The following is a 144,179-nucleotide window of genomic DNA, read 5'->3' on the forward strand; positions in this document are numbered from 1 at the left end:
TGTATGCCCACAGAGCATCATCCAAGCTTCTTGCCCAATCCTTTTTACGGGTATTTACAGTCCATTCTAGGATTCTTTTTAGCTCTCTGTTAGAGACTTCAGTTTGCCCATTAGTTTGTGGATTGTATGGAGTTGCCACCTTGTGGCGAATCCCATACCGGACCATGGTAGAGTAAAGCTGTTTGTTGCAGAAGTGAGTGCCCCCATCACTGATTAGTACTCTAGGGACCCCAAACCTGCTGAAGATATATTTCTGGAGGAACTTTAGCACTGTTTTAGTATCATTGGTGGGCGTGGCAATGGCCTCTACCCATTTTGATACGTAGTCAACTGCCACCAGAATATAAGTGTTTGAGTATGATGGTGGGAAAGGTCCCATGAAGTCAATTCCCCATACGTCAAACAACTCAATCTCCAAGATTCCTTGTTGAGGCATGGCGTAAACATGGGGTAGATTACCAGCTCTTTGGCAACTGTCACAGTTACGTACAAACTCTCGGAAATCTCTATAGAGTGTGGGCCAATAGAAACAACATTGGAGGACCTTGGTGGCTGTCCGTTCACCTCCGAAATGGCCTCCATATTGTGATCCATGGGAATGCCATAGGATCCTCTGTGCTTCTTCTCTAGGCACACATCTCCGGATTATTCCGTCTGCACATCTCTTAAAGAGATAGGGTTCATCCCACAAGTAGTACTTTGCATCAGTAATTAATTTTTTCTTTTGTTGCCTGTTGTACTCTTTGGGTATGAACCTTGCAGCTTTATAGTTCGCAATGTCTGCAAACCATGGTGCTTCCTGAATGGCAAATAAATGCTCATCCAGAAAAGTCTCAGAGATCTCAAGAGAGGGGAGGGACGTCCCTTCTACTGGCTCTATCCGGGACAGATGATCAGCCACTTGGTTCTCTGTCCCTTTTCTGTCTCTTATTTCTATATCAAACTCTTGCAGAAGCAACACCCATCTTATGAGCCTGGGTTTTGAATCCTGCTTTGTGAGTAGATATTTAAGAGCAGCATGGTCAGTATACACAATCACCTTTGATCCTACTAAGTATGATCTAAACTTGTCAATGGCATAAACCACTGCAATCAATTCCTTTTCTGTGGTTGTGTAATTTTTCTGGGCATCATTTAAAATGCGGCTAGCATAATAAATGACATGCAGAAGCTTGTTATGCCTCTGTCCCAGTACTGCACCAATGGCGTGATCACTGGCATCACACATTAGCTCAAATGGTAATGTCCAGTCTGGTGCAGAAATAACTGGTGCTGTGACCAGCTTAGCTTTCAGCGTTTCAAACGCCTGCAGACACTCTGTGTCAAACACAAATGGCGTGTCAGCAGCTAGCAGATTGCTCAGAGGTTTTGCGATTTTTTAAAAATCCTTTATAAACCTCCTATAGAATCCTGCATGCCCCAGAAAGCTTCTGATTGCTTAACATTGGTAGGTGGTGGTAATTTTTCAATTACCTCTATTTTTGCTTGATCCACCTCTATTCCCTTGTTTGAAATTTTATGCCCAAGGACAATCCCTTCAGTCACCATAAAGTGACATTTTTCCCAGTTTAAAACCAGGTTGGTCTCTTGGCATCTTTTCAAAACTAGTTTCAGGTGATCAAGACAGGAGCTGAATGAGTCTCCATATACTGAGAAGTCATCCATGAAGACTTCCAGAAATTTTTCCACCATATCAGAGAAAATAGAGAGCATGTATCTCTGGAAGGTCGCAGGCACATTACACAGCCCAAATGGCATCCTTCTGTATGCAAACACTCCAGATGGGCATGTGAATGCTGTTTTCTCTTGATCCTGTGGATCTACTGCAATTTGGTTATAGCCTGAGTAGCCATCCAAAAAACAGTAATAATCATGACCTGCCAGTCTTTCTAGCATCTGGTCTATGAACGGTAAAGGAAAATGATCCTTTCTGGTGGCTGTATTGAGCCTTCTGTAGTCAATACACATACGCCACCCTGTAACTGTTCTTGTAGGAACCAGTTCATTCTTTTCATTATGAACCACTGTCATGCCTCCCTTTTTGGGGACAACTTGAACAGGGCTCACCCAGGGGCTATCAGAAATAGGATAAATAATCGCAGCCTCCAGTAATTTGGTGACCTCTTTCTGCACCACTTCCTTCATGGCTGGATTTAGCCGCCTCTGTGGTTGAACCACTGGTTTAGCATTATCCTCCAACAAGATTTTGTGCATGCATCTAGCTGGGCTTATGCCCTTAAGGTCACCTATGGACCACCCAAGAGCTGTCTTGTGTGTCCTTAGCACTTGAATAAGTGCTTCCTCTTCCTGTGGATTTAAAGCAGAGCTTATGATCACCAGAAAAGTGTCACCTTCTCCTAGAAATGCATATTTCAGGGATGGTGGTAATGGTTTGAGCTCGGGTTTAAGAGGTTTTTCCTCTTCCTAAGGAAATCTCAGAGGCTCTTTCATTTTCTCTGAATCTTCCAAATCAGGCTGAACATCTTTAAAGATGTCTTCCAACTCTGATTCGAGACTCTCAGCCATGTTGATCTCTTCTACCAAAGAGTCAATAAGATCAACTTTCATACAGTCTTTTGATGTGTCTGGATGCTGCATGGCTTTGACAGCATTCAACTTAAACTCATCCTCATTGAATCTCAGGGTTATTTCCCCCTGTTGGACATCAATGAGAGTTCGTCCAGTTGCTAGGAAGGGTCTTCCTAGAATGAGAGTAGCACTCTTGTGCTCCTCCATTTCCAGCACTACAAAGTCAATGGGAAAGGCGAATGGCCCAACTCTGACAATCATGTCTTCAATCACGCCTGATGGGTATTTAATGGAGCCATCAGCAAGTTGGAGACATATCCGGGTTGGTTTAACTTCTTCAGTTAAACCAAGCTTTCTGATAGTGGATGCAGGTATTAGGTTGATGCTTGCCCCAAGATCACATAAAGCTGTCTTGGTGCAATTACCTTCTAATGTGCATGGTATCAGAAAACTCCCAGGGTCTTTAAGCTTTTCAGGAAAGCTTTTCAAAATAACTGCACTGCATTCTTCAGTGAGGAAAACTCTTTCAATTTCTCTCCAATCCTTCTTATGACTCAAGATCTCTTTCATGAACTTGGCATAAGAGGGTATTTGCTCAAGTGCCTCTGCAAATGGAATCTTTATTTCAAGAGTCTTAAGATAATCTGCAAAGCGAGCAAATTGCTTATCCTGCTCCTCTTGGCGGAGTTTTTGAGGATAAGGTATCTTGGCTTTATATTCCTCAACCTTAGTTGTTGTAAGTTTATTTCCTACAGAAGTGGTTAAAGAAGCCTTTTTAGATAGGTTATTATCAGCACTTGCGTGTGTCTGATCCCTCACTGGCAATTGAGTGCCAGAGTTAGAAGCTGGAGTGGCGTTAGATGCCAGCTCCTCATCTGTTCCTGGCGTCTAAACGCCAGAACTGTGCTTCTTTTGGGCGTTCAACGCCAGATCCTTGCTTGTTTCTGGCGTTGAACGCCAGTTCTGAGCATGGTCTGGGCGTTCAGCACCAGCCTTCCACCCAATCTCTGGCGTTTTAGCGCCAGAATTATTTTTCCCTAGGCTCTTACTGTCCTCAGGTGGATTTTGGGTGGTTTGCTCATTTCTTGGCTTCTTGCTGCCTTGAGGTGGGATATTTAATGTCTTTCCACTTCTTAATTGAACTGCTTGGCATTCTTCTGTTATTTGTTTTGACAGCTGCTGCTTTGTTTGCTTCAATTGTTCTTCCATATTTATATTAGCCATCCTTGTCTCTTGTAGTCTATCTTTGAATTCGGCTAACTGCTTTGTTAGAAAGTCCAATTGTTGATTGAATTCAGCAGCTTGTTTTACAGGATTGAGTTCAGCAGTCACTGTTTTAACCTCTTCTTTCATGGAAGGGTCCCTGCTTAGGTACAGATGCTGATTTCTGGCAACTGTATCAATGAGCTCTTGAGCTTCTTCAATTGTCTTTCTCATGTGGATAGATCTACCAGCTGAGTAATCTAGAGACATCTGAGCTCTTTCTGCAAGCCCATAGTAGAAGATATCTAACTGAACCCACTCTGAAAACATTTCAGAGGGTCATTTTCGTAGCATCTCTCTGTATCTCTCCCAGGCATCATAAAGAGATTCGTTATCTCCTTGTTTAAAGCCTTGGATGTCCAGCCTTAGCTGTGTCATCCGTTTTGGAGAAAAGTATTAATTCAGGAATTTTTTCTGTTAGCTGTTTCCATGTCCTTATGCTAACCTTAGGTTGGTTATTTAACCACCTTTTGGCTTGGTCTTTTACAGCGAATGGAAATAGTAATAATCTGTAGATATCCTGATCTATTTTCTTATCATGTACTGTGTCAGCAATCTGTAAAAACTGTGCCAGAAACTCTGTAGGTTCTTCCTGTGGAAGACCGGAATACTGGCAACTTTGCTGCACCATGATAATGAGCTGAGGATTCAACTCAAAGCTACTGACTCCAATGGAGGGTATGCAAATACTACTCCCATATGAAGCAGTAGAGGGGTTAGCATATGACCCCAGAGTCCTCCTGGACTGTTTATTTCCGCTTAGGTCCATGATGGAGAAAGGGAGATGATGTAAAATAGAGGAAAATATTTTTATTTATTTAATTATTTATTTATTTCAAAAATAAATTAAAATAAAATAAATAAAAATAGGTGAAGATTTTCGAAAAAATAAGGAGAGAGAAAGTGGTTAGGAAGTTTTGAAAAGGATGTGATGATTTTTGAAAAAGGTTTTAAATTTTGAAATAAAAATCTGAATTTTAAAGGTAAATTTCGAAAATTTGCTTTAAAATAGAGAGAAAAGATATTTTTGAATTTAAAGAGGAGAGAGAAAAACAATAAGATAGCTCAAGATTTAAAATTTTTAGATCTAATGCTCCTTGTTTTCGAAAATTTTGGAGGAGAAACACCAAGGAACACCAAACTTAAAAATTTTAAGATCAAGACACAAGGAAAACTCAAGAACACTTTGAAGACTCACAAGAACACAAGAACATGAAGAAAGAACACCAAACTTAAAATTTTTAGAAAACCAAAATAAAATTTTTGAAAAACAAAGGAAAACCAACAAGAAAACACCAAACTTAAAGTTTGGCACGAGATTTAATAGAAAAATTATTTTTGAAAAATTTTTGAAAAGAAAATAAAAGACTCTGACCCAAAAGACAAAAATTTCCTAATCTAAGCAACAAGATTCACCGTCAGTTGTTCAAACTCAAACAATCCCCGGCAACGGCGCCAAAAACTTGGTGCACGAATTGTAAATCACACTTTTTACAACTCGTACCACTAACCAGCAAGTGCACTGGGTCGTCCAAGTAATACCTTACGTGAGTAAGGGTCGATCCCACGGAGATTGTTGGCTTGAAGCAATCTATGGTTATCTTGTAACTCTTAGTCAGGAAAACAATAAAATAATTCACTTATCAAATTTGATTGCAGAGAATAAAAGGGCAGAACACAAATTATACTTGTATGCAATGATGGAGAATATGTTGAAGTTTTGGAGATGCTTTGTCTTCTGAAATTCTGCTTTCCTCTGTTTTCTGATTCACGCACGCACGTCCTTCTATGGCAAGCTGTGTGTTGGTGGATCACGGTTGTCAATGGCTACCATCCATCCTTCCAGTGAAAAGGGTCCAGGTGCACTGTCACCGCACGGCTAATCATCTGCAGGTTCTCAATCGTACCGGAATAGGATTTACTATCCTTTTGTGTCTGTCACTACGCCCAGCACTCGCGAGTTTGAAGCTCATCACAGTCATTCAATCCCTAAATCCTACTCGGAATACCACAGACAAGGTTTAGACTTTCTGGATTCTCTTGAATGCTGCCATCAATCTAACTTATACCACGAAGATTTTGATTAAGAGATCCAAGAGATATTCATTCATTCTACGGTGAATGGAAGTGGTTGTCAGGCACGCGTTCGTGGGGGAATGATGATGATTGTCACGTTCATCACATTCATGTTGAAGTGCGAATGGATATCTTAGATAGGAACACGCATGTTTGAATGGAAAACAGAAATACTTGCATTAATTCATCAGGACACAGCAGAGCTCCTCACCCCCAACAATGGAGTTTAGAGACTCATGCCATCAAAGAGTACAATGTTCAAATCTAAAATGTCATCAGATCCAAAATAAATCTCTAAAAGTTGTTTAAATACTAAACTAGTAACCTAGGTTTACAGAAAATGAGTAAACTATGATAGATGGTGCAGAAATCCACTTCTGGGGCCCACTTGGTGTGTGCTGGGGCTGAGACTTAAGCTAATCACGTGCATAGGGCTGTTTTGGGCGTTCAACGCCAGCTTTGGATCCTTTTCTGGCATTGAACTCCAACTTGTAACTTGTTTCTGGTGCTGGACGCCAGACAGCAACATGAAACTGGTGTTGAACGTCAGTTTACGTTGTCTATCCTTGAGAAAAGTATGGACTATTATATATTACTGCAAAGCACAGGATGTCTACTTTCCAACGCAATTGGAAGCGTGCCATTTGAAGTCCTGTAGCTCTAGAAAATCCATTTCGAGTGTAGGGAGGTCAGAATCTAACAACATCAGCAGTCCTTTTTAAGCCTGAACCAGATTTTTGCTCAGCTCCCTCAATTTCAGCCAGAAAATACCTGAAATTACAGAAAAATACACAAACTCATAGTAAAGTCCAGAAATATAAATTTTGCCTAGAAACTAATGAAAATAAACTAAAAAAAAACTAAAACATACTAAAAACTATATGAAATTACCCCCAAAAAGCGTATAAAATATCCGCTCATCATTCACGCACACATTATTGACGCTTTCGCGTCAATGACGCTGGCGCGTCGTGTGCCCCTTTTTTTTTTTTAAATAGCTTGAGGTGTTCGGTTCCTGTGATAAAATCGTTGCATGATCAGAAAATTAGTAAGAACTTAATAAAAACCAACAAGTAAGAAAACTACTATTACGAAAAATAACTAAGGATACGAAATTATAGGGTTGCCTCCCGACAAGCGCTTCTTTAACGTCACTAGCTTGATGGTCAGTTCTGCTAGTTCAGCAGATGAATGGACCTCTGTCGATCGATCTCGCCTCCAAGGTAGTGCTTCAGCCTCTGGCCATTCACTGTAAACTTCCTGTCAGAATTCTCTTCCTGTATTTCTACATGGCCGTACGGTGAAGCTCTGGTAACCACAAATGGTCCTGACCATCGGGATTTCAGCTTTCCGGGAAACAATTTGAGCCGTGAATTATATAGAAGTACTCTCTGTCCTGGCTCAAAGACTCTGATGGCAATCTTCTTGTCATGCAGTAGCTTAGTTCTCTCTTTATAGAGCTTGGCATTCTCATAGGCTGAATATCTTAATTCATCAAGCTCATTCAACTGAAGCATCTGCTTAATTCCTGCAGCTTCTGAATCAAGATTCAGGTACCTGATTGCCCAATAAGCCTTGTGCTCCAGCTCAACTGGCAAGTGACAGGCTTTGCCATAGACCAACTGATATAGGGACATGCCAATTGGAGTCTTGTATGCTGTTCGGTAGGCCCATAGAGCATCATCAAGCTTCCTTGACCAGTCTTTTCTTGAAATACTGATGGTCTTCTCTAGAATCCTCTTAAGTTCCCTGTTGGAAACTTCAACCTGTCCACTTGTCTGAGGGTGATAGGGGGTTGCCACCTTATGACGGACTCCATATCTGTGCAGAAGAGAATCTAGCTGTCTGTTACAGAAGTGACTTCCTCTATCACTAATGAGTGTCCTTGGGACACCAAATTGGCTAAAGATATATCTCTGAAGAAAGCTCATTACCACCATGGCATCATTGGTGGGTAGAGCCACAGCTTCCACCCACTTGGACACATAATCAACTGCCACTAGAATATAGTTGTTTGAATGTGAGGGTGGGAAAGGTCCCATGAAATCAATACACCACACATCAAACAACTCAACCTCAAGACTCCCCTGCTGTGGCATTTCATGATTGGCAGGGAGATTTGTGGCTTTTGCACATCTGTCACAGTGCTTCACAAATTCTCTTGAATCTCTGAAGAGAGTAGGCCAGTAGAACTCGCTCTGAAGGACCTTTGTAGCTGTCCTTTCACCACCAAAGTGGCCTCCATATTCAGAACCATGACAGTGCCAAAGAATCTGCTGTGTTTCTTCATCTGGAACACATCTCCTGATTATACCGTCTGAACACCTTTTAAAAAGGTATGGTTCCTCCCAAATGTAGTACTTTGCATCAGTTAATAGCTTCTTTACTTGTTGCCTGCTGTACTCCCTTAGAATAAAATTCATGGCCTTATAATTTGCAATGTCTGCAAACTATGGAGCTTGGTGAATGAGGAACAATTGCTCATCTGGAAATGTCTCAGTCACAGCTGTGGGTGGTTGTACTCCTGCTTCAGGCTCAATTCTGGAGAGATGGTCAGCTACTTGATTTTCTGACCCTTTCCTGTCTTTTATCTCAATATCAAACTCCTGAAGGAGCAACACCCATCTTATTAATCTTGGTTTAGCATCCTGTTTAGTTAGAAGGTACTTCAAAGCAGCATGGTCAGTATAAACAATAACCTTAGAACCGAGTAAATAGGACCTAAACTTATCAACAGCATACACAACAGCTAATAATTCCTTTTCTGTAGTTGTGTAATTCTTTTGAGCATCATTTAACACACGACTGGCATAGTAAATGACATGTACAAGCTTACCATGCCTCTGTCCTAAAACAGCTCCTATAGCAAAATCTCTAGCATCACACATTAACTCAAATAGTAAATCCCAGTCAGGGAGAGCTATAATGGGAGCAGAGATAAGGTTTGCCTTCAGAGTTTCAAAATCATGCAGACAATCAGAATCAAAGACAAAAGGAAAATCAAGAACCAAAAGGTTGCTCAATGGTTTAGCAATTTTAGAAAAATCTTTTATAAATCTTCTATAAAATCCTGCATGACCCAAGAGACTCCTAATTGCCTTAACATTAGTTGGTGGTGGTAATTTTTCAATTACCTCCACCTTTGCTCTGTCAACCTCAATTCCCTTACTTGAAATCCGGTGTCCAAGAACAATGCCTTCTGTAACCATAAAATGGCATTTTTCCCAATTTAAAACAAGGTTTGATTCTTGACACTATTTCAAGACAAGAGATAAATGTTTAAGGCAGGATTCAAAAGAATTACCAAAAACAGAAAAGTCATCCATAAATATCTCAATAAACTTTTCAACCATATCAGAAAAAATTGAAAGCATACACCTCTGAAAAGTTGCTGGAGCATTGCATAGTCCAAATGGCATTCTCCTGTAGGCAAATACTCCAAAGGGGCATGTGAATGCTGGGTCCACTGCAATTTGATTATATCCAGAATATCCATCTAGAAAACAATAAAAAGCTTGACCAGCTAACCTCTCAAGCATCTGATCAATGAAAGGGGGGGGAGAAATGATCCTTCCTTGTAGCAGTGTTGAGCCTCCTGTAATCTATGCACATTCTCCATCCTGTGATTGTTCTTGTAGGAATAAGCTCATTCTTTTCATTCTTGATCACTGTCATCCCTCCTTTCTTGGGAACTACCTGCACAGGACTTACCCAAGGACTGTCAGAAATAGGGTAAATAATACCTGCTTCCCATAACTTCATTACCTCTTTTTGGACCACCTCTTTCATAGTTGGATTGAGTCTCCTTTGTGGTTGCACAACTGGTTTGGCATCATCTTCAAGGAGGATTTTATGCATACACTTGGTTGGACTAATCCCTTTCAAGTCACTAATGGTCCACCCAAGAGCTGTTTTATGGCTCTTGAGCACTGAAACAAGCGCTTCTTCCTCTTCAGGCTTCAGGGAAGAGCTAATAATTACTGGATATGAATTATTTCCACCCAAGAACACAAATTTCAGAGAATGGGGTAAGGGTTTGAGCTCAAGCTTGGGGGCTTCCTCCTCCTTGATTGGCGTGTTCATCAGCTTCTTTTGGGGTGGTGAATTGTCAGCTTCAACTAATTCACACTCAGAAATAGGATCCAGAACATCATCAAGTACCTCAGTTTCGAGTACTTCTTGAACAAGTGGTTCAATAACATCTATTTTCATACACCCCTCAGAATCATTGGGGTGCTTGAGGGCTTCAAAAACATTTAGGACCACCTGTTCTTCATTGACCCTCAGGGTCAATTCACCCTTTTGCACATCAATCAGAGCTCTACCTGTAGCTAAAAAGGGTCTACCAAGTATAATAGAGGGTTTTACCTCCTCTTCCATGTCTAATATAACAAAATCAACAGGGAAAATAAATGGTCCTACCTTAACAAGTAAATCTTCAACTACACCCACAGGTAATTTAATAGAAAGATCAGCAAGTTGAAGAGAAATACGAGTAGGCTTTACCTCCTCAATTTGAAGCTTTTCATCACTGAAAGTGGCATGAAGTTGATGCTAGCTCCAAGATCACATAAAGCTCTTTGAATGCCGACTTCTCTAATGGTGCAAGGAATGACAAAGCTCCCTGGGTCTGGCATCTTCTCAGGAAGGGTGTGTTGAATAATAACACTGCATTCCTTGGTTAGCACCACTGTTTCTTGCTCCTTCCAATTCCTCTTGTGGGTCAACATCTGTTTCATAAATTTAGCGTAGAGAGACATTTGCTCCAGAGCCTCTGCAAAAGGAATGTTGATCTGCAGCTTCTTGAAGACATCTAAAAATTTAGAGAATTGCTTTTCTTTGGACGCCTTCTGAAGCCTCTGAGGATATGGCATTTTTGGCTTGTATTCAGGGGCCTTTGGTAAGGTGGGATAAGTGTCAAGAGAGTCAGGAAATGGGTTGTCTGCACGTTTAGGAGGGGCGTGCTCTACTTCTTCCTTCTTCTCCTCTGGAGCTTCCTTTTCAACTAGATCTTCATTGACCTTAGTCTCAGAACCAGCTACCTTACCACTTCTCAATTGAATAGCCTTGCAATCTTCTCTTGGGTTCACCACTATATCACCAGGGAATGTATTTGAAGACCTTTCAGGTAATTGCTTGCTCATTTGACCCATTTGCACCTCCAAGTTTCTAATGGAGGCTCTGGTTTCTTGCACAAAACTCATCATCATCTCCCACTTAGAATCTTCTTGGGATTTAGAATTTGCCTGCTGAGGTGGTTGTTGTTGCTGAGACTGAAATTGGCAGTTATTATAGTTGTTCTGTTAAAAACCGCCCTGAGAACTATTGTTGAAGTTCTGAGGTCTCTGAGGTTGATCTCTCCACCCAAAATTTGGGTGATTCCTCCACCTCTGATTGTATGTCTTAGAATATGGATCATTGTTGGGATTTCTAGGACCACTCCCCATGTAATTCACCTGTTCAGAAGAGGGTTGAGCATAATCATAATTATCATTTTGCACAAAGTTACCTGCCATGTCATAGGAGGTATCTTGGGGTGGATTTTGAGTGTTGATAGCTGAGACTTGCATGCCACCCATCTGTTTAGTAAGTAGATTTATCTGTTGAGACATAAGCTTGTTCTGAGCAAGAAGAGCATTAACAGCTTCTACTTCCAGCACGCCTCTCTTCTGAGCGGTCTCAGAGTTCACAAGATTCCTGTTAGATGAATATAAATATTGGTTGCTTGCAACCAATTCAATTAGCTCAATAGTCTCCTATGGTGTCTTCTTCTTGTGCAATAAACCGCCTGCAGAGGTATCTAAGCTCATCTTGGACATCTCACCCAAGCCTTCATAAAAAATATCTAGTTGGATCCACTTGGAGAACATGTCCGGAGGGCATTGCCTAGTCAGTAGCTTGTATCTCTCCCAAGCTTCATAAAGAGTTTCACCCTCCTTTTCCTTGAAAGTCTGAACCTCCAACCTAAGCTTAGTCAGCTTCTTTGTTGGGAAGAATTTAGTGAGAAACTCCGTAACTTCCTTTTCCCACGTATTCAGACTCTCCTTTGGTTGGGAATCTAGCCATAGCTTTGCTTTATCCCTCAGAGCAAATGGGAAAAGCATGAGTTTGTACACCTCTGGGTTTACTCCATTTATCTTCACAGTGTCACATATTTGCAGAAAATCAGATATGAACTGATTTGGATCTTCATGAGGAAGTCCATGATACTGGCAGTTTTGCTGCACCAGGGTGACCAATTGTGGCTTCAACTCAAAGTTGTTTGCAGTTATTGGAGGCACCACGATACTTTTTCCATAAAGATCCGCAGTAGGGGTAGAATAAGAGCCAAGCACTCTCCTCTGTTGATCATCCCCATTCGGATTTACCACATTGGCATTAGCATTATTATTTGCCATAGTGGATTCTGCAGCCTTGCAAAGTCTTGCTTGTAGTAAACGTCGCCTGAAAGTTCTTTCAGGTTCAGGATCAAAGTCTAAGAGATGATCTTTGTCTCTGTTCCTGCGCATAAACAACCAGAAGACAAGAAAAGATGGGACTCTCTACGTCAGAGTGCAGAGAAGTCCTTGTGAGGTAACTTGTGTAAAATAATAAAACAAAAATACTAAATAAATAAAAATTTTAAAATTTTAAAAATAAAAATAAACAGGAAACATTAAAATAAAAATAAATAGAGGACACCAAACTTAATTTCAGAAATTAAGAAAAATTATTAGTATTAATTATTTATTTAATTAATTTTTTTATAATAAAAAGAAAGAACGAAAAATGAAACAGGGGAGGGGGGATATAAACAAAAAGGAAAAGAAAGTAAATAACGTAAAAGAAAAAAAATTAATGTAAAAGAAAAAAAAAATAACGTCAAAATGCAAAATAAAAATTAATAATAAAAAAATATAATAATAAAGAAAAATTATCTAATCTAAGCAATCAAAAACCAAATAGTTGTTAATCACAGTAAATCCCCGGCAACGGCGCCAAAAACTTGATGCGGAATTTATAACCCACTAACTTACCGGCAAGTGCACCGGGTCGTACCAAGTAATACCTTACGTGAGTAAGGGTCGATCCCACGAGGATTGATGGATTAAGCAATAATAGCGTTTGATAGGATTAGTTAGACAAATAGAAAATAGTTTTGGGAGTTCAAAGACATTAAACAATAGCAAAAATATTAAAGAAGGGCAAGTAATAAAGTTGGGAATAATATATGGAGAAGACAGTTAAGGTTTTAGAGTTATCTATTTTCTGGATTGACTTTTCTTATTAACTATTTTAATCATGCAAGATTTAATTCATGGCAAACTATTTGTGACTAGACCCTAATTCCTTAGACCTTCCTAGTCTCTTCTAAAATTCATCAACTGCCAATTCCTTGGTCAATTAATTCCAATTAGAGGGTGATGATCAAATTCTAGTTTATATGCCACAAGAATCCTAATTATCCAAAAATAAAGGGATTATATGTCACGTATCCTGTTAAATACAAACAATTAGAAATTTAGGATAATATGTTTTCAAGCTATTGTTCAAGTAAAGAGCTTTTCCAAGTTTTACAAGAACTCAAATAGAACATGGGTCATACTTCCGTTCCACCCAAAGTCATAAAATAAAGAACGAAAACAATTATTGAATATAAATCAAAACATGAATTAAAAAAGAAAAATAATATTATCAATCCATACAATAGACAGAGCTCCTAACCTTAATAGTGGAGGATTAGTTGCTCATGGAATACGGAATATAAATTTGTATGGAATAATGTTGTGGAATGTTCCCCTAGAACCACCCTATTGGGATCTCTTTTATAACTAATCCTAATAATTTAAAAATCAAATTTCTAAAATTAAAATTAAAATAATATATTTTCCTAAAATAAGATTTGAATTTAAATTCGAATTAATTAAGAAGTCTTCAGCTGATGAGTAGGACCACTTGATTTGTCCATTATGCAGCTTCTAATCTGTGATTTCTGGGCTAAGAACTGGGTCAAAACAGCCCAGAAATCGCCCCCAGCGTTTTTCAACATTTTCTGCACGTGGCGCATGTGACGCGTCCGGGTCGTCCATGCGTTCGCGTCATTTGTGCAGATTCTTGTCCACGCGTTCACGTCAGGCACGCAATCGCGTCATTGCGATCTCCTCCATTCTGCGCGATCGCGTGAACCATGCGTCCGCGTCAGTATTCGCTGGTCATCTCCTTGGTTTCATCTCTTTCTCTGCAGAAACTTCATCAAATCCATCCGAATGCTACCTAAAATAAATAAAATTGCACAAAACTCAAAATAGCATCCATAGTACCTAAAATATAATTAATTCTTAATTAAACTCAACAAATTAGATGCAAATTCACTAGGAAAAGATAGGAAAGATGCTCACGCATCATCTACCCAGGGAGCTCAAATTATCTCATTCAATGATCATCATCATTATTCAGTCACATCATCAATTCATCTCATCAAGAACAGCTCTCAGCGTCCACTGACACCAGCATGAGGGACCTCTCAGTTATACAAACACAAGCAATACAGGAAAGTAATACACAATTAAAGTACAAGTAGAACAAGTAGCATATAATCAGGTAACATAACGTATATGATATAACAATAAAAAAAAATAGGCAAATCCAAACAATTCAAACATATGCAAATGATGAATGCCTGCCCTATAGCTGATGATATCATCTGTCGGTTATATAGCCAACCCGACAAGTCCTGGTAGCTAACCATTGGACTGTACCTCTGTCGTGCATCTCCAACTAAAGTTATTCTCAATCATAATCATGATCATAATTATAATCATACAACACTCATACTGGTGTTTATCGACACAACACCCACACTGGTGTTTATCCACGGGGGCAACCTCATCTGGAACTTTCACAGTGTTCGGCCATACGACATAGGGTCAGCAGAGTATCGAGTCTCAACCTGGAGCACGTGGTGGCTAGTCACTGCTTTCATCCAGGGAAACTAGTATCTCAGATAATCATTACTCATTCATTCATAACATTCCATAATCATCCATTATGACCATATCGTCATTTATACATCGCATGATTGTACATTTATACATCACTCATAATAATCGGGGCAAGTGGGATAAAACCACAACCCTTGCGTCTACCCGGGGAGCCTCTATACTAACCAACCTGGAGCAAGTGGGGCGCAACCACAACCCTTGCATCTACCCAGGAGGTACGTTCTCATATGCCCAGGAGGAACCAAGGAGGGGATCCTAACTTCCCACCATCTCGCTGGGGGCGATTTTACAATACCAAGAAGAACAAAGAAAGGGATCCTCACCTTCCTCTATTTCTCTGGGGTCGCACTTTCTAGAAAAAGAGCTCAAGATAAAGCAATCATTCAAAGCTATATTTTCATTTCCAACTATAAATCAATATTTATCATAGCCATCCGGCTCATGGCATAACCCATAACTAGCCAAAAATCAATATTTATCATAGCCATCCAACTCATAGCATAACCCATAACCAGCCAATAATCGTTATCAAATACAGCCTTTTGGCTCACGGCATACACCGCACTTCTATCATCACCCTCAACAACTCATACAGTCATCATTAAACATAACTCATTATTAATATCACTTACTTCAACTACAAGTTATCACATGTCCTAGCTTCTTTTTATTACTATGTATACTATAAAGATCTAGGACATAAAGGGTGCGAATGGAGACTCAGAAGTCTGAAATTTGGCTTTGAAAACTCAAAAATCAACCTTGGGGTGAAAATAGGGTCACGCGTGTGCGCTGCCCACGCGCACGCGTGAAAACCAGAAAAACAAAGTGACGTGTGCGTGTCGCCCACACGTACGGGTGGGATCAGAAAAACAAAGCGACGCGTACGCATCAGCTGTGCATACGCGTGGGTGCGTTTTGTGCCCCACGCACAAAGCCAGCGCAATGCTCGCACAACTCTCGGAAATTTGGCTAGGCAATTGGATCAGCACATCGACGCGTACGCATCGGCCAAGCGCACGCATGGGTAGTGAACATTTGAAAATGACGCGTGCGCGTCGGGCACGCCTACGCGTGGGAGTGCATTCTGCCAAAAATTTTACTAAGTTAAAAAGCTGCAGAATTCACAGTTTCAAACCCCAAACTTCCAACACACATAACTTCTTCTACAAAATTCTTTTTTCAACCATTTCTAAACCGTTGGAAAGTTTGTTAAATAAACTCTCATAAAAATCCAAATTTGATGAATTCCAAACTTTGTGGACCGAGTTATGGACCGCCAAAGTTGGTCAAAAATCAGTTTTTACCCAAACATAGAAATCACCAATTTTTCCAATGTTCCCAAGCCAAATTCATTTCCACTTATCCAAATGACCACAACCCAATCACATTCACATAATTACACTCAAACAAAATCAAACCTACGTCATCTACACAATTTCACCCAAAACCATCAAATTTTACACTTCAATTCCTCAAACATATTATTCAATAACCAAACCAATTATTCACACATTCAATATATAAAATCCATCCAATTACTTATATCATCACACAATACACACGTCAACTTACCTTCTTTACCTCTTTTCGGCCTCTGGCCCAAAATTCACGGCCTCCGGCCCAAATTCACAATTTAATTGCATATTCCACAAACCAATACTCATTGTCCAATTCATCAAATTCTCAATACACCAAAATACAAATCCACACAATTTTCAAACCGACCATTAATTTACATTACATATCAACTATGCATATTAGCACCAACCATTCACACAATCCAAACTTAATCCTAGGGGCATCTAGCCTAGGAATTCTCATCACACCATACGGTACTTAAATGAAACTTAAACCGTACCTCTTGTAGCCAAACCAATTGAGCCTCTTCTTGGGAAGTGATGAGCGGATAATTTATACGTTTTTTGGCATTGTTTTTAGTATGTTTTTAGTATATTTTAGTTAGTTTTTATTATGTTTTTATTAGTTTTTAAATAAAAATCACATTTCTGGACTTTACTATGAGTTTGTGTGTTTTTCTATGATTTTAGGTATTTTCTGGCTGAAATTGAGGGACCTGAGCAAAAATCTGATTCAGAGGCTGAAAAAAGACTGCAGATGCTGTTGGATTCCGACCTCCCTGCACTCGAAGTGGATTTTCTGGAGCTACATAAGCCCAATTGGCACGCTCTTTTCCATCAATATATAATAGTCCATACTTTGCCGGAGATTTGATGGCCCAAAATGGCGTTCCAAGTCAGCACAAAAATTCTGGCGTCAAAACGCCAGAACTGGCATAAAAGCTGGAATTAAATGCCCAAACTGGCACAAAAGCTGGCGTTTAACTCCAAGAAAAGTCTCTACATATGAAAGCTTCAATGCTCAGCTCAAGCACACACCAAGTGGGCCCGAAAGAAGATTTCTGCATTAATTACTTATTTCTGTAACCCTAGGCTACTAGTCTTCTATAAATAGGACCTTTTGCTATTGTATTTTACACACTTGATCATACTTTCATAGACCTTTTCACATTTGGGGGCTGGCCTCACGGCCATGCCTGGACCTTTTGTTCTTATGTATTCTCAACGGTGGAGTTTCTACACACCATATATTAAGGTGTGGAGCTCTGCTGTTCTTCATGAATTAATACAATTACTATTGTTCTTCTATTCAATTCACGCCTGCTTCTTCTCTAAGATATTCATTCGTTCTTCAACTTGATGAATGTGATGATCCGTGACACTCATTATCATTCTCACCTATGAACATGTGCCTGACAACCACCTATGTTCTACTAGCAATGGCTTGAATGCGTATCTCTTGGGTTTCTAATCTACGATTGGAACCTTCGTGGTATAGGCTAGAATTATTGGCGGTTATTCTTGAGATCCGGAAAGTCTAAACCTTGTCTGTGGTATTCCGAGTAGGATCCGGGAAGGGATGACTGTGACGAGCTTCAAACTCGCGATTGTTGGGCGTGTGACAGACGCAAAAGGATCAATAGATCTTATTCCAACATGATCGAGAACTGACAGATGATTAGCCGTGTGGTGACAGCGCATTTGGAACATTTTCATTGAGAGGACGGGAAGTAGCCATTGACAACGGTGATGCCCAACATAAAGCTTGCCATGGAAAGGAGTATGAATGGTTGGAAGGAGGCAATAGGAAGGCAGAGGTTCAGAAGGAATAAAGCATCTTCATACACTTATCTAAAATTCCTACCAATGAATTACATAAGTATCTCTATCTTTATTCTATTTTATAATTATCAATTCTCCATAACCATTTGAATTCGCCTGACTGAGATTTAAAAGATGACCATAGCTTGCTTCAAGCCAACAATCTCCGTGGAATCGACCCTTACTCACGTAAGGTTTATTACTTGGACGACCCAGTGCACTTGCTGGTTAGTTGTGAGGAGTTGTGATAAAGAGTTGAGATTACAATTGTGCGCACCAAGTTGTTGGCGCCATTGATGATCACAATTTCGTGCACCAAGTTTTTGGCGCCGTTGCCAAGGATTGTTCGAGTTTGGACAACTGACGGCTCATCTTATTGCTTTTTACTTTTTATTTTCGAAAATTTTTTTTCAAAAATACAAAAAACTTTTTCTATTTTGTTCTTCAGAGTTTTAAGAATGAATTCTAGAGTTTCATGATGATTTGTTGAAGTCTGGCTGGCTGTGAAGCCATGTCTAATCTTTTGGACCGAGGTTTCAACTTATCATCACAAGAGCTTGTTGATTTCTATCAATTTTGCTGTTGTGAGCAATGATCTGCTAAAGCTTGGCTGGCCATTGGCCATGTCTAGTGTTTTGGACCGGAGCTTTCTTTGAAAGCTTGGCTGGCTAGTAAGCCATGTCTAATTCCTGGACCGGACTCTTAGACTAGCATTGCAATGATTCCTGGAATTCTTATTAAAAATTTTGAATCCCTTTCTTTTCTTCTCCACTCAATTTTTGAAAAATCACAAAAAAATTTTATAAAACCATAAAAATAAAAAATATTCTATGTTTCTTGTTTGAGTCTAGTGTCTAATTTTAAGTTTGGTGTCAATTGCATGTCTTTATTCTTCTAATTTTCAAAAATTACATGCATTATGTTCGTCATTGATCTTCAAGATGTTCTTGATGATTTCCTTGCTCTGATCTTTAAATTCTCTTGTTTTGTGTGTTTAGTTGTTTCTCACATGCATTTTTCAAATTGTTATAGTCCTTAGTATACAAACTTTTAAGTTTGGTGCCTTGCATGCATTATGAATTTGATCTTAGTTTTCCATGTTTAATTGCATTTTGATTGTTCCTCATCATTAAAAATCCAAAAATTTTTCAAAATTATGTCTTTCCAAGTCAATAATACAGAGAATTGAAGATTCAGAACATGCAGCAGAGGAATTATACAGAAAAAGCTGGGCATTCAAAACGCCCAGTGAAGAAGGAAAACTGGCATTTAAATGCCAGCCAGGGTACCTGGCTGGGCGTTAAACGCCCAAAAGGGTAGCATTTTGGGCGTTAAATGCCAGAATGGATACCATTCTGGGCGTTTAACGCCAGGATGACATAAGAGGGAAGATTTTGTTTTTAATTCAAATTTTTTTCAAGTTTTCATAAGTTTTCAAAATCAAATCTTTTTCAAATCATATATTTTCAATCATATCTTTTCAAAATAAATTTCTTTCCATTTTTTTACTATCTTCGAAAATACTTGCTAACAATTAATGATTTGATTCAAAAATTTCAAGTATGTTGCTTTCTTGTTAAGAAAGGTTTAATATCTGAATCATATCTTTTAAATTTCTTGTTAGCCAAGTCATTAATTTTAAAATCAAATCTTTTTAAATTGTTTTTCAATTATATCCTTTCAATCATATCTTTTTAAAACCATATCTTTTCAATCATATCTTCTTAATCACATCTTTTTCAAAATAATTTTCAATCATATCTTTTTTATTTCTAATTTCAAAAATCTTTTTCAAAAATCACTTAATTTCTTTCCCAACTTTAATTCTCGAAAATCACCAATCAAATTTTCAAAATTTCTTTTAATTATTTCAAAATCTTTTACTTTAATTTCGAAAATTCTTCCCCTCTTCTCACATCCTTCTATTTAAAGGACTAACACTCCTCCACTATCAACAATTCGAACTCTATCCCTCTTGATAAGTTCGAATTCTTCTCTTTCTACCTTCTCCTTCTATTCTTCTTTTCCTCTGACACTTCAAGGAATCTCTATACTGTGACATAGAGGATTCCATACTTTCTTCTTCTCTTTTCATATGAGCAGAAGCAAGGACAAAGGTATTCTTGTTGAAGCTGATCCTGAACCTGAAAGGACCTTGAAGAGAAAACTAATAGAAGCTAAAGTACAACTCTTTATAGAGGACCTAACAGAACTTTTCAAACAAGAAAAAGACATGGCAGCCGAAAACAACAACAATGCCAACAATGCAAGGAAGGTGCTTGGTGACTTTACTGCACCTACTCCTGACTTCTATGGGAGAAGCATCTCAATCCCTGCCATTGGATCAAACAACTTTGATCTTAAGCCTCAATTAGTTTCTCTGATGCAACAGAATTGCAAGTTTCATGGACTTCCATTGGAAGATCCTCATCAGTTCTTAGCTGAATTCTTGCAAATCTGTGACACTGTCAAGTCCAATGGGGTTGATCCTGAGGTCAATAGACTTATGCTTTTTCCCTTTGCTATAAGAGACAGAGCTAGAACATGGTTGGATTCACAACCTAAAAAAAGCATGAACTCTTAGGAAAAACTAGTCAATGCCTTCTTGGCAAAATTCTTTCCACCTCAAAAATTGAGTAAGCTTAGAGTGGAAGTCCAAACCTTCAGACAGAAGGAAGGTGAATCCCTCTATGAAGCTTGGGAAAGATAAAAGCAATTAATCAGAAGGTGCCCTTCTGACATGCTTTCAAAATGGAGCATCATAGGTATCTTCTATGATGGTCTGTCTGAACTGTCTAAGATGTCATTGGACAACTCTGCTGGAGGATCTCTTCATCTGAAGAAGACACCTGCAGAAGCTCAGGAACTCATTGAAATGGTTGTAAATAACCAATTCATGTACACCTCTAAAAGGAATCCTGTGAATAATGGGACAAGTCAAAAGAAAGGAGTTCTTGAGATTGATACTCTGAATGCCATATTGGCTTAGAACAAAATATTGACTCAACAAGTCAATATGATTTCTCAAAGTCTGTCTGGAATGCAAGCAGCAACAGTCAGTACCAAAGAAGCTTCATCTGAAGAAGAAGCTTATGATCCTGAGAACCCAGCAATGGAAGAGGTGAATTACATGGGAGAATTCTATGGAAACACCTATAATCCTTCATGGAGAAATCATTCAAACCTCTCATGGAAAGATCAAGAGAGGCCTCAACAAGGCTTCAACAACAATAATGATGGACGAAATAGGTTTAGCAATGGCAAACTTTTTCCATCATCTTCTCAGCAACAGACAGATAATTCTAAGCAAAGCCACTCTGACTTAGCAACCATAGTCTCTGATCTAATCAAAACCACTCAAAGTTTCATGACTGAAACAAGGTCCTCCATTAGAAATTTGGAGGCACAAGTAGGTTAGTTGAGTAAGAAAGTTACTGAACTCCCTCCTAGTACTCTTCCAAGCAATACAGAAGAGAATCCAAAAAAAGAGTGCAAGGCCATCACCATGACCCACACGGCCGAACCTGGAGAGGAGGAAAAGGCAGTGATCTCCACTGAGGAAGATCTCAATGGACGTCCACTGGCCTCCATGGAGTTTTCTAATGAGAAACCATGGGAATCTGAGGCTCACACTGAGACCATAGAGATTCCATTAAATTTACTTCTGCCATTCATGAACTCTGATGAGTATTCTTCCTCTGAAGAGGATGAAGATGTTACTGAAGAGCAAGTTGCTGAGTACCTTGGAGCAATCATGAAACTAAATGCCAAGTTATTTGGTAATGAGACTTGGGAGGATGAACCCCCCTTGCTCACCAAAGAACTGGATGACTTGACTAGGCAGAGATTATCCCCAAAGGGACAAGATCCTGGAAAGTTCTCAATACCTTGTACCATAGGCACCATGACCTTTGAAAAGGCTCTGTGTGACCTAAGGTCAAGCATAAACCTCATGCCTCTCTCTGTAATGGAGAAACTAGGAATTTTTGAGGTGCAAGCAGCAAGAACCTCATTAGAGATGGCAGACAATTCAAGGAAACAAGCTTATGGACTTGTAGAGGATGTCTTGGTAAAGGTTGAAGACCATTACATCCCTGCTTATTTCATAATCTTAGAGACTGGGAAGTGTATGGATGAATCCATCATCCTTGGCAGACCCTTCCTAGCCACAGCAAAAGCTGTGATTGATGTTGACAGAGGAGAATTGGTCCTTCAAGTGAATGAGGACTCCCTTGTGTTTAAAGCTCAATGATCTCCCTCTGTAATCATGGAGAAGAAGCATGAAAAGCTTCTCTTAATGCAGAGTCAAAAAAAACCCCCACATTCAAACTCTAAGTTTGGTTTTGGGAGGCCACAACCAAACTCTAAATTTGGTGTTGAGAGGCCACCATCATGCTCTGAGTATCTGTGAGACTCCATGAGAGGCCACTGTCAAGCTACCGACATTAAAGAAGCGCTTGTTGGGAGGCAACCCAATTTTACTTATCTATGTTAAATCCCTATTTTTTATTTTTATTTTATGTTTTTTATAGGTTGATGATCATGTGAAGTCACAAAAACAATTGAAAAAGCAAAAACAAACTGAAAAATAGAATAAAAAACAGCACACCCTAGAGGAGAAGCCTACTAGCGTTTAAACACCAGTAAGGGCAGCAGAATGGGCGTTAAACGCCCAACCTGGCACCATTCTGGGCGTTTAACGCCAGAATGGGCATGGAGCTGGTGTTTAACGCCAGAAAAGGGCAAGAAGCTGGCGTTAAATGCCAGAAATGGGCAGCAACCTGGCGTTTAACGCCAGGATTGGCAGAAAGGGGCGTTTTGCACGCCACTTGGTGCAGGGATAAAAAATCCTTGACACCTCAGGATCTGTGGACCTCACAGGATCCCCACCTACCTCATCTCTCTCTCTTCTTCCCCCCTTCACCAATCACCTCAATACATCTTCCCCAAAAACCCCTCACCTATCAAATCCTACCATTCTCTTCACCACTCACATCCATCCTTCAAAAAACCCCACCTACCTCACCATTCAAATTCAAACCACTTTCCCTCCCAAACCCACCCATCATGGCCGAACCATACCCCCCTCTCTACTCCTATATAAATCCATCTTCACTCTTTCATTTTCACTCAACATACACACTACTTCTCCCCCTTGGCCGAAACACTAAGCCCCTTCCATCTCCTCTATTTCTTCTTCTTCTACTCTCTTCTTTCTTCTTTTGCTCAAGAACGAGAAAACCTTCTAAGTTTGGTGTGGTAAAAGCTAAAGCTTTTTGTTTTTCCATAACCATTTATGGCACCAAAAGCCGGAGAAACCTCTAGAAAGAGGAAAGGGAAGGCAAAAGCTTCCACCTCCGAGTCATGGGAGATGGAGAGATTCATCTCAAGGGTGCATCAAGACCACTTCTATGAAGTCGTGACCAAGAAGAAGGTGATCCCCGAGGTCCCTTTCAAACTCAAAAAGGGTGAATATCCGGAGATCCGACATGAGATTCGAAGAAGAGGTTGGGAAGCTCTCACCAACCCCATTCAATAAGTCAAAATCTTAATGGTTCAAGAGTTCTATGCCAATGCATGGATCACCAAGAACCATGATCAAAGTGTGAACCCGGACCCAAAGAATTGGCTTACAATGGTTCGGGAGAAATGCTTAGATTTTAGTCCGGAGAATGTAAGGTTGGCATTCAACTTGCCAATGATGCAAGGAGATGCACACCCCTACACTAGAAGGGTCAACTTTGATCAAAGGTTGGACCAAATCCTCATAGACATTTGTGAAGAGGGCGCTCAATGGAAGAGAGATTCAAGAGGAAATCCGGTTCAACTAAGAAGGCATGACCTCAAGCCCGTGGCTAGGGGATGGTTGGAGTTCATCCAACACTCAATCATTCTCACTAGCAACCGGTCTGAAGTTACTATAGACCGGGCGATCATGATTCATAGCATCATGATTGGAGAGGAAGTAGAAGTTCATAAGGTTATATCCCTAGAACTCTACAAGGTGGCGGACAAGTCCTCTACTTTGTCAAGGTTAGCCTTCCCTCATCTTATTTGTCACCTTTGCAATTCAGCTGAAATTGACATAGAGGAAGACATCCTCATTGATGAGGACAAGCCCATTACTAAGAAAAGGATGGAGCAAACAAGAGATCCCACTCATGGACAAGGGCATGAGAAAATTCCTCATCATGAAATTCCTGAGATACCTCAAGGGATGCATTTTCCTCCACAAAACTATTGGGAGCAAATTAACACCTCCCTAGGAGAATTAAGTTCCAATATGGGACAACTAAGGGTAGAGCACCAAGAACATTCCATCCTCCTTCATGAAATTAGAGAAGATCAAAGAGTCATGAGAGAGGAGCAACAAAGGCAAGGAAGAGACATTGAGGAGCTCAAGCACTCCATAAGATCTTCAAGAGGAAGAACTAGTTGCCATCACTAAGGTGGACCCGTTCTTTAATTTCCTTGTTCCTTATGTTTCTATTTTTCGAAATTTTATGCTTTATGTTTATCTATGTTTGTGTCTTTATTACATGATCATTTATGCCTTAAAGTTATGAATATGAATCCATCACCTTTCTTTAATGAAAAATGTTTTTAATTGAAAAAGAAAAAGAAGTACATGAATTTCGAATTTTAAAATAGTTTAATTATTTTGATGTGGTGGCAATACTTTTGTTCTTCTGAATGAATGCTTGAACAGTGCATATTTTTGAATTTGTTGTTTAAGAATGTTAAAATTGTTGGCTCTTGAAAGAATGATAGAAAAAGGAGAAATATTATTTGATGATCTGAAAAATCATAAAATTGATTCTTGAAGCAAGAAAAAGCAGTGAAAAGCTTGCGAAAAAAAAAAAGAGAAAAAAAAGATAAAAAAATGGTGAAAAATAAAAGAAAAAGAAAGAAAAAGAAAAGCAAGCAGAAAAAGCCAATAGCCCTTAAAACCAAAAGGCAAGGGTAATAAAAAGGATCCAAGGCTTTGAGTATCAGTGGATAGGAGGGCCTACAGGAATAAAATCCTGGCCTAAGCGGCTAAACCAAGATGTCCCTAACCATGTGCTTGTGGCGTGAAGGTGTTAAGTGAAAACTTGAGACTGAGCAGTTAAAGTCATGGTCCAAAGCAAAAAGAGTGTGCTTAAGAGATCTGGACACCTCTAATTGGGGACTATAGCAAAGCTGAGTCACAATCTGAAAAGGTTCACCCAGTTATGTGTCTGTGGCATTTATGTATCCGGTGGTAATACTGGAAAACAAAATGCTTAGGGTCACGGCCAAGACTCATAAAGTAGCTTTGTTCAAGAATCAACATACTTAACTAGGAGAATCAATAACACTATATGGATTATGAGTTCCTATAGAAGCCAACCATTCTGAACTTCAAAGGATAAAGTGAGACGCCAAAACTATTCAGAAGCAAAAAGCTAATAGCCCCACTCATCTAATTAATACTGATCTTCATAGATGTTTTTGGAATTCATTGTATATTCTATTCTTTTTATCCTATTTGATTTTTAGTTGCTTGGGGACAAGCAACAATTTAAGTTTGGTGTTGTGATGAGCGGATAATTTATACGCTTTTTGGCATCGTTTTTAGTATGTTTTTAGTATATTTTAGTTAGTTTTTATTATGTTTTTATTAGTTTTTAAATAAAAATTAAATTTCTGGATTTTACTATGAGTTTGTGTATTTTTCTGTTATTTCAGGTATTTTCTGGCTGAAATTGAGGGACCTGAGCAAAAATCTGATTCAGAGGCTGAAAAAGGACTGCAGATGCTGTTGGATTCTGACCTCCCTGCACTCTAAGTGGATTTTCTAGAGCTACAAAAGCCCAATTGGCGCGCTCTTAATTGCATTAGAAAGTAGACATCCTGGGCTTTCCATCAATATATAATAGTCTATACTTTGCTCGAGATTTGATGGCCCAAACCGGCGTTCCAAGTCAGCACAAAAATTCTGGCGTCAAAACGCTAGAACTGGCATAAAAGCTGGAGTTAAACACCCAAACTGGTACAAAAGCTGGTGTTTAACTCCAAGAAAAGTCTCTACATATGAAAGCTTCAATGCTCAGCCCAAGCACACACCAAGTGGGCCCGGAAGAAGATTTCTGCATTAATTACTTATTTCTGTAACCCTAGGCTACTAGTCTTCTATAAATAGGACCTTTTGTTATTGTATTTTACACACTTGATCATACTTTCATAGACCTTTTCACATTTGGGGGCTGGCCTCACGGCCATGCCTGGACCTTTTGTTCTTATGTATTCTCAACGGTGGAGTTTCTACACACCATAGATTAAGGTGTGGAACTCTGCTGTTCTTCATGAATTAATACTATTACTATTGTTCTTCTATTCAATTCACGCCTGCTTCTTCTCTAAGATATTCATTCGTTCTTCAACTTGACAAATGTGATGATCCGTGACACTCATCATCATTCTCACCTATGAACATGTGTCTGACAACCACCTCTGTTCTACTAGCAATGGCTTGAATGCGTATCTCTTGGGTTTCTAATATAAGATTGGAACCTTCGTGGTATAGGCTAGAATTATTGGCAGTCATTCTTGAGATTCGGAAAGTCTAAACCTTGTCTGTGGTATTCCGAGTAGGATCCAGGAAGGGATGACTGTGATGAGCTTCAAACTCGCGATTGTTCGGCGTGTGACAGATGCAAAAGGATCAATGGATCTTATTCCAACATGATCGAGAACCGACAGATGATTAGCCGTGCGGTGACAGCGCATTTGGAACATTTTCACTGAGAGGACGGGAAGTAGCCATTGACAACGGTGATGCCCAACATAAAGCTTGCCATGGAAAGGAGTATGAATGGTTGGAAGGAGGCAATAGGAAAGCAGAGGTTCAGATGGAATAAAGCATCTTGATACGCTTATCTGAAATTCCTACCAATGAATTACATAAGTATCTCTATCTTTATTCTATTTTATAATTATCAATTCTCCATAACCATTTGAATCTGCCTGACTGAGATTTACAAGATGACCATAGCTTGCTTCAAGCCGACAATCTCCGTGGGATCGACCCTTACTCACGTAAGGTTTATTACTTGGACGACCCAGTGTACTTGCTGGTTAGTTGTGCGGAGTTGTGATAAAGAGTTGAGATTACAATTGTGCGCACCAAGTTGTTGGCGCCATTGATGATCACAATTTCGTGCACCAGGAAGTCTCCACCAACCTTAGCTCTAAGCCTCTCCAAAGCTCCTCAAGCAACACCAATCTCCCAATTGTGCACCAAACTTTACCAAATACACTAACATAACCAATTTCACATATATACATTAACCTAGGGTTCATGAAATTGATAAATCACAAGGGTTGGAGGATTTCTTACCTTAACCCACTGAAGTTTGTGATGAATATCACCCATGGCTCATACTAGAGCACTCCTAAACAACCAAAATCACAAGATTTCCTCAAAACCCATGCTAATTTCGAATTTAAAGATGAAAACGAAAACTGGGCAGAGTATAGTAGATTACTCACTACAAAAATTAGATAAAATTGTAGAGGATGAAAAGAGCAACGCGTGGCCACAAACGACTCTTCAATCGGAGTTCCGGAGAGAACGTTATGGTGATTTGAGGACAAAGAGAGTTAGGGTCTCCTCTCTTCTTCCTCCCTTCCCAATTCAGCGTCCCGCACCCCATTCTTTAGGAAAAATGAGCTGAAATGCTCATAACTAATGTTTATGTTGGGTCTTGGGCCCACTTAGACCCGGTTCACTTATTTTTGTCCGTTGGCCCAATTTTGGGCCAAAACCTTTAAGATTAGCACTCTAAATCGTACTTTAAATATTTCTACCTTCCCTAGTTATAATTCATAATTCCTTAAACTCATTTAATTATATTCAATTTTCTCAGCTGCAGTACCAGACAGATCTTAGCTGGTACTGCCGGTCAAAATTCCAGTGTTTATTTTTACACAGAAAACTATGTTTTCCAACTCAGAAAAATTTACTGAGTCCAAATATCATATTTAAATTACCAAATTCCAATTGTCAAATTTTCTAACCATATTCGCTCATATCTAATTTATTATTTAATCAATTACGGTTAGACTATGTTTTACATTCAACGCAGCCAAAATAGATAGTCCTTGGATGCTAAGCCAACCCTGCGTTGAACGCACCATCACCTGTGTTCAACGCACCACCATGTTGCATTCAACACAGCTCAGCGCAACAAAGCCTCCACCATGCGTTTGACGCGCCAAACCATGCAGCCAACGCAACCAATCCCTGTGATCAATGTTCAATGTCCATACGTTTAACGCAGATTCTCTTGCCTTCAATGCAACCTCTAGTCCTCCCTTGCGTTCAACGCACCATCAACAGAGGCTTAAGGAACCCAAATTTTTGGTCCTGCATTCAACGCACAAGCCATGCATCTAACGCAGCTCATGGGCTAACTCTCATGGCCTCCCAAATTCTTCACCAATCTCTCTAAACTTCAAGCACTTAATTTGATGATCCAAGATTATGCACAAGTCCACGATATCAAGCCTTGATTGCCAATTATGAAGAGAATCACCAATAGCTTAAATTGAGAAGGAAAACTATATGAGAAGACTTAATTGGATTAGATTGGATTCTGTTTTCCTTTGATTTAGTTTTGAATTCTAAATTTTAGGTTTAGGGTTAGTATTTAAAAGGAGTGAGAGACACACACGTGAGCTCTCTTCCAGTAGCCGTTTCAATTGATTATTTTTGTTTTCAAGCACTATGAGTCACTAATCTCCTCAGTTAAGGTTAGGAGCCCTGTTGACTTTAATGGACTAATGTTATTGCTTTTCTACTTTTGATTACTGCATTGATGTTTTTTTAATAAGCAAGTTTTCGTTCTTCATCACAAGAATTTGAATGTATTGAGAAATAATTCTAATATGATTTGAATTCTATTATCACCTTGGAAAAGTTGGTTATTAGAATTAAGTTTAAAAACTTATCATAATTCTTTAAGTTTTAAAACTGGTTTGATAAGTGACATGAAATCAACTAGGTTTAATTCTTAAGAATTGTGTGGTTTTGAATCAGTAAACATGCCTCACCTCTTATCATAATCAATTGATCAAGGAATTAACGGTTTGTTACGTTAAGAGAAATTGAATCATCAAGGGATTGGGGTTTGATTAATTAGGGTTTACAATGGATACATCCTTGCATGATCAAAGTAGACAGTGAAAAGTAATTTTCCTAAAGTTTAAACATCTCTGAAGCCTTAACGTTTTTATTCGTATTACTTTCTCAATCGTTTACAAAATGCTTTCATTTAATTCGCTGTTTTTAATACTGAATACCTCTAAAACCTAATTTTTAATTGTCTAATTAGAATAATCAATTAACTATTACTTGCTCTGTCCATTAATCCTGGTGGGAACGATAACCCACTCCCATGGTATTACTTGATACAATTCGATGCACTTGCTGAGTTTGGAAAAAGTCCATCAATATGCAAATTAGTATAATTACAAGATCAACATTTAAGAGAATAAAAGAAGATTTTATAAATATGGATAAATCGTTTGTTCAAGATATGCATCAAGAATTGATTAAGATAGTAGTTAATAATTATGGACAACCAGATGTTCTACTATTTTTGAGTTGCATTGAAGATTATCATTAGCCAAATTGAATTAAATATACATCACTTTATTAGTATTTATTTTAAGATTTATTTTTTTTTACTTTTCACTTTATTTCACTTTTATTTTTTATCTTAGAGAATGTATGAGTTAAGGTTTTGAAGTTAAGAGGTATAAAAATCTCTAAACCTTGTAGTTACTATTTTCAATTTTTTATGGATAAAATTTCATTGTTTTTTCTAAAACTTAAGTGTAAACAAAAGAAGTAGAGTGATTTTTTTAACTGTTGTATCAAAAAATAAATTGAGCTAGAGTGAATTCCTCTCCGTAAGGGTTGTGGTTTGGGTCCCACTTGCTCCGTATTTGGTGTTCTGTCCAGGGTTAGCTACCGAACATGTCAAGTTGGCTTTATAACCAACAGATGAGACTCATTGGCCATAGGGCAGGCATGCATCATATGCATTTGATTGTTTTTTTTGAGTTTGCATTACTTAAGTTTGCCTATTTGATTTACTATGTCCAATTGCTATATGTTCTACCTGCTGTATATGCATTCTACCTGTGTTTTCTTTGTCTGTTTTGTATGTGTTTGCAACTGAGAGATCTCTTGTCTAGTGAAAGAGGGACGAAGGTTGTTCTACTGATGTTTCGGAGGGTTGAAAGAGACAGAAAGTGAATTATAGAGTTTAATGAGACAAAAAATAAATTGTGAGTTCGGATTAGAGTCAAAACTTGAGAACCTTAGATGGTTACCTATTTTCTGGTTTAGTTTATTTTTTTATAATTCTGAATGTCAAAGTTTATTTAAGAATGCCTCCTACTTTTTGGAACTTTATATATATATTACCTATGTCCACCTTTATCATACTAAGAATTCCCGATTTTCATCGATTTTCATCTAATTCTAACTTCTGTTTTGTATATGCACTTTTGACGTGGAATGTAGTAGCTTTAAATATTTAAGGATTTAATTAACATATATTTTGAAGACACAAATAGTTAAGGTTATCAATTGAAAAAAAAATACATTGAGTAGTTTATACTTTTAAAGAGTCGGTGATTTAAGAGTTACATTGATTAGAAACAAATTAGCTAACAAGTGTGCTAATTAAATTGATAAAAATAGTAATTTTTAAACATTTTAATACATGCAATTTTCCCCATTCTTTATGTTTATGGTAATCCTTCTTTTATATGTTGTTTATTGCAAGAAAAGCTTGTGTGTATTCGGATTGCTTGCTGATTCAACAAAGCACAATTTGATAATAGACAAATCATTTTTATTTTATTTTTTCTCCTTTTCTTTATTGCTCAAAACAGGGGGAAAGAATTGTGGAGAATGAGGTTCGACAAAAATACTGAACAAGAAAGACTTTATAGTAATACACTACAAAATAGAGTTGTGTTAAACGAGCTTACTAACTCTAAACCAACAGTTGAATAAGAATTCTCAATTTCGTAGATAAACGGAAGTTGATATCTATTTAGAAGGACTAGATAAAATTCTTCCTGAGTTGCAATAATCATAAGTTGTACCTGCGTTTTTTTTTGTTTTTTTGTGTAGTTGCCACATATATATCTTCTCATACTCTTTTCCTTTTACGTGTCGTCATATAATATACATGATCAAATCTTGTAGATGAATATATTTTTGAGTTTGGTTGAATTAATTTTTATAATCTGAAAGAACAAGCTAAGTCTAATGTATAATTAGGTTTTTCTTCTACTAAACAACTACTTTGATTCCAATTTCCTATAGTAGCTACGATCCCATTATGTTAATTTATTTAATAACTAAGCCTCGAAATTTTTTGTGCAGTTTGTACTTTTTGTAATTAGATTTGAAAAACTTTTACGCTGCTGATTGCCTTTCCATTTGAGACATTGTTCTAAGTGTACACAAAGAATTGAAAAAAGAAAAAGAAAAATCGAGTGGAAGTGCTAATTTTCAAAAGGGAAGGACAAACAAATGGAAGGGAAGATAGTACTTATTAGTTGAAAGTTTCACTGGCCTAGAAAAAGGGGTTGAATTTAGAATTGTTTTTTATATTTTTAAACTTAAACTCCAAAATAGATTATGTGACTTTGTTTTTGCTTTATCTGTGATATCGATTATGCAGGGACAATTTCTTTTTATCTTACAATGAATGAAATAAAAAACATAACAGAAAAGAGAAAGAATATATCCATATATCCTAGTTCAATTATCTTGTGTAACATAGCCTATATCTAGTCTCTACTATAACTATGGTAGAATTTTTACTATATTTTTCAAAGATTACAAACATCAATTTTTTAGAATTCTTCTTAATCCTATCCCGAATAAATCAAGCTTGATTTAGCTAGGTTCACCCTTTAGACTCTCAATACTAAGTGCTCACCCAACTTAGCATGAAAAACCTCTTAGGCTCATCATGATTACAAAACAGAAATTACATCAAAAGAATTTTGACATAATAATGGCTTTTTTCTCCAAGTTAACCTGCTTTGTTTTTTCTCTCAAATAACTTTTTCAAATGCTCCACAAATTGCCTTTTACCATGAGAAATAAAAAAAAAAGATAAATTGATAAAGAAAGATATACAATGTAACCTCCTGACGGAGAAAAAATATGATAGCTTGAAAGCTATGTGAAAACTATATTTTAGCCTCTTTCTAAATGCCTTCTATCTTGGCGAAATGCTCCCTTTAGTGTAGGTGCATTACTTCCAAATTTTCAAGTTGTGAGTGTTAGAGATGCTATGAAAATTTAGATTTGTATTTTCTCTCCTTACCTTAATTTTTGGTTGATTACTCTCTTATGTGTGAGAATAATTGTAAAATTCGGTCAAACTGTAATTAATTAAGAAATAAAATAAATGTAAAAAAATAGTTGGAGAATTTAGTAATCGTAATTAGACAATTTAAATACGATTTTTGGACTCAGTGAATTTTTTTGAGTCGGAGAACATAGTTTTCTATGTAAAAACGTACACTGAAAATTTGACCGGCAGTACCGGCTGAGATTTGTCCAGCACTGCAGCTGAAAAAATTAATTATCAGTTAGAAAGGTTAAAAAGTTGAAATTGTAAGTGAGATGGTAAAAAATAATTAAAATGCACATTAAAACGTTAATCTTAAAGGTTTTGACCCAAAGTTGGGCCAAACGGGCCATATAACCGGGCCCAAATTGAGCCTAAACCCAACATATATATACCTTACACTTAAAGCAATTCAGAAACCACAACCCTCATTTGTTGTGTTTGATGCTAAAATGAAAGAAGAGAAGTGAAGGGAGAAATCTTAAGCTCCATAAACACTAAAATCACCATAACTTCCTTTCTGGAGCTCTAATCGACGAGCCGTTTGCGATCATGCATCATCCTCATCGAGCTTTTCAAATATATCTTGGTATTGTGGTAAGGAACATTGAAACTCATGCCCAAGTTTTGATTTCCTTTAAATTTCATATTTTGGGTTGTGTTTTTAGAAAGATCTTGTGATTTTGATGGTTTAGGGTTACTCTAGAATGTGTTCTAGCTGAGCTTCATGATACAACTTAGTGGGTAAAAGGTAAGAACCGCTTCTCTTATATTTATGATGATTTTTGAAAATCCTAGTGTATTGAGTGATGTATATATCGTATGAAAATAGTGTAAAGTGGTGTTTGAGGCATTAAATTGCTCATTGGTAAAGTTTAAAGCTAAGGTTTAGGGGAGATTCACAAGTGAGAGGCCTGACTTTGACTTCCAAAAGGTACAGTTTGAGTTTCATTTAAATACTGTATAATGTAGTATGAAATTCTAGGCTAGATGCCCAGAGAATTAGGTTTGGATTGTGTATTTGGTTGGTATTGATATGTGTAGATGATATGTTGTGGTACTTAATGATTGGAATGTGAATTGTATGATTTTGCATAGTTGGTGTGTTGTGGAAATTGATGATTTGGATGATGATTATATGTTTATGAATTATGTATTGAATTGGGGAATTTGGGATGGAGACCAAAAAAAGGTAAGGACAGTAAGTGATGACTGAATTGTGTGCTAATGCATGAGATTGAATGGATAATATGTATAGAATGTGTAAAAATTGTAAGGATTGATGGAATAGTGGAAAATGAGGTTTTGAAATGTTGAATTAATGTATTTGAGTTGGAATGTGTAGATGAAGTAGGTTTGAATTTGGTTGAGTGTGAATATGTGGATTGTGTTGGTTTAGGTTCATTTTGTTGATTGAAAATGGTTGGGACTTGTGATTATTTGGAAAATTGGTAAATCCTTCTTTTTGGTAAAAATAGATTTTTGACCGGTGGGCCGTAACTCGGTCCTTAGAATTGGAAATTTTACAAAACTAGATTTTTTAGAAAATTCATTTATCAATCTTTCCAACAGTTCAAGAATGGTTGAAAAATAAATTTTGTACCAAAAGATATGAAGGTTTGTGATGAGCGGATAATTTATACCCTTTTTGGCATTGTTTTTACATAGTTTTTAGTATGTTTTAGTTACTTTTCATTATATTTTTATTAGTTTTTATGTAAAAATCACATTTCTCGATTTTATTATGAGTTTGTGGATTTTTATGTAATTTCAAGTATTTTCTGGCTGAAATTGAGGTACCTGAGCAAAAGCCTGATTCAGAGGCTGAGAAAGGACTGCAGATGTTGTTGGATTCTGACCCTCCTGAACTCGAAGTAGATTTTCTGGAACTTTAGAAGCCCAATTGTCGCGCTTTCAATTGCTTTGGAAAACAGACATCTTGGGCTTTCCAGCAATATATAATAGTCCATACTTTTCCCGAGATTTGATGGCCCAAACTGGCGTTTAAACGCCAGCCATAGACCCTTTTCTGGCGTAAAACGCCGGAACTGGCACCAGAACTGGAGTTAAACGCCCAAACTGGCACCCAAGCTGGCGTTTAACTCCAAGAATGGCCTATGCATGTGAAAGCTTCAAAGCTCAGCCCAAACACTCACCAAGTGGGCCCTGGAAGTGGATTTCTATATTATATGCACTTAGTTACTCATTTTTTGTAAACCTAGGTTACTAGTTTAGTATAAATAGCACTTTTTACTATTGTATTCAGGAATTTTAGAGCTTATGCCATTTTTTCACATTGGGAGGCTGGCCACACGGCCATGCCTAGACCTTTTTCTCTTATGTATTTTCTACGGTGGAGTTTCTACACCTCATAGATTAAGGTGTGGAGCTCTGCTGTTCTTCATGAATTAATGCAAGTACTATTGTTTCTCTTTCAATTCATGCTTACTTCTTCTCCAAGATATACTCTCGTACTTAATTCAGTTAAGTCAGAATGAAGGGGTGACCCGTGACAATCACCCACTATCTTCGTTACTCGCTTAGCCAAGATCCGCATGCCTGACAACCAAAAACGGTCTACATGATGTTCAACGTAGTCATTGGACGACAGCCGGAGTATATTCTCTTGGGTCTCTAATCCACGGACCGAGTCTGTGAGGTTAGAACCTTCGTGGTATAGGCTAGAACCAATTGGAAGCATTCTTGAGATTCGGAAAGTCTAAACCTTGTCTGTGGTATTCTGAGTAGGATCTGGGAAAGGATGACTGTGACGAGCATCAAACTCGCGAATGTTGGGCGCAGTGACAATGTGCAAAAGGATAAAGAGATCCTATTCCGACACAAGTGAGAACCGACAGATGATTAGCCGTGCGGTAGCTGTACCTGGTATTTTTCATCCGAGACGAGAAATCCGACAGTTGATTAGCCGTGCAGAAACCGTACTTGGACCATTTTGACTGAGAGGATCATACAACTTGCCATGGAAGGGAGCACACATGATTGGATGAAGACAATAGGAAAGCAGAGGTTCATAAGCAACAAAGCATCTCCAAACGCTTATCTGAAATTCCCACCAATGAATTACATAAGCATCTTATTTTATTTTATGTTTTATCTATCTTTTAATTATCAAAACCTCATAACCATTTGAATCTGCCTAACTAAGATTTACAAGATGACCATAGCTTGCTTCAAGCTGACAATCTCCATGGGATCGACCCTTACTCGCGTAAGGTTTTATTACTTGGACAACCCAGTGCACTTGCTGGTTAGTTGTATCGGAGTTGTGAAAAGTGTGATCACAATTCCGTGCACCAAGTTTTTGGTGATGAGCAGATAATTTATACCATTTTTTTGTGAATATTTGGAAAATTGGTAAATCCTTCTTTTTGGTAAAAATAGATTTTTGACCGGTGGGCCGTAACTCGGTCCTTAGAATTGGAAATTTTACAAAACTAGATTTTTATGAAAATTCATTTATCGATCTTTCCAACAGTTCAAGAATGGTTGAAAAATAAATTTTGTACCAAAAGATATGAAGGTTTGAAAATTAGATTCAAAAACTAAAATTTTCACTTATTAGTTTTTTGCAATTCTGCAACATCATACGTACGCAGAGGTGATGCACGACGCAGACTTTGATCACTTCTCAGTGATCTCCAATACGCGGAGGGAGGCATGCGTATGCGGAAGTGTCATAATTGCAAACTCGCGTACACGGACATAGTACGAGATGCAGGGGAAGGTTGCTTTTTTCAACTCTCGCGTATGTGGACAAGGGCTTGCGTACGCAACACCCAAATTTTTAACCCCTGCGTACGCGAGCCATGCATGCGTACACACAACCTGTGAATTTGAAAAAGTGTATTTTTAAATCTTTTAACCATTCTTTTAGCCTTCCAAACCTTTATAAACCCCGATAAGAGTATAGAGACGATGTAATTAAGGTTAGAGGAGTTAGAAGTGAGAATTGATGAGATGAATTAGTGAACTGAATAAGAGGAACAAATTATGAGCTGATGTACGATGAAGATGAATGTGATGATTGATTGCGAGGATGAATGGATGATGATAAACGAGTTTAATTAATATTGAATGTGAATTGAGATGAGATTGATGATGAGAATGATAATGATTATGGGATTGATATTGAAAATGATTCTGATTGTGATACACCTTTATGGGTAGATGCAGTGGCATTGATCCACTTGCTCCGGGTTTGGCCTAAATCTCCTGGGGTAGATGCAGTGGTTCTCCCACACTTGTTCCTAGTCGAGAATGATTTGAGACTTGAGAAATTATTTGAGTTTTGGATTTTCCTGCGTAGATGTAGTGGGTCAGCTCCAGTTGCTCCAGGTTGAGATTCGAGATTCTGTTGACCCTTCGACGCAAGTTGTGACCGAGTACTTAAACTCCCCAGATTCCCCCAATGAGATGAAATTGATTGATGATATATATATATGCATAAACTCTTGGGGATGCGTGCTTAGGGACTGTCCAGGGTTCGCTACCGGACATGTCGGGTTCTCTTGATAACCAACATATGAGACTCATCAGCCATAGGCCAGGTGTTCTGAGGGTTACCTGAAACTAGAGGTCGATCTCGGACGAGATCTTCTGTACTGGTCGGAGATGATGTGTCCTGCTGGCTGGTGGCGGCCGGAGCTGTTGTGTCCGACTTGTTAAACTGGCTGCACTTCTGATCCTTGGTTGCCGGAGGGTGGGGGATACCTGCAAGAGACTCCGATGCTTAAGTTAGCACGGGTATTAAGCAGGTTTATTGTAGAATCAGAGTATGAGTTATACCTGGGTGCTCCAATGTATTTATAGTAGTGTGGGCTGACCTTTCTGATAAGATAAGTTAGTTATCTTATCTTATCTTATCTTATTTCGAGTGAAGTCAGCTTATCTTCAAGGGAACTGCCTTTATCTCTATAGGCTTGGATTGCCTTTGGATTTGGGTCGTGTTCCTCTATTTGGGCCCTTTATTGGGCTTTCCTGTCGATTTGGCCAACCTCTTTGAGAAGAGGTCGGGTAGCCTGACCTGAAGAGGTCGGTCGCTTTGTCACCAATCATCCCAGGTCGAATAACTCGACCCAGGGTATGAACAGTGCCCCTGCTTGAGCTCAGCCTTCTTTTTTGAGGTTGAGTCCTTGACTTCGGTCCTTCTCTAGTGAAGCCGAACTCAAGCATTTTGTCGATTCCTTTGTAGCAGCTTTTGAATGTAGAACGTTTTCCTCTAAAAGCGCACGCTTTTATATCAGCGCTTTTGGAACGTGCGAGGGTTTAATACCTTCATTAATTGGTATTAATCGTCCCATTTTTCCTTGTGGCCTTTTATTTTGAATTTGCAATCAGAAAATAGTTTCCCTTCTTCGCTCCTCTTCGTAACTTCTTTCGTTCTTTCGCTCTCTGTCCTTTGCCTACATTTTGCTTTTCTTGCGTTATGGCGTCGTTCGGCGATTTTCTGGGCAGTTTTCATTTTTACGTCTTCATTTTCCCTCGAAGCTTCTTTCTTCTCCAGGTTAGTTCCATTCATATTTTCTTTTTCTTTCGTTGCTTTGGCTTTGTGATGAAGTTTTGATTTTGCTTTAGAGAAAGTTTGGATCTTTCTGTTTTTGTCGCGCCTAATTGTTGTTGAAATGTGTATTCTGGGAGTTTCTTCATCTTCTGCATGACCTTTTTTGTCTTTCCTGTTGCTTGATATTTTTAGGGCTTTGCATGTTCTGTTGTTTCTGTCTGATACCGATACCCAAAAAATCTGCATCTTTCCTTGCTTTATTTGAAGATTGCTTTTTGTCTGATTCTGAAAAAAGGTTGCGCCTTTGATGGTTTCTACTTGGCGTGCTTGATGTTTGGGGATGCTTTTTGCTGGTAGACTGTAAGGCCGTGATTTTGATGACTTTTTGTGTTTTGTTTTACTTTGATGAAAAAAATGCTTGCTGTTCGAAGTCTTCTTTTCTTGTTTGAGAGATGCTGGGGTGCGAGCTGTAGATTTTTCCTGAAAACCCTGCTTTGTTACTGCCTGCAAAGGATTCCCCAGGACTTTGGTTTGAGTCTTGGGGTTTTTCTTTTCTGTTTGTTCACCTGTATCGTATTGATCGAGTTGTTTTATCCCTTGTCCGAGATGTTTTTAGTAATCCCCTCTTCTTTTCTTATTGTAGGATTAGTTGGCCTCATGTCTTCTCGCCATAACATTGTAGAGATGTCTTCCAGAGTTCCCGAGGGGATGTCCGATTGGCTGGACTCCCTTGTTTTGATGTGTGTTTCTGTTGTGGATGCTGAATTTTGCATAGAGCTGAGAAAGCATCATAGGATTTGTGGTAATAGTGCCTGTGAGAGGGATTATGAGCTTGTTGCTCCTGATTCTGATGAGAGGGTTTGTTTTCCGACCTCCATCGAGGGGGAGCATCCCTTCTTCTATGCCTATGAATATTTCTTTAGTCAACTGGACGTTACTTTTCCTTTTACTGCTTTTGAGACCGACCTGTTGTGGTCGTGTAATATTGCCGCATCCCAGCTTCACCCGAATTCCTGGGGTTTTATCAAATTTTTTCAGCTACTTTGCCAAGAGTTAGGTGTAACACCTTCTCAGGCTCTCTTCCTTTATCTGTTTGTTTCTGCCAAGCCCGGTGGCTCTTCGAAAAAGAAAGCTTCCTGGGTTTCGTTCAGGTCTGCCCAGGGCCATAAAGTGTTTGCTATGTATGATGAGTCCTTTAAGGATTTCAAGAATTACTTCTTTAAAGTTCGTGCTGTCAAGGGGGCCCGCCCCTTTTTTCTTGATGAAAATGATAGCCTTCTTTCCCTCTAGAGTGGCAGAAGGATGTGAGAGTGTCTCGCTATTCCTGGGATATGCTTGACGATGTTGAGCATGCCTTTGTTGTTGTTCTTCAGGATTTATGGGGAGCACCACCCCATCTTGATACAAAAAGGTTTTTGAATGACCCATCCCTGGTCCGGGCTGTTTTGGGTATTTGCCTGACTTGTTTCTATACTTGTTTCTTAGTTTTGGTTTCCTCATCTTGTGATTGTAACCCTTTACTGTGGCTGATTTTGTGTTTGCAGAAATGTCAAAAAATAATGAATCCATGAAGGCCTTCAAAAGGGCAAAGAAGGAGACTTCTGCTCAGAACATCTCGGCCAAGGTGGCCGGGGAGGGATCTTCCCAAGTGCAAGTGAAGCCACCTGTGCTGAGTTCTCCTGGATCGAGGAAGGTGATCCCTACTCCTCGGGTTCGTCTGGCTGACCCTCCACCAACTTCTACCTCTAGTTCTGGTGCTCCTCCCAACAAGAAACAAAAAACAACTAAGCCTTTCAACCTTGATGCTCCTGAATTTAATGCAATTGAATTTGTGGATCGACAAATCGGTCCCTACGGTGCCCTTCCTATGGACGATGTGTCGCTCCTTCGCCATCTGGACTTTATAACTCGAAGTAGTATTAGAATGGCGTATATGGGGGCTGCCCTATACCGGACTGCTCAAAATCTTCCTCTCCACGCCACCAAAGCCTTTATGGAGGAGGCTAAACAGGAGTTTGATCGGATGAAGGGCCTGAAGGAGGAGCTTAAAGTAAAGGTAGCCAAGTTGGAGAAGGATCTGGAGAACGAGAAGGCGAGTTTACTTTCTCTGGCAGCTTCTGTAAGGCTGGCCGAGGACATGGCACTGAGGCATAAAGACAGCTATGTTACATCCTATCGGGAGGGAATGCGTCTGAAGGCGGAGTTGGAGAACACCTGAGCTGATTACTCCGAGCTCCAGGGTCATCTTGTTGGCAGCGTAACTGCTGCTTATGAGAACCTGAAAGAGCAAGTTCGGATTATTGCTCCCGAGGCCGACCTTACTCTCTTCATCTTGAATAATGTTGTTAAGGATGGTAAGATTGTCCCTGATGACGAGGATGATGATGATGTCAATCCCCTCCCTGTGTCTTCTGCCAAGGTGTCTACTCCTGCTGTTTCTCCTGCCGGGGTCGGCCCTCCCGCTTCTGATCCTGACTGCCAGATCTTAAACCGGGATGATGGTACTGTGGATGCTGTGTCTATTTAGACTCGCCCTCCTTCACCCCGTACTGATGCTACTGAGAAGGCTTCTGATGTTTAACTGAACTTTTTATCTTGATTATGTAGATAGTCCGGCTTGTGGGCTTTTAAACTCTTTATTTTGTAAATTTCATTTTGCTAACTATTGACACTTGTTTAGTTGCTTATTTAGCAACTTTAGGCTAAAAAACAAAAAATAGCTTTCAAGTTCTTGGGGCTGATTTGGGTAGCCCCTTTGAATTTGTTTTCATCACAACTTCGCGCCTTTAGTATCGTGTCGATCTTTATCTCATCTAGGCACTTTTTCTAGGCTTTTGGTAGTCTTGTGGCTTTGATTCCTTTGAGGCAACAAACAAAAATCCTGTTTTGTTTGGACCTTTTGTGAGGTCTCGGCCAAGTATTACTTTTTGTAGCCTTTCGCACTTTACGTGGGTTGACTTCGTCATGTCGGGCCCTTCAAAGTTACTTTTGTAATTCTCTTTTTTGGACCTTGTTCAGGTCTCTTTCAGAGATTACGTTTATAACTTTTATGTTTTGGGCCGACTTCGTCATGTCGAATCAAGTTATTTTGTAATCCTCTTTCTTGGACTTTGTTCAAATCTCTTTTAGGGATTACATCTATAACTTTATGTTTTGGGCCGACTTTGTCATGTCGGGACCTTCTAAGTTACTTTTGTAATCCTCTTTCTTGGACCTTGTTCAGGTCTCTTTCAGGGATTACTTCTATAACTTTATGTTTTGGGCCGACTTCGTCATGTCAGGCCCTTCTAAGTTACTTTTGTAATCCTCTTTCTTGGACCTTGTTCAGGTCTCTTTCAGGGATTACTTCTATAACTTTATGTTTTGGGAGACTGATGAGCGGATATTTTATACGCTTTTTGGGGATAATTTCATATAGTTTTGAGTATGTTTTAGTTGGTTTTTAGTCTATTTCTATTAGTTTTTAGGAAAAATTCATATTTCTGGACTTTACTATGAGTTGTGTGTTTTTCTGTAATTTCAGGTATTTTTCTGGCTGAAATTGAAGGAGCTGAGCAAAAATCTGATTCAGGCTGAAAAAGGACTGCTGATGCTGTTGGATTCTGACCTCCCTGCACTCAAAGTGGATTTTCTGGAGCTACAGAACTCGAAATGGCGTGCTTCTAATTGCGTTGGAAAGTGGACATTCAGGGCTTTCCAACAATATATAATAGTCCATACTTTGCACAAGAATAGACGACGTAAACTGGCGTTCAACGCCAGTCCTCTGCCCAATTCTGGCGTCCAGCGCCAGAAAAGGATCAAAAGCTGGAGTTGAACGCCCAAACTGGCATAAAAACTGGCGTTCAACTCCACAAATGGCCTCTACACGTGAATTGCTTAAGTCTCAGCCCCAGCACACACCAAGTGGGCCCCAGCACACACCAAGTGGGCCCCAGAAGTGGATCTCTGCATCATCCATCATAGTTTATCCAATTTTTGTAAACCTAGGCTACTAGTTTAGTATTTAAACAACCTTTAGAGACTTATCTTGTATCTCATGATATTTCAGATCTAAACTTTGTATTCTCTGACGGCATGAGTCTCTAAACCCCATTGTTGGGGGAGAGGAGCTCTGCTGTGTCTCGATGAATTAATGCAAGTATTTCTGTTTTCCATTCAAACACGCTTGTTCCTATCTAAGATGTTCATTCGCGCTTAACTGTGATGAAGGTGATGATCTGTGACATTCATCACCTTCCTCAAACCATGAACGTGTGCCTGACAACCACCTCCGTTCTATATCCGATTGAATGAGTATCTCTTAGATTCTTTAATCAGAATCTCCGTGGTATAAGCTAGAACTGATGGCAGCATTCATGAGAATCCGGAAAGTCTAAACCTTGTCTGTGGTATTCCGAGTAGGATTCAAGGATTGAATGACTGTGACGAGCTTCAAACTCCTGAAGGCTGGGCGTTAGTGACAGATGCAAAAGGATAGTAAATCCTATTCCAACCGGATCGAGAACCAACCGGTGATTAGCCGTGCTGTGACAGAGCACGTGAGCGTAGTTTTCACTGGAAGGATGGAAGGTAGCCATTGACAACGGTGATCCACCAACACACAGCTTGCCATAGGAGGACGTGCGTGCGTGAATCAGAAGACAGAGGAAAGCAGAGATTCAGAAGACAAAGCATCTCCAAAACTCCAACATATTCTCCATTACTGCACAACAAGTAACCTTTAATTTATGCTCTCTTGGTTATTCATAATTCAACTGATAAACATAATTGACTTCCTGACTAAGATTTACAAGATAACCATAGATTGCTTCAAACCAACAATCTCCGTGGGATTCGACCCTTACTCACGTAAGGTATTACTTGGACGACCCAGTGCACTTGCTGGTTAGTGGTACGCGTTGTGAAAAGTGTGATTCACAATTCGTGCACCAAGTTTTTGGCGCCGTTGCCGGGGATTGTTCGTGTTTGGACAACTAACGGTTTATTTTGTTGCTTAGATTAGGAAAAATTTCTCTTTTTTTTGGTTTAGAGTCTTTTATTATTTATCCCTTGTTAAAACACTTTAAATTTATAGCTCAGTTAATTAGAACGTGGTGTTTATGTTCATGGTAATTGGCTATCATATTTTTTAAAACCTTTTTCAAAAATAATTTTTCTGTTAAATCCTGTGCCAAACTTTAAGTTTGGTGTTTTCAAAAATAATCTTTCTTAAAATTTTCGAAAATTTTCATAACTCATTTGGCTAGAGCGTTAATCTGTGTTCTTGGTAATTGGGTTAGAGTCTCTTATATTCTTTTCAAAACCTTCTTTTTTCATAAATAATATTTTTTCTATTAAATCTTGTGCCAAACTTTAAGTTTGGTGTTTTCTTGTTGATTTCCCTTTGGTTTTCGAAAATTTTGGTTTGGTTTTCTAAAAATTTTAAGTTTGGTGTTCTTTCTTCATGTTCTTGTGTTCTTGTGAGTCTTCAAAGTGTTCTTGAGTTTTTCTTGTGTCTTGATCTTAAAATTTTTAAGTTTGGTGTTCCTTGGTGTCTTCCCTCCAAAATTTTCAAAAACAAGGAGCATTAGATCTAAAAATTTTAAATCTTGTACTATCTTATTGTTTTTCTCTCTCCTCACTAAATTCAAAAATATCTTTTCAAAATATCTCTTCTAACTTCCTAACTTCTTATCTTTTCAAAATTTGTTTCAACTAACCAACTAACTTTTTGTTTGTTTCTTAACTTTTTCAAAACTACCTAACTAACTCTCTCTCTCTCTAATTTTCGAAAATATCTTCCCTCTTTTTCAAAAAAATTTTCTTTTTTTTAACTAATTAATTCTTATTTTTTTTACGAAAAAAAAAAAATTTAATCTCAAAATTCAAATTCTTTTTAGTTATTTTATTTTATTTAAGTATTTACTTCTTATAAAATAAAATAAATAAAAAGATAAATCACTCCAAGTTATATCCATATATCCATCATGGACATAAGTGGAAATGAATAGTCTAGGAGGACTCTGGGGTCATATTCTAACCCCTCTACTGCTTCATATGGGAGTAGCATATGCATACCCTCCATTGGAGTTAGTAGCTTTGAGTTGAATCCTCAGCTCATTATCATGGTGCAGCAAAGTTGCCAGTATTCCGGTCTTCCACAGGAAGAACCTACAGAGTTTCTGGCACAGTTTTTACAAATTGCTGACACAGTACATGATAAAGAAATAGATCAGGATGTCTACAGACTATTACTGTTTCCATTTGCTGTAAAAGATCAAGCTAAGAGGTGGTTGAATAACCAACCTAAGGCTAGCATAAGGACGTGGAAACAGCTGACAGAAAAATTCCTGAATCAATATTTCCCTCCAAAAAGGATGACACAGCTAAGGCTGGACATCCAAGGCTTCAAGCAAGGAGATAATGAATCTCTTTATGATGCTTGGGAGAGATACAGAGAGATGCTACGAAAATGCCCCTCTGAAATGTTCTCAGAGTGGGTTCAGTTAGACATCTTCTACTATGGGCTTGCGGAAGGAGCTCAGATGTCTCTAGATTACTCAGCTGGTGGATCTATCCATATGAGAAAGACAATTGAAGAGGCTCAAGAGCTCATTGATACAGTTGCCAGGAATCAGCATCTGTATCTAAGCAGCAACCCTTCCATGAATGAAGAGGTTAAAACAGTAACTGCTGAATTCAGTACTGTAAAACAAGCTGCTGAATTCAATCAGCAATTGGATTTTCTAACAAAGCAGCTAGCTGAATTCAAAGACAGGCTACAGGAGACAAGGATAGCTAATATACATATGGACGGACAGTTTAAGCAAACAAAGCAGCAGCTATCAAGGCAAATAGCAGAAGAATGCCAAGCAGTTCAATTAAGAAGTGGGAAAAAATTAAATACCCCACCTCAAGGCATCAAAAATTCAAGAAATGAGCGACCCACCAAAGATTCACCTGAGGACAGTAAGAGCCCAGGAAAAAATAATTCTGGCACTAAAACGCCAGAAAATGGGTGGAAGGCTGGTGCTGAACGCCCAGACCATGCCCAAAACTGGCGTTCAGCGCCAGAAACAAGGCAGGATTGGCGGTCAACGCCAGAAATGGGCAAGAATCTGGCGTTGAACGCCCAATTGGGGCAGAATCCAGCGTTGAACGCCCAAAAGGGGCACATTTCTGGCGTTCAGGCGCCAGGAACAGACAGTGAGCTGGCGTCTAACGTCACTCCAGCTTCTGACTCTGGCACTCAATTGCCAGTGAGGGATCAGACACACACAAGTGCTGACAACAACCCCTCTAAAAAGGCTTCTTTAACCACTAAGGTTGAGGAATATAAAGCCAAGATACCTTATCCTCAAAAACTCCGGAAAGAGGAGCAGGATAAGCAATTTGCTCGCTTTGCAGATTATCTAAGGACTCTTGAAATAAAGATTCCATTTGCAGAGGCACTTGAGCAAATACCTTCTTATGCCAAGTTCATGAAAGAGATCTTGAGTCATAAAAAGGAGTGGAGAGAAACAGAAAGAGTTCTCCTCACTGAAGAATGCAGTGCAGTCATTCTGAAAAGCTTTCCTGAAAAGCTTAAAGACCCTGGGAGTTTTCTGATACCATGCATATTAGAAGGTGATTGCACCAAGACAGCTTTATGCGATCTTGGGGCAAGCATCAACCTGATACCTACATCCATTATCAGGAAGCTTGGCTTAACTGAAGAAGTTAAACCAACCCGGATATGTCTCCAACTTGCTGATGGTTCCACTAAATACCCATCAAGCGTGATTGAGGACATGATTGTCAGAGTTGGGCCATTCGCCTTTCCCACTGACTTTGTTGTGCTGGAAATGGAGGAGCACAAGAGTGCTACTCTCATTCTAGGAAGACCCTTCCTAGCAACTGGACGATCCCTCATTGATGTCCAACAGGGGGAAATAACCCTGAGAGTCAATGATGATGAGTTTAAGTTGAACGCTGTCAAAGCCATGCAGCATCCAGAGACATCAACAGACTGCATGAAAGTTGATCTCATTGACTCTTTGGTAGAAGAGATCAACATGGCTGAGAGTCTCGAATCAGAGTTGGAAGACATCTTTAAAGATGTTCAGCCTGATTTGGAGGATTCAGAGGACATGAAAGAGCCTCTGAACTTTCTTCTGAAAGAGGAAAAACCTCCTAAACCCGAGCTCAAGCCACTACCACCATCCTTGAAATACGCATTTCTGGGAGAAGGTGACACTTTTCCAGTGATCATAAGCTCTGCTTTAAATTCACAGGAAGAGGAAGCACTTATTCAAGTGCTAAGGACACACAAGACAGCTCTTGGGTGGTCCATAGGTGACCTTAAGGGCATAAGCCCAGCTAGATGCATGCACAAAATCCTATTGGAGGATAATGCCAAACCAGTGGTTCAACCACAGAGGCGGCTAAATCCAGCCATGAAGGAAGTGGTGCAGAAAGAGGTCACCAAATTACTAGAGGTTGGGATTATTTATCCTATTTCTGATAGCCCCTGGGTGAGCCCTGTTCAAGTCGTCCCAAAAAAGGGAGGCATGACAGTGATTCATAATAAAAAAATGAACTGGTTCCTACAAGAACAGTTACAGGGTGGCGCATGTGTATTGACTACAGAAGGCTCAATACAGCCACCAGAAAGGATCATTTTCCTTTATCATTCATAGACCAGATGCTAGAGAGACTAGCAGGTCATGATTATTACTGCTTCTTGGATGGCTATTCAGGCTATAACCAGATTGCAGTGGATCCCCAGGATCAAGAGAAAACAGCATTCACATGTCCATCTGGAGTGTTTGCTTATAGAAGGATGCCATTTGGGCTATGTAATGCGCCTGCAACCTTCCAGAGATGCATGCTCTCTATTTTCTCTGACATGGTGGAAAAATTTCTGGAAGTCTTCATGGATGACTTCTCAGTATATGGAGACTCATTCAGCTCCTGTCTTGATCACCTGAAACTTGTTCTGAAAAGATGCCAAGAAACCAACCTAGTTTTAAACTGGGAAAAGTGTCACTTCATGGTGACTGAAGGAATTGTTCTTGGGCATAAAATCTCAAACAAGGGAATAGAGGTGGATCAAGCAAAAATAGAAGTAATTGAAAAATTACCACCACCTGCCAATGTTAAGGCAATCAGAAGCTTTCTAGGACATGCAGGATTCTATAGGAGGTTTATAAAGGATTTTTCAAAAATCACAAAACCTCTAAGCAATCTGCTAGCTGCTGACACGCCATTTGTGTTTGACACAGCATGCCTGCAGGCGTTTGAAACACTGAAAGCTAAGCTGGTCACAGCACCAGTTATTTCTGCACCAGACTGGACATTACCATTTGAGCTAATGTGTGATGCCAGTGATCATGCCATTGGTGCAGTATTGGGACAGAGGCATGACAAGCTTCTGCATGTCATTTATTATGCTAGTCGCGTTTTAAATGATGCCCAGAAAAATTACACAACCACAGAAAAGGAATTACTTGCAGTAGTTTACGCCATTGACAAGTTCAGATCCTACTTAGTAGGATCAAAAGTGATTGTGTACACTGACCATGCTGCTCTTAGGTATCTACTCACAAAGCAGGATTCAAAACCCAGGCTCATCAGATGGGTATTGCTTCTGCAAGAGTTTGATATAGAAATAAGAGACAGAAAAGGGACAGAGAACCAAGTGGTTGATCATCTGTCCCGGATAGAGCCAGTGGAAGGGACGCCCCTCCCTTCTCTTGAGATCTCTGAGACGTTTCCTGATGAGCATTTATTCGCCATTCAGGAAGCACCATGGTTTGCCGATATTGCAAACTATAAAGCTGCAAGGTTCATACCCAAGGAGTACAACAGGATACAAAAGAAGAAATTAATTACTGATGCAAAGTACTACTTGTGGGATGAACCTTATCTCTTTAAGAGATGTGCAGACGGAATTATCCGTAGGTGTGTGCCTAGAGAAGAAGCACAGAGGATCCTGTGGAATTGCCACGGATCTCAATATGGAGGCCATTTCGGAGGTGAGCGAACAGCCACCAAGGTCCTCCAATGTGGCTTCTATTGGCCCACACTCTATAAAGATTCCCGAGAGTTTGTACGTAATTGTGACAGTTGCCAAAGAGCTGGTAATCTGCCTCATGGCTACGCCATGCCTCAACAAGGAATCTTGGAAATTGAGTTGTTTGACGTATGGGGAATTGACTTCATGGGACCTTTCCCATCATCATACTCAAACACTTATATTCTGGTGGCAGTTGACTATGTATCAAAATGGGTTGAGGCTATTGCCACACCCACCAATGATACTAAAACAGTGCTGAAGTTCCTCCAGAAACATATTTTTAGCAGGTTTGGTGTCCCTAGAGTACTAATCAGTGATGGGGGCACTCACTTCTGCAATAAACAGCTTTACTCTGCCATGGTTCGGTATGGAATTCGCCACAAGGTGGCCACTCCATATCATCCACAAACCAATGGGCAGGCTGAAGTCTCTAACAGAGAATTAAAGAGAATCCTGGAACGGACAGTAAATACCCGTAGAAAGGATTGGGCAAGGAGCTTGGATGATGCTCTGTGGGCTTACAGAACAGCATTCAAGACCCCTATAGGGACCTCTCCATACCAACTGGTGTATGGTAAGGCATGTCACCTGCCCGTGGAACTGGAATATAAGGCCTACTGGGCAACCAGATTCCTAAACTTTGATGCCAAATCAGCAGGAGAAAAAAGATTGCTCCAGCTAAATGAGCTAGAGGAGTTCAGATTCACAGCTTTCGAAAATGCCAAGCTATATAAAGAAAAATAAAAAAAGTGGCATGACAGAAAGCTGTCATCTAGAATCTTTGAACCAGGACAGAAGGTTCTGTTGTTTAACTCTAGACTCAGGCTATTCCCCGGGAAACTGAAATCCCGGTGGAGGGGACCATACGTGATTACAAGTGTATCACCATATGGTTACGTGGAGCTTCAAGATATTGATTCTGATAAGAAGTTCATTGTCAATGGACAGAGAATCAAGCATTATCTAGAAGGCAACATTGAGCAAGAATGCTCAAGGCTGAAGCTAGATTAAAAGCTCAGCAAGGTCCAGCTAAGGACATTAAAGAAGCGCTTGTTGGGAGGCAACCCAATGTTTATCTAATTCTTTTTTTTTTTTTGTTTTTCATGTTTTCTTAGGTTCATGATCATGTGGAGTCACAAAATAAACAAAAAAAAAAAATCAAAAACGGAATAAAAAACAGCAGAAGAAAAAAATCACACCCTGGAGGAGCATCTGTCTGGCGTTCAAACACCAGAACAGAGCATAGTTCTGGCGCTGAACGCCCAGAATGGGAGCATCCTGGCGCTGAACACCCAGAATAAGCATGGTTCTGGCGTTCAACGCCAGAAATGGCAGCAAAGGGGCGTTGAACGCCCAAAATGGGCACCAACCTGGCGCTGAACGCCCAGAGTTGTGTGCAAGGGCATTTTGCATGCCCAAATTGGTGCAGGGATGTAAATGCCTTGACACCTCAAGATCTGTGGACCTCACAGGATCCCCACCTTCCCTCCTCATAATCCTAGTTTTTTTTATTTCCACATCTTCTTCTTCATCTATTCCCTCTTCTTTTGCTCGAGGGCGAGCAACATTCTAAGTTTGGTGTGGACATCACAATTATGTGAAGGATATATAGCTCAGTGGTAGAACATGTGGCTGCAAATCAAGAGATACCTCAGGGGATGCACTTCCCTCCACATAATTATTGGAAGCAACTGATGATAGAAATACCAAAAATCACTAGGAATCAAGCCACAAAGGCAAGGAAGAGACATAAAAGAGCTCAAGAACATCATTGGTGCCTCAAGAAGGAAATGCCATCATCACTAAGGTGGACTCGTTCCTTGTTCTTACTTTCTCTGTTTTTCGTTTTCTCTATGTTAAGTGCTTATCTATGTTTGTGTCTTCATTACATGATCATTAGTAGTAATTAGCGTCTAGTTTGATTTTATCCCCAACTAAGTTATAGTCTATTTTTCTCATCATCAGCAAACATGAATAAAATAGTAGATCTTTTGAATAAGAGGTAATAAAATTTCGAGTTTTTAATAAGAAAAATTCTAATTAGTAACATGTGGTGGCAATGCTTTCTGTCTTCTGAATGAATGCTTGAACAGTGTATATGTCTTTTGAATTTGTTGTTTAAGACTGTTAAATATGTTGGCTCTTGAAAGAATGATGAACATGAGACATGTTATTGATAATCCGAAAAATCATAAAAATGATTCTTGAAGCAAGAAAAAGCAGCAAAGAACAAAGCTTGCAGAAAAAAAAAATATAGAAAGAAAAAGCAAGCAGAAAAAGCCAAAAGCTCTTAAAACCAAGAGGCAAGAGCAAACAGCCAATAACCCTTAAAACCAAAAGGCAAGGGCAAATAAAAAGGATCCCAAGGCTTTGAGCATCAGTGGATAGGAGGGCCTAAAGGAATAAAATCCTGGTCTAAGCGGCTAAACCAAGCTGTCCCTAACCATGTGCTTGTGGCGTGCAGGTGTCAAGTGAAAACTTGAGACTGAGCGGTTAAAGTCAAGGTCCAAAGCAAAAAGAAGAGTGTGCTTAAGAACTCTGGACACCTCTAATTGGGGACTTTAGCAAAGCTGAGTCACAATCTGAAAAGGTTCACCCAATTATGTGTCTGTGGCATTTATGTATCCGGTGGTAATACTGGAAAACAAAGTGCTTAGGGCCACGGCCAAGACTCATAAAGAAGCTGTGTTCAAGAATCATCATACTGAACTAAGAGAATCAATAACACTATCTGAATTCTGAGTTCCTATAGATGCCAATCACTCTGAGCTTCAATGGATAAAGTGAGATGCCAAAACTGTTCAGAAGCAAAAAGCTACTAGTCCCGCTCATCTAATTAGGATCTGAGCTTCAATCAAAAACTCTGAGATATTATTGCTTCTCAACCTATTAGTCTTCTATTTTATTTGTCTAGTTGCTTGAGGACAAGCAACAGTTTAAGTTTGGTGTTGTGATGAGCGGATATTTTATACGCTTTTTGGGGATAATTTCATATAGTTTTGAGTATGTTTTAGTTGGTTTTTAGTCTATTTCTATTAGTTTTTAGGAAAAATTCATATTTCTGGACTTTACTATGAGTTGTGTGTTTTTCTGTAATTTCAGGTATTTTTCTGGCTGAAATTGAAGGAGCTGAGCAAAAATCTGATTCAGGCTGAAAAAGGACTGCTGATGCTGTTGGATTCTGACCTCCCTGCACTCAAAGTGGATTTTCTGGAGCTACAGAACTCGAAATGCCGTGCTTCCAATTGCGTTGGAAAGTAGACATCCAGGGATTTTCAGCAATATATAATAGTCCATACTTTGCACAAGAATAGACGACGTAAACTGGCGTTCAACGCCAGTCCTCTGCCCAATTCTGGCGTCCAGCGCCAGAAAAGGATCAAAAGCTGGAGTTGAACGCCCAAACTGGCATAAAAACTGGCGTTCAACTCCACAAATGGCCTCTGCACGTGAATTGCTTAAGTCTCAGCCCCAGCACACACCAAGTGGGCCCCAGAAGTGGATCTCTGCATCATCCATCATAGTTTATCCAATTTTTGTAAACCTAGGCTACTAGTTTAGTATTTAAACAACCTTTAGAGACTTATCTTGTATCTCATGATATTTCAGATCTAAACTTTGTATTCTCTGACGGCATGAGTCTCTAAACCCCATTGTTGGGGGTGAGGAGCTCTGCTGTGTCTCGATGAATTAATGCAAGTATTTCTGTTTTCCATTCAAACACGCTTGTTCCTATCTAAGATGTTCATTCGCGCTTAACTGTGACGAAGGTGATGATCTGTGACATTCATCACCTTCCTCAAACCATGAACGTGTGCCTGACAACCACCTCCGTTCTATATCCGATTGAATGAGTATCTCTTAGATTCTTTAATCAGAATCTCCGTGGTATAAGCTAGAACTGATGGCAGCATTCATGAGAATCCGGAAAGTCTAAACCTTGTCTGTGGTATTCCGAGTAGGATTCAAGGATTGAATGACTATGACGAGCTTCAAACTCCTGAAGGCTGGGCGTTAGTGACAGATGCAAAAGGATAGTAAATCCTATTCCAACCGGATCGAGAACCAACCGGTGATTAGTCGTGCTGTGACAGAGCACGTGAGCGTAGTTTTCACTGGAAGGATGGAAGGTAGCCATTGACAACGGTGATCCACCAACACACAGCTTGCCATAGGAGGACGTGCGTGCGTGAATCAGAAGACAGAGGAAAGCAGAGATTCAGAAGACAAAGCATCTCCAAAACTCCAACATATTCTCCATTACTGCACAACAAGTAACCTTTAATTTATGCTCTCTTGGTTATTCATAATTCAACTGATAAACATAATTGACTTCCTGACTAAGATTTACAAGATAACCATAGATTGCTTCAAACCAACAATCTCTGTGGGATTCGACCCTTACTCACGTAAGGTATTACTTGGACGACCCAGTGCACTTGCTGGTTAGTGGTACGCGTTGTGAAAAGTGTGAATCACAATTCGTGCACCAGAGACTGACTTCGATATGTCGATCTCTTCGAAGTTATTTTTGTAGTCCTCTTTCTTGGATCTTTGTCAGATCTCTTTTAGGGACTACGTTTATAACTTGTTTGTAGGAGGTCGACTTCTTTGCGTCGTCCTCTTTCTAAGTTATTTTTGTAGTCCTCCTTTTGGACCTTTGTCAGGTCTCTTTCAGGGACTACTTTTTATAACTTTTCATTTTGGGCTAACTTGTCATGTCGGGTCCTTCTAAGTTAAAGTAATCCTCTTTAATAGGGTTGGCCAGACCTCTTTCCAGGGTTTACTTATAACTTGGGTTGACTTGGTCCGACTTCTTAACGTCGGCCAGTCTTTAAGTTATTATTTAGCAATCCATAAGACCTCGTCAGGTTCTTTTTCCGGATCACTTTCGATAACTTCTTACATTATTTTGTGTTCATCTTTGCCAATTTGTAGAAGGTGGTTGCTATCTTTAGATCGTCTTTTAGGTGAATCGCGTTTTCACCTTTATCGGACGATTGTCTTTATCGTGATCGCGCAGTGAAATTATTTTTCACTTTATGCTGATCTGTTGCTTTTTAATCGGACGATGACTGCTTCAGATTAATGCGTCTTGAAGACTTGTAGAATATCTAAAATATATTTTATTCAAAGAAAAGTGCAAATATATACATGTGGAAATTCATCCCTTTAAGTCAGATAGTGTCTGAGTCTCAACTTGGTGCTTCATTAAAAAACCTTTTCAGGAAAAAGAGTGCATCCAATAGTGAGATCTTTACTTTTTCTAGCTGTAGTACCTTCTTAGGTTAGAGGCGTGCCAGGATCTGGGAAGCTCTCATCCATCGAGTTCGGACAGTGATGACAAGTCATCTTAGCCTATTTTAACTAGTCTTTTTCTTTTGTTTTCATTAGAATTATGCACTTTCTTGAGCTACAAGCAAGCCAATTAGGTAGATTTTCATGTTTCCTTTGATTTAATCAACCATGTATGAATTCATGCTACTTCATGAGGTTTTATACTATAATTGTTACATATTATGAAAGAATGAATATCTCATGATTTTAAGCATAGCTTTGATGTGTTTGGTTGATTAATGATAGGTGAAGAAAGCTTGGAGAAAGGTTGAAGCAAGAAGGAATAGCTAGGAGTAAAGAGAAGACAATGGAATAAGTGAAATTGAACCAGGAAGCAAAAAGCTGGACCTAAAGTTAGCCTCAAACTTTTATACAAACTTTTGGGTGAAAAGTTAGCCCCAAAGTTAGACCCCTAACTTTGAGGCTAACGTTGGCACATGAAAAGTCTCCCTGGGCACCAAAAGTTTGCGCCAACGTTAGCCCCCTAACTTTGAGGCTAACGTTGGCATGAAGAAAACCTCCCTGGGCACCAAAAGTTTGCGCCAACGTTAGCCCCCTAACTTTGAGGCTAACGTTGGCATGAAGAAAACCTCCCTTGGCACCAAAAGTTTGCGCCAATGTTAGCCCCCTAACTTGGTGGCTAACGTTGGCACATGAAAATCACAAGGGGAGGAGCAAAAGTTTGCGCCAACGTTAGCCCCCTAACTTGGTGGCTAACGTTGGCACATGAAAATCACAAGGGGAGGAGCAAAAGTTTGCGCCAACGTTAGCCCCCTAACTTGGTGGCTAACGTTGGCGCCACAAGTGCACAAGGTAAGGCCAACATTAGGGCCAAAGTTAGACCCCTAACTTTGGCACCAACGTTGGTATCAGATGGGTATAGCTGCTGATATGAAAAGTTTGGGCAAAAGTTAGCCCCCTAACTTTTGCTCAAACTTTTGGTCCAACTTTTGCAAAACTCAAACCCGGTTCAATTGGTTCACTTTGGTTCTTCTCCAAACTTCAAGAGCAATCAACCAAGGCCTCTTTCAACCCAATTCCACCAAGAGCAAAGGCCCAACTCAAGGCTTGAAGATCATTTGAAGAAAGTGTATAAATAAGATAGAATTCAAGTTCTTCGGAGAGCTTTCTTTTGGAATTTTCATAATAGTTTTCGGAGAGCTTTTGATATTGAGTGATCTTTAATTTCTTTGTCTTGGGGAAGGAGAATTCACTTCTCTTCCTCTCAGTTTTATTGCTTTCAATTTCAATTACAATTGTCTTGGATTTTGGATTGGAGAATTGAAGAAATTCTGTTTCAATCTCAACCTTGGATCTCACTGCTTTATTTACTGCTTGATTGAATTTCAATTTCTGTTAATTGCTCTCCATCCACTTTCTTTGAATTTCAATTACAATTTCTTGTTGGATCTAGGAAGGCATTGAGATCTAGACTTGGTTTTCTAGTCTCTGGGTCCTGAGATCTAATTTCCCAATTTTACATTCTCTGTTACTGTTTTCCATGTTCATTTACTTTTCTGCTCTGAGATCCAATTTGATCCCACACCTCTTCTACTTCTCTGCTTGATGCAATTTACTTTTCCTTGTTTAAATTCTGCAAATCCAATCCCCAATTCCCTTTACAATTCCAGCCGTTTACATTTCTTGCACTTTAAGATTCCGCAATTTACATTTCTTGCATTCTAAGTTTCTGCTATTTAATTTCTTGTTCTTTAAGATTCAGCATTTTAATTCCCTGTTCTCTTTACTTACATGCAATTTAATTTCTGCAAATCACAAAACATTCAACCAAATCTTGATTCGCTTGACTAAATTAACCACTAAGCTAAAATTGCTCAATCCTTCAATCCCTGTGGGATCGACCTCACTCTCGTGAGTTTTTATTACTTGATACGACCCGGTACACTTGCCGGTTAGATTTGTGTGTTTTGGGAGAAATTTATTTTTCACCAAAATACTCATCAAGTTTTTGGCGCCGTTGCCGGGGATTGATTAGATTGACAATGATTAAGTGAGGTGGTAATCTAGATCAAGAACTTTTTCTTTAATTTTGATTAACCCATTAACTGTTTGATTTTTTGCTTAAACTAACTAACACTTCAATCTAGAAGTGGATTGAAGTGTCACTGGTTTTGTGCATTTCTCATGCTCTGCTTGTATGTCAGGTACAAGAAGAACCATACCCAATTTTCATGAACAAGACGAAAGAACTCTCAGGAGGTTAAGAAGAGCTGAAAGAGGGAAAAATATTGTTGGAGAAGAGGAATCAGACGAAGAATTCCAAGAGATGGAGGAACATTCAACCAATCCACCAGGTGGAGCAGACAACAACAATGACAACCCACCCCAGAGGAGAGTTTTGGCTTCCTATACCTTTGCAAATCCTAGACATTGTGGGAGCAGCATCTTGGCTCCAAACGTCAATGCTAACAATTTTGAACTCAAGCCACAACTCATCACTTTGGTTCAGAACAATTGCTCTTTTGGTGGAGGACCACTTGAAGACCCACACCAACACTTATCCACTTTCTTGAGGATATGCAACACTATCAAAACTAATGGTGTGCCTCCTGACAGTTACAAACTGATGCTATTCCCATTTTCTCTCAGGGACAAGGCCACTCAATGGTTGGAATCTTTTCCAAGGGACAGCATCAATAACTGGGATGATTTGGTAACCAAGTTTCTTGCCAAGTTTTACCCACCTCAGAGGATTATAAGGTTGAAGGCTGAGGTACAAACATTTACACAAATGGAGGCTGAACCCATCTATGAGGCATGGGAGAGGTATAAGGCTCTAATCAGGAAATGTCCCCCTGCCATGTTTAATGAGTGGGAGAAGCTGCAGAACTTCTATGAAGGCTTAACACTGAAATCCCAGGAAGCTTTGGATCATTCAGCTGGAGGTTCTTTGCAACTCATGAAAACTGCAGAGGAGGCTCAAGAACTCATCGATATGGTGGCCAACAACCAATATTTCTTTGCTCATCAAAGAAGCCGCCAACCATCACAAAGGAGAGGAGTAATGGAGCTAGAAGGAGTGGATTCAATCCTGGCTCAAAACAAATTAATGCAGCAGCAAATTCAACAACAATTTGAGCAAATGACCAAGAGGATTGATGGCCTCCAAGTTGCAGCAGTTAACACCAGCCAACCATCAGCCACATGGGGGCAAAATGAAGAAATCCAAGAGGAGCAACAGCAGGAACAAGTCCAGTACATGCATTCAAATCCAAATGAATTCTATGGTGATACCTACAACCCCTCATGGAAAAATCACCCCAACCTCAGATGGGGAGACACTCACAACCAAAACCAACACCCATGGTAGAGGAATTCAAATCAAAACAACCCAAGAAACAACTAAAACTACAACTATCAGCAGACTAACCAAAACACATACAGAAAACCTCAAAACAACTACCCTAATCTCAACCAGTACCAATCCAATAACCAACCCACCAACCAAAATGCCTATCATCCAACACCCACATCTCCCAACCCACCACAAGCACCACCTGAACCTCAAAGACTCACCAACTTAGAGACCTTGATAGAGAAAATGATGAAACACCAGGAAATAACAAACAAAAACCATGAAGCATCATTAAAGATCCTAGAGAGGCAGATTGGGCAACTCTCCAAGCAAGTATCTGTTGAGAGACCTTCAAACTCACTGCCCAGTGACACAATCCCAAATCCCAAAGAGGAGTGCAAGGCAATACAATTAAGGAGTGGGAGAACATTGATAAGCAACAATGACACTACACAGAAGCAAGCAGAGAGCGTCAAAGAACCAACAGAGGATGAGAAGCAAACAAAGGCAGATGGAGTTAAGGAGCAAGTTGTGATGCCAAACAAAAGCACTGAGAAATTTAAAGAGAAGGACAACCAGCTACATAGCTCAAAGAAAGTGACTCAGGGACAGCAGCAAATAGGAAAGAGCATTACACCTCCACTACCTTATCCCCAGAGGTTCAACAAAGAGGTTAAAGACCAGCATTTTCACAAATTCCTTGAGATTTTTAAGAAGCTGGAAATCAATATCCCCTTGGCTGAAGCACTTGAGCAAATGCCTCTGTATGCCAAATTCTTGAAAGAGCTTGTCAACAAGAAAAGAAGCTGGGATGAGAAAGAAACCATAATGATTACTGAGGAATGCAGGGCCTTGATTCAAAAGGGGCTTCCTCCCAAGCTTGAGGACCCAGGGAGCTTCCTGTTGCCTTGCACCATTGGGGAATTGACCATCACTAAAGCAATGTGCGATCTCGGAGCAAGTATTAACTTAATACTATCTTCCTTGGTAAAAAAGCTGCATATAGAGGAGGTCAAACCGGTACAAATGTCTCTGGAGCTGGTAGACAAGTTAATGGTATACCCCAGGGGTGTAATTGAAAATCTTTTGGTCAAGGTGGACAGTTTTATATACCCTGCTGATTTTGTGGTTCTAGAATCAAACGATGATGATGGTGACTCTGTTATACTGGGAAGGCCATTCTTGGCCACTGCTAGAGCTATCATAGACGTAGAGGAAGGGGAATTAACTCTCAGGATGCATGACCAGAGTGTCACTTTGAAAGTATTACCAGAAGCACAATTTAGCAAGGAGAAGAAAGACTATATGAAAAATGACCAGGAAGGTCACAGCAACATCCCAATGCTAAGGATTGTGCAGACTGATGAAGAAACCCAAGAGGATATTAGAGTATTAGCCACTGAAAAGAGAGGCCCCCAAGGAAAACCTACGGCCAGAAAAGAAAGATCAACAAAAGGAAAGATGAAACGCAGAAACAAAGCAAAAAGGGGTTGGAAGAATAGAAAGATTCCAACAGAGGGGCTTTCCAAAGGTGACAAAGTGCAACTGATATATCAACAGCTGGGGGCAAATCAACAAACCGAGGATTACTACACTGTCAGCAACATACTCTCATTAGAGCATGCTGAAATTGAACACCAGAGAACAAAGAAGAGGATCACGGTCAGAGGAGACAAATTGAGGCCCTACAAGCACCAACCACCATAAAAGAAAGCCTCAATGTCAAGCTAATGACAATAAAAGAGCGCTCCATGGGAGGCAACCCATGCTTTAACATTCATGTCATTTTAAATTCAATAAGTTATGATCAATTGAGCATGAATTCTTTTCTCTTTTCATGAACATGTCCATTGACTGCATGCACTATTTTGAAACATATGCTAAGTTTGGTGTGCCTTCAAGCACACTAAACCAATGGTACAAACAATTCCATTTTGCATGTTTGGAGTATCTTGACAAAACATATGGCCAAACACTAAGTTTGGTGTCCACATAGCTTCATGAAAAGTAGAAACTCATGCATCAATAATCATACAATTATTGTTTTCCAAAATCTTATAAATAGAAAAATTCTTTTCCGGTAATGAAGGCATTAATTGTGATGTACCCTTTGACAAGAAACAAGTATGGTGTTCATCAAACCTTGATGCACCGATTTAGGGATACAATTAATCCTTCATGAAAAAAAAAAGGGAGAAAAAGAAAGTATGATGAAAACAATTCTTATGAACATTTAACATTTGAATCTCACTAATTGGAGGAAGATACTCATTTTCTTTATATATGACCAAACATTAAGTTTGGTGTCCTCAAAGGAGAGTGTCACGGTTCAAATGATATAAGAATCGATGGTCCACATAGTATTAATAAAAAGAACACTCTTGCTACGGTTGGATAAAACTAATGTATGTTGTCTTGTTGTGGTGACTAGGAGGTCAAAGAATCTTCAAAGAAAAAGACAAGACAAAGGAAAGCATAGCATGTGGACAAAATCCCATCACATGCCTCGAAAAAGAAATCTGCCACTCCTTGAGAATGATCACGGCAAAGGTAAGGGAAGGAGCAAACTTTGTCTTCATTCATCCTTACATGCATACCTTTGATCTCCATAAGTCTAATTGCATCTCAGCCCTTCATTGCTCATTTAAAAGCATACCACCTTCAAGCCATGCACATGACCGAATCACTCCAACCTTGGAAACTTCACTCCCTTCATCACTCCTCAACATAACAAGCTCTGTGCAACATTTCTCTTACTTTAAACTCCAACCATTTAAACTTCTCTTCATCATTTCTTGTCATAGCAAGTTCGATCTCAATTTCTTTTTGCTCCAAACACACATCAAACTCTCCAACATTTTTCACACTCCTTCTAACCTCACAAGACTCAACCAACCAAGTGACCATGGCCTCCTCCTCAAGAACCAAACGAAGAAAAGGGAAAGATCCCATAGTGGAGGAAGACACACATGAATATGACCAACGGAGATTCAAGTCTTGGTTTCATCAAATGCAAATTCAATGGATGAACGAAAAAAGAATCTATCCTGAAATTCCATTCTTGTTGCTGGATGATGGATGTCAAGAAATGAAGGACAAAATTCGGAAGAGGAGGTGGGAGGAACTTGCATCACCAGCCATCCGAATCAATGCCAATATCATAAGAGAGTTCTATGCAAATGTCCCAAGGCTTGACATGCGTGAGCCCACAACGTACAAGAGCTATGTGCGGGGGGTGGAAGTAGACTTTAGCCCGGATGCAATCAAGAAAGTCTTGAAACTAAAGTCAGTCCGCTTTAGTGAACCGGGATACCAACAAAGATTGAATGAGGATTAGGATTATGAGGAGATTGCGAGAGACATTTGTTTGGAGAACTCAGAGTGGGAAGGAGATAACAAGAACAGATATAAGTACCTGAAGAGATGTAACCTCACCCCGGAAGCAAAAGGATGGTATGAGTTAATGAAAAGATCAATTCTGGGCACAGTGAACACCTCAGAAGTTAACAGGGAGAGAGCCGTGATGCTGCATTGCATCATTGTGGGAGGAGAGATAAGAGTTCATGAAATCCTTGCAAAAGACATTCAAAAGCTGGCTGAAAAGAATTCGGCCGGATCTTAGTTGTACTATCCGAGTACCATTTGGAGGTTGTGTGCAAAGGCTAAAGTTCCAATGGAAGAGGAGAATCCAATGTGGTTAAGCCAAGGCATGCCCATAACCATTGAACGAATGATGATGCCCCTTGAAGCACATCAAGGCCGAAGACCACATGGAAGAAGGGAAAGAGAAGAACCAATGGAAGAAGATGAGCCACACATAGAAGAAGAGCCACAAGAGGAGGAGGAACAGCCACACTTTTTCCCACATGGCAATATGGATATGACTTAAATGCAAGAAGCAATAGGAAGATTGTCACAACAGTACACGAGAATCCAAGAAAGGCAAGAGGAATACCATTCTCTGTACATGAAAAACCAACAATCACAAGAAGAAAGGGAGCTAAGAATAATGAACAAACAAAGTGAATTTGAGTCAAGATTCCTTGTGATGCAAGAAGAACATGCTTTTCAATCTCATGAATCTTTTGGAAAGTTGGAACAAATGCAAGCTGAAAATTTGAGGGCTCTCAAAGAGTTCACAACACTCCAAGATGCAAGGTATGAAGTACAAGCCGATTACAACATCAATAGCCAAATCAAACTGAACTATATTAGAGAACATTTGCACAACATGGATCCGGCTTTCCCAACTTTTGATGAATTCTTCAAAAAGAGAAGTGAGGTAGAGGTAAGCAATGCTATGAGACTTGAAGATAGAGTGGAGGAGGCTATGAATAAGGCTGGCTTTTGGCGAGGTCAACAGGCACCAAACACGGATGGTGGGAACACTAGCAGCCAAGTGTATGAAAAGAGAAAGAAAAGGCATGACAAATGAAAGGTGGACTTGCTCCTTGTTCATCACTACAAAGAAAAAAAAAAACATGCATTCTATCTGTTCTAAGTGTCTTTGCATCTTTAAGTAGTTCTTTTAATTAAAAGTCTTTGCATTATGTTTGTTTCTTTTAAAATAAGTAGGCTAGTTTTTGTGTGTGCTTGTGTGTTTACTTTCACTTGACAAGAAGCATGTGTTGTCCCCTGCATCTTTAAGTTCAATAAAAGAAAAGTTTGAATGTGAAGCAAGATGATCTCTGTTAGATAGAAGTAAAATAAAAGTAAGTGGTGGTATGTGTGTGGTTGTATAATAACTCACTTTTAGTGAATAAAGAGCTAGGATATCTCATTCTAAGTAAAGAGTGGCCTACTGTCTATGAATCTCAATTAAATAAAAAAATTCCTTGGTTAGAAAGAAAAACAAAAAGAAGGAAAGAAAAGAGATAGCCAAAAAGTGGCAGAACAAAAGGAAACAAAAAGAAACAAAGCTGGACACCAATAGCTTGAACTTTAAAATATATGCATGTGGTGTCTTTGTACTAGGATCTGCTTGGATTAGTAAGCTCTTAGGAGTGCATCAACACTCGGTGACTTGGGTTAACTAATCCGGGATCATCAGCTGAAAGTCCACTATCAAGAGCAACCTAACTACAAGGCATTTAGTAACCCAAAGAGGTGCTGGGCATCAATGTTTTAAGAAGGAATGTGAGCCAAGTGTCTATGGTGAATAATGTGTCAAGTATAAAGAAAAGAAAATGAACTTGCTACACATGACACTCAAATAAAGCTTATAAACAAAGTAATAGACAAGGATAAAGGAATAATGAGAGGTCATAGCAGTATGTTACTTGAAGCTTGAAGGAGACTTTCTAGGCCTAGGAGTCAGTAAGAAGTGAGTATTTACATATCCACACAAAACCCCATGAACTATCAATAATACTCTGCTAGCATGAACATCCTCTTCCATTTCATTCTTTCTTCTCAATAAATCTTTTCTTGCTTGGGGACAAGCAAGCTTTAAGTTTGGTGTTGTGATGACAAGTCATCTTAGCCTATTTTAACTAGTCTTTTTCTTTTGTTTTCATTAGAATTATGCACTTTCTTGAGCTACAAGTAAGCCAATTAGGTAGATTTTCATGTTTCCTTTGATTTAATCAACCATGTATGAATTCATGCTACTTCATGAGGTTTTATACTATAATTGTTACATATTATGAAAGAATGAATATCTCATGATTTTAAGCATAGCTTTGATGTGTTTGGTTGATTAATGATAGGTGAAGAAAGCTTGGAGAAAGGTTGAAGCAAGAAGGAATAGCTAGGAGTAAAGAGAAGACAATGGAATAAGTGAAATTGAACCAGGAAGCAAAAAGCTGGACCTAAAGTTAGCCTCAAACTTTTACACAAACTTTTGGGTGAAAAGTTAGCCCCAAAGTTAGACCCCTAACTTTGAGGCTAACGTTGGCACATGAAAATTCTCCCTGGGCACCAAAAGTTTGCGCCAACGTTAGCCCCCTAACTTTGAGGCTAACGTTGGCATGAAGAAAACCTCCCTGGGCACCAAAAGTTTGCGCCAACGTTAGCCCCCTAACTTTGAGGCTAACGTTGGCATGAAGAAAACCTCCCTGGGCACCAAAAGTTTGCGCCAACGTTAGCCCCCTAACTTGGTGGCTAACGTTGGCACATGAAAATCACAAGGGGAGGAGCAAAAGTTTGCGCCAACGTTAGCCCCCTAACTTGGTGGCTAACGTTGGCGCCACAAGTGCACAAGGTAAGGCCAACGTTAGGGCCAAAGTTAGACCCCTAACTTTGGCACCAACGTTGGTATCAGATGGGTATAGCTGCTGATATGAAAAGTTTGGGCAAAAGTTAGCCCCCTAACTTTTGCTCAAACTTTTGGTCCAACTTTTGCAAAACTCAAACCCGGTTCAATTGGTTCACTTTGGTTCTTCTCCAAACTTCAAGAGCAATCAACCAAGGCCTCTTTCAACCCAATTCCACCAAGAGCAAAGGCCCAACTCAAGGCTTGAAGATCATTTGAAGAAAGTGTATAAATAAGATAGAATTCAAGTTCTTCGGAGAGCTTTCTTTTGGAATTTTCATAATAGTTTTCGGAGAGCTTTTGATATTGAGTGATCTTTAATTTCTTTGTCTTGGGGAAGGAGAATTCACTTCTCTTCCTCTCAGTTTTATTGCTTTCAATTTCAATTACAATTGTCTTGGATTTTGGGTTGGAGAATTGAAGAAATTCTGTTTCAATCTCAACCTTGGATCTCACTGCTTTATTTACTGCTTGATTGAATTTCAATTTCTGTTAATTGCTCTCCATCCACTTTCTTTGAATTTCAATTACAATTTCTTGTTGGATCTAGGAAGGCATTGAGATCTAGACTTGGTTTTCTAGTCTCTGGGTCCTGAGATCTAATTTCCCAATTTTACATTCTCTGTTACTGTTTTCCATGTTCATTTACTTTTCTGCTCTGAGATCCAATTTGATCCCACACCTCTTCTACTTCTCTACTTGATGCAATTTACTTTTCCTTGTTTAAATTCTGCAAATCCAATCCCCAATTCCCTTTACAATTCCAGCCGTTTACATTTCTTGCACTTTAAGATTCCGCAATTTACATTTCTTGTATTCTAAGTTTCTGCTATTTAATTTCTTGTTCTTTAAGATTCAGCATTTTAATTCCCTGTTCTCTTTACTTACATGCAATTTAATTTCTGCAAATCACAAAACATTCAACCAAATCTTGATTCGCTTGACTAAATTAACCACTAAGCTAAAATTGCTCAATCCTTCAATCCCTGTGGGATCGACCTCACTCCCGTGAGTTTTTATTACTTGATACGACCCGGTACACTTGCCGGTTAGATTTGTGTGTTTTGGGAGAAATTTATTTTTCACCAAAATACTCATCAGACAGTCTGTAGTAGCCCTTCCCAAGTACTTCTACAACTTGGTAAGGTCCTTTCCAGTTTGCTGCCAACTTTCCTTCTCCTGGTCGAGTTGTTCCAATATCGTTTCGGATTAGGATAAGATCATTCTCTGCGAAACTTCTCGGCACTACCCTTCGATTGTATCTGGAAGCCATTCGACGTTTTAGTACTTCTTCCCTGATCCGAGCTCTTTCTTGGATTTCAGGTAGTAGGTTGAGCTCTTCCCTCTGAAGTTGGGAATTTGCTCCCTCATTGTAATGAACCACTCTAGGCGATCCTTTCTCAATCTCTACTGGGATCATTGCCTCTATTCCGTATGCTAACCGAAAGGGGGATTCCTTTGTGGTGGAGTGTGGCGTCGTCGATATGCCCATAGAACTTGTGGAAGCTCTTCTGCCCAAGCTCCCTTTGCGTCTTGTAATCTCCGTTTTAACCCGGCCAATATGACTTTGTTGGCAGCTTCAGCCTGTCCATTGGCTTGCGGATGTTCCACGGAGGTGTACTGGTGCTTTATGTTTAAGTCGGCTACTAATTTTCTGAAGCCTGCATCTATGAATTGAGTGCCATTGTCTGTGGTGATGGAGTGTGGAACCCCGAACCTTGTGACAATGTTTCTATATAGGAATTTCTAGCTTCTTTGAGCAGTGGCGTTGGCTAGGGGCTCTGCCTCGATCCACTTTGTGAAATAGTCTACCCCTACTATGAGGAATTTAACTTGTCCTGATCCCTGGGGGAAGGGTCCGAGAAGATCAAGTCCCCATTTTGCAAACGGCCAAGGCGAAGTTACACTGATGAGCTCTTCTGGTGGGGCGACGTGAAAGTTGCATGTTTCTGACATGGTGAACATGTCTTTACAAATTCTGTAGCTTTTTTCTGTAGAGTTGGCCAATAAAATCCCGCCAGGAGTACTTTTTTTGCGAGAGCTCGTGCTCCGAGATGATTGCCACAAATGCCGCCGTGTACTTCTTCTAGCACTTCCTTTGTGTTGTTGGTCGGCACACATTTTAGTAATGGTATTGAGATCCCTCTTTTGTACAGGATGTTGTTTATGATAGTGTAGTACTGTGCCTCCCTTTTTAACCTCTTTGCCTCCTTTTCTTCTGTGGGGAGTGTTTCTGTTTTGAGGTAGTTAATTATGGGGGTCATCCATCCTTGGTCCTGACTTGTTACGGCTAGGACTTTTTCCTCTTCCAAGATTGACGGGTTCTGTAGCATTTCCTGGATGAGGCTTCTATTGTTGCCCCCTGGTTTGGTGCTGGCTAGTTTCGAGAGTGTGTCAGCTCGGACATTTTGTTCGCGGGGTATGTGGCGGACCTTATATTCCCCGAGATGTCCGAGTTGTTCCTTGGTTTTATCCAAAAAGTTTTTCATGGTGGGATCTTTGGCTTGGTAGCTCCCTGTTATCTGTGAGGTGACTACTTGTGAATCGCTGTAAATGTTGAGTTTTTGAGCTTCAACCTCTTTAGCCATCTTCAAACCAGCCAATAACGCTTCATATTCCGCCTGATTGTTTGAGGCCGGGAACCCGAATTTAAGGGAGAGCTCAACTTGGGTTCCTTGGTTGCTTTCTATTATCACACCTGCGCTGCTTCCAGTCTTATTTGAAGAACCGTCCACATAGAGATTCCATTCTGTGGGGATTTCCGGGGCATCTGTGAATTCTGCGATGAAGTCGGCCAGATACTATGATTTGATGGCCGTCCGAGCTTCATATTGAAGGTCAACTCGGATAACTCGACTGTCCATTGTAAAATTCTACCTGCTAAATCTGTTTTCTGCAATATTCCTTTTATGGGCTGGTTAGTTTGAACCTTAATGGTGTGAGCCTGGATATATGGGCGAAGTCGTCGAGATGTTAGAACGAGAGTATAGGCAAACTTTTCTATTTTCTGGTAGTTCAACTCAGATCCCTGTAGCACTTTACCAATGAAGTAGACGGGTTGTTGCCCACTTTCGTCTTCTCTGACTAGTGCTGAGGCTATTGCCCGGCTTTCTACTGCGAGATATAATATGAGCGGTTCTCCTTTTCATGGCTGAGATAGGATAGGTGGCCGTCCCAAGAAATCCTTGAAGTCTTGGAAGGCTTGTTCACATTCTCTTGTCCATTCGAACTGCTTTCCCTTCCTTAAAGTAGCATAGAAGGGGAGAGATCTTATCGCTGATCCTGCTAAGAACCTGGATAGGGCGGCCAATCTCCCGTTGAGTTGCTGTACTTCTTTGACACAGGTTGGGCTTTTCATGTTGAGTATGGCTTGACATTTATTCGAATTTGCTTCAATTCCTCTTTGTGTGAGCATGAAACCTAAAAATTTGCCCGCTTCTACTGCAAAGGTGCATTTTGCGGGATTGAGTCGCATGTCATGCTTCCTTATAGTGTCAAACACTTGAGCCAGGTCGGATAATAATGCCTCTTCACTTTGTGTCTTTATCAACATGTCGTCCACATAGACTTCCATAATTTTCCTGATGTGATCTGAGAAGACTTTATTCATTAGCCTTTGATAAGTAGCTCCCGCATTCTTGAGACCGAAAGGCATCACAATGTAGCAGTAGTTTGCTTTTGGCATTAAAAACGAGGTCTTTTCTTGATCTGGTAGATACATGGGGATTTGGTTGTATCCCGAGTATGCGTCCATAAACGAGAGGTATCTATATTCGGAGGAAGCATCGACCAGAGCGTCAATACTTGGGAGTGGAAAATGATCTTTTGGGCAGGATTTGTTGAGATCGGTGTAATCGGTGCACATTCGCCACTTCCCATTTGATTTTCTCCCCAAGACGACGTTGGCTAGCCATAGTGGGTACTTGACCTCTTTTATGAATCCTGCCTCTAGTAATGCTTGTACCTGTTCTTCCACAACTTGGGATCGCTCTGGCCCAAGTTTTCTTCGTCTTTGCTGTACCGGCCGAGATCCTGGATAGACCGCCAACTTGTGGCACATTAGCTTGGGGTCTATGCCTGGCATGTCTGCGGCTTTCCATGCGAAGAGATCGACATTATCTCGTAAGAATTGTACTAGTAATTCTTTTGAGTCTCCTCTCAGGATCGTGCCGATATTAGTCGTTTTGTCCGAGGTGTCTCTGATATGAACCTTCTCTATCTCACCTTCTGGCTGCAGACGGACTTCTTCTCGTCTCTGAACTCCGCCAAGCTCAATTGTGTGAAACTCTTCTCCTCTGCCTCTGAGGTTTAGACTTTCGTTATAACAGCGGCGTGCAATCTTTTGATCTGCTTTTATTGTGGCTATCCCCTCTGTAGTTGGGAATTTCATGCATAGATGTGGAGTTGAGACTATTGCACCGAGTTGATTTAGTGTTGTCCGACCTATTAGAGAATTGTAGGCTGAACTCACGTCGACCACAATGTAGTCTATTTTGAGCGCCCTGGATTGATTCCCTTTTCCAAAGGTTGTATGTAGTGATACGTATCCTAGTGGTTGTACCGGGGTATCTCCCAGTCCGAATAGACTGTTCGGGTGTGCCTTAAGCTCCTTGTTTTCTAGGCCGAGCTTGTCGAAGGCAGTTTTGAATAGGATGTCGGCGGAGCTCCCTTGGTCTACTAATGTGCGGTGCAGATTGGCGTTTGCTAGTATGATGGTGATGACCATGGGGTCGTCGTGTCCCGAGATGATACCGGATGCGTCCTCTTTAGTGAATGTGATTGCAGGGATGTTGGGTGCTTCTTCCTTTTTCTCGACATGATATACTTCTTTGAGATATCTTTTGTGGGATGATTTTGAGATTCCTCCCCCTGCGAATCCGCCTTGTATCATATGGACGTGTCTTTCCGGTGTACGAGGTGATCGCGCGGTTCGTCCGATATCTTCGTCCCTTCGTCTCTTTCTTTGGTCGTCATCTCGGGTGGCTAGAAACCGATCTAGTTTTCCTTCCCTCACCAATTTTTCTATGAAGTTCTTTATATCGAAGCACTCGTTGGTGGAGTGCCCTCGCACTCGATGATATTCGCAATATTCGTTCCGGTTTCCTCCTCCTCTTTTGCCTTTGAGTGGCCGTGCTGGGGGTATTTTCTCCGTATGGTAGACTTCTTTGTATACGTCGACTAGGGATGCGTTGAGAGGAGTGTAATTATGGTATTTTTTTATTTTCTCTCCTTGTCGATCTTCTTTCCTTTTGGATTCCTTGTCTTTATCTCGGTAGGGGACCCCGGATTTTGAGGTTTCTCAAAACCGAGTGTTTTCTTCCATGTTGATGTATTTTTCTGCTCGCTCCTGCACTTCGTCTAAGGAGGTAGGGTACTTCTTTGATATGGACTGGCTAAAAGGTCCTTCTCGTAGGCCATTGATGAGTCCCATGATGGCGGCCTCTGTTGGCAAGCTTTGTATGTCCATGCATGTTTTGTTGAATCGTTTCATGTAGTTGCGGAGGCTCTCCCGATCTCCTTGCTTGATCCCTAGTAAACTGGGGGCGTGCTTGGTCTTATCTTTTTGGATGGAGAATCTGGCTAGGACTTTTTTGGCCAGGTGATCAATGTTTGAGATGGACTTTGGAGGTAGGTTGTCGAACCATCTGATTGTTGTCTTCGTGAGAGTTGTTGGAAAAGCTTTGCAACGAATGGCGTCCGAGGCGTCGGTGAGGTACATTCTACTTCTGAAATTGCTGAGATGATGGTTGGGATCTGTGGTGCCATCATATAAAATTATATCCGAGATTTTGAAGTCTTTTGGAATTTTGGTTTTCATGATTTCCTTGGTGAATAGATCTTGTTCTTTGCGCGAATTTTCCTCAGGAGTAGTCCGAGGAGCTTTGGATTTGAGATCGGCTTCTAATTGCATTAGTTTATCTTCCAATTCTCGACGCCGCCGTACCTCTCTTTGTAGATCCTTCCCGACCTCTCGTTGTTGTTGGGTTTCTTTTTCAAGTTGCTTTAAGCTGTCTTGAAGTGCTGCTATTACCTCCGGATTTGATGAGTTTTTGTCCCCGTTGGATTCCGGAGTATCCTTTAGCGTAGCGTCCGTGTTCTTGTGCGGTATTCTATTTTCCAGATCTGAATCGTGGTCGTTGTCATGGCTGTCCACCATGGTGTTGGGATGACTTCTAGGTTCCCCGGCAACGGCGCCAATGTTCCGAGGGTTACCTGAAACTAGAGGTCGATCTCGGACGAGATCTTCTATACTGGTCGGAAATGATGTGTCCAGCTGGCTGGTGGCGGCCGGAGCTGTTGTGTCCGACTTGTTGGACTGGCTGCACTTCTGATCCTTGGTCACCAGAGGGTGGGGGTACCTGCAAGAGACTCCGATACTTAAGTTAGCCCGGGTATTAAGCAGGTTTATTGTAGAATCAGAGTATGAGTTATACCTGGATGCTCCAGTGTATTTATAGTAGTGTGGGCTGACCTTTCTGATAAGATAAGTTAGTTATCTTATCTTATCTTATCTTATTTCGAGTGAAGTCAGCTTATCTTCAAGGGAACCACCTTTATCTCTATAAGCTTGGATTGCCTTTGGATTTGGGTCGTGTTCCTCTATTTGGGCCCTTTATTGGGCTTTCCTGTCGATTTGGCTGACCTCTTTGAGAAGAGGTCGGGTAGCCTGAACTGAAGAGGTCGGTCGCTTTGTCACTAATCATCCCAGGTCGGATAACTCGACCCAGGGTATGAACAGCAGGCATACATCATTTGGATATGTTTGACTTGTTCAGGATTGCTTACTTGTTTTGGGTTGCCTAGTTGTACATGCTATGTTACTTGATTATATGCTACTTGCTTTACTTGTACCTCCTTGTGTATTATTTGTCTGTATTATTTGTGTTTGTACAACTGAGAGGTCCGTCATGCCGGCATTGGTTGATGCTGAGGGATGGTACTGATTTCTGATTATGATTCTGTTTTGTTGGAGAATTGAGAAAGGCTGAGGATTGTTGACTTAGACTTAGAATCTCCTTATGTTATTTGCCTAATTTTGGATTAAAGACAACCTAGGATGGATCATGACGAGATAAGAATCTTAAGATTGCTTAGTGAGTTCGTGTTGCCTTATGCAGTATTTATTTGGCACTTTATCGTAATGGAAACCCATGGGTCGGGGGTTCTCGTTCAGTATATATCTCTTATTTTTCAGATGCAGGTCCAGATGCTCAGCAGTGAGTTGTAATTCATCTGAGAGATGGCAAAGATCATTGTATTTTGATTTACTTTTGTTTAGAATCTCTTTGTTCTTATTTTGAAAAACTTATATTATGTATTTATGCCTTTAAAAACTTGCCTATAGAGGCCTTTATGTATCTTTTGGGAGAGATAGGAGATATTGTTGTCAAACTGATTTTATTCTGTACCCTAGCTAGCCTAAATTTCGCAGGTTGCGACTAGTGGATATTTACTTATGTTACATATTTATATCATGTCTTTATCTTATCCTTCTCTACTGATTTATCTCTATATTGTTTCTGAATCGCGCTTTATCTTCTATTTTATCAATACGTGAGTGTTATGATTCACGATTTTATTTTACTCTTTTTAGGCTTCTCGTTTACTACTTTCTTTCAACTTATATATATATATATGTATTATAAATCTACCTTGAGAGTTGTACCACCTTATTATCATTGACTTATGACTCGAGCATAAGGATTTGAATATTAGGGTGTTACACTAATGCTTCCAAAACTTGAGCTAGTGGGTAAAGTCAACTCTTGAGCATTGGACCAGCTGAGTTCTTCTTCTTCTCCCAAGAAAATCAGAATATAAGATTAGAGCAGAGTGGCACGGAGGTGTTGAGGAGATGGGCAACAATAGTAGGGTGAAAGTCATGATGCATTCAAAGTATTTTTCACAGATCAACACCTTCAATTTTAAGCTTTGGCCCCAAGTTTAATTTCTAGCCTTTGATTTGAAAAAGAAAAAATAACCTCCATTTTCTTCTTCCTTTCTGAATGATGGAGGCTAAAATGTTATAGCTTTAACAAGCCATTTGACTTGGATAAGAATGATAACACCATAACACTTCTTTTGTTTATAAACCTTATCAATCTTTTGGATTTGATTTAAAGCTCCATTGATTTGACTTTGCCTCTATTATTTTACTTTTTCTTCTTTTTCTCTTTGATGCTAAAGAAAAGTGAATCACTTTTCCTTTGATTTTGGTTTTACCCGAATTGATGAAGCTCCATTTGCAACAACGATCTTGTCCTTTATTAAACTAATGGGCTGGGATTGGTTGGTGATATATGATTGTATTGTTGATATACCAGCCTTATTTTTGTTTTTGTCTAAGTAGCAACATCATGGGTAAATTATTCTTCTTATTAGGCTACTCAAACTAACATGGGTTGGCACTATGAGCACGCACATCAAACAATTCTTTTGGACTTTCAACCCAACCAAATATATTTTTTTTCATCACCAACATGAAATGTATTATTTTCTAAACTCAATAATCTCCTCCTTAATAAAAAAACATGATATATGAGATGATAGTTAAAGGAATTGAAAGAGTTAAACATTAGAAACTTCCTGTGATGACACCATTTCATGTTGATGTGCTCTCCCTTTCTTTCATAAGGGTTGCTCCCCTTTAATGTAAGCTTTTCAGCAATTCTAGGGATACAGAAATGCAGAACAATCCAGACAAGAAAGCTACTAAAAATTAACTTGTACATTAATATGGTGTGTAAAACTTCAGCATGATATGAAAAATATCAGCAACACAGATATAACCACAACATAATCATAAGAACATAAGTATTCATAAAGTTCAAATGACTTCAAGTCAAACAAGTTCAGAACATAATCATAAGACTAATAAAAACTAATAATCCATAACCTAAGCAAGCCGCAAGTCTCATATATATATTTTCTCCTCCTTTTGTCATGAAGGTGGGTAGAAAAAAGTAAAAATAGAATCTACAAAAGAGAAAAATGAAAATAGAATCTGCAAAATAATATGTTAGAGGCATGTGAAAACCAAAGATTCCTTCTTGAAATATTGTAGAAATAATCTAGAAAACAAATGAAGGTATATTTTTTTAATAAAAACATCATAGATTTAGTAAAATAGTACGACTAGTAACAAACAAAGTTGTCAAATAAAGACAAAATTAAGGTAAAAACTCATATGGCCTAAAAAGAGGTTTCAGAAACAAAATGAACCACATATGTAATAAGATTCAAGCATAGTTGTCCATGTCCTTTTCTCCACACTTAGAAGAATTCAGATGGAGAATAAGAGTGAATATGCATGTGTGTGTGGGTTTGAGATGATTGAGGAAGTTTACGAGAACCTTCAGGAATTTCGGAAAGATTTTGAACAAAAGTGCCTCTTTGAGTAGTAGTTTTCTTTCTCATTTTAATGACACAAAGATGATGCAGTTTTTTTTTTTTTTGAAAAAATGAAATGATGTGAATGAGAAGCAACTACAGCAAGTTTGAAAGCCCTTAGAAACACAAAAAGTCTAAACCTAAGAAAGACTTATTTTGAAAAAGTGTTGACAAGTGCTGAAAAAGGTTGTACTTATGATATTTAAAAATGATTCAATATAGAAAAAGAAAAAATGTGAATTTTTTTTGAAAAAAATGCAATGAGGCCCATTCATTTAAAGAGAAACTTATATTTTGACTCAAACGGGGTGTTAAGGAAACACAAGGGGTCATTAGGAGTTAGAAGATTTGCTTGGCCCATATTGTATCCTTTTTCCATAAATCAGAAACCATCTTTAACGATCTTTCAAAAAACTCTATCTGCCTATAAATTTCTCATATCGACCTACAAGAAAAAACCTCAAGCAAGACATTAGCAAGATTGAAATAGAGATTCATAACATAGTAAGCCCAAAGTAGTTCTCCTTTTTGCAAAATCTGTCTTCTGCCAAAGGCTTGGTGAATATATCAGTAAGTTGTTCTTCCGATTTCACAAATTAAATATCAATATTACCCTTTTAAATATGTTCTCTTATTGAGTAATATCTTACCTCAATATGTTTTATTCTTGAGTGTAAAACTGGATTTTTGAAAATATTTATGGCATTTATGTTATCACATAACAAGGGTATATTACCAACTTTCAATTTGTAATTAGTTAATTGAGTTTTCAACCATAATAATTGGGAATAACAAGAAAATGTTGCAATATATTTAGCCTCGATAGTGGATAGAGCTACGGTTAATTGCTTTTTGCTTGACCACATATTGAGAGATCTTCTAAGAGAGCAACAAATTCCAGATGTGCTTCTACGATCTACTCTATCTTCGATAAAATCTGCATCACAATAACTAGCTGCAGAAAAATCATCAAACCTTGGATACCATAAACCAAAATTGGATGTGCCATGAATATATCTAATAATTTTTTAACTGCAGAAAGATGCGATTACTTGGGTAATGATTGGAATCTAGAACAAACTATAACATTTTATAGAATGTTCGGTCTAGAGGAGGTGACATACATAAGAGGTCCAATCATTCCTCTATACTTAATTTCATCCATATCCTTTTCACCAATTCCTTGGCATACTTCTCTTGATGCACAAAAGTGCCATGTGAAATTTGCTTAATTTGAAGTCTAAGAAAAAAGGTGAGTTCTCCCATCATGTTCATGTCAAACTCACTTGTCATGAGCTTGTCAAAATCAGCACATAGAGACTCATCGGCTGAACCAAATATAATGTCATCAACATATATTGGTACAAGGATGTATTGATTATTAGAATTTTAATAAATAAAGTATTATCGGTAGTACCTGATAAACCCCATTTGTAGGGTTCACTACAAGAAAAAAGGCCTATGGCCACGCTTTTTTCTTGCCACGCTTCAAAAGCGTGGCAAAAAATGGTCAATGGCCACGCTTTTATGAGGGTGGCAATAGATTAGAGATTTAGCCACTTTTTTTATTGCCACGCTTCAAAAGCGTGGTGAAAAGTATCAACGGCCACGCTTTTGTATGGGTGGCAATTGGTTAGAGAAATGGCCACGCTTTTTTTTGCCACGCTTTAGAGAAACAAGGACGTTTTGAAAGCGTGGCGACAGGGTTTCATTACGGCCACGCTTACAAAGCGTGGCCATATCCTAATACGCTTTTGGCACGCTTTAAAAGCGTGGCCAAAAGGTTCTTTTCTGTCACGCTTCAAAAGCGTGGCCGTAGAGCAAAACAGTGACGTTTTAAAAGCGTGGCGAGAGGGGCTCCAACCCATTGACCCTAACCCGGCCCCTGACCCGGCTCCCAACCCGGCACCAACCCGGTCCCCAACCCAAAGACACTAACCCTAATCACTCGAAACCCTAAGCCTGAAGAGCGCCTCCCATTAGCCTTAGCCCTTCACCCTTCACCCTTCGCACTTCGCCGTGAACCCTTCGCCCTTCGCCCTTCACCCTTCGCCCTTCGCCCTTCGCCCTTAGCCTTCGTCACTCGAAACCCTTCACTCTTGGTTCTGAAGCTCCTTCGTTTCTTTCTCCCTTTCTCCCTCCGTTTCTTTCATTCACAGAAACTTAGCCAAGAAACCCTAGCACTGTAAGCCTACACCACCGCCGCCGCAAGGAGTGGCATACTGCTGCCGTCCGTCCATCTATCTAGCTTCCCTCGTGCTCCAAGTCTTCAACCCCCGTTCGCTGTCACTGATCGCAGCTGCTTCCTCGAGCTCGGCGTCCGTCGTCTTTGTCTGCTCAGCCGCGCTTCCGCCGCCGTTGGTTGCCGTTAACGTTCGCGTCTTCGTTCAGCCGTCGTCTTCATTCGCATTTTTCGCCGTTCAAGTTTGCTCGGCGTTCACCATTCGCGTTCACTCGCCGTTCATCGTTCGCGTTCGCGTTCGTCTGGAAGCCACATTGCCCTGCTTCAAACTCTGCGACCAACCCGTGCGCTCCATCTAGCTGTCGAACTGCTCTCTTTTGTCGCTGCCGTGAGTTCCCTAAACCCACCACCAGACAATACACTCACACAACACCAATACTCTGCTTGAAACTCAACAACTTCTTATTTCTATTACAATAAGTAACTATTTGATTTGGCAGTGGTTTGGATCTTTTTCATAGACTGAATTCATAGACTGAATTAAAGTATACAATATTATGCTCTCTTCTCTATCACATTGATACTAAGCTTTGAATTCTCTTATTTCGTTTCAAGTTTACCGCACTCAACATGTTTGATGAAATGCTTTAACCATATTTCGGGTTGGTTTTATGAATAATCTTGATACTAGTATCTAGTAAGCTAATTTTATGAAACTATCCTTATTTAGTTATACTGAATTACCACTTATAATGAAATTGATGAACAAGATAACGAGCGAGCAATGGGTGGATTGCAAGATAGAGTCAGTTTGTTGAAAAGAGTAAGTTTAATTTTTCTTGTAAAATAATCTAGACCTAAGTTTGTTCTTCCTGTATATTATACTTGAAGAACGCTGTGAATTATGATCATTTCCTCATTTATTTATTTTCAGCTGTTGGTAACCTTTTCATTATTTTGATATGTTAACGTGTTGTTAATGTGGTTGTAACAGATCTCAAGTGATATACACGAGGAGGTGGATAGTCATAACCGGATGCTGGACCGCATGGTTTGCATATAACTATAAAAAATATTTACCATTTGCACTGCTACTTTTTTGTTCTTCTTTGATAAAATGTTGGTATTTGTTTAGGGGAATGACATGGATTCTTCAAGAGGAGTTCTTTCAGGAACTATGGACAAATTCAAAATGGTATGTGGATTGTGGAATTGTAAAACCATATGGCTTTTGCAGTAGAGTTTTCATCTGGTTCTGATTTTTCTTTGTATTTATTTTCTTCTCTACTTTTTTTCCCCACTCTTTTAATTATGTTGTACCTTCTTTCAGGTCTTTGAGAAAAAATCCAGCCGAAGAACGTTTTCACTTATAGCATCCTTTGTTGTGCTTTTTCTTATAACATACTTTTTTATGTTGTAATTCAGGCCCATGAATTCCTTTCCAATTGGGGTGATCTCAGCCAGACCCAAATTTTTGCTAAGATTGAAATGTTGAGGTGATTTTGATGTCTTTATAGTGTTAACTTTTCTCTTTTAAGATATACTCTTATTGACTATGCTGATTCAATCTTATGTCTGTGTTGAAATTAGGGCCTGACCCATTTTGATGAGATTCTACGAGAAGCTGATGGTATTATCCAATCTCGTGGTAATTTGGGCATTGATCTTCCACCAGAGAAGGTTAGTTTTGCCTTTGAAATTCATTTTGTTGTTTGAATGACTCATGTTGTGGGTGTAAATAGCTATGTTTGTGGTCATGTGGATAATGCATTTGATATTCGAATAAATTAAAACAAATGGATGCTTCCATATGTTTAAAAAAGGTTTAAAATAGTGCATCTAATGTTACAAATTTTCTTTGAACTGAACCACATTTATGATTGTTGCCTCTGCCATGCTTCTTATTGTAAATGTATAATTATATTTGCTTTGTGAATGGAAAGTCAATATTAATTAATTTTGATTTGCTTTTGTAGGTGTTCTTATTTCGAAAATCTGCCCTATACAAGTGTAATATGGCTGGAAAACCTGCTGTACTTACACGTGTTGTGGATAGTATCACTGACAACTTAAGACCCACTCGTGGATATTTGAATAAATTAAAACAAACATACAGGCAGTGATGCAATACTTCTGGGTGCTGAGACCTTACGTGGGTTGTACCCTATTGAGACTATTTCCACTTTTGGCAGAATTTGTTCAGAGGTAATTTCATTTCATATCTCAGTGAAATAGCATGGTTTTGTGATTGTCCCCTAATTTGTGCTAAGTGTAAAAACATGCTTTTAGACCCTTAATTTGATAATTTTAATCTTTCTTTGATTCCACTAGATGCCTTGATGTATTTGTTAGTGATCTCAGATTGAAAAGGGCTAGGAATGGATCAAAGGAGTGAAGAGAAAGCATGCAAAGTAGAGAAATCATGAAAGCCAAAGATTTGGGACGCGCCCATGGACGCGCGCGCGCACCAGACGCATACGCGTGGATCGCGCAATACTCCAGGGACGCGTACGCATGCTGTACGCCTACGCGTCGATGCCTGCACGTGATTCCTTTAATGAAATCGTGCTTGGTGATTTCAGAAGGGCTTCTGACCCAATTTTGAAGCTAATCTTTGGTGGAAAAAGGCTAAAAAGGCCAAGGATTGAAGGGGAAGGCATCAATCATTCAGTCAGACAATCATTTTCAGAGAATTTTAGGTTTTAGATGTAGTTTTTAGAGAGAGGGGCTCTCTCCTCTCTCTAGGTTTTAGGTTCTTAGGTTTAGCTCTTCTCCAATTCAGTATTCTACCTTGCTTCAATCTAGATTTCTTCTACTTTAATTGTTCTAGTACCTTGGTTTATTTATTTCTCTTGTTAAGTTATTTATTTCCCCAATTTGGTTTATGAATCCCCATGTTAGATTCAATTTTCTTATTAATGCAAGTTGAGGTATTTTATGTTTAATGCCCTTTCCTTCATTTGCTTTCATTGATGTGGCAATTGGTTGTTTAGATTTAATATTCTCTTATTAATTTTCTATGCTTTTATTTTGTGCCTACCAAGTGTTTGATGAAATGCTTGGAAGGATGCTAGAGTAGATTTTTATGCTCTTGGCTTGGGATTGTAACTTAGGAACTCTTGAGTCACTAATGTCAAAGTAATTGATGATTGGTAGCCATTGACTCTAGTTCTCACTAATAGAATTAGTGGATAGCTAGGACTTATGGACTTGGATTGATATAGCTCATTTGACTTTTCTTTACTAAGTTAGAGGATGATTTAATGGGATTGATCCTTGCCAATTCTCATGTTGTGGTTAGTGATAAGGATAGAGATCCTTCACCACCAAACCTTGTCAAGACCGTTTTATTATTTGAATTTCTTGCAATTTACTTTCCTTGTTTCTTAATCCAAAACCCCAAAAATATATAACTCATAACCAATTATAAGAACACTTCCCTGCAATTCCTTTGAGAGATGACCCAAGGTTTGAATACTTCGGTTATTACTTTTAGGGGTTTGTTACTTGTGACAACCAAACTTTTGTATGAAAGAATTATTGCAGGTTTAGAAACTATACTTGCAATGAGAGTTTATTGTAAAATTCTAGACCACACAAAAACTCGTTCATCAGTACCTGTTTGAAAATTATTTTTCAAAAGAAAAGAACTAAGTCTTTCATACCAAGCTCTAGGAGCTTGTCTTAAACTATAAAGAACTTTTAAAAATTTAAAAACATGGTTTGGAAAATTTTTATTTTTGAGTCTGGGAGGCTAGACCACATATACTTCTCTATCTATTATTCTATTTAAAAATGCATATTTCACATCCACTTGAAAAAGCTTTAAACCACAATGAGTAGCATATGCAAGGAGAAGTCTGATTGTTTCCATTCGAGCTACTACTGCAAAGGATTCATCAAAGTTTATTCCTTCTTCTTGGTCGTATCCTTGAGCTACTAGTCTTCCCTTATTCCTAGCTATGCTTCCATCTTCCCCTAACTTATTCCTAAATATCCACATAGTTCCCGTCACTTTTTTTCCTTTTGAATCAAGCACAAGTGTCCATACATTATTTTTCTCAAACTACTGCAGTTCCTCTTCCATGGCATCCCAACATGTAAACGGTAAATCACACCGTCCAAAAAGAAAATGTAAATCATGTTACGGTGTATGTTTCAGGCTTTCAGCCAAGCCAGTTTTTTCATAAGCCATTATCACAAACTCTGATCGCTATAGGAAAGAGCAGAGGCACGTGTCCTTAAACAAAAGCACTAAAAAGAATATTTGTATCTAGCATCTGTACCGTAGTATGCCCCATAAATAAATAGGTAGATTTCAATTTTGTTCTTGCCGTCAACTTTTTAATAGTCAACCCTTAGTTAATTTATTTTTTTCAATTTTACCCCCTAAATTACATCATCATCATCATCATCATCTTTTCCTCCCCATCCATTCCTAACCCAATTTCAAATTCAAATATAACCCAACTCAAAGTGCTTCATTCGTATTTTTGGGCTCAATTTTAGTGCCAAATTATTTTTCACCATCCTTCTTCTTGAAGAAGATCTAGTAGTGACACCTTGTGATGGATATCTTATTGTAAGAGCCAGCACTTTTGAAAAATATTATTATGAACAAATTTTAAATCATATATTTATTTACAGTCTTAATTTCAGAAATTACTTTATATATAAATAATTAAAAGCAGTTTCGATTAATTAAAGTTGAAATAAATTAAGACCCTTATCCAATTCTACAATTATTGATTTTTTCTATATTTAAATTATAAAGTTAAGTAATTGTAAAATAATAAGAATTTTATAATTATTGATTTAAATGATTAAGATTTTGGAATTTAATACTTCAGTTTTTATGAATAAAAAAATTAATTGTATTATCTCTAAATCTTGAATTTGAGCATTTAATTGAAAGTAATTTGTGAAATCGATGAGCAAATATTATTTTCTGTATATAATTAGTGTGTATTTAATTTGGGTTTCAAATACTATATTATTCTCATTTCTATTTGAAATTACTAAACTAACCCAACCCTAATTTTCACATAAAACTCTTACCCTTTCTCCCTAACCCTCAACCGCCACACCCCAACTCCATCTCCCTTACTTTTAGCAGCATGGTGTACAGAAATCGTGACGGTTTATTCCTTGGTAACGGCGCTAAAAACTTAATACGCACGTTCATAATCTTAGTTCTTTGTCACAACTTCACACAACTAACCAGCAAATGCACTGGGTCGTCCAAGTAATAAACCTTACGTTAGTAAGGGTCGATCCCACGGAGATTGTCGGCTTGAAGCAAGCTATGGTCATCTTGCAAATCTTAGTCAGGAAGATTCATATGGTAATGGATATTTGATAATTAAAATATAAATAAAACATAAATTAAAGATAGAGATACTTATGTAATTCATTGGTGAGAGTTTCAGATAAGCGTATGAAGATGCTTGTTCCTCCTGAACCTCTGCTTTCCTATTGTCTTCATCCAATCATTCATACTCCTTTCTATGGCAAGCTGTACAATAGGCGTCACTGTTGTCAATGGCTACATCCTGTCCTCTCAGTGAAAATAGTCCAATGTGCTGTCACTGCATGGCTAATCATCTGTCGGTTCTCGATCATACTGGAATAGGATCCATTGATCCTTTTGCGTCTGTCACTACGCCCAGCACTCGCGAGTTTGAAGCTCGTCGCAGCCATCCCTTCCCAGATCCTACTCGGAATACCACAGACAAGGTTTAGACTTTCCGGATCTCAAGAATGGTCGTCCATGGATTCTAACTTATACCACGAAGACTCTGATTAAGGAATCCCAAAGATATTCATTCAATCTAAGGTAGAATGGAAGTGGTTGTCAAGCACGCGTTCATAGGTTGGGAATGATGATGACTGTCACGATCATCACATTTATATTGAAGTGCGAATGAATATCTTAGAATCGGAATAAGCTTGCATTGAATAGAAAAACAATAGTACTTTGTATTTATTCATGAGGAGCAGCAGAGCTCCACACCTTAATCTATGGTGTGTAGAAACTCTACCGTTGAAAATACATAAGAACAAGGTCCAGGCATGGCCGAGTGGCCGGCCCTCATAAAGGTCTAAGATAGCATAAAACTCATCAAAGATGTCTAATACAATAGTAAAAGGTCCTATTTATATCAGACTAGTTACTATGGTTTACAGAAATGAGTAAATGATGCAGAAATTCACTTCTGGGGCCCACTTGGTGTGTGCTTGGGCTGAGCATTGAGCTTTACACGTGTAGAGGCTTCTCTTGAAGTTGAACACCAGTTTGTAACATGTTTCTGGTGTTTAACTCCACTTTGCAACCTGTTTCTGGCGTTTAACTCTAGAATGCAACATGGAACTGGCGTTGAATGCCAGTTTGCATCGTCTAAACTCGGGCAAAGTATGGACTATTATATATGGCTAAAAAGTCCTGGATGTCTACTTTCCAACGCAATTAAGAGTGCGCCATTTGGAGTTCTGTAGCTCCAGAAAATCCACTTTGAGTGCAGGGAGGTCAGAATCTAGCAGCATCTGCAGTCCTTCTTCAACCTCTGAATCTGATTTTTGCTCGAGTCCCTCAATTTCAGCCAGAAAATACCTGAAATCACAGAAAAATACACAAACTCATAGTAAAGTCCAGAAATGCGAATTTGTATTAAAAACTAATAAAAATATACTAAAAACTAACTAAATCATACTAAAAACTATGTAAAAATAATGCCAAAAAGCGTATAAATTATCCGCTCATCACAACACTAAACTTAAATTGTTGCTTGTCCCCAAGCAACTGAAAATCAAATAGGATAAAAAGAAGAGAATATACTATGAATTCCAAAATATTAATGAAACTTAGCTCCAATCAGATGAGCGGGACTAGTAGCTTTTTGCCTCTTGAATAGTTTTGGCATCTCACTTTATCCATTGAAGTTCAGAATGATTGGCATCTATAGGAACTTAGAATTCAGATAGTATTATTGATTCTCCTAGTTCAGTGTGTTGATTCTTGAACACAGCTACTTTATGAGTCTTGGCCGTGGCCCTAAGCACTTTGTTTTCCAGTATTACCACCGGATACATAAATGCCACAGACACATAACTGGGTGAACCTTTTCAGATTGTGACTCAGCTTTGCTAGAGTCCCCAATTAGAGGTGTCCAGGGTTCTTAAGCACATTCTTCTTTTTGCTTTGGACCTCGACTTTAACCGCTCAGTCTCAAGTTTTCACTTGACACCTTCACGCCACAAGCACATGGTTAGGGACAGCTTGGTTTAGCCGCTTAGGCCAGAATTTTATTCCTTTAGGCCCTCCTATCCACTGATGCTCAAAGCCTTAGATCCTTTTTACCCTTGCCTTTTGGTTTTAAGGGCTATTGGCTTTTTCTGCTTGATTTTTCTTTTTCTTTTTCTTTTTTTTTTTGCCATTTTCTTTACTTTCTTTTTTTTTTTTTGCAAGCTTTTGTATTCACTGCTTTTTCTTGCTTCAAGAATCATTTTTTTGATTTTTCAGATTATCAAATAACATGTCTCCTTTTTCATCATTCTTTCAAGTGCCAACATATTGAACATTCATAAACAACAATTTCAAAAGATATATGCACTGTTCAATCATTCATTCAGAAAATAAAAAGTATTGTCACCACATCAAAATAATTAAACTAGTTTTAAGGATGAATTCGAAACCCTATACTTCTTGTTCTTTTGTAACTAAAGCATTTTTCATTTAAGAAAGGTGATGGATTCATAGGACATTCATAGCTTTAAGACATAGACACTTAAACACTAGTGATCATGTAATAAGACACAAACATAAATAAACATAAAGCATAATAAATGAAAAATAGTAAAATAAATAGACAAGGAGATTAAGGAATGAGTCCACCTTAGTGAGGGTGGCGTCTTCCTCTTCTTGAAGCACTAGTGGTGCTTTTGAGCTCCTTTATGTCTTTTCCTTGCCTTTGTTGCTCCTCCCTCATAGCTCTTTGATCTTCTCTAATCTCATGAAGGATGATGGAGTGCTCTTGATGCTCTACCCTTAGTTGTCCCATGTTGGAACTTAATTCTCCTAGGGAGGTGTTGATTTGCTCCCAATAGTTTTGTGGAGGAAGGTGCATCCCTTGAGGCATCTCAGGGATTTTATGGTGGAGAATTTCCTCATGCTCTTGTTGAGGTCCATGATCTCTTATTTGCTCCATCCTTTTCTTAGTGATGGGCTTGTCCTCTTCAATGAGGATGTCTCCCTCTATGTCAATTCCAGCCGAATTGCAGAGGTGGCATATGAGGTGAGGAAAGGCTAACCTTGCCCAAGTGGAGGACTTGTCAGCCACCTTGTAAATTTCTTGAGGTATAATCTCATGAACTTCCACCTCCTCTCCAATCATGATACTATGGATCATGATGGCCCGGTCTATAGTAACTTCAGACCGGTTACTAGTAGGAATGATTGAGCGTTGAATGAACTCTAGCCATCCCCTAGCCATTGGTTTGAGGTCATGCCTTCTTAATTGAACCGGCTTGCCTCTTGAGTCAATTTTCCATTGAGCTCCTTCCTCACATATGTCTATGAGCACTTGGTCCAACCTTTGATCAAAGTTGACCCTTCTTGTGTAGGGGCGTGCGTTCTCTTCCATCATTGGCAAGTTGAACGTCAGCCTTACATTTTCCGGACAGAAGTCTAAGTATTTCCCCTGAACCATGGTGAGCCAATGCTTTGGATTCGGGTTTACACTTTGATCATGGTTCCTAGTGATCCATGTGTTTGTATAGAACTCTTGGACCATTAAGATCCCGACTTGTTGAATGGGGTTGGTGAGAACTTCCCAACCTCTTCTTCGGATCTCATGTCGGATCTCCGGATACTCATTATTTTTGAGCTTGAAAGGAACCTCAGGGATCACTTTCTTCTTAGCCACAACTTCATAGAAGTGGTCTTGATGGACCTTTGAGATGAATCTCTCCATCTCCCATGACTCAGAGGTGGAAGCAATTGCCTTCCCTTTCCTCTTTCTAGAGGTTTCTCTGGCCTTAGGTGCCATAAATGGTTATGGAAAAATAAAAAGCTATGCTTTTACCACACCAAACTTAAAATATTTTCTCATCCGCGAGCAAAAGAAGAAAGAAAGAAGGAGAAGAAGAAAAAGAATGGAGGAGATGGAGGGAGAAGGTGTATTCGGCCAAGGGTAAGAAGAGAGGGTTGTGTTGTGTGAAAGTAAAGAAGGAAAGAGGGGTTTATATAGGGGTGGGATAGGATTTAGGGTTCGGCCATTAGGGTTGGGGTTGGGAGGGAAAAGAGTTTGAATTTTGGAGGTAGGTGGGGTTTATGGGGAAGAGAGGATGGATGTGAGTGGTGAAGAGGTGATGGGAAAGAGTGATTGAGCTGATTGGTGAAGGGTATTTGGGGAAGAGAGTTATGAAAATGTGTGAAGAGGAGAGAAGAAGATGTGGGGATCCTGTGGGGTCTACAAATCCTGAGGGGATCCTGTGGGGTCCACAGATCAAGTGGGGTCAAAACTTAACATCCCTGCTCCAATTAGGCGTGTAAAACACCCTTGCTGTGCAATCCTGGCGTTTAACGCCAGATTGCTGCCTGTTTCTGGCGTTAAACACCCAAATGTAGCCTGTTTCTGGCGTTTAACGCCAGGCAGATGCTTGTTTCTGGCGTTAAACGCCAACTTGGTTCCTGTTTCTGGCATTAAATGCCAGACAGATGCTTGTTTCTGGCATTTAAATGCCAGAGTGCTCTCCTCCAGGGTGTACTATTTTCAATGCTATTTTTCATTCTGTTTTTGATTTTTCAGTAGTTTTTGTGACTTCACATGATCCTCAACCTAATAAAACACGAAATAACAAAAGGAAAATAAAATAGATATAATTAAATAACATTGGGTTGCCTCCTAATAAGCGCTTCTTTAACGTCAATAGCTTGACAGTGAGCTCTCATGGAGCCTCACAGATGTTCAGAGCATTGTTGGGACCTCCCAACACCAAACTTAGAGTTTGACTGTGGGGGTTCAACACCAAACTTAGAGTTTGGTTGTGGCCTCCCAACACCAAAATTAGGGTTTGATTGTGGGGGCTTTGGTTGACTCTGCAGTGAGAGAAGCTTTTCATGCTTCCTCTCCATGGTTACAGAAGGAGATCCTTGAGTCTTAAACACAAGGTTGTCCTCATTCAGTTGAAGGACCAATTCTCCTCTGTCCACATCAATCACAACTCTTGCTGTGGCTAGGAAGGGTCTTCCAAGGATGATGGATTCATCCTCTTCCTTCCCAGTGTCTAGGATTATGAAATCAGTAGGGATGTAAAGGCCTTCAACCTTTACTAACTCGTCCTCTACTTGTCTATAAGCCTATTTTCTGGAGTTCTCTGCCATCTCTAATGAGATTCTGGCAGCTTGCACCTCAAGGATCCCAAGTTTCTTCATTACAAAGAGTGGCATTAAGTTTATTCCTGACCCTAAGTCACACAGAGCTTTCTCAAAGGTCATGGTGCCTATGTCACAGGGAATTAGGAATTTACCAGGATCCTGTTTCTTTTGAGGTAATTTCTGCCTATCTAATGTATTCAGTTCATTGGTGAGCAAGGGAGGTTCATCTTCCCAAGTCTCATTACCAAATAATTTGGCATTCAGCTTCATGATTGCACCAAGATACTTAGCAACTTGCTCTTCAGTGACGTCTTCATTCTCTTCAGAAGAAGAATACTCATCAGAGCTCATGAAGGGCAGAAGGAGGTTCAATGGAATCTCTATGGTCTCTAGATGAGCCTCAGATTCCTTTGGTTCCTCAAAAGAAAACTCCTTATTGGTCACTGAACGTCCCAGGAGGTCTTCCTCACCAGGATTCACGTCCTCTCCCTCCCTTATAGGTTCGGCCATGATGGTTAAATCAATGGCCTTGCACTCTCTCTTTGGATTCTCTTCTGTATTGCTTGGGAGAGTACTAGGAGGGGTTTCAGTGACTCTTTTACTCAGCTGGCCCACTTGTGCCTCCAAATTTCTAATGGAGGACCTTGTTTCATTCATGAAACTCACAGTGGCCTTAGATAGATCAGAGACTATATTTGCTAAGCTAGATGGGTTCTGCTCAGAATTCTCTGTCTGTTGCTGAGTGGATGATGGAAAAGGTTTACTATTGCTAAACCTGTTTCTTCCACCATTATTAAAGCCTTGCTGAGGCTTTTATTGATCCTTCCATGAGAAATTTGGATGATTTCTCCATGAGGGATTATAGGTGTTTCCATAGGGTTCACCCATGTAATTCACCTCTGCTATTGCAGGGTTCTCAGGATCATAAGCTTCTTCTTCAGAAGATGCCTCTATAGTACTGTTAGATGATTCCTTCAATCCATTCAGACTCTGAGAAATCATATTGACATGCTGAGTCAATATTTTGTTCTGAGCCAATATGACATTCAGAGTATCAATTTCAAGAACTCCCTTCCTCATAGGCGTCCCATTATTCATAGGATTCTTTTCAGAAGTGTACATGAACTGGTTATTTGCAACCATGTCAATGAGTTCTTGAGCTTCTGCAGGCGTTTTCTTTAGGTGAATGGATCTACCTGCAGAATGGTCCAATGACATCTTAGATAATTCAGACAGACCATCATAGAATATATCCAGGATGGTCCATTCTGAAAGCATGTCAAAAGACACTTTTTGGTCAGTTCCTTGTATCTCTCCCAAGCTTCATAGAGGGATTCACCTTCTTTCTGTTTGAAGGTTTGAACATCCACTCTAAGCTTACTAAGCTTTTGAGGAGGAAAGAACTTGGCTAAGAAAGCCGTGACCAGCTTATCCCAAGAGTTCAGGCTATCTTTAGGTTGAGATTCCAACCATATTCTAGCTCTGTCTAGCAAATGGGAAAAGCATGAACCTGTAGACCTCGGAGTCAACCTTATTGGTCTTAACAGTATCACAGATCTGCAAGAATTTAGTTAAGAACTGAAAAGGATCTTCTAATGGAAGTCCATGAAACTTGCAATTCTGTTGCATCAGAGAAACTAATTGAGGCTTTAGCTCAAAATTGTTTGCTCCAATGGTAGGGATTGAGATGCTTCTTCCATGTAAGTTAGAATTTGGTGCAGTAAAGTCACCAAGCATCTTCCTTGCATTGTTATTATTTTCGGCCATCTCTACTTCTTTTTTTGAAAATTTCAGTAAAGTCCTCTTCAGAATGTTGTGTTTTAGCTTCTCTTAGCTTCCTCTTCAGAGTCCTTTCAAGTTTCGGATCAGCTTCAACAAGAATGTTCTTATCCTTGCTCCTGCTCATATGAAAAAGAAGGGAACAGAAAATAATAGGGATCCTCTTTGCCACAGTAGAGAGGTTCCTTTATGTGAGTAGAAGAGAAGAAAAAGAATTCGAACACAGGAAGAGGGAGAGGGTTCGAATTTTTAAGAAGAAGAGAAGTGTTAGTAGATAGATAAAATAATTAGAAAGAGATGAGGGGGAGAGAATTTTCGAAAATAATTGAAAAGAAAAGAAAAATATTTTTGTTTTTAATTTAAAAATTAAAGTTAAAATTCGAAAATTAAGAAAGGAAAATAAAATTAAATCAAAGTAAAAATTAAAACAATTAGTTAATAAAAAAGGAATTTTGAAAAAGAGGGAAGGGATTTTCGAAAATTAGAAAGAGAGAGTTAGTTAGGTAGTTTTGAAAAAGATATGAATCAAACAAAAAGATAAGATTAATTGAAAAAGATTTGAAAATCAATTTTGAAAAGATAAGAAGCTAGAAAATAAGTTAGAAAAGATTTTGAAATTAATTTTGAAAAAGATGTGATTGAAACTTATTTTGAAAAATAACTTTAAAAAGATTTGATTTTAAAAATTAAAGTTGATTACTTGACTAACAAGAAACAAAAAGATATGATTTTTAAAATTTAAAGATTGAACCTTTCTTACTAGGCAAGTAACAACTTAAAAAATTTTGAATTAAAACATTAAATGTTGTGAGATTTTCGAAAATATGAACTAAGAATGAGAAAAAGATTTTGAAAATCAATTTTTAAAAAAAGAAATTTCGAAAATTATGTAAAAAATGAAAAAGATTTGATTTTTGAAAAAGATTTGGAAAAGATAGAATTTTTAAATTGAAAATTTGACTTGACTCATAAGAAACAACTAGATTTTTAAAACTTTTTTACTAAATAAAATCAAATTTTTGAAAATTTATGAGAGAAAAAGGGAAAGATATTTTTTTTATTTTTGAATTTTAATGATGAGAGAGAAAAATAATAAAAAGACTTAATGCATGAAAATTTTTGGATCAAAACAAATGATGCATGCAAGAACACTATGAATGTCAAGATGAACACCAAGAACACTTTGAAGATCAAGATGAACATCAAGACTTATTTTTGAAATTTTTTTTTAGAAAAAAAAAACATGCAAGACACCAAACTTAAAAATTTTTATTCTTTAGACACTAATAATTCAAGAATGCATATGAAAAACAAGAAAAGACACAAAACAAGAAATTTTATAGATCAAACAAGAAGACTTATCAAGAACAACTTGAAGATCATGAAGAACACATGCATGAGTTTTCGAAAAATGCACAAATTTTAAAAACATGCAATTGACACCAAACTTAAAATTTGACTCAAGACTCAAACAAGAAACATAAAATTTTTGGTTTTTATGATTTTATAAGATTTTTTTTTTGGTTTTTTTTTCCGAAAATTATTTTAGGAAAAAATGAAAAAGAAAATATTTTTTTTTGTATTATTTTCGAAAATAAGAAAAAAAAAGCTTAAAAATAAAATAAAATTACCTAATCTGAGCAACAAGATGAACCGTCAGTTGTCCAAACTCGAAGAATCCCCGGCAACGGCGCCAAAAACTTGGTGCGCAGAAATCGTGACGGTTCATTCCTTGGTAACGGTGCTAAAAACTTAATACGCACGTTCATAATCTTAGTTCTTTGTCACAACTTTGCACAACTAACCAGCAAGTGTACTGGGTCGTCCAAGTAATAAACCTTACGTGAGTAAGGGTCGATCCCACGGAGATTGTCGGCTTGAAGCAAGCTATGATCATCTTGCAAATCTCAGTTAGCCAGATTCATATGGTAATGGATATTTGATAATTAAAATATAATTAAAATATAAATAAAACGTAAATTAAAGATAGAGATACTTATGTAATTCATTGGTGAGAGTTTCAGATAAGCATATAAAGATGTTTGTTCCTCCTGAACCTCTGCTTTCCTATTGTCTTCATCCAATCATTCATACTCCTTTCTATGGTAAGATGTACGTTAGGCATCACCGTTGTCAATGGTTGCATCCTGTCCTCTCAGTGAAAATGGTCCAATGCGCTGTCACTGCATGGCTAATCATCTGTGTCGGTTCTCGATCATACTGGAATAGGATCCATTGATCCTTTTGCATCTGTCACTATGCCCAGCACTCGCGAGTTTGAAGCTCGTCGCAGCCATCCCTTCCCAGATCCTACTCGGAATACCACAGACAAGGTTTAGACTTTCCGGATCTCAAGAATGGCCGTCCATGGATTCTAACTTATACCACGAAGACTCTGATTAAAGAATCCCATAGATATTCATTCAATCTAAGGTAGAATGGAAGTGGTTGTCAGGCACGCGTTCATAGGTTGGGAATGATGATGACTGTCATGATCATCACATTCATATTGAAGTGCGAATGAATATCTTAGAATCGGAATAAGCTTGCATTGAAAAGAAAAACAATAGTACTTTGTATTAATTCATGAGGAGCAGCAGAGCTCCACACCTTAATCTATGATGTGTAGAAACTCTACCGTTGAAAATACATAAGAACAAGGTCCAGGCATGGCCGAGTGGCCAGCCCTCATAAAGGTCTAAGATATCATAAAAATGATCAAAGATGTCTAATACAATAGTAAAAGGTCCTATTTATATCAGACTAGTTACTAGGGTTTACAGAAATGAGCAAATGATGCAGAAATCCACTTCTGGGGCCCACTTGGTGTGTGCTTAGGCTGAGCATTGAGCTTTACACATGTAGAGGCTTCTCTTGGAGTTGAACGCCAGTTTGTAACCTGTTTCTGGTGTTTAACTCCACTTTGCAACCTGTTTCTGGCATTTAACTCCAGAATGCAACATGGAACTGGCGTTCAGTTTGCGTCGTCTAAACTCGGGCAAAGTATGGACTATCATATATTTCTGGAAAGCCCTGGATGTCTACTTTCCAATGCAATTGAAAACGCGCTATTTAGAGTTCTGTAGCTCCAGAAAATTTACTTTGTGTGCAGGGAGGTCAGAATCCAGCAGCATCTGCAGTCCTTCTTCAACCTCTGAATCTGATTTTTGCTCAAGTCCCTCAATTTCAGCCAGAAAATACTTGAAATCACAGAAAAACACACAAACTCATAGTAAAGTCCAGAAATGTGAATTTGTATTAAAAACTAATTAAAATATACTAAAATCTAACTAAATCATACTAAAAACTATGTAAAAATAATGCCAAAAAGCATATAAATTATCTGCTCATCACAGCACACCCCCAAGAAAGAAGAAGACAAAGGGGAATCAGAAACACATCACACACACCCACGAAGCACTTTTGTCCGAAGGAGAAGAAGAGAAGAGCAGGGAGGAGACCGTGCCGGCACGTCGGGCTTCTCCACCGCCATTGCTTCGTCGTCGTCGGCCCTGCGAGTTGCCATCCACATCACTGCTGTCGAAGCTCCGTACCGCTGCCGCCACTTCGTGACGAGAGAATGTTTGCGGAGGGAGCCAGGGGAGAGAGAGAGACGAGCGCGAGCCAGACCGGGAGGGAGAAGGCACCGCCGTGCCTCCCGTTTCCGTCGTCGGTTGATGGATGGAAGAGGACGTGCGAAGGGGAGGTGCTGGTGATGGGTTAATGTCATCACTGCTGCTGGGTTAGCGTCGCCACTGCTGCCAGCTCTGGGGTGCCGTTCAAGCTGCTGCCCAGCCACCGTCAAGCCATGTCGGCCGTCGCCGTTGTGACGTACTGGGAGGGAGGCAGCCTGCAGATAGGAAGAGAAATGCGATGGGCTTGTCCTGAGCTACTCCGTTCTTGTTTCTCATGCGGTATGTGTTTACATTCCGGAACCCTTGAAAATCTGTATTTAGTTATATTTGGATAGAAATCCTGAGGTTTTGATAACCTAGGGCTGAGTTCGGGTTATTGCATGTCGCAGTTGGAGCTGTTGTTGTTGCTACAAGTAGTTTGGAGCTGAGGTTACCGCTGCCGCCACTGAGATCATTTGCTGGTAAGGGTTTCGAGTTTGGTTTTCATTCATTTAAGATTTCGGGAACTTTATCATCTTTGTATGAGGGTTTCAGTCACCATCGCCGGAGTCCGGTCGTCGTTGCCGCTTGAGGTGGCTGTCGGGGACACTGCCAAACTAGTTCAAAGCCCACCGCTGTTTCGTTTCTCTAGTTCAGTAAGTATTTTGGTTTCGAAAGCCCTGCATTAGTGTTCTGTTCTGTGTAATAAAGTATTTGCCATGTTAATAGTTTTAGGAGCTAGAATCCGAGTTTGCTTATGGCGTTTGAAGCTGTTTCTGCTTTTGAGAAAGCAAGCGGAGCTGAGGTTTTGGTTGCCGTCGATTCGAGTTGAAGTGAAAGGAATTCTGCAAGGCGTTTGGGTTATGGTTTGTGTATCGAGGTAGGGACCTTTTTAGAAAAATATATTTTATAATTTGGAATTATTATATACGGATATTATATGGTGAAAATGTATCCTTGAGTGATTGTATAAGTCTTATGAATGTTGGTTGTCTTGGATGAATATGAATGCTTGGTTGATTCAATTATTATTTGGTTTTGTAAAACGGACGGTTTTGAAGTGTTTCTTTAAAGTCGCTTCTTTAAAGCTTTGAAATCAAGTTTAATCCGTTGGAAATTGTTTTCAGTTTGATTTGGTTTTCTAGAAATATGAAGCCGGAAATGCACCTTTGGATTTAGTTGGATTTTGAGCTGATTTGGTTTTGAACCCTTTAAAGAGGGTTGTGGAACGGTTTGGATAGGACCCGAAAAGGGTGGCAGAGTCCATGTTTTAGGGGAGGTGCTGCCAAAATTTCTGCAGAAATCCAAGATTCTATTCGAAATGTTATTTGGAGAGTTATGAGTCTAAGACTTGTACTATTTTATTTGAACTATTTACAAAGGTGAAGAATTGTGTTTCGAAATGAATTATTGAAAAGAGAACTATGATTCAGCTTTGTTTCTTAAGAAAAGTATTTTTACCTTTGGGTGCAAGACATTTAGATGGAGCTTGTGTCTTAAGCTGTTTTAAAGGTAAAAAGGATTTATGTCTTTAAAATTAACTTGAGGAGTTCAATTGGAGGAATTTCAGTGGTTTTGAAAGAATTTGAATCTTGATTGATAAACCTTATTTTTACGATGTTTTGGGGAAAAGTTTAAAGTATCCTTTAAAGTTCGGGTTTAGAAAAACTAAAGTGATTTCCGAGCCATTGGAAACGTTTCAGATTTTTAGCATGGGATTGAAATTTGTTTTAGTTTAAGTAAAAGAAAGGATTTTGAAAATGTGATTGGAATAACTAATTACACGACTTGGTTTGGCTTAAATTCTGTTCTTATTTTTATTTGTTCAAATCAAGAAAATTAAGGTTCTACAGATTTTAAACGAATTTGAGGAAATGAATTATGTTATTCTCCCCTAAAGACTTGATACTCTGCCAAGGATCTTTTGTTACAAAATTCTATTTTTGGATGGATGATTTTGAATATTTCAGAAGAGATCTTTAAATTGCCATGGTTTTGGAAGTTTTGAAAAGAGGATGCTGAGGGTTGCTTTGTTTTGAAAACGGAACCTACTTTGAGTAAAAGTGGCTTATGAGCCTGAAATGATTTGAGGAATGGGAATTTTAAAGCCAAGGCTGAAAAGAATTGATTTTTTGATTTCAAAGTGAAGTGAATTGAGAAAAAGTGATATATGGCTTGAATGATGATTTTATGAGTTTGAAGATGTTGGATGGTGGAAGTGCTATTATGTTATGAGCCGGAATGGCTATGTATGATAATGATTTATGGCTGATTGCAGAATATGTTATGAGCCGGATGGCTGACTATGAATCATGAATTTAAGCCAGACAACTGAGATAAATGTTGATTTATGGCTGAGAAAAAATGTATATATGCTGAGTTTATTGATATTGTGATTGTTGTACTTCACTTATCTGAGATACAAGTTTTCATGGGTGAAAGCAGTGGCTAGCCACCACGTGCTTTAGGTGGAGACTCGATACTCTGCTGACCATATGTCGTAAGTGTGGTCGGACACTGTGAAAGTTCTGGATGAGCTCGCCCCCGTGAATATACACCAGTGAGGATGTTGGATGTGAATTATGATTATGATTGTGAATAACTCGAGTTGGGGATGCATGACAAAGGGACAGTCCAATGGTTAGCTATCAGAACTTGTCGGGTTGGCTTTATAACCGACAGATGAGACTCATCAGCTACTAGGGCAGGCATTCATCATATGCATCTATGTGACATTGTTTGGGTGTGCATATTGTACTTGGTTTGTCTTTGTGATTAATTGTGGTTAACTGCTAATTGTTCTACTTGAAGTAATTATTTGTTTGTGCTTGAACTTTCCTACTTGTGTGTGCAACTGGGATTCTGTTGGACTGTGGTGACTAGTTATTGTTTGGATTGTTTGGGCCTAGGGCCGTGGTTGATCATGAGATGGGCCGAAGGCCATGTTTGGTTGATGTTTCTGGTTTAGCAAAGTGTGAAAACTAATCTAGTTCAGCATAGACAAACCTCTTGAAAGGCATTTGAATTTTTGAGAAATGAACAGTTTCCTATTTCAGAAAAGATTTCAGATATTTTTTTTATAGTAAACATTTGCTTTTGAAAAGATGCATAAGGCGGTTATTAATCACTGTAAAGATTTTATCTCGCGTATCCTATTATAGTAATTCTGCAACCCTATAGTGAGAACCCTTTCGAGGATGATGTTCTCACTCCCCTATAGGTCTTTTCTTTTTCAGGTTACAGATGACGAAGTTCAGAAGAGCTTATTTCTTTTCTGTTAGACGATATTTCTATTTTGTTTTAGTATTTATGTTTCCCTCGCCTTTAACTTTGTGAGTTTTATAAGAGGGATCGGATTTTAATATGAGATGCTTGTAAAATAATATGTATGTATATATATATATATATATATATATATATATATATATATATATATATATATATATATATATATGTATTTCCTGTGAGTATTGTAATTTATATTGTAAGTGTGAATGTATGTTTTTGAAAAATTTGGTTTGAATTTTAAATAGGCTCATATTTTAGTATTAAATATTATAAGAGTCATCGTGATACCCGAGCTATCAGAGTGGCGTAGCCGGAAGCGTGACATTTTGATAGTTAGGGTGTTACATTATGGTATCAGAGCGGTCTTTCCTGTAGAGCCTAAGGAATGGACCGACTATGCTTCAATTGCATACTCTGAGAGTTTGTCATGTAATAGGTTTTGTTCAGATAACAAGAACTAGAGCTTTATGCACATGACGGTCTATTGATTAATGCCATTAGCCTTGCATTGCATAATTCTTGATATTAAGTTTGGCCGACTTAATACTAGTGAATTATGTATATGAAAGCACTAATCGGCTATCATAGATGATATACGAGTTTTGGATAAAGTGAATCGCGGGTTTTGGGAACGTTAGAAACTACTTCTTGAGGTTATTCAGTTATGTGTCTTGAATTTTGTTCGAGTCGACTTGTTCTTTCATAGCCTAACTTGAAGTTCTTGTTTGCTAATCCTTTTGAAAAGTAGTTTGATTTTTCAACCATATTCCTCTATTCATATGCATTCTTGTTTGATCTTAATTGCATATGCTTGTTTGAAATCCTTGTCGTATCTATCTTTCTCTGTTTAAATTCCTCTTCTTGATTCATGTATTCTTTGATATAGCCTTGAACTTGTCTTAATACGCTGTGCCTTTTTAGATCTTATTCCGAGTTTATTCTTAAAGAAATTATGATTCAGTTTGTCTCTTACTTGACAGTAATTACAACCAATTTTTAAATTCTTATAAAATTGCTGTTGATTCGATATACACCTATCTATATAAAACTTTGAAAATTCCTTATACAGTTTAGCAACTATTTATTTCTAATACCTCGCCTGTACTTTTACTGGTTTACGGAACTACATGTACATTAAATAGAATTTGACTTTCTAATAATTTTACTACATCTCCAATGCATATCTTTATTTGATTATTGATTTAGGTATTTTTCAAAATTCTAGAAAGAAAGGATCTTTCGCTTTCATCTCGGTTGATTTTCGTTTGATAAACTTCACTTAATTTATTTTGATTTGAGTTTGGTTTAGCATACTACATTGTGTAAGCCATTGTTGTCCTTGTGAAAATGTTGAACTCATAGCTTTCTTCTTATGAACGGACTCGTTCTTTCTTAAGCTTTTCATCTCTATGAATGTGATACTTGATTCTGTTTTTAAATATTCTTCTACCTCTTGTGAGCACTGCCATCAATCTCAGCTTCCCTTCTCTTGTGAATCTCATCCTTATATGAGTCAGCTTGATTTGTTTAATTTCGTGCATCGTTGTTCTCTCATTGTTTTGCCAGAGTTCTTAGTCAAAGATTCTTTCTCATGAATTGTTATTGATAAGTTGATTCCCTTTTAGTACGTCCTAATCTTCTTGAATGTTCTTGTGAGGTGGTGATTTCAAGTATACTCTCAGAGTTTCGTTTCGAACATTTTAAAGACATTTTGATTCCTCTTTAAGGATATTGTAAGTCAAATTTTTCTGTTGCTTGATTGTGAGCACTGCCATCAATCTCAGCTTCCCTTCTCTTGTGAATCTCATCCTTATATGAGTCAGCTTGATTTGTTTAATTTCGTGCATCGTTGTTCTCTCATTGTTTTGCCAGAGTTCTTAGTCAAAGATTCTTTCTCATGAATTGTTATTGATAAGTTGATTCCCTTTTAGTACGTCCTAATCTTCTTGAATGTTCATGTGAGGTGGTGATTTCAAGTATACTCTCGGAGTTTCGTTTCGAACATTTTAAAGACATTTTGATTCCTCTTTAAGGATATTGTAAGTCAAATTTTTCTGTTGCTTGATTGTAATTGAAACCATGCTTCAATTTTTGACAAAGTTGTTTTAAAGTTGGCATGCGCTGTTTTAAATGAAGTTTTGAAAAGCTTCCTTATTTAGTAGAAACATGTCTGTTTGTAATGCACTATTTATTTCCTTTACCAACTTATAAGGAAATTTTTACCTCGGATTTTCTTTTCTAAATAGAGTTTAACTTCCTCTTTCGTCCTTGCTATAATTTTTATACACACTTGTTTGAATATAAACTTTGAGAATTTTTGAACAAGCATTTGATTTTTCTTCCGAGTTTTGTGAATTACTTTTGGTTAAGTTGTGTACCTAACTATCTTTCTAAAATGTTTGAGAAAATATTTTAGCTCTTAGCCGAACCCGTGTTCATTTTGTTTTAATACTCTACATAATCTACTTCAACATGAAATTATATTAAAGTAATGCCACATTTATACTTTTGTTATTCTTTTACAAGGTGTTTGTTGCGCACCGTTTTCTTTAGAAACGTGAAATTGTTTTTGAAAAATTTTTCACTCTTCATGAGCAATGCATTCGACAGTATTTTTAATCCTACTCTTGAATCTTGTAAGCTCTGTTTTTGGTTTTAGGCATTCTCTTTTGCAAACCTTATACTTCTTTGACTCGGCTTAATTTTGTTTCAAACTGCTGCATTGTTTTCTTCTTAATATTCCTGTTGAATTTCTTTGATCCGAGTGTTATTCTTGAGGTTGCCCAAGGTGATTTTCTTCCCAGCACACTTCATCGCTTGTACATCCTTGTTTACTTATACTTCCATCAGTTCTTTCAAAACTCTTGCGGAGACTATCTTGTTGCCTGTCCTTCTTTTTCAAATTCTTGTATTCTTCTGGATAAATTTGAGAATTGTTTTGATCTCACGTGCGACCTTTAGGCATGGTAATGTGATGCATTAGTTCTTTAAGACGTGGTAGGTGGATATGGAAGGTGAAGTGGTAAGTGTACAACATTATGAGAAGTTGTGGGAGTTTTTGGTCCTTGTGAAAGAGTTGCGGCTGTTAGACTTGTGACCAGTTATGGAGTCGTAAAGTGATTGATGGAGTTGGGAAGTTGAAGTTCTAAAATGGGTACGAGATCTATGAGCGAACGTTATGTCCGCTGTTTAAATACCAGCATGCTTTGTAGCCTTTTACCACATTAACTACCACTTTGCTTTGTGAACGCCTATCTTGATTTGCACCCTATTTTGTTACTTCAAGTTTTTGTAAAGTCTTGAGACCATATGACCTTTTGTATCAAGCCTATCTGGCATCTTCTGCCTTACGCCATACTATATCCCTATATTTAAATCTTATGGTTATTTGGTATTTGAACACACACACACACACACACACACACACGCACACACACACAGATATATATATATATATATATATATATATATATATGCTAAGATTTCTTACTTTTCTAAATGTATTTAAAAGTACTAAGACTATGTATTGTCTTATGTATTACTTTAATTTTCGAGGACGAAAATTTTTATAAGGTGGGTGGAATGTAAGACCCAGAACTTTTGAAAAGTCTTATCATGAAGAAATTTCAAATCATATATTTATTTACAGTTTTAATTTCAGAATTTTTTAATATATAAATAATTAAAAGCAGTTTCGATTAATTGAAGTTGAAATAAATTAAGACCCTTATCCAATTTTACAATTATTGAGTTTTTCAATATTTAAATTATAAAGTTTAGTAATTGTAAAATAATAAGAATTTTATAATTATTGATTTAAATGATTAAGATTTTAGAATTTAATATTTTAGTTTTTATGAATAAAGAAAATTAATCGTATTATCTCTAAATCTTGAATTTGAGCATTTAATTTAAAGTAATTTGAGAAATTGATGGGCAAATAGTATTTTCTATATATAATTAGTGTGGATTTAATTTGGATTTCAAATACTATATTATTCCCATTTCTATTTAAAATTACTATATTAACCCTAACCCTAATTTTCACACATCACTCTTACCCTTTCTCCCTAACCCTCAGCTGCCATACCCCAACCTCCTCTTCCTTACTTTCAGCAGCACACGCCCAAGAAAGAAGAAGACAAAGGGGAATAAAAAACACAACACGCACACCCACGAAGCACTTTTGTCCGAAGGAGAAGAAGAGAAGAGGAGGGAGGAGACCGTGCCAGCACGTCGGGCTTCACCACCGCCGTCGTGTCGTTGTCGTCAGCCCTGCGAGTTGCCATCCGCGTCACTGCCATCGAAGCTCCACGCCACTGCTGCTGTTTTGCGACAAGACAATGTTTGCATAGGGAGCCAAGGCAGAGAAAGAGAGACGAGCACGAGCCAGACTAAGATAGAGAAGGCGCTGTCGTGCCTCCCCTTGCCGTCGTTGGTTGATGGAGGGAAGAGGACGTGCAACGGGGAGGTGCTGGTGCTGGGTTAATGTTACCGCTGCTGCTAGGTTAGCGCCACCACTGCTGCCAGCTTTGGGGTGCCGTTCAAGCCGCTGCCCAGCCACCGTCAAGCCAAGTTCTCCGTTGTGACGTGCCGGGAGGGAGGCAGCCTACAGATAGGAAGAGAGATGTGATGGGCCCGTCTTGAGCTACTCCATTCTTGTTTCTCATACGGTAAGCGTTTAAATTCTTGAACCCTTGAAAATCTTTATTTTTTTATAATTGGCTAGAAATCCTGAGGTTTTGATAACGTAGGGCTGAGTTCGGGTTATTGCATGTCGCGGTTAGAGCTGTTGTTGTTGCTACGAGTAGTTTGGAGCTGAGGTTGCTGCTGCTGCCATTGAAATCCTTTGCTGGTAAGGGTTTCGAGTTTGGTTTTCAATCATTTAAGATTCTGGGAATTTTATCGTCTCTGTATGTGGGTTTCAGTTACCATCGCCGGAGTCCGGTCGCCGCTGCAGCTTGAGGTGGCTGCCGGGGCCACTGCCAAACTAGTTCAGAGCCCACCACTGTTTTGTTTCGCTAGTTCAGTAAGTATTTCGATTTCGAAAGCCCTGCGTTAGTGTTCTATTCCATGTAATAAAATATTTGCGATGTTAATGGTTTTAGGAGATAGAATCCGAGTTTGCTTCTGGCATTTGAAGCTGTTTCTACTTTTGAGAAAACAAGCAGAGCTGAGGTTTTGGTTGCCGTTGATTTGGGTTGAGGCGAAAGGAACTCTACGAGGCATTTAGGTTATGGTTTGCATATTGAGGTAGGGGCCTTTTTAGAAAAACATATTTTATATTTTGGAATTATTATATATGGATATTATAAGGTAAAAATGTATCCTTGAGAAATTGTATAAGTCATATGTAATGTTGGTTGTCTTGGATGAATATGAATGCTTGGTTGATTCAATTATTATTTGGTTTTGTAAAACGGACGGTTTTGAAGTGTTTCTTTAAAGTCGCTTCTTTAAAGCTTTGAAATCAAGTTTAATCTGTTGGAAACTGATTTGAGTTTGATTTGGTTTTCTTGAAATATGAAAATGGAAATGCACCTTTGGATTCAGTTAGATTTTGAGCTGATTTGATTTTGAACCCTTTAAAGAGGGTTGTGGAACAGTTTGGATAGGACCCGGAAAGGGTAGCAGAGTCCATGCTTTAGGGAAGGTGCTGCCGAAATTTCTGCAAAAATCCAAGATTCTATTCGAAATGTTATTTGGAGAGTTATGAGTCTAAGACTTGTACTATTTTATTTGAACTATTTACAAAGGTGAAGAATTGTGTTTCGAAATGAATTACTGAAAAGAGAACTATGATTCAGCTTTGTTTTGTAAGAAAAGTATTTTTACCTTTAGGTACAAGACATTTAGAAGCAGCTTGTGTCTTAAGCTGTTTTAAAGGTAAAAAGGGTTTATGTCTTTGAAATTAACTTGAGGAGTTCAATTGGAGGAATATCAGTGGTTTTGAAAGAATTCTTGATTGATAAACCTTATTTTTACGACGTTTTGGGGAAAAGTTTAAAGTATCTTTTAAATTTCGGGTTTAGAAAGTGATTTTCGAGCTGTTGAAAACGTTTCAGATTTTTAGCATGGGATTGAAATTTGTTTTAGTTTAAGTAAAAGAAAGGATTTTGAAAATGTGGTTAGAGTAACAAATTACATGACTTGGTTTGGCTTAAATTCTACTCTTATTTTTATTTATTCAAATCAAGAAAATTAAGGTTCTACAGTTTTTAAACAAATTTGAGGAAATGAATTATGTTATTCTCCCCTAAAGACTTAAGACTCTGCGGAGAATCTTTTGTTACAAAATCCTATTTTTGGATGGATGATTTTGAATATTTTAGAAGAGATCTTTAAATTGCCATGATTTTGGAAGTTTTGGAAAGAGGATGCCGAGGGTGGCTTTGTTTTGAAAAGGGAACCTACTTTGAGTAAAAGTGGCTTATGAGCCTGAAATGATTTGAGGAATGGGAATTTTAAAGCCAAATGTTCATACCCTGGGTCAAGCTATCCGACCTGGGGAGATCGAGGACAAAGCAACCGACCTCTTCAAGTCAGTACAATCGACCTCTTCCTTAAAGAGTTCAGCCAAATCGCTACAAAGGCCCAAGAAAGGCCAAAACGAAGGAACACAGCCCAATCTAAAGGCAGCCAAAGCCTAGAAAGATAAAGGTGGTTCCTGTTCATACCCTGGTTTGAACTGTCTAACCCGGGCTGAGTCGACCGACCTCTTCAGGTCAGAACTACCGGACCTCTTCTCTTAAAAGAGGTCGGCCAAATCACTACAGAGGCCCAAGAAGGCCCAGACAAAGGAACACAGCCCAAATCTAAAGGCAGCCAAAGCGTAGAAAGATAAGGACGGTTCCCCCTAAAGATAAGATGACTTCGCTCAAAGATAAGATAAGATAACTCTCTTATCTCCAGAAAGGTCACTCCACACTATTATAAATACACTGGAGCACCCAGGTATAACTCATACTCTGATTTTACTAAAAAAACCTGCTTAATACCCTTGCTAACTTAAGCATCGGAGTCCCTTGCAGGTACCACCACCCTCCAGTGACAAAGGATCAGCATCACCCACAAGTCCAACAAGTCGGACACATCAGCACCGACCAGCACAAAAGATCTCATCCGAGATCGACCTACAATTTCAGGTAACCCTCGGAACATTGGCGTCGTTGCCGGGGACTTGAAAGTCATCCCATCATCATGGTGGACAACCTTAACAACGACCACAATTCTGATTTGGAGAACAGAACACCGCATAAGAACACGGATGTCACACCAGACGATACTTCTCAGTCTAACAAAGACAAGAATTTGCCAAGCACAGGAGTCATGGAGGCACTTCAAGATCGCCTAAAACAACTCAAAAAAGAGGTCGACTACCAACGAAAAGCTGAGAGATACCTATGAAGGGAAGCTAGGCGCACTGAGAATTAGAAGACAAGCTCCTAAAGCTTGAAGCCGATCTCAAAGCTAAAACCACCCGATCCAGCCACGAAGATAGCCCCCGCAAGGATCAAGACCCATTCACCAAAGAGATCATGAAGGCCAAAATCCCAAAGGACTTCAAACCACCTGACATGACTCCGTATGACGGCACGTCAGATCCCAGCCATCATCTCAGTAATTTCAAAAGTAGAATGTATCTCACCAATGCCTCAGATGCAATTCGGTGCAAAGCCTTCCTGACTACCTTGACAAAGACAGCAATTAAATGGTTCGACAATCTGCTCTCTAGGTCCATCTCAAGCTTTGACGATTTAGCCAAAAAGTTTCTAGCCAGACTCTCCATCTAGAAGGACAAAACTAAGCACGCCCCAAGCCTATTAGGGATCAAGCAAGGGGATCGGGAAAGCCTTCGTAGCTACATAAAAAGATTTAACAAAGCATGTCTGGACATTGGTATGCGAAATTGTTACTCTGAGGTTGTAAAATTTGTTGTTCGTTCTCTCCCTGGCAATGGCGCCAACAACTGGTGCATAATACCATGGTCCAAACATAACTTCACAACTTCGCACAACTAACCAGCAAGTGCACTGGGTCGTCCAAGTAATAAAACCTTACGTGAGTAAGGGTCGATCCCACGGAGATTGTTGGTATGAAGCAAGCTATGGTCACCTTGTAAATCTAAGTCAGGCGGATATCAAATGGTTATAGAGTTTTCGAAAATAAATAATAAATAAATAGAAAATAAAGATCGAAATACTTATGTATATCATTGGTGAGAATTTCAGATAAGAGTATAGAGATGCTTTCGTTCCTCTGATTCTCTGCTTTCCCGCTGTCTTCATCCAATCAGTCTTACCCCTTTCCATGGCAAGCTTTCTGTAAGGGCATCACCGTTGTCAATGGCTACATCCCATCCTCTCTGTGAAAATGGTCCAAATGCTCTGTCACGGCATGGCTAATCTTCTGGAGGTTCTCGATCATACTGGAATAGGATTTACTATCCTTTTGCGTCTGTCACTACGCCCAGCACTCGCGAGTTTGAAGTTCGTCACAGCCATCCCTTCCCAGATCCTACTCGGAATACCACAGACAAGGTTTAGACTTTCTGGATCTCAGGAATGGCCATCCATGGGTTCTAACTTATACCACGAAGACACTTAATAACTCGGACTCGGTCCCCTGTATTAGATATCCAAGAGATATCCATTCAATCGAAGGTAGAACAGAAGTGGTTGTCAGGCACGCATTCATAAGGAATGATGATGATTGTCACGTTCATCACATTCATGTTGAAGTGCGAATCAATATCTTAGAAGCGGAATAAGTTGAATTGAATAGAAAAATAGTAGTACTTTGCATTAATTCATGAGGAACAGCAGAGCTCCACACCTTAATCTATGGTGTGTAGAAACTCTACCGTTGAAAATACATAAGTGATGATGGTTCAGGCATGGCTGAATGGCCAGCCCCCATGAAAGTCTAAGATAGCATAAAACTGATCAAAGATGTAAATACAATAGTAAAAAGTCCTATTTATACTAAACTAGTTACTAGGGTTTACAGAAGTAAGTAATTGATGCATAAATCCACTTTCGGGGCCCACTTGGTGTGTGCTTGGGCTGAGCTTGAAGTTTACACATGTAGAGATTTCTTTTGGAGTTGAACGCCAAGTTGTAACGTGTTTTTGGCGTTCAACTCTGGTTCGTGACGTGTTTCTGGCGTTTAACTCCAGATTGCAGCGTAGAACTGGCGTTCAACGCCCTTTTGCGTCATCTAAACTCGGCCAAAGTATGGACTATTATATATTGCTGGAAAGCCCTGGATGTCTGCTTTCCAACGCAATTAGAAGAGCGCCATTTTGAGTTCTGTAGCTCCAGAAAATCCACTTTGAGTGCAGGGAGGTCAGAATCCAACAGCATCAACAGTCCTTCTTCAACCTCTGAATCTGATTTTTGCTCAAGTCCCTCAATTTCAGCCAGAAAATATCTGAAATCCCAGAAAAATACACAAACTCATAGTAAAGTCCAAAAATGTGAATTTAACATAAAAACTAATGAAAACATCCCTAAAAGTAACTAGATCCTACTAAAAACCTACTAAAAACAATGCCAAAAAGCGTATAAATTATCCGCTCATCAGACATACAAAGTCTACCAACAGAAGAAGCCATTATGGGTCTCATCAATGGCTTACGAGAGGGACCTTTTATTCACTCCATATTGAAAAAATATCCCACATCTCTGAATGAAGTGCAAGAACGAGCAAAGAAATACGTTAACATGGAGGAAAACTCTCGACTAGGAGAGACCTCAAAATCCGGATTCTCCTACTCCTCCCGAGATAAGGATAAAGAGTCCAAAAAGAAAGAAGATCATCATGGAGAAAAGATCAAAAAATACCATAATTACACCCCTCTTCGGGTGTCAGTTGTGGAAGTTTATCGAGAAGTATGCCATACTGAAAAAATACCCCCACCTTGCCCACTCAAAAGCAAGAAAGGAGGAGGAAATCGGACAGAATACTGTGAATACCATCGAATCTATGGACATCCCACCAACGAGTGCTTCGATTTGAAAAATGTCATAGAAAAGCTGGTAAGAGAAGGGAGACTAGATCGGTACTTAGCCAGCAAAATAGATGAGCCCAGAAAAAGAAGAAGGGACGAAGAGGTCGGACGAACTGAATGACCACCTCGTACCCCGGAGAGACATGTCCATATGATACACGGAGGATTTGCGGGAGGACGAATCTCCAAATTATCTCGCAAAAGATATCTCAAAGAAGTATATCATGTCGAGGGAGGAGAAGGAGCACCCGACCTCCCCACTATCACTTTCACTAAAGAGGACGCAGCTGGCATCATCTCGGGACATGACGATCCCATAGTCATCACTATCATATTGGCCAACGCTAATCTCCACTGCACACTGGTGGACCAGGGAAGCTCGGCCGACATCTTGTTCAAAGCCGCCTTCGACAAACTCGGCCTAGAGGAAAAAGAACTCAGAGCATATCCGAACAGCTTATTCGGACTAGGAGACACTCTAATCCAACCACTTAGATACATCTCACTACACACAACCTTTGGAAAAGAAAACCAGTCAAGGACACTCAATATAGACTACATCGTGGTCGACGTGAGTTCAGCCTACAATGCCCTGATAGGTCGGACAACGTTAAATCAACTCGGCACAGTATTCTCGACTCCACATCTGTGCATGAAGTTCCCAACTATAGAAGGGATCGCCATGATAAAAGGAGACCAGAAAATAGCACGCCACTGTTACAACGAGAGTCTAAACTTCAGAGGCAAATGAGAAGAAATCCACACCATCGAACTCAGGGGAGTTCGAGGGCAGGGAGAACTTCGTCCACAACCTGAAGGTGAGATAGAAAAAGTCCAGATCGGATATGTCCCAGATAAAACAACCAATATTGGCACAATCCTTAAAAGAGACGTAAAGGAGTCCCTCATACAATTCTTAAGAGATAATGTCGACCTCTTCGTATGGAAGACCACAGACATGCCGGGCATAGACCCCAAACTAATGTGCCACAAACTAGCAGTATATCCAGGATCTCAGCCAGTACAGCAGAGATGTAGAAAGCTCAGACCGAAAAGATCTCAAGCTGTGGAAGAACAAGTACAAGCTCTACTGGAGGCAGGATTCATAAGAGAAGTCAAGTACCCCCTATGGCTAGCCAATATTGTCTTGGTGAAAAAGTCAAATGGGAAATGGCGGATGTGCACTGATTACACCGACCTCAATAAAGCTTACCTAAAAGATCCTTATCCACTCCCAAGTATCGACACCCTAGTGGATGCTTCCTCCGGATACAAATACCTCTCGTTTATGGACGCTTATTCGGGATACAATTAAATCCCGATGTATCTACTCGATCAAGAAAAAACCTCATTCTTAACCCCAAGAGCAAACTACTGCTACGTCGTCATGCCATTCAGACTCAAAAATGCAGGAGCCACTTATCATAGATTAATGAATAAAGTCTTCGCAGACCATGTTGGGAAACTCATGGAGGTATATGTGGATGACATGTTAGTAAAGACACAAAGCAAGGAGTCATTACTATCCAACCTCGCCCAAGTGTTCAAAACCATACGTAAGCATGGCATGAGACTTAATCCAGCAAAATGCACCTTCGCAGTAGAAGCCGGCAAATTTCTGGGATTCATGCTCACACAAAGAGGAATAGAAGCAAACTCGGACAAGTGCCAGGCCATAATCGACATGAAAAGCCCGAGCTGTGTCAAAGAGGTGCAACAACTCAATGGAAGATTGGCAGCCTTGTCCAGATTTCTAGCCGGATCAGTAATAAGATCTCTCCCCTTCTACGCCACTCTACAGAAGGGAAAGAGGTTTGAATGGACAACGGAGTGCGAGCAGGCTTTTCAGGACTTCAAAAGGTTCCCGGGACAACCACCTATTCTAACTCGGCCACGGGAAGGAGAACGACTTGTATTGTACCTCGCGGTAGGAAATCGGGCAGTAGCCTCAGCACTAGTCAGAGAGGACGAAAGTGGACAACAACCTATATACTTCATCAGCAAAGCACTACAAGGTCCGAACTGAACTACCAAAAAATAGAGAAATTTGCCTATGCTCTCATACTAACGTCTCGATGACTTCACCCATATTTTCAAGCCCACACCATCAAGGTTCGGACTAACTAGCCCATAAAAGGTATTCTGCAGAAAACAGATTTGGCAGGAAGAATCTTACAGTGGGCAGTCGAGTTGTCCGAATTTGACATTCAATTTGAAGCTCGAACAACCATCAAATCACAGTACTTGGCCGACTTCATTGCAGAGTTTACTGACACCCCAAAAATCCCTAAAGAATGGAATATCTACGTAGACGGCTCCTCGAACAAAACCGGGAGCAGAGCAGGCGTGATCATAGAAAGCAATTAGGGAACCCAAATTGAACTCTCCCTAAAGTTCGAGTTCCCTGCTTCAAACAATCAGGCCAAATATGAGGCATTACTAGCTGGTTCGAAGCTGGCTAAAGAGGTTGGAGCTCGAAAACTTATCATCTTCAGCGACTCACAAGTAGTCACCTCACAAATAACAGGGAGCTACCAAGCCAAGGACCCCACCATGAAAAAGTACTTGGATAAAACCAGGAAACAGCTCGGACAACTCGAGGAATATGAGATCCACCACATACCTCGGGAACAGAATGTTCGAGCTGATGCACTCTCAAAACTAGCCATCACCAAACCAGGGGGCAACAATAGAAGCCTCATCCAAGAAATACTGCAGAACCCGTCAATTTTGGAAGAAGAAAAGGTCCTAGCCATAACAGGTTTGGATCAAGGATGGATGAATCCCATAATTAACTACCTCAAAACAGAAATACTCCCTACAGATAAAAAGGAGGCAAAGAGGTTAAAACGAGAGGCACAATACTACACCATCATAAACAATACTCTATATAAGAGAGGGATTTCAACACCACTGTTAAAATGCGTGCCGACTTCTAACACAAAGAAAGTTTTAGAAGAAATACACAGTGGCATCTGTGGCAATCATCTCGGAGCATAAGTGACGTGGCAGAAATTGGCAAGTTAAAAAATTATTATAAGAGATGCGTTGCAAGTATAGTTCTCAACCAACCAAAATTCTGCTTATCAATTTAAAAAGGGTTGTCACAAAATTAGAATTAAAATACTGGGAGTATGAATCCCAGGTCGTCTCCCAACGAGTTGCAGAAAGGTGTGCTATTTTATTAATCAGATATTTTCTAAAATGGTTTGAGTTGATAAATAGGAAATTTAAATCAGAGAAATTATGTAATTTAAATAAAAACGTTGACCGGGAGTAGATTAGTTGGAAGCCTTATCCTTGATGGAGTTCTCTCAAGATCAATTGATAATTGAAAGTTGTCTGCTCAGTTATCCTTTACCGGATAAAGGAAAGTCAAGCAAGTTGGAATCAGTTTCTATTCACAAGTTCTAATCCTCTCCCTTCGGAAGGGTTAGTGTCAGTGATTAGATGGCGACCCAACGCTAATCCCAATTATAATTTTACTCTTGAGCATCCAACTCAAGGTCCTCCTTTCAATCAACTCCCAATCAAGTTATGGAACTACTCGCTCATTATGATTGTGAAATTCATGAAATAAGAAGGGAAAATAAAGAAAGACATGATAAATAATAATCAAAGGAATCAATAAAAATAAAAATAGTTCTTGTATTAATAAATTCTAAAAATGGTCCAATAGTAACTCTGAATAAAATAAGGATATGAAAGAGTAAGTGACAAGTAAGGAAACAAACTAGAATGATGAAGTCTTGACGGAGGTTATAACTCTTCTCAATATCCCAATCCAAAAGTAATAAAATCAAAATCCTAAGAACTATGAATGTGTAGAGAGAAAACCTAGAGGAGGAGTAAAATCAAATCTAAAACTAAAATTATTCGGAATGAATGTTGTTTTTGGTCTCTGCATGTTCTCTGGCTCTAATATGCTTTTCTGGGCCGAAAACTGGGTCAAAACAGGGCCCAAAATCGCCCCCAGCGAATTCTGCAGATTCTGCAGATCGCGCACTTCACGCGATCGCGTCATCCACGCGTTCGCGTCATCCAGCATTTTGCCTTGCCACGCGTGCGCGTCGTCCACGCCTTCGCGTCACTTGTGCAGTTTCCATTCCATGCGTTCGCGTCAGGCACGCGGGCACGTCACTACAATTTCCTCTATTTCGTGCGGTCGCGTGAGTCATGCGTCCACGTCACTTCTCACTGGTCATCTCCTCAATTTCTTGTGTTCCTTCCATTTTTGCAAGCCTCCTTTCCAATCTCCAAGTCATTCATGCCCTATAAAGCCTGAAACACTTAACACACAGATCACGGCATCGAATGGAATAAAGGAGAATTAAAATACATAATTAAAAATCTCTAGGAAACAGTTTTTCAACCATGGGGTAATTCTGGGAAAGAATTGTAAATACATGCTAATTTAATGAATAAATGGGTAAAGATTTGATAAAACCACACAATTAAACACAATATAAACCATAAAATAATGGTTTATCAACCTCCCCAGACTTAAACATTAGCATGTCCTCATGCTTAGTTGAAGGAGATAAAATGAATGAGTAGGAACATGTAAAACTCATGCACTGCAATGCAACCTATATATGTGAATGCAGCTATATGATTCTTGTCCACTTGGTCAAAAGTAAATAAGCTCTTCAAGATAATCACAAATCAAATTCTACTAATTTAATTCTTATAGAGGAACAACAGACAAAAATGCAAGAAGGTAGCTCATGAAAGCAGGGAACATAGAATTTAAGCATTGAACCCTCACTGATGATGTATGTCCGCTCTTAATCCCTCTAGTGTATAGGGTAATCACTCTATCCTTCTCTAATCATGCTTTCTAATTTTTGTTCTTCACCTAACCAATCAACATCAATTAATATACCAATGCAAACATCATGAGGTCTTTTCAAGGTTGTAATGGGGCCAAGGTAAGGGTAAGGATATATATATGGCTGAGTAAGCTTATAAATTGAATCTTTAATTATCCCAAGCTTTCACCTAACACACACATATATATATTCTATGTAACTTAAATTTCACACCTAGCTACCCAAAAAAAACTTTTTTTTCTTTCACATTCCATACTCATGTAACAACTTTTACTTTAATTTTATCATATATGCATTGATCTTTGAAATTTTAACTTAGCATTGGGGTAATTTTGACCCCTTATTTAATTATTGAATATTTTTGGATTTTTTTTTACATTAAAATAAACACAGCTTATCAATGCACATAGAATTTTAATTTTTTCTTTTATAATTTCACATGAGTAGGTACCCAAATTCCCATTATATTATCATGACACATTCTCTTATTATCTTTTGTTCCCACAATTTTCTCATACTTAATTAACACATAATTCTATCTTAAGCTAACCCAAGATTCAATTGGGATATATAATTATTTTTCCGCTTAAGGCTAGTGATGTGGTGAAATAAAGAACAAATGGGATTTAAAGGCTCAAAGTGGCTAACAAAGGTAACTTAAGGGGTAGGCTTAATTTGGATAAGTGAGATAAAAAAATAATGGCCTCAATCATACGCAAGCATATAAATATATTAAACATTGGACATATAGGATGAAACAAAATACAGATTACAATCATAGAGAAGTAAACACACAAGAATAAAATATTTATGGATAAATAATATAACCATGTATTTAGGCTCAAGGTCTCACAGGTTATGTGTTCTTTAGCTAAAAAATCATGTTCTAAATACAACCTCAAGCAAATTTAACATAAAAGTTTTGATTAAAATTAGTGAAATTGTGTTCTAAAAATAGGGTCTTAGAAGAAGCTTACTGTCTTTTCAATAAAGTGGAACATGCATGCAACTATCCTCTTACTATGCAATTTATCCTATTTTATAAAAGAAAAACTAACTAAATATCCTATTTTATTGGTGTTAGGGAAGAGAAATTACCTTCGGAAGTCAGGTACTGGCTGACCTCCCCACACTTAAGGCTTTGTACCGTCTTCGATGCCATCTGTCAGGAACAAAGGTGGGCTGGTAGCAGTATCTCCAAATTTGGGACCGTCATGGCTCCCTGTGCTGGTAAACGAAGTGGAGTCCGGGGTGTCTGAGTCTCTGTATTTTTCTTTAAGTAGCTTCTTGAGGTATGTAAATCGGCGTTTGTTACGGTGCTCTCTCAGCTTTGCTTTGTGTTCCCGCTGATCCAACCTCTCAAGTATCTGGTGGAGCAGTTAGTTTGTTGTAGGTGTTTGTGGTGTTGAAAGAGGAATGTCTTTAGCCTGTTCAGTGGGCTGGCTTGTAGTTACGGCTGGAGATCTGATATATTTCCCGTGAGGGACGTATTGATCATCTCGTGGAAGCATGGCTTTGGTGTCCCCAGCTCTGTAGGAGACTCCGGCTGCTGAGACAAGATCTGAGACCAAGGCGGAAAAAGGTAAGTTGCCCGCAATTTGTACGTGTCCCATGGCATTCTGGATGTGTCTTGGTAGATTCAGAGGCTGGTCCGTAAGGATGCACCATAGTAGAACGGCCATGTCTGCAGTGAAAGAGGACTTGTGAGTGCTCAGAAAGATGTAATAGGACATAATATGTGCCCGTACGTGAGCCTCTAAGGTAAGTGCAGAAGTCGATATTCCCTTAGGTCGGGAACGATGGTATCCGTAGATCCATCTGCTGCCAGCTAGTCGATAACTCTGAGAATAGCGTCCCAGTCAAATTGGTACATCTGGTGCTTGAGTGAGGCTTCTTGAAATGCGTCCAGTCCTTCTGGATTAAGGGGGAGATCTAGAGCTCGTTGAATGGCCTCTTCTGTAATGGGGACTTGTTTCTGACGGACGTAGACAGACTGCAGGGTTGGCAGTGGAAATTAGAGTAGAACTTGGCTACCCAGGAAAGATTGACCTGCCATGGCTGTCTCTGAAGGAAACCCCATTGTCTTCGTTCAATTTGCGGCTCAACAAATTTAGCAATATGGGTCGGGAGGATAAGAAGGTATTCGTTATTGTAACTCCTTTCTGCCAGGATGGGGAACATCTGCTCACAGTAGCGATTGGTAAATCGTGCAGTGTCCTTTGCTGGGAAGGCTTTCTCTTTGTCATCAACCTTAATAATCCTCTTAATTATTTTTGTTGAGGGCTTGACTGCAGTTGAAGATGGCTCTGCCACTAGAGCTTGTTTGGTTCCTCTCCTTGCTGTTGATTTGGGAGTAGCTTTCTCCTTGTCTTTCTTGGTGGCCATCCTAAAAGAAAGAAAAGGGAAAGTATGTTAGAATGTCATGGTTTGGAGCAAGGAAGAAGGCGAGAAAGGAGGTAATTAGTGCACATTAAAGAGGAATGATGTTAACACATGGTCATGACTACATGTGAGAAATCAACTATGGAAATATAGTAAGTGCATATGATGACAATTAAATGCAAGGTGTTTATTGGCATGCAGGCAAAGGCATGAGTAGCATAGATCAAGCATTCAATGTCCAAGTTAGATTACCAAGCCTTTCAAAATGATAATTTGTTTGTAACGACAATTATATTTAAATAACAAAATAAAAGAAGAGTTTTTGTGAAAAGCAAGCATTTAGAGTAGTAGAATAAAAGATATCGAAAAACAGTGCACAATGCCATACAGTCATTTTCACAAACACATAGCATGCATAGTGAATAAGTTATTGAATGTATTAAATTGAACATGCAAGCAACCCTTAAAAAATTAATATATAATTGCCAAACAATTTTGCAACAATCAACAAGTAAATCATAAGGAAAAATAATGACCCTACTAAATTTCTAACACCAATTAAAAGAAAAAGAAAGAAAAAGAAAACATGGATAATGCAAGTAAAAAGAAAAAAAAAGAAGAAGAAAACATAAATTAAGAAGAAGAATAGAAAGGTAAGGAGGGAAGAAAAAAAGAAAAACCTTGTTAATAGTGGTGAGAGAGAGAAAGTAGAAAGTGAGAAAGAAGGAAGAAGAAGAAAGGGGAAGAAAATAATGAAGGAAAAGAAAAAGTAGGATTAGGGGAAGAGAAAGATAAGATATGTTGGAAGATTAGGATAAGCTGTGCGGCGCAAGCGACGCGGACGCGTAGGGTACGCGTTCGCGCGGATGGCACTTACATGAATCGACGCGGTCGCGTCGGTCACGCGGACGCGTGACTCGTTTTGTGCTACTGGCGTGAGGGCAGCCTCGCGCTCACACAACTCTCTGTTCAAAACTCATTATTGCAAAATTCTAGGGTGACGAGTTCGTGTGGTGCCGCGATTGCGTGGGTGGCCAATATTCAAATATGACGCGGACCCGTGAGCCATGCGTCCGCGTGGTAAGGCTTGTGTGTTCAGCACCAGTCCAGCACCACTCCAGTACAACTTTCGGTCATGCACCCTGTCTTACGTTGATTTTCAGGTCACGCGACCGCGTGGGTGACGCGGACGCGTGGGAGGCATTTTTCCCACATGACGCGGACGCGTCAGCGATGCGGTCGCGTGGATCAATTTGTGCCAAAGGCACGCCTCCAGCCACACTCCCACGTGACTTTCTGTTTAATTTATTTTTCTTTCTTACTCACCTGCGACGCGGACGCGTCGGCGACGCTGTCGCGTCGCGAGCCTCCCTTTTTTTTTAAAATAAAAATATGCAAATGTGCAGATGAAGATGCAAACTGAATGAACGAATAATTAAGATGAGTTATTGAAAAAAGAAAATTAAGAAGAGATAAAGGAACGATCATACTATGGTGGGTTGTCTCCCACCTAGCACTTTGCTTTAACGTCCTTAAGTTGGACGCTCCACTAGCTCAGTCTTCTGCTGTGGATGGATCCTCCAAGAGGAAGATCTCTAGCTCCTTGGGTTTCGTCGCCTTTTCATCATGATATATCTTTAAGCGATGCCCATTAACTTTGATGAAATCAGAACTTGAAGGATGACTCAGATGGAAGACTCCGTATGGCTCAGCCTTCTCTACTCTATATGGACCTTCCCATCTTGATCTCAACTTGCCTGGCATGAGCCCCAGTTTAGAGTTGTAAAGGAGGACAAAGTCCCCAGGTTGGAACTCTCTCCTCTTGATGTGCTTATCATGCACAGCCTTCATATTTTCCTTGTACAACCTTGAGTTCTCATAAGCTTCTAGGCGAAGGCTTTCTAATTCTTGCAGTTGCAACTTCTTTTCAACTCCGGCTTTCTCAAATACCATATTACACTCCTTTACTGCCCAAAAGGCTTTGTGCTCTACCTCAACTGGGAGGTGACAGGATTTTCCGTAAACTAAGCGGAAGGGACTCATCCCAATGGGTGTCTTATATGCTGTTTTGTATGCCCAGAGTGCATCTTGTAGTCTGGTGCTCCAGTCTCTTCTATGAGGTTTGACTATCTTCTGCAATATACTCTTTATCTCTAGGTTAGATACCTCAGCTTGCCCATTAGTCTGGGGATGGTAGGCTGTTGCCACTTTATGAACTATCCCATACTTCTTCAGTAATCCTGTTAGTTTCCTGTTACAGAAATGGGTGCCTTGATCGCTCACGATTGCTCGTGGTGATCCAAAGCAATAAATAATGTGGTTTCTAACAAAGGAAACAACAGTGTTAGCATCATCAGTGCGGGTAGAAATTGCTTCCACCCATTTAGAAACGTAATCTACAACTAACAATATATAAAAATGACCATTAGAATTTGGAAATGGACCCATGAAGTCAATGCCCCAAACATAAAAAATTTCACAGAAAAGCATAATCTGTTGAGGCATCTCATCCCTCTTGGATATATTACCAAACTTTTGGCATGGGGAACAAGATTACAAAATTCAGCAGCGTCTTTAAAAAGAGTAGGCCACCAGAATCCAGAGTCTAAAATTTTCCTAGCTGTTCTTTGAGGGCCAAAATGTCCTCCACTCTCAGATGAGTGGCAGGCCTCTAAAATGGACTGGAATTCTAATTGAGGCACACACCTTCTGATTACCTAGTCAGCGCCACATCTCCATAAATATGGGTCATCCCATATATAATATTTGGACTCGCTTTTCAGCTTGTCTCTTTGATGCTTAGTAAAGTTTGGAGGAAAAGTGCGACTAACTAGATAATTAGCTACAAGCGCATACCAAGGGACTACTTCAGATACTTTGTAAGTTATCAAACGGGAAATTATCATTTATAGGAGTGGCGGTATCCTTAATGTGCTCAAGGCGACTCAACTGGTCTGCCACTAGATTCTGGTTACCACTCCTATCCTTAATTTCTAAATCAAATTCTTGTAGTAGCAGTATCCAATGTATAAGCCTTAGTTTGGACTCCTTTTTAGCTAATAAATACTTTAGAGCTGCGTGGTCTGAGTACACTACTACTTTAGTACCAAGTAAATAGGCTCAAAATTTATCCAGAGAAAAAACAATAGCAAGAAGCTCTTTCTCAGTAGTAGTGTAATTAAACTGAGTTGTGTCTAAAGTCTTAGATGCATAAGCAATTACAAAAGAATCCTTACCTTCACGCTGAGCCAGTGCTGCTCCTACTGCCTGGTTAGAAGCATCGCACATGATTTCAAATGGCTGGCTCCAGTCTGGTCCTCTCACAATTGGAGCTGGAGTCAGGGCAGTCTTTAGCTTATCAAATGCTTGTTTGCAATTCTCACTGAACTCGAACTCAATATCCTTCTGTAGTAGTCTAGATAAGGGCAGTGCTACCTTACTAAAGTCCTTGATGAATCTCTGGTAAAAACCTACATGGCCAAGGAACGAACGGACTTTCCTCACAGAGGAGGGGTAAGGTAAACTAGAAATAACATCCACCTTTGCTGGATCTACAGAAATGCCAGTATTAGACACAATATGTCCTAGTATAATCCCTTGTTTTACCATAAAGTGACATTTTTCAAAATTCAATACAAGGTTTGTGCTGACACATCTATCTAATACTCTAGATAAACTATCTAAGCAAAGGCTAAAGGAATCACCATAAACGCTAAAATCATCCATGAAAACCTTCATACAGTCCTCAATAAGGTCAGAGAAAAGACTCATCATGCACCTTTGGAAAGTAGCTGGTGCATTGCACAAGACAAAGGGCATTCTCTTATAAGCATAACTGCCAAAAGGACATGTAAAAGTAGTCTTTTCCTGATCTTCAGGAGCTATATGAATTTGGAAATAGCCTGTGTAACCAACTAAAAAGCAATAATGTGATTTACCTAACAGGCGATCCAGCATTTGATCAATGAATGGAAGGGGGTAGTGATCCTCACGAGTGGCCTGGTTGAGGCACCTGTAATCAATGCAGACCCTCCAGGCATTCTGTACTCTGGTTGCTATGAGCTCTCCATGCTCATTCTTCACTCTAGTGACTCCAGACTTCTTGGGTACCACTTGTACTGGGCTTACCCATTCACTGTCTGAGATGGGATAGATGATATCCGCCTCAAGTAGTCTGGTCACTTCCTTTTTGACAACCTCCAAGATAGTGGGATTCAGTCTTCTCTGGGATTGACGAACAGGCCTAGCTCCCTCTTCTAAAAATATTCTGTGTTCACAAACTTGAGGGTTGATGCCTTCTATGTCTGCCAAGCTCCATCCAATTGCTTTTCTGTGTTTGCTCAACACACTGAGTAGCTGTGCTTCTTGTTGGGAAGTGAGTTTCCTTGCAATGATAACTGGAAACTTCTGCTTGTCCTCAAGGTAAGCATACTTGAGGTGTGGAGGGAGGGGCTTTAATTATAGTTTCAGTTCATGGTCAGGCTCTGGATTATCTGGGGCTGGTGATAATGGCAAAGTACCCTCATTGTCCTCTAAAAGTGTCCCCACACTTAGACCTTGTCTTGTGTACTTCTCTTCTAACTCCTCCTGGTGAACTTCAGCCACGGTTTCATCTATGATGTCACACTGGGAGATAGAAAGGTCATCCAGAGGGTGCTCCATAGCTCCATTTAAACTGAATTTTACTATTCTGCCATCTATTTCAAAGGAATAAATTCTAGAAAATGCGTCCAGCTTGAACTTTGAAGTCTTCAGGAATGGTCTTCCAAGCAGGATTGATGATGACCTTCTTGAGTTATTAGGGAGCATTTCCAGGATATAGAAGTCAATGGGAAATGTGAGCTCCTTAATGCTCATTAATACATCTTCAGTAATTCCAACCACTGTAATTATGCTTTTATCTGCTAACACAAAACGAGTTGCCGACCTTTTTTAGGGAGGGAGCCTCAAAGTATCATATATAGACAAAAGCATTATACTAACACATGCTCCTAAATCACACATGCAGTCAGAAAATATCACACCACCAATAGTACAATTAACCATACATGGACCTGGATCACTACACTTTTCAGGTATACCTCCCATTAAAGCAGATATAGAACTACCTAAAGAAATAGTTTCTAATTCATTAATTTTGTCTTTATGTATACATAAATCTTTTAGAAACTTTACATACTTAGGTACTTGCTGAATAACATCAAAAAGGGGAACAGTTACCTCAACCTTTTTGAATATTTCTACCATTTTGGGATCAAGTTCCATCTGCTTTCTGGACTTCCTTGCAATTTGAGGAAATGGAATAGGAGGGGCATTTTCTGCAGTGTCTGCATCCTTTGGTGCTTCCTTCTGTGGTTGAGCTTCTTCTTCTTCAACCATGTCTTGTATGTCCTCTTCCTCTTTAGTATCCTCTACTTCCACCACCTCTTCAGCTGAGGCGTGTTCTGATGGGATTGGCTCCTCCTGATTCATCTCTTGCAGTGTGGTTCCGGACCTTAGGGTGATGGCATTGATGCCACCCTTTGGATTGGGCAATGATTGAGAGGGGATTCCACTGGAGCTCAAAGGCTGGTTGTTGGAGTTATTTAGTGATCCAATCTGTGATACAAGAGCTTGCAAGGTAGAGTTCAGACCATTTAGAGTAGAAGTAAGGTTGTTTTCCATGACCTGCTATCTCCGATCAATAGATTGTAGTAACTCATCCTTAGAAGATGAAGAGGGATAAGTGATCTGAGAGGTCTGCTGTTGGTTGTGCTGTGGTCCTTGGAATTGCCTCAGGTGAGGTGCTCTGTAAGGCTGGTTCTGGTTCTGCTGTCTATTGTTGTTATTATTCCACCTCTGATTTCCCTGATTGTCTCTGCCTCCTCTGTTATTATTGTCCCTCTAGCCCTGGTTAGAATTATCTCTCCAACCTTGGTTTGAATTGTCCTGCCATCCATGGTTATAGCTGCCACCTTGATTGTATCCTTGATTGGGGTGGTCATAAAAGTTATGAGTGGCTGCTACAGTGTTGTCTTCCTGCTGGAGCTGCAGACATTCATTAGTATAATGGCTATAATCAGCACAAATCTCGCACACTCTCTGTGGGACTAACTGTTGGCTTTGCTGTGGTGGGAAGGGCTGAGCTTGCTGAGCTTGTTGTTGACTCAACTGCATCTGCTTCAGTAAGTTGGTCATTTCACAGATACTCTGAGTTAGAGCAGCAGTCTCTTTGCTAGAGGATACTTCTGCAACAGCTTTTGACCGGCTTTGTTTCTGCCTGTGATTCCTAGTAGATTCAGCCAAGTCGCTGATCAATTGCCATGCCTCATCAGTGGTCTTGTACTTTTTCATAGACCCATTGCTAGCACTTTCCAATGTGTTCTTATCTTGGGGCCTCATGCCCTGTGTGACGTAGCCGAGCAACACTATCTTGTCAATCATATAGTGAGGGCATGCTTCCAGAAGATTGTTGATGTGCTCCCAATATTCGTAGAGAGTCTCAGACTCATCCTGAACAATCATGGAAATGTCTTTCCTCAGTTTATCAGTAACTTCAGCTGGAAAGAATTTTTCCAAAAATTCTCTTCTAAGCGTATCCCAGTCAGAAACAGTTGCTGTGGGTTGAGCGTAGTACCACTCTCTCGCCTTTCCCTCAAGAGAGAATGGGAAGGCTTTGAACAGAATAGAAGTTTCATCTGCACCATCATGCCTGATAGTAGAACAGGCTGCTTGGAAATCCCTAAGATGCTTGATAGGCTCTTGAGCAGGTAAGCCATGAAACTTAGGCATCAAGTTGAGTAGTGCAGTCTTTATTTCAAAATCTGTAGCCACCGCTGGGTGATGCGCTTGAAACGGTTGCAGTGTGAAATCAGGGGCTCCCGCCTCCTGGATAGTAACTCTCCTAGGTGCTGCCATGTCACCTACACGTAAATCAACTGAATCAGTAGAAAGGGAGCTTGTTTCTTCCTCAAGTGACGTTTCAGATTCGCCCTTGGAGAGGACTAACCGACGCCGAGCTTGCCTTATACGTGAAATAGTTCTTTCGATCTCAGGATCAAATACTGGCAAGCTTGGATCAGGAAGGGAACACGTCATTTAACGAAAGAAACATGTAGCTCATAGTAGCAAAATAAAATAAAATGCAAATAAATAAATTCCAATCAATAACTTAGCACTCTATTGCAACTCCTCGGCAACGGCGCCAAAAATTGACGTGGCAAAAATTGGCAAGTTAAGAAATTATTATAAGAGATGCGTTGCAAGTATGGTTCTCAACCAACCAAAATTCCGCTTATCAATTTAAAAAGGGTTATCACAAAATTAGAATTAAAATATTGGGAGTATGAATCCCAGGTCGTCTCCCAACGAGTTGCAGAAATGTGTGCTATTTTATTAATCAGATGTTATCTAAAATGGTTTGAGTTGATAAATAGGAAATTTAAATCAGAGAAATTATGTAATTTAAATAAAAACCTTGACCGGGAGTAGATTAGTTGGAAGCCCTATCCTTGATGGAGTTCTCTCAAGATCAATTGATAATTGAAAGTTGTCTGCTCAGTTATCCTTTACCGGATAAAGGAAAGTCAAGCAAGTTGGAATCAGTTTCAATTTACAAGTTCTAATCCTCTCCCTTGGGAAGGGTTAGTGTTAGTGATTATATAGCAACCCAACGCTAATCCCAATTATAATTTTACTCTTGAGCATCCAACTCAAGGTCCTCCTTTCAATCAACTCCCAATCAAGTTATGGAACTACTCGCTCATTATGATTGTGAAATTCATGAAATAAGAAGGGAAAATAAAGAAAGACATGATAAATAATAATCAAAGAAATCAATAAAAATAAAAATAGTTCTTGTATTAATAAATTCTAAAAATAGTCTAATAGTAACTCTGAATAAAATAAGGATATGAAAGAGTAAGTGACAAGTAAGGAAACAAACTAGAATGATGAAGTCTTGACAGAGGTAATAACTCTTCTCAATATCCCAATCCAAAAAGCAATAAAATCAAAATCCTAAGAAATATGAATGTGTAGAGAGAAAACCTAGAGGAGGAGTAAAATCAGATCTAAAACTAAAATTATGCGGAATGAATGTTGTTTTTGGTCTCTGCTTGTTCCCTGGCTCTAATCTGCTTTTCTGGGTTGAAAACTGGGTCAAAACAGGGCCCAAAATCGCCCCAGCGAATTTTGCAGATTCTCCAGATCGCGCACGTCACGCGATCGCGTCATCCACGCGTTCGCATCATCCAGCGTCTTGCCTTGCCACGCGTGCGCGTCGTCCACGCCTTCACGTCACTTGTGCAGTTTCCATTCCATGCGTTCGCGTCAGGCACGCGGGCGTGTCACTGCAATTTCCTCTATTTCACACGGTCGCGTGAGTCATGCGTCCGCGTCACTTCTCGCTGGTCATCTCCTTAATTTCTTGTGTTCATTCCATTTTTGCAAGCCTCCTTTCCAATCTCCAAGTCATTCATGCCCTATAAAGCCTGAAACACTTAACACACAGATCACGGCATCGAATGGAATAAAGGAGAATTAAAATACATAATGAAAAATCTCTAGGAAGCAATTTTTCAACCATGGGGTAATTCTAGGAAGGAATTGTAAATACATGCTAATTTAATGAATAAGTGGGTAAAGATTTGATAAAACCACACAAGTAAACACAATATAAACCATAAAATAATGGTTTATCAACCTCCCCACACTTAAACATTAGCATCATGCTTAGTTGAAGGAGATAAAATGAATGAGTAGGAACATGTAAAACTCATGCACTGCAATGCAACCTATATATGTGAATGCAGCTATATGATTCTTGTCCACTTGGTCAAAAGTAAATAAGCTCTTCAAGATAATTGATAAACCACTATTTTATGGTTTATATTGTGTTTGATTGTGTGGTTTTATCATGATCCTTACCCACTTATTCATTAAATTAGCATGAAATTATAATTCCTTCTTGAATTTATAACATGTTCGAAAACTGCTTCCTAGAGACTTTAATTATGTATTTTTAATTCTCCTTTTATTCCATTCGATGCCGTGATCTGTGTGTTGAGTGTTTCAGACTTTATAAGGCATGAATGAGTTGGAGATTGGAAAGGATGATAGCAAAAATAGAATGAACACAAGAATTTGAGGAGATAACCAGCGAGAAGTGATGCGGTCGCATGGCTCACGCGACCGCGTGAAGGAGAGCAAATCGCAGTGACGCGGCTGCATGACTCATGCGGCCGCGCGGATTGGAAAAGCTCAAGCGACGCGGTAGCGTGGACGACGCGAACGCGTGGCAAGGAAAAGCGCGAATGACGCGTCCGCATGGATGATGTGATCGCGTGAAATGTGCAATCTGCATAATCTGCAGAATTCGCTGGGGGCGATTTTGGACCTTATTTCGACCCAGTTTTCGGCCCGGAACAGCAAACTAGAGCCAGAAAATATGCAGAGACAAAAGAACAACATTCATTCTACACAGTTTTCAGTTTTAGATCTAGTTTTACTCCTTCGGGTTTTTTTCTCTCTAGGTTTAAGAATTTTAATTTTCAATTGGTCTTAGCATTGGAATATTGAGAAGAGTTATTTCCTCATCAAGACGTCGTCATTCTAGTTCGTTCTCTTAACTTGGTTTTATTCTTCCATGTTCTTTGCTTTGTTCAATTTTGTCATTTGAATACTTTCATGTATTTAATACAAGGATTATTTCTTCCATTTTAATTTATTTTCCATTCCAATAATCATGTCTTCTTTTAATTCCCTTTCATGTGTTATGGATTTATTATTTACAATGAGTGAGTAGTTCCCTCACTTGATGGGGAGTTGATTGAAAGGAACTCTTGAGTTGGAAGGATTGAAAAAAAAATTGTAATTGGGTTAACTGTTGGATTGTTATCAATCACTAACACCAATCCCTTTGAACTAAGTGGGTTGCAACTCGTGAACAGATCTAGCATTCCAACTTGTTTGACTTTCCTTTACCTAGTAAAGGATAACTAAACAGAACAACCATTAATTATAAATTAATCTTGAAATCATCCCATCAATAATAGAGATTCCAACTAATCAACTCCCAGTCAAGGCTTTTATTCATATTATTTGAATTTTCTCAATTTAATTTTTCACCTACTTAACTCATCTTTTTGGAACATCTGATTAATAAAATAGCACACTTTTCTGCAACTCGTTGGGAGACGACCTGGGACTTAAATTCCCAGTAATTTTTAATTTAAACTCTCTGTGACATATTTCTAAATTGATAGGCAGATTTTCGGTGAGTTAAGAACTATACTTGCAACATAACTATTTTAATAATTTTTAATTCACCAACTTCTGTGCCTCATCAATTTTTGGCGCCGTTGCCGGGGAGTTGCAATAGAGTGCTAAAGTTATTAATTAGAATTTATTTATTTGTATTTTATTTTATTTTGCTACTATGAGCTGCATGTTTCTTTCATCAAATGACGCGTTCACTTCCTGATCCGCGCTTGCTAATATTCGATCCTGAAATTGAAAGGACTATTTCACGAATAAGGCGAGAACAACGTCGGTTAGTCCACTCTGAGGGCGGATCTAAAAGTGAACTTGAGGAAGAAACCAGCCCCCGTTCTACTGATTCGGTTGTTTTATGTGCAGAAGACATGGCAGCTAGGAGAGTTACCATCCAGGAGGAAGGAGCCCCTGATTTTACAATGCAACCGTTTCAAGCGCATCATCCAGCGGTAGCTACAGATTTTGAAATAAAGATCGCACTGCTAAATTTGATGCCCAAGTTTCATGGCCTACCTGCTCAAGAGCCTATCAAGCACTTGAGAGATTTCCAAGCAGCCTGTTCTACTGTCAGGCGTGATGGTACTGATGAAACTTCAATTTTGCTGAAAGCTTTCCCGTTTTCTCTTGAGGGAAAAGTAAGAGAGTGGTACTACACTCAACCTCTAGCAAATGTATCCAACTGGGATACACTCAGAAAGGAGTTTTTGGAGAAATTCTTTCCATCTGAAGTTACTGATAAACTGAGGAAGGATATTTCCACAATTGTTCAGGATGACAATGAGACTCTCTTTGAATATTAGGAGCGCTTCAATAATCTTCTGGAAGAATGCCCCCACCACATGATTGACAAGATAGTATTACTTAGCTATATCACACAGGGCATGAGGCCCCAAGATAAGACTACATTGGAAAGTGCTAGCAATGGGTCTATGAAGAAGTACAAGACCACTGATGAGGCTTGGCAATTGATCAGTGATTTAGCTAAATCTACTAGGAACCACAAACAAAAGCAAGGCCGTTCAAAAGCCGTTGCGGAAGTATCCTCTAGCAGAGAGACTGCTGCTCTAGCTCAGAGTATATGTGAGATGACCAACTTGCTGAAACAGATGCAATTGAATCAACAACAAGCTCAGCAAGCTCAACCTCCTTCGCCACAGCAAAACCAACAATTAGTCCCGCAAAGAATTTGCAGAATCTGTGCTGATTATAGCCATTACACTGATGAATGCCCACAGCTCCAACAAGAAAACAACATGGTGGCATCCACTCATAACTTCTATGACCGCCCCAACCAAGGGTACAATCAAAGTGGAAATAATAACCATGGATGGCAGGACAATTCTAACCAGAATTGGAGTGACAACAATAACAGAGGAGGCCGAGATAATCAGAGAAATCAGAGGTGGAATAATAACAACAACAGGCAGCAGAATCAACCTTACAGAGTACCTCACCTGAGGCAAAACCAAGGACCATAGAACAATCAACAGCAGACCTCTCAATTTACTCATTCTTCTTTATCTCCTAATGAAGAGCTACTACAATCTTTTGAGCGAAGACAACAGACCATGGAAAATAACATCATGAATAGTATTAATGCCAGTCTGAATGGTCTCACCTATACTTTGCAAGCTCTTATGTCACAGATTGGATCAACGCAAAATTCCAGTAACCAACCTTCAAGCTCAACTGGAATCCCCTCTCAACCATTACCCAATCCAAAGGGAGGCATTAATGCCATCACCCTAAGGTCTGGAACCACACTGCAGGAGAGGAATCAGGAGGAACCAAGCCCACCAGAACACACCTCAGCTGAAGAGGTAGTAGAAATAGAAGATGTTGAAGAGAAAGAGGACATACAGGACATAGCTGAAGAAGAAATAGCTCAACCATAGGAGGAAGCACCAAAAGGAGCAGACACCATAGAAAACACTACTCCTATTCCATTTCCACAACTTGCAAAGAAGCCCAGGAAGCAGCTGGAACCCGACCCCAAAATGGTAGAAATATTCAAAAAGGTTGAGGTAACTGTTCCTCTTTTTGATGTTATTCAGCAGGTACCTAAATATGCAAAGTTTCTAAAAGACTTATGTATCCATAAAGACAAAATTAATGAATTAGAAACTATTACTTTAGGTAGTTTTATATCTGCTTTAATGGGAGGATTACCTGAAAAATGTAGTGATCCAGGTCCTTGTATAGTTAGTTGTACTATTGGTGGTGTAGTAATTTATGATTGCATGTGTGATTTAGGACCATGTGTCAGTATAATGCCTTTGTCTATATATGATATTTTGAGGCTCCCTCCCTTAAAAAGGTCGGCAGCTCGTTTTGTGTTAGCAGATAAAAGCATTATTACAGTGGCTGGAGTTGCTGAAGATGTTTTAGTGAACATTAAAGGGCTTACATTTCCCACTGATTTTTATATCTTGGAGATGCCCCATAATGATTCAGATAAGCCATCATCAATCCTACTTGGAAGACCATTCCTGAAGACATCAAAATTCAAATTGGATGCCTTTTCAGGAACATACTCCTTTGAAATAGATGGCCGCATAGTAATCTTCAATCTGAATGGAGTCATTGACAACCCCCCAGAAGATCATTCTATCTTTCAGTGTGATGTCATAGATGAAAGTGTAGCTGAAGTTCACAAGGAAGAGTTAGAAGAGAGGCACACTGGACAAGGTCCAAGTGTGGGGACCCTCTTAACTGACAATAAGGGCACTTCGTCATTTTCACAAGCTCCAGATAATCCAGAGCCTGCTCATGATCAGAAGTTAGAATTAAAACTCCTCCCTCCGCATCTCAAATATGCTTATCTCGAAGATGAGCAGAGGCATCCAGTTATCATTGCAAGGGAACTTACTTCTCAACAAGAAGAGCAGTTACTTGATGTGCTGAGGAAGCATAAGAAGGCAATTGGGTGGAGCTTGGCAAACATAGTAGGCATCAACCCTCAAGTATGTGAGCACAGAATATTTTTAGAAGAGGGAGCAAGACCTGTCCATCAACCCCAAAGAAGATTGAATCCCACCATCTTGGAAGTTGTCAAAAAGGAATTGACCAGACTGTTGGAAGCAGGTATCATATATCCCATTTCAGACAGTGAATGGGTAAGCCCAGTACAAGTGGTGCCCAAGAAGTCTGGAGTCACTACAGTGAAGAATGAGCATGGAGAGCTCATAGCAACTAGAGTTCAGAATGCTTGGAGAGTCTGCATTGATTACAGGCGTCTCAACCAAGCTACCCATAAAGATCACTACCCACTTCCATTCAGTGATCAAATGCTGGATCACCTATCAAGTAAATCACATTATTTCTTTTTAGATGGTTACACAGGTTATTTCCAAATTCATATAGCTCCTGAGGATCAGGAAAAGACTACTTTTACATGTCCTTTTGGGACTTATGCTTACAAGAGAATGCCCTTTGGCTTGTGCAATGCACCAGCTACTTTCCAAAGGTGCATGATGAGTCTTTTCTCTGATCTTATTGAGGACTGTATGGAGGTTTTTATGGACGATTTTAGCGTTTATGGTGATTCTTTTAGCCTTTGCTTAGATGGATTATCTAGAGTATTAGATAGATGTGTTAATACAAACCTTGTATTAAATTTCGAAAAATGTCACTTTATGGTAAAACAAGGAATTGTATTAGGATATGTGGTATCTAATAATGGCAATTCTGTAGACCCAGCAAAGGTGAATGTTATTTCTAGTTTATCTTACCCCTCTTTTGTGAGGGAAGTCCGTTCGTTCCTTGGCCATGCAAGTTTTTACAGGAGATTTATTAAGGACTTTAGTAAGGTCGCACTTCCCTTATCCAGATTATTGCAGAAGGATATTGAGTTCGAGTTTAGTGAGGATTACAAACAAGCGTTTGATAAGCTGAAGAGTGCTCTGACTCAAGCTCCAATTGTAAGAGGACCAGACTGGAGCCAGCCATTTGAAATCATGTGTGATGCTTCCAACCATGCAGTAGGAGCAGCGCTGGCTCAGCGTGAAGGTAAGGATCCTTTCGTTATTGCTTATGCGTCTAAGACTTTAGACACTGCCCAGTCCAACTATACTACTACTGAGAAAGAGCTTCTTGCTATTGTTTTTGCTCTGGATAAATTCCGAGCTTATTTACTTGGTACTAGAGTAGTAGTGTATTCGGATCATGCAGCTTTAAAGTATCTATTAGCTAAAAAGGAGTCCAAACCAAGACTTATACGTTGGATACTGCTGTTACAAGAATTTGATTTAGAAATAAAGGATAGGAGTGGTAATCAGAATTTAGTGGCAGGCCACTTGAGTCGCCTTGAGCATATTAAGGATGATTCTACTCCTATAGATGATAATTTTCCTTTTGATAACCTGCAAGCAGTATCTGAGGTAGCCCCTTGGTATGCACCTGTTGCTAATTATTTAGTTAGCCGCACATTTCCTCCAAATTTTTCTAAGCATCAAAGAGACAAGCTGAAAAGCGAGTCTAAATATTATATATGGGATGACCCATATTTATGGAGATGTGGCACTGATCAAGTAATTAGACGTTGTGTGCCTCAATCAGAATTCCAGTCCATTTTAGAGGCCTGTCACTCATCTGAGAGTGGAGGACATTTTGGTCCTCAAAGAACAGCTAGAAAGATCTTAGACTGTGGATTCTAGTGGCCTACTCTTTTTAGAGACACTGCTGAGTTTTGTAAATCTTGTCTCCCATGCCAGAAATTTGGTAATATATCCAGGAGGGATGAAATGCCTCAACAAATTATGCTTTTCTGTGAAATTTTTGATGTTTGGGGCATTGACTTCATGGGTCCATTTCCAAATTCTAATGGATATTTTTATATATTGTTAGCTGTAGATTATGTTTCCAAATGGGTGGAAGCAATTCCTACCCGCACTAATGATGCTAACACTGTTGTTTCCTTTGTGAGAAACCATATTATATGTCGCTTCGGATCACCACGAGCAATCGTGAGCGATCAAGGCACCCATTTTTGTAACAGGAGACTGACAGGATTATTGAAGAAGCATGGGATAATTCATAAAGTTGCAACAGCTTACCATCCCCAAACTAATGGGCAAGCCGAGGTGTCAAACAGAGAAATTAAGCGTATCTTGCAAAAGATAGTAAAGCCTCATAGAAAAGACTGGAGCACCAGGCTACAAGATGCACTCTGGGCATATAGAACAGCATACAAGACACCCATTGGGATGAGTCCTTTCCGCTTGGTTTATGGAAAAACTTGTCATCTCCCAGTTGAAGTAGAACACAGAGCTTTTTGGGCAGTTAAGGAGTGCAACATAGGAATTGAGAAAGCCGGAGCTGAAAGGAAGTTGCAACTGCAGGAACTGGAGAGCCTTCGCTTAGAAGCTTATGAAAACTCCAGAATATACAAGGAAAAGATGAAGGCTGTACATGATCAAAACATCAAGAAGAAAGAGTTCCAACCTGGGGATTTAGTCCTCCTTTAAAAATCTCGACTAAGGCTCATGCCAAGTAAGTTGAGATCAAGATGGGAAGGTCCATACAGAGTAGAGAAGGCCGAACCGTATGGAGTTTATCACCTAAGCCATCCTTCAAGCTCTGAACTTATTAAGGTTAATGGACAACGCCTGAAGCTATACCATGGCGAGAAGATGCAGAGAAACAAGGAGCTTGAGATCTTCCTCTTGGAAGATCCCCACATAGCAGAAGATTGAGCTAGTGGAGCGTCCAACTTACGGACGTTAAAGCAAAGTGCTAGGTGGGAGACAACCCACCATAGTATGATCGTTCTTTTCTTTATTTAGTTTTTCCTATTCAATAACTCTTCTCTTTCTTAGTACTTTCATGCATCTGCATTTAGATGTTTTTATTTTCAAAAAAAAAAATAAAATTTTTCGCTACGCGACGCGATCGCATCAGCGACGCGTCCGCGTCGTAAGGAGAGTAAAGAAACAATAAAGATGAACAGAGAGTCACGCTGGAGCGTGGTTGGAGGCGTGCCAATGGCACAAATCAACCCACGCGACCGCGTCGCATGGGAATCATGGCCTCCCACGCGACCGCGTGCCCCACGCGGCCGCGTGCCCTGAGTTTTCGACGTAAAAGGGTGCACAATGAAATATTGTGCGAGAGTGATGCTGGATTGGTGCTGGAAGCACATTCCTTATCACGCGACCGCGTCGCCGACGCGGGCGCGTCATCCATTTTCTGGCGCACACTCACGCGATCGCGCCGTCCCAATTTTGGCAAATAAACAGAGAGTTGTGTTGGTGCGAGGCTGCACTCGCCCCAGAAGCATAACATGGGTCACACGACCACGTGACCGACGCGATCGCGTCACCATACTTGAAGCGCATCCACGCAAACGCGTGCCCCACGCGACCGCGTCGCATGCGCCGCACAGCTCAACCTAAAATTGCCACATATCTTATCTTTCTCTCCTCCAAATCCTAATTTTTCTTTTCCCTCCCTATTTCTTCCTTCTCCCTTCTTCCTTCTATCTCACCTATCACTCTCTCTCTCTCTCACCTCCATTACCAAGGTTCTATTTTCTTCTTCTTTCTTCTCTTTTCTATCATTCTTATTATTTTATATACTATTTTATATATTATTTTTCTTTTCATTATTCATATTTTCCTTCTTCTTCTTTTCCATTTTACATGGTATTAGAAATTTATTTGAGTCATTATCCCTCATTATATGCTTGTGGATTGTTATAAATTGTTTGACAATTATTTTTATTCTATTTAAGGGATTGCTTGCATGTTCACCTTCATATTTTCTATACCTTATTCACCATGCATGCTATGTGTTTGTGAAAAAGCTCAAATGGCATTATGCACTTCTCTATGTTGTTATACTATTCAATGCTTGCTTTTCACAACTTCCCTTTACTATTGTATTAATTGAATTTAATTGTCAATACAAACGTGATGGTTTGTTACAAAGTATTGCTTGGTCTATGCTACTCATGCCCTTTGCCGGCATGCCAATAAACACCTTGCAGTCACTTGTCTTTATATGCACTAGCTATTTTCCATTGTTGGCTTTTTACATGTACTCGCGAGCATGTGATAATGTCAGTATATCTTAATGTGCATCCATCACCCTCTTTTCTGTTTCCTTCCTTGCTGTATATCTCTTTGAATTTAATTTACTTTCTCTTCCCTTCTTTCAGGATGGCCACCAAGAAAGGAAAAGAGAAAGCTACTTCCAAACCACCAGCAAGAAGAGGAACTAAAAGAGCATTAATGGCAGAGCCTTCTTCAACCGCAGTCAAGCCCTCAACAAAAAGAGTTAAGAGGATAATAAAGGTTGATGAGAAAGAGAAAGCCTTTCCTGCAAAGGACACTGCGCGATTTTCCAATCGCTACTGTGAGCAGATGTTCCCTATCCTGGCAGAAAGAAACTATAACAATGAATAACTTCTTATCCTCCCGTCCAATATTTCTTCCTTTGTTGAGCCGTAAATTGAACGAAGACAATGGGGTTTCCTACGGAGACAGCCAAGGCAGGTCAATCTTTCTTGGGTAGTTGAGTTCTACTCTAACTTCTACATGCCAACCCTGCAGTCTGTTTATGTTCGGCAGAAGCAAGTCCCCATCACAAAAGAGGCCATTCAGCAAGCTCTGAGTCTTCCCCCTATTCCAGAAGGAATGGACGCCTTCCAAGAAGCCGCACTTAAGCGCCAGAGGTACCAATTTGACTGGGACTCCGTTCTCGAAGTTATCGCGTTACCTGGCAGCCGTTGGATCTACGGATACCATCGTACCCGCCCTAAGGAAATCTTGGCTTCAGCACTTACCTTGGAGGCTCGCGTCTGGGCACAGATCATGTCCCATTATGTCTTTCCGAGCACTCATGAGTCCTCCTTCACTGCGGACATGGCTGTTCTACTATGGTGCATCCTTACAGACCAACCTCTGCATCTCTCAAGACATATCCAGAATGCTATGGGGCACGTACAAATTGCGGGTAACTTACCTTTCCCTGCCTTGGTCTCAGATCTTGTCTCAGCAGCCGGAGTCTCCTACAGAGCTGGAGACACCAAAGCCGTGCTTCCACGGGATGATCAGTATGTCCCTAACGGGAAATACCTCAGACTCCCAGCAGCCACTACAAGCCTTCCTACTACTCCAGTTGAAGATAATCCTTCTTCAACACCACAAGCACCTACAACTGATGAATTGCTCCAGTAGATAATCGAAAGGTTGTATCGGCAAGAACAGAAAGAAAAGATGAGAGAGCGCCATAACAAGCGCCGATTCAAACACCTCAAGGAGCTACTCAAGGGACACTTCAGGGACTCAGATACCCCAGACTCCACTTCTTTTACCAGCACAGGGAGTCATAATAGTCCCGACTGTGGAGATACTGCCACCAGCCCACCCCTATTCCTGACAGACGGCAGCAAGGACGGTGCAAAGCCTTAAGTATGGGGAGGTCGGTCAGTACCTGACTTTCGGAGGTAATTTCTTTTCCCTAGCACCAATAATTAGGATATTTTAGTTAGATTTTCTTTCTTTTATAGAATAAAATAAATTGCATAGGTAAGGATAGTTGCATGCATGTTCTACTTGATTGAAAAGACAATAAGTTTCTTTTAAGACTCTATCTTTGGAACAAAATTTCACTAATTTTTCAAAATTTTATGATAAATTTGCTTGAGTTGTATTTGGAACATGATATTTGAGCTAAAGAACACACAACCTGTGAAAGATTTGAGCCTTTATGTATGGTTACATTATTTAACCATAATTATTTCATCCTTGTGTGTTTACTTCTCTATGATTGTAATCTATATTTTGTTTTATCTTATATGTCAAATATTTATTATATTTGCATGCTTGCACATGATTGAGGCCATTATTTATTTAAACTCACTTATCCAAATTAAGCCTACCCTTTTCAATTACCTTTGTTAACCACTTTGAGCCTTTAAATCCTATTTGTTCTATATTTTACCACATTACTAACCTTAAGCTGAAAAACAATTGTATATCCCAAATTGAATCTTTGGTTAGCTTAAGATAGAATTGTGTGTGCTAGTTAAGTATGGGAAATTGTGGGAACAAAAGTTGTTAAAGGAATGTGTCATGAGAATGTAATGGAAATTTGGATACCTACTCATGTGAAACTATAAGAATTAAAAATCTATGTGCATTGATAAGCTATATTTATTTTAATGTTAAAAAAATAAAAAAATAAAAAAATAAAAAAAATAAAAAAATAAAAAAATATATAAAAATATAAATAAATAAATAAGGGGACAAAATTACCCCAATGTTAGATTCAGAATTCAAAGATCAATGCACATATGATAGAATCAAATACAAAGTTGATACATGAGTACGGATTGAAAAAGGGAATTCTGGGTAGCTAGGTATGAACTTTAAGATTACATTAAAAATATACAAGTTGGGTTGGAGCTTGGGTTAATTAAAGATTCAATTTATTAGCTCATTTGACCAAATGTATACTGGTGGACAAAATTGTGATTACACTTTGATTATGTAAAATTCATTGCTCTTTCTTTCCCTGGCAATGGCGCCAAAAACATGATGCCAATACCATGGTTCACAACTTCGCACAACTAACCAGCAAGTGCACTGGGTCGTCCAAGTAATACCTTACGTGAGTAAGGGTCGAATCCCACGGAGATTGTTGGTATGAAGCAAGCTATGGTCACGTTGTAAATCTCAGTCAGGCGGATATAAAATAGTAATGGGGTTTTCAAAATTAAATAATAAAAGAAGGATAGAAATACTTATGTAAATCATTGGTGAGAATTTCAGATAAGCGTATGGAGATGCATTCGTTCCTCTGAACCTCTGCTTTCCTGCTGTCTTCATCCAATCAGTCTTACTCCTTTCCATGGCTGGCTTTATGCAAGGGCATCACCGTTGTCAATGGCTACATCCCCTCCTCTTGTGAAAATGGTCCAAGATGCGCTGTCACGGCACGGCTAATCATCTGAGGTTCCCGATCATGCTGGAATATGATTTACTATCCTTTTGCGTCTGTCACTACGCCCAGCACTCGCGAGTTTGAAGCTCGTCACAGTCATCAATCATTGAATCCTACTCGGAATACCACAGACAAGGTTTAGACTTTCTGGATTCTCTTGAATGCCGCCATCATTCTAGCTTACACCACGAAGATTCTGATTAAGAGATCTAAGAGATACTCATTCAATCTAATGTAGAACGGAAGTGGTTGTCAGGCACGCGTTCATAGGGAATGATGATGATTGTCACGTTCATCACATTCAGGTTGAAGTGCGAATGAATATCTTAGAAGCTAAATAAGATGAATTGAATAGAAAACAGTAATACTTTGCATTAATCTTTGAGGAACAGCAGAACTCCACACCTTAATCTATGGAGTGTAGAAACTCTACCGTTTGAAAATACATAAGTGAAAGGTCCAGGCATTTCCGAATGGCCAGCCCCTAAAACGTGATCACAGGATCAAAATACAATCCAGGATGTCTAATACAATAGTAAAAAGTCCTATTTATAATAAACTAGCTACTAGGGTTTACAGAAGTAAGTAATTGATGCATAAATCCACTTCTGGGGCCCACTTGGTGTGTGTTTGGACTGAGCTTGAATGTTACACGTGTAGAGGTCATTCCTGGAGTTGAACGCTAGCTTTTGTGCCAGTTTGGGCGTTGAACTCCACTTTGCAGCTTGTTTCTGGCGCTGGACGCCAGATTTGGGCAAAGGACTGGCGTTGAAAGCCGGTTTGTGTCGTTTAAACTTGGGCAAAGTATGGACTATTATATATTGCTGGAAAGCCCTGGATGTCGACTTTCCAACGCAATTGGAAGCACGCCATTTTGTGTTCTGTAGCTCCAGAAAATCCATTTTGAGTGCAGGGAGGTCAGAATCCAACAGCATCAGCAGTCCTTCTTCAACCTCTGAATCTGATTTTTGCTCAAGTCCCTCAATTTCAGCCAGAAAATACCTGAAATCACAGAAAAATACACAAACTCATACTAAAGTCCAGAAATGTGAATTTAACATAAAAACTAATAAAAACCTCCCCAAAAGTAACTAGATCCTACTAAAAACATACTGAAAACAATGCCAAAAAGCGTATAAATTATCCGCTCATCACAACACCAAACTTAAATTGTTGCTTGTCCCCAAGCAACTGAAAATCAAATAGGATAAAAAGAAGAGAATATACTATAAATTCCAAACTCTCAAAGAAACATAGCTCCAATTAAATGAGCGGGACTTATAGCTTTTTGCCTCTTGAATAGTTTTGGCATCTCACTTTATCCATTGATGTTCAGAATAATTGGCTTCTATAGGAACTCAGAGTTTAGATGGTGTTATTGATTCTCCTAGTTCAGTATGATGATTCTTGAACACAGCTTTTTTTATGAGTCTTGGCCATGGCCCTAAGCATTTTGTTTTCCAGTATTACCACCGGATACATAAATGCCACAGACACATAATTGGGTGAACCTTTTCAGATTGTGACTCAGCTTTGCTAGAGTCCCAATTAGAGGTGTCCAGGGTTCTTAAGCACACTCTTTTTTTTTTGCTTTGGACCTTGACTATAACCGCTCAGTCTCAAGTTTTCACTTGACACCTTCACGCCACAAGCACATGGTTAGGGACAGCTTGATTTAGCTGCTTAGGCCAGGATTTTATTCCTTTAGGCCCTCCTATCCACTGATGCTCAAAGCCTTGGGATCCTTTTTATTTACCCTTGCCTTTTGGTTTTAAGGGTTATTGGCTTTTTGCTCTTGCCTCTTGGTTTTAAGAGCTTTTGGCTTTTTCTGCTTGCTTTTTCTTTTTCTTTCTAAATTTTTTTTCGCCTATTATTTTTTTTTCTGCAAGCTTTGTTCTTTGCTGCTTTTTCTTGCTTCAAGAATCATTTTTATGATTTTTCAGATTATCAAATAACATGTCTCCTTGTCATCATTCTTTCAAGAGCCAACATATTTAACATTCATAAACAACAACTTCAAAAGACATATGCACTGTTCAAGCATTCATTCAGAAAACAAGAAGCATTGTCACCACATCAATATAATTAAACTAAGTTCAAGGATAAATTCAAAACTCATGTACTTCTTGTTCTTTTGAATTAAAACATTTTTCATTTAAGAGAGGTGATGGATTCATAGGACATTCATAACTTTAAGACAAAGTTACTAACTATTAATGATCATGTAATGAAGACACAAACATAGATAAGTACATAACATAGAAAACGAAAAACAGAAGAAATAAGAACAAGGAATGAATCCACCTTAGTGATGGTGGCGTTTCCTTCTTGAGGAACCAATGATGTCCTTGAGCTCTTCTATGTCTCTTCCTTGTCTTTGTTGCTCCTCCCTCATTGTTTTTTTATCTTCTCTTATTTCATGAAGGATGATGGAGTGCTCTTGATGTTCCACCCTTAGTTGTCCCATGTTGGAACTCAATTCTCCTAGGGAGGTGTTGATCTGCTCTCAATAGTTTTATGGAGGAAAATGCATTTGAGGCATCTCCGGGATCTCATGGTGATGAGCTTCATACGCCTCTTGAGCTCCATGAATGGGCTCTCTTGCTTGCTCCATCTTTTTCTTAGTGATGGGCTTCTCTTCCTTAATAGGAATGTCTCCTTCTATGAAAGCTCCAGCTGAGTAACATAGATGGCAAATAAGATGAGGAAAAGCTAGCCTTGCCATGGAGGATGACTTTTCGGCTATTTTGTAGAGTTCATTAGAGATGACTTCATGAACTTCTATTTCCTCTCCAATCATGATGCTATGAATCATGATGGCCCGATCCACAGTAACTTCAGATCGGTTGCTAGTGGGGATGATAGAGCATTGGATGAACTCCAACCATCCTCTAGCCACAGGCTTGAGGTCCAATCTTCTTAGTTGAACCGGCTTGCCTTTGGAGTCAATCTTCCATTGACCCTTCTAGTGTAGGGGGCATTCATCTCCTTGCATCATAGGCAAGTTAAATGCCAACCTCACATTTTCCGGACTAAAATCCAAGTATTTCCCCCAAACCATTGTAACATAATTCTTTGGATTCGGGTTCTTACTTTGATCATGGTTCTTGGTGATCCATGCATTGGCATAGAACTCTTGAACCATTAGGATGCCGACTTGTTGGATGGGATTTGTTAGAACTTCCCAACCTCTTCTTTGAATTTCATGTCAGATCTCTGGATACTCATTTCTTTTGAGTTTGAAAGGGACCTCGGGGATCACCTTCTTCTTGGCCACAACATCATAGAAGTGGTCTTGATGGGCTTTGGAGATGAATCTTTCCATCTCCCATGACTCGGAGGTGGAAGCTTTTGTCTTCCCTTTTCCTTTTCTAGAGGATTCTCTGGTCTTAGGTGCCATCAATGGTAATGGAAAAACAAAAAGCTTATGCTTTTATCACACCAAACTTAGAATATTGCTCGCCCTCGAGCAAGAGAAGAAAGAATAGATGAAGAAGAAGAAGAAAATATGGAGAGGTGGGGGGTGTGTTTCGGCCAAGAAGAGAAGAGAGGGTTGTGTTGTGTGAAAATGAAGAAGAATGGAGGGCTTTATATAGGGAAGGGAGGGGGGTTAAGGTTCGGCCATATGGGTGGGTTTGGGTGGGAAATTGATTTTGAATTTTGAAGGTAGGTGGAGTTTATTGGGTAGGTTTATGGGGAAGAGTGGGTGGATGTGAGTGGTGAGGGGTTAATAGGGAAGAGTGATGGAGGTGATAGGTGAAGGCTTTTGGGGAAGAGTGTTTATTGGGAATAGAGGATGATTGAGAAGAGAGAAGAGAGTGAGTGGAGGTAGGTGGGGATCCTGTGGGGTCCACAGATCTTGAGATGATCCTGTGGGGTCCACAGATCCTGAGGTGTTCAAGGATTCACAACCTTGCACCAAATTAGGCATGTAAAATGCCCTTGCACACAACTCTGGGCGTTCAGCGCCAGGTTGGTGCCCATTTTGGGCGTTCAACGCCCATTTGTTGCCCATTTCTGGCGTTGAACACTAGAACCATGCTTGTTCTAGGCGTTCAGCGCCAGCTCCTCTCCAGGGTGCAATTCTGGCGTTCAGCGCCTAGATGATGCCCATTTTAGGCGTTCAGCGCCAGAACCATGCTCTGTTCTGGCGTTGAACGCCAGGCAGATGCTTCCTCCAGGGTGTGATTTTTCTTCTGCTGTTTTTGATTCCGTTTTCAATTTTTATATTTATTTTGTGACTCCACATGATCATGAACCTATAAAGACATATAACTAAGAAAAATATAGTTAGATAAATAAAAATTGGGTTGCCTCCCAACAAGCGCTTCTTTAATGTCAATAGCTTGACAGTGGGCCCTCATGGAGCCTCACAGATGTGCAGAGTTCTGTTGAGACCTCCCAACACCAAACTTAGAGTTTGGATATGGGGGTTTGACACCAAACTTAGAGTTTGGTTGTGGCCTCCCAACACCAAACTTAGAGTTTGACTGTGGGGGCTTTGGTTGACTCTGCTTTGAGAGAAGCTTTTTATGCTTCCTCTCCATGGATGCAGAGAGAGATCCTTGAGTTGTAAACACAAGGTTGTCCTCATTTATTTGAAGGATCAATTCTCCTTTGTCCACATCAATCACAGCTCTTGCTGTGGCTAGGAAAGGTCTTCCTAGGATGATGGATTCATCCTCTTCCTTTCCAATATCTAAGACTATGAAATCAGCAGGGATGTAAAGGCCTTCAACCTTTACTAACACGTCCTCTACTTGTCCATAAGCCTGTTTTCTTGAATTATCTACCATCTCTAATGAGATTTTAGAAGCTTGCACCCCATAGATTCCCAGTTTCTCTATTACAGAGAAGGGCATGAGGTTTATCCCTGAACCAAGATCACACAGAGCCTTAAAGATCATGGTGCCTATGGTACAAGGTATTATGAACTTTCCAGGATCCTGTCTCTTCTGAGGCAATGTCAGTTGATCCAGATCACTTTGTTCATTGGTGAACAAGGGAGGTTCATCTTCCCAAGTCTCAATACCAAATAATTTGGCATTCAGCTTCATGATTGCACCAAGAAACTTGGCAGTTTGCTCTTCAGTAACATCCTCATTCTCTTCAGAAGAGGAATACTCATCAGAGCTCATGAATGGCATAAGGAGGTTCAATGGAATCTCTATGGTCTCTAGATGAGTCTCAGATTCCTTTGGTTCCTCAGAGGGAAGCTCCTTATTGATCACTGGACGTCCCAGGGGGTCTTCCCCCTTGGGATTCACGTCCTCCTCTCCCTCTTTGGGTTCGGCCATTTTGGTTATGTCAATGGCCTTGCACTCTCCTTTTGGATTCTCTTCTGTATTGCTTGGGAGAGTACTAGGAGGGATTTCAGTGATCCTTTTACTCAGCTGGCCCACTTGTGCTTCCAAATTTCTAATGGAAGACCTTGTTTCATTCATGAAACTCACAGTGGCCTTAGATAGATCAGAGACTAAATTTGCTAAGCTAGATGGATTCTGCTCAGAATTCTCTGTCTGTTGCTGAGTGGATGATGGAAAAGGCTTGCTATTGCTAAACCTGTTTCTTCCACCATTATTAAAGCCTTGTTGAGGCTTTTGATCCTTCCATGAGAAATTTGGATGATTTCTCCATGATGAGTTATAGGTGTTTCCATAAGGTTCACCTAAGTAATTCACCTCTGCTATTGCAAGGTTCTCAGGATCATAAGCTTCTTCTTCAGAAGATGCCTCTTGAGTACTGTTGGATGCAGCTTGCATTCCATTCAGACTCTGAGAAATCATATTGACTTGCTGAGTCAATATTTTGTTCTGAGCCAATATGGCATTCAGAGTATCAATTTCAAGAACTCCCTTCTTCATAGGCGTCCCATTATTCACAGGATTCCTCTCAGAAGTGTACATGAACTGGTTATTAGCAACCATGTCAATGAGTTCTTGAGCTTCTGCAGGCGTTTTCTTTAGGTGAATGGATCCACCTGCAGAAGTATCCAATGACATCTTTGATAGCTCAGATAAACCATCATAGAATATATCCAGGATGGTCCATTTTGAAAGCATGTCAGAAGGACACTTTTTGGTCAGCTGCTTGTACCTTTCCCAAGCTTCATAGAGGGATTCACCTTCTTTCTGTCTAAAGGTTTGAACATCCGCTCTAAGCTTGCTCAGCTTTTGAGGAGGAAAGAACTTGGCTAAGAAAGCCGTGACCAGCTTATCCCAAGAGTTCAGGCTATCTTTAGGTTGAGAGTCCAACCATATTCTAGCTCTGTCTCTTACAGCAAATGGGAAAAGCATGAGCCTGTAGACTTCAGGATCTACTCCATTAGTCTTAACAGTATCACAGATCTGCAAGAATTCAGCTAAGAACTGAAAGGGATCTTCAGATGGAAGTCCATGAAACTTGCAGTTTTGCTGCATCAGAGAAACTAATTAAGGTTTCAGCTCAAAGTTGTTTGCTCCAATGGCAGGAATGGAGATGCTTCTTCCATGTAAATTGGAATTAGGTGCAGTAAAGTCACCAAGCATTCTCCTTGCATTATTGTTGTTGGGTTCGGCTGCCATCTCCTTTACTTGTTTGAAATTTTCAATAAGGTTGTCTCTGGATTGTTGTAATTTAGCTTCTCTTAGTTTCCTCTTCAGAGTCCTTTCAGGTTCTGGATCAGCTTCAACAAAAATGCCTTTTTCTTTGTTCCTGCTCATAAGAAAGAGAAGGGGACAAGAAAAGAAGAGGAATCCTCTATGTCACAGTAAAGAGATTCCTTATTGTTAGTAGAAGAAGAGAAGAAGAAAAAATTCGAACATAGATAGAAGAGGGGGTTCGAATTTGGTGAGTGATGTGAGGAAGAGATATTAGTAGATGAATAAATAAATAGAATAAGATGAGAGAGGGAGAGGATTTTCGAAAATAATTTTTGAAAAAGAGTTACTGATTTTCGAAAATAGTTTTTGAAAAAAAGTTAGTAATTTTTTGAAAATTCAAATAAAAAATAAAATAATTAGTCTAATTAAAAAGAATTTTTGAAAAAGAGGGAAGATATTTTCGAAAATTAGAGAGAGAGAGTTAGTTAGGTAGTTTTGAAAAAGGTAAGAAACAAACAAAAAGTTAGTTAGTTAGTTGAAACAAATTTTGAAAAGATAAGAAGTTAGGAAGTTAGAAAAGATATTTTGAAATCAAATTTTTGAAAAGGATAAGATAAGAAGATATTTTTGAAAAGATATGATTGAAATTAGTTTTTTGAAAAAGATTTGATTTTTAAAATCACAATTAATGACTTGATTCACAAGAAATCACAAGATATGATTCTAGAACTCAAAGTTTGAATCTTTCTTAACAAGCAAGTAACAAACTTGAAATTTTTGAATCAAAACATTAATTGATGATGTTATTTTTGAAAATATGATGTAAAATTAAGAAAAAGATTTTTGAAAAATATTTTTGGAATTTTCAAAAATAACTAAAAAAAATGAAAAAGATTTGATTTTTGAAAAAGATTTTGAAAAAAGATGAGATTTTTAAATTGAAAATTTGATTTGACTGATGAAAACAACTAGATTTTTGAAAAAGTCAAATCTAATTTTCGAAATTTTAAGAGAGAAAAAGGGAAAGATATTTTTTTTATATTTTTGAATTTTTAATTATGAGAGAGAGAAACATGAAAATGATGCAATGCATGAAAGTTATGGATCAAAACAATGAATGCATGCAAGAATGCTATGAATGTCAAGATGAACACTAAGAACACTATGAATGTCAAGATGAACACCAAGAACATATTTTTGAAAAATTTTTAATGCAAAGAAAACATGCAAGACACCAAACTTAGAATCCTTTAATGCTTAGACACTAAGAATTCGAGAATGCATATGAAAAACAAGAAAAGACACAAAACATGCAAATGAAAAGATCAAACAAGAAGGCTTACCAAGAACAACTTGAAGATCATGAAGAACACTATGAATGCATGAGAATTTTCGAAAAATGCAAGATGAGTATGCAATTGACACCAAACTTATAACATGACTCATGACTCAAACAAGAAACACAAAAATATTTTTGATTTTTATGATTTTATGATTTTTTTTATATTATTTTTTTCAAAAATCATTTTGAAAAAGAAAAATAAGGATTCCAAAATTTTTAATATGAATTCTAGGAATCTTGCCATGTTAGTCTAAAGCTCCAATCAAAGGGTCAGGCATGACTTAATAGCCAGCCAAGCTTTAGTCAAAATATGAGTGTAATTCATTCAATTTTAAGCCAAAACTTCAGTCCAAAGAATTTAGACATGGCTTTACAGCCAGCCAAGCTTCAACATGCTTCATGAAACACAAGAATTCATTCTTAAAAATTCTGAAGAAAAATAGATTTTTGAAAAGGTTTTTTTTTCGAAAACAGATGAGAAATTTTTTGAAAGATTTTTGAAAAATTTTTGAAAAGGAAACGAAAAGAAAGTTACCTAATCTGAGCAACAAGATGAACCGTCAGTTGTCCAAACTCGAACAATCCCCGGCAACGGCGCCAAAAACTTGGTGGACGAAATTGTGATTACACTTTGATTATGTAAAATTCATTGCTCTTTCTTTCCCTGGCAATGGGGCCAAAAACATGATGCCAATACCATGGTTCACAACTTCGCACAACTAACCAGCAAGTGCACTGGGTCGTCCAAGTAATACCTTACGTGAGTAAGGGTCGAATCCCACGGAGATTATTGGTTTGAAGCAAGCTATGGTCACCTTGTAAATCTCAGTCAGGCGGATATAAAATAGTAATGGGGTTTTCGAAATTAAATAATAAAAGAAGGATAGAAATACTTATGTAAATCATTGGTGAGAATTTTAGATAAGCGTATGGAGATGCATTCGTTCCTCTGAACCTCTGCTTTCCTGCTGTCTTCATCCAATCAGTCTTACTCCTTTCCATGGCTGGCTTTATGAAAGGGCATCACCGTTGTCAATGGCTACATCCCCTCCTCTTGTGAAAATGGTCCAAGATGCCCTGTCACGGCATGGCTAATCATCTGAGGTTCCCGATCATGCTGGAATAGGATTTACTATCCTTTTGCGTCTGTCACTACGCCCAGCATTCACGAGTTTGAAGATCGTCACAGTCATTCAATCATTGAATCCTACTCGGAATACCATAGACAAGGTTTAGACTTTCCGGATTCTCTTGAATGCCGCCATCATTCTAGCTTACACCACGAAGATTCTGATTAAGAGATCTAAGAGATACTCATTCAATCTAATGTAGAACGGAAGTGGTTGTCAGGCACGCGTTCATAGGGAATGATGATGATTGTCATTGTTCATCACATTCAGGTTGAAGTGCGAATGAATATCTTAGAAGCGAAATAAGATGAATTGAATAGAAAACAGTAATACTTTGCATTAATCTTTGAGGAACAACAGAACTCCACACCTTAATCTATGGAGTGTAGAAACTCTACCGTTTGAAAATACATAAGTGAAAGGTCCAGGCATGGCCGAATGGCCAGCCCCCAAAACGTGATCACATGATCAAAATACAATCCAGGATGTCTAATACAATTGTAAAAAGTCCTATTTATAATAAACTAGCTACTAGGGTTTACAGAAGTAAGTAATTGATGCATAAATCCACTTCCGGGGCCCACTTGGTGTGTTCTTGGACTGAGCTTGAATGTTACACGTGTAGAGGTCATTCCTGGAGTTGAACGCTAGCTTTTATGCCAGTTTGGGCGTTGAACTCCACTTTGCAGCTTGTTTCTGGCGCTGGATGCCAGATTTGGGCAGAGGACTGGCGTTGAACGCCAGTTTGCGTCATCTAAACTTAGGCAAAGTATGGACTATTATATATTGCTGGAAAGCCCTGGATGTCTACTTTCTAACGCAATTGGAAGCACGCCATTTTGGGTTCTGTAGCTCCAGAAAACCTATTTTGAGTGCAGGGAGGTCAGAATCCAACACCATCAGCAGTCCTTCTTCAACCTCTGAATCTGATTTTTGCTCAAGTCCCTCAATTTCAGCCAGAAAATACCTGAAATCACAGAAAAACACACAAACTCATAGTAAAGTCCAAAAATGTGAATTTAACATAAAAACTATTAAAAACATCCCTAAAAGTAACTAGATCCTACTAAAAACATACTAAAAACAATGCCAAAAAGCGTATAAATTATCCGCTCATCATATACCACTACTTGTACCTTAGCCCCATTACAACCTTGAAAAGACCTCATGATGTTTGCATTGGTATATTAATTGTTGTTGATTTTTTAGGAGAAGAACAAAAGTTAGAAAGCATGATTAGAGAAGGATAGAGCGATTACCCTATACGCTAGAGATTAGAGCGTACATACATTATCAGTGAGGATTCAATGCTTGAATTTTCATGTTCCCTGTTTTCATGAGCTATCTTCTTGCACTTTTATCTGTTTTATTGTATAATGATAGAATTAGTGGAATTTGATTTATAATTGTTTTGAAGAGCTTATTTACTTTTGATCAAGTGGGCAAGAATCATATAGTTGCATTTATTTATATATATATAGGCTTGCATTGCATTTCATGAGTTTCTACATGTTCATACTTATTTCCTTATCTCCTTCAATTAAGCATGAGGACATGCTAATGTTTAAGTGTGGGGAGGTTGATAAACCACTATTTTATGGTTTATATTGTGTTTAATTGTGTGGTTTTATCATGATCCTTACCCACTTATTCATTAAATTAGCATGAAATTATAATTCCTTCCTGAATTTATAACAAGTTTGAAAACTGCTTCCTAGAGACTTTAATTATGTATTTTTAATTCTCCTTTTATTCCATTCGATGCCGTGATCTGTGTGTTGAGTGTTTCAGACTTTATAGGGCATGAATGAGTTGGAGATTGGAAAGGAAGCTAGCAAAAATGGAAGGAACACAAGAATTTGAGGAGATAACCAGCGAGAAGTGACGCGGTCGCATGGCTCACGCGACCGCGCGAAGGAGAGCAAATCGCAGTGACGCGGCCGCATAACTCACGCGGCCGTGCAGATTGGAAAAGCTCAAGCGACGCGGTAGTGTGGACGACGCGAACGCGTGGCAAGGAAAAGCGCGAATGACGCGTCCGCATGGATGATGCGATCGCGTGACATGTGCGATCTGCATAATCTGCAGAATTCGCTGGGGGCGATTTTGGACCTTATTTCGACCCAGTTTTTGGCCCGGAACAGCAGACTAGAGCCAGAGAATATGCAGAGACAAAAGAACAACATTCATTCTACACAGTTTTCAGTTTTAGATCTAGTTTTACTCCTTCAGGTTTTTTTCTCTCTAGGTTTAAGAATTTTAATTTTCAATTGGTCTTAGCATTGGAACATTGAGAAGAGTTATTTCCTCATCAAGACTTCGTCATTCTAGTTCGTTCTCTTAACTTGGTTTTATTCTTCCATGTTCTTTGCTTTGTTCAATTTTGTCATTTGAATACTTTCATGATTATTTAATACAAGGATTATTTCTTCGATTTTAATTTATTTTCCATTCCAATAATCATGTCTTCTTTTAATTCTCTTTCATGTGTTATGGATTTATTATTTACAATGAGTGAGTAGTTCCCTCACTTGATGGGGAGTTGATTGAAAGGAACTCTTGAGTTGGAAGGATTGAAAGAAAATTTGTAATTGGGTTAACTGTTGGATTGTTATCTAATCACTAACACCAATCCCTTTGAACTAAGTGGGTTGCAACTCGTGAACAGATCTAGCATTCCAACTTGTTTGACTTTCCTTTACCTAGTAAAGGATAACTAAACAGAACAACCATTAATTATAAATTAATCTTGAAATCATCCCATCAATAATAGAGATTCCAACTAATCAACTCCCAGTCAAGGCTTTTATTCATATTATTTGAATTTTCTCAATTTAATTTTCCACCTACTTAACTCAACTTTTTGGAACATCTGATTAATAAAATAGCACACTTTTCTGCAACTCGTTGGGAGATGACCTGGGACTTAAATTCCCAGTAATTTTTAATTTAAACTCTTTGTGACATATTTCTAAATTGATAGGCAGATTTTCGGTGAGTTAAGAACTATACTTGCAACGTAACTATTTTAATAATTTTTAATTCACCAACTTCTGTGCCTCATCAATAATCACAAATCAAATTCCACTAATTTAATTCTTATACAGGAACAACAGACAAAAATGCAAGAAGGTAGCTCATGAAAGCAGGAAACATAGAATTTAAGCATTGAACCCTTACTAATGATGTATGTATGCTCTTAATCTCTCTATTGTATTGGGTAATCACTCTATCCTTCTCTAATCATGCTTTCTAATTTTTGTTCTTCACCTAACCAATCAACAACAATTAATATACCAATGCAAACATCATGAGGTCTTTTCAAGGTTGTAATGGGGCCAAGGTAAGGGTAAGGATATATATATGGCTGAGTAAGCTTATAAATTGAATCTTTAATTATCCCAAGCTTTCACCTAACACACACATATATATATTCTATGTAACTTAAATTTCACACCTAGCTACCCAAAATTTTTTTTTTCTTTCACATTCCATACTCATGTATCAACTTTTATTTTAATTTTATCATATATGCATTGATCTTTGAAATTTTAACTTAGCATTGGGGTAATTTTGTCCCCTTATTTAATTATTGAATATTTTTGGATTTTTTTTTACATTAAAATAAACACAGCTTATCAATGCACATAGAATTTTAATTTTTTCTTTTATAATTTCACATGAGTAGGTACCCAAATTCCCATTATATTATCATGACATATTCCCTTATTATCTTTTGTTCCCACAATTTTTCCATACTTAATTAACACATAATTCTATCTTAAGCTAACCAAAGATTCAATTGGGATATATAATTATTTTTTTGCTTAAGGCTAGTGATGTGGTGAAATAAAGAACAAATGGGATTTAAAGGCTCAAATTGGCTAACAAAGATAACTTAAGGGGTAGGCTTAATTTGGATAAGTGAGATAAACAAATAATGGCCTCAATCATACACAAGCATATAAATATATTAAACATTGGACATATAGGATGAAACAAAATACAGATTACAATCATAGAGAAGTAAACACACAAGAATAAAATATTTATGGCTAAATAATGTAACCATGTATTTAGGCTCAAAGTCTCACAGGTTGTGTGTTCTTTAGCTCAAAAATCATGTTCCAAATACAACCTCAAACAAATTTAACATAAAAGTCTT

At 39.2% G+C, this 144,179-nt stretch overlaps 2 protein-coding genes and 3 non-coding genes across 5 annotated transcripts; 3 read left to right on the forward strand and 2 right to left on the reverse strand.

Annotated features, from left to right (window-relative positions):
• Positions 1–9,950: 9,950 nt before the first annotated feature.
• LOC148551026 (uncharacterized) lies at positions 9,951–74,538 on the reverse strand. Its single transcript, XM_088494697.1, has 5 exons — positions 74,494–74,538; positions 74,296–74,444; positions 11,814–12,156; positions 11,433–11,534; positions 9,951–9,986 (listed from the first exon to the last, which is right to left on the reverse strand). Exons 1-5 carry the CDS (start codon positions 74,536–74,538, stop codon positions 9,951–9,953), a joined length of 675 nt encoding a protein of 224 aa, XP_088350823.1.
• Positions 20,670–20,777, reverse strand: LOC148551027 (small nucleolar RNA R71). The gene has a single exon (XR_015893518.1). It is a non-coding gene; the product is annotated as a small nucleolar RNA R71 (small nucleolar RNA).
• Positions 74,539–75,228: 690 nt separating the features above from the next.
• Positions 75,229–75,900, forward strand: LOC107608349 (bet1-like SNARE 1-1). The gene is made up of 4 exons (XM_016310164.3): positions 75,229–75,303; positions 75,475–75,531; positions 75,616–75,675; positions 75,811–75,900. The coding sequence occupies exons 1-4, from the start codon at positions 75,265–75,267 to the stop codon at positions 75,898–75,900; spliced, it is 246 nt and encodes an 81-aa protein (XP_016165650.3). The 5' UTR covers positions 75,229–75,264.
• A 10,231-nt stretch (positions 75,901–86,131) lies between these two features.
• On the forward strand, positions 86,132–86,234 carry LOC148551028 (small nucleolar RNA R71). The gene has a single exon (XR_015892828.1). It is a non-coding gene; the product is annotated as a small nucleolar RNA R71 (small nucleolar RNA).
• A 50,783-nt stretch (positions 86,235–137,017) lies between these two features.
• Positions 137,018–137,125, forward strand: LOC148551029 (small nucleolar RNA R71). Its single transcript, XR_015893605.1, has one exon. It is a non-coding gene; the product is annotated as a small nucleolar RNA R71 (small nucleolar RNA).
• Positions 137,126–144,179: the final 7,054 nt, after the last annotated feature.

Source organism: Arachis ipaensis, chromosome B7, assembly GCF_059453495.1.
Source record: "Arachis ipaensis isolate K30076 ecotype BB chromosome B7, ASM5945349v1, whole genome shotgun sequence".
Taxonomy (NCBI): Eukaryota; Viridiplantae; Streptophyta; class Magnoliopsida; order Fabales; family Fabaceae; genus Arachis; species Arachis ipaensis.

What these genes read in the sequence shown, in the direction of transcription:
- LOC148551026 (XM_088494697.1), bottom strand. Translation starts at nt 74,538, where the DNA reads ATGGACGGACGGCAGCAGTATGCCACTCCTTGCGGCGGCGGTGGT. An exon ending in CTCCTTGCGGCGGCGGTGGT is followed by an intron (nt 74,445 to 74,493) that starts GTAGGCTTACAG and finishes TGTGAATGAAAG; the next exon opens with AAACGGAGGGAGAAAGGGAG. An exon ending in CGAAGTGCGAAGGGTGAAGG is followed by an intron (nt 12,157 to 74,295) that starts GTGAAGGGCTAA and finishes TTATGGAAAAAG; the next exon opens with TATCGTGGTGCCTCCAATAA.
- LOC107608349 (XM_016310164.3), top strand. Translation starts at nt 75,265, where the DNA reads ATGGGTGGATTGCAAGATAGAGTCAGTTTGTTGAAAAGA. An exon ending in GAGTCAGTTTGTTGAAAAGA is followed by an intron (nt 75,304 to 75,474) that starts GTAAGTTTAATT and finishes TGGTTGTAACAG; the next exon opens with ATCTCAAGTGATATACACGA. An exon ending in CTATGGACAAATTCAAAATG is followed by an intron (nt 75,676 to 75,810) that starts GTATGTGGATTG and finishes ACCTTCTTTCAG; the next exon opens with GTCTTTGAGAAAAAATCCAG.